Source organism: Oculina patagonica, unplaced genomic scaffold, assembly GCF_052425735.1.
Source record: "Oculina patagonica isolate OP01 unplaced genomic scaffold, crgOcupat unplaced6, whole genome shotgun sequence".
Taxonomy (NCBI): domain Eukaryota; kingdom Metazoa; phylum Cnidaria; class Anthozoa; order Scleractinia; family Oculinidae; genus Oculina; species Oculina patagonica.
The window spans coordinates 1-144,179 of record NW_027558470.1 but is presented as its reverse complement, the minus strand read 5'-3'; the positions used below and the strand labels follow the sequence as shown (position 1 = coordinate 144,179).

General features: G+C 38.8%; 6 protein-coding genes, 2 long non-coding RNA genes and 2 pseudogenes across 26 annotated transcripts in view; 6 read left to right on the top strand and 4 right to left on the bottom strand.

Annotated features, from left to right (window-relative positions):
• Positions 1-19,253, bottom strand: part of LOC144640980 (uncharacterized) — a 21,777-nt gene extending 2,524 nt beyond the window's left edge. The window contains exons 1-6 of one of the 2 annotated variants that reach the window (XM_078500052.1): positions 19,114-19,253; positions 18,391-18,447; positions 9,067-9,102; positions 2,902-2,931; positions 1,566-1,601; positions 1-722 (exon numbers count right to left, since the gene is read on the bottom strand). The exon at positions 1-722 is cut by the window's left edge and continues 2,524 nt beyond it. In XM_078500052.1, the coding sequence (XP_078356178.1) occupies positions 241-722; positions 1,566-1,601; positions 2,902-2,931; positions 9,067-9,102; positions 18,391-18,447; positions 19,114-19,243 (771 nt within the window). In that variant the 5' untranslated portion in view covers positions 19,244-19,253 and the 3' untranslated portion in view covers positions 1-240. The remainder of the gene's footprint in view (positions 723-1,565; positions 1,602-2,901; positions 2,932-9,066; positions 9,103-18,390; positions 18,448-19,113) is intronic. The other variant, XM_078500053.1, reaches the window with a different exon arrangement.
• Positions 19,254-22,400: 3,147 nt separating this feature from the next.
• On the top strand, positions 22,401-25,531 carry LOC144640988 (uncharacterized; annotated as a pseudogene). The gene is made up of 3 exons (XR_013568475.1): positions 22,401-22,454; positions 24,669-25,009; positions 25,364-25,531. The product of XR_013568475.1 is annotated as an uncharacterized LOC144640988 (transcript).
• A 5,175-nt stretch (positions 25,532-30,706) lies between these two features.
• LOC144640983 (uncharacterized) lies at positions 30,707-33,096 on the top strand. The gene is made up of 3 exons (XR_013568474.1): positions 30,707-31,426; positions 32,164-32,203; positions 32,521-33,096. It is a non-coding gene; the product is annotated as an uncharacterized LOC144640983 (long non-coding RNA).
• A 1,619-nt stretch (positions 33,097-34,715) lies between these two features.
• LOC144640987 (uncharacterized) lies at positions 34,716-36,418 on the bottom strand (annotated as a pseudogene).
• Positions 36,419-40,580: 4,162 nt separating this feature from the next.
• LOC144640982 (contactin-associated protein-like 2) lies at positions 40,581-47,631 on the bottom strand. Its single transcript, XM_078500055.1, has 3 exons — positions 46,657-47,631; positions 43,477-44,999; positions 40,581-41,886 (listed from the first exon to the last, which is right to left on the bottom strand). Exons 1-3 carry the CDS (start codon positions 46,989-46,991, stop codon positions 41,393-41,395), a joined length of 2,352 nt encoding a protein of 783 aa, XP_078356181.1. The 5' UTR covers positions 46,992-47,631; the 3' UTR covers positions 40,581-41,392.
• Positions 47,632-52,101: 4,470 nt separating this feature from the next.
• On the top strand, positions 52,102-128,317 carry LOC144640976 (uncharacterized). 16 transcript variants are annotated; one of them, XM_078500032.1, is made up of 32 exons: positions 52,102-52,372; positions 60,766-61,076; positions 92,732-92,796; positions 98,043-98,121; positions 101,164-101,326; positions 104,089-104,285; positions 104,599-104,661; positions 104,766-104,828; positions 104,933-104,995; positions 105,100-105,162; positions 105,273-105,335; positions 105,873-105,935; positions 106,417-106,479; positions 107,127-107,327; positions 107,959-108,018; positions 112,136-112,177; positions 112,962-113,101; positions 113,495-113,693; positions 115,131-116,394; positions 118,230-118,702; positions 119,113-119,154; positions 119,770-119,820; positions 120,277-120,339; positions 120,572-120,613; positions 121,221-121,271; positions 121,713-121,775; positions 122,203-122,265; positions 124,308-124,352; positions 124,507-124,644; positions 124,732-124,794; positions 126,124-126,180; positions 126,809-128,317. In XM_078500032.1, the coding sequence occupies exons 3-32, from the start codon at positions 92,767-92,769 to the stop codon at positions 127,033-127,035; spliced, it is 4,194 nt and encodes a 1,397-aa protein (XP_078356158.1). In that variant the 5' UTR covers positions 52,102-52,372; positions 60,766-61,076; positions 92,732-92,766; the 3' UTR covers positions 127,036-128,317. The 16 variants fall into 16 exon arrangements, with proteins under 16 accessions (XP_078356158.1, XP_078356173.1, XP_078356165.1 ...); XM_078500033.1 differs by lacking the exons at positions 52,102-52,372; positions 60,766-61,076 and adding an exon at positions 91,840-92,645; XM_078500035.1 differs by lacking the exons at positions 52,102-52,372; positions 60,766-61,076 and having other exon boundaries at positions 91,840-92,796; positions 105,873-105,911.
• LOC144640986 (uncharacterized) lies at positions 76,533-80,576 on the top strand. Its single transcript, XM_078500058.1, has one exon. The coding sequence runs from the start codon at positions 76,533-76,535 to the stop codon at positions 80,574-80,576; it is 4,044 nt and encodes a 1,347-aa protein (XP_078356184.1).
• On the top strand, positions 81,327-82,445 carry LOC144640985 (uncharacterized). Its single transcript, XM_078500057.1, has one exon. The coding sequence runs from the start codon at positions 81,327-81,329 to the stop codon at positions 82,443-82,445; it is 1,119 nt and encodes a 372-aa protein (XP_078356183.1).
• Positions 85,563-86,933, top strand: LOC144640984 (uncharacterized protein F54H12.2-like). Its single transcript, XM_078500056.1, has one exon. It carries the CDS (start codon positions 85,563-85,565, stop codon positions 86,931-86,933), a length of 1,371 nt encoding a protein of 456 aa, XP_078356182.1.
• A 10,787-nt stretch (positions 128,318-139,104) lies between the features above and the next one.
• Positions 139,105-143,968, bottom strand: LOC144640975 (uncharacterized). 2 transcript variants are annotated; one of them, XR_013568471.1, is made up of 3 exons: positions 143,545-143,968; positions 143,085-143,210; positions 139,105-140,744 (listed from the first exon to the last, which is right to left on the bottom strand). It is a non-coding gene; the product is annotated as an uncharacterized LOC144640975 (long non-coding RNA). The 2 variants fall into 2 exon arrangements; XR_013568472.1 differs by lacking the exons at positions 143,085-143,210; positions 143,545-143,968 and adding an exon at positions 141,665-142,606.
• Positions 143,969-144,179: the final 211 nt, after the last annotated feature.

Genomic DNA, 144,179 nt, shown 5'->3' with positions numbered 1-144,179 from the left:
TGCGCGGCCTGATCCCTGTGGTCTGGTGCTGCAGACATTTTAAGCATTCAGTTAACTTATGTTAGACCACAGTTTTGCATTTCCTTGTACTGCTCATTTACAAAAAATTAAAACAAATGGGCAAATAAATACGTTCTCCGACTCTCAGCCTGGGGTATGTTCTGAGCAAGTTCTTTTAATTTGGGTAACTCTCAGCCTCAACGTTCTTATAAAAGAGGTTCTTATCTAAAAAAGAGTGTATTATATCATTCTGCCTTCCTCTGGCTCAGGCCTCCTAAAATGTGACGATCTTAAGCTCAAACCAAACAAGAGCTCAGAGCGGTTTGCATTAAAGCCAGAAGATTTGTCATAACCAAATTTATTCACAGAATTTAAAATAGTTGGATCCAAATTAGTTGGAAAAAACAAATAGTGATGAAAAAACGCCCAAAGATATATCAAAGACTCTCGAGACCAAAAAAAATTGTTTGCGATCATCACATCCTGCAAGCAATCATAAAGGTAAATTTGATATCCTCTGGGTGATATCTGCACGGTAGGTACCATTGACAGGCGTGCAGATTTGGTTTCCATTGCCAATGCGTAATGGTGTACATAAGAAAACGCTACAGCTGTAGCAAACCCTTGCGAAAAGTGGCTTCCAAAGAGGGACCAGCTTTTTGCAACATTCGGCTTTCCCTCAACAGCAATGGATGCAGGAGGAACAACTGGCCTAGAAAATCCTGCCACAAGAATAGGATTGCACTATGATACTATACAAGTTCAAAACTATCAACAGTAATTTAACAGAAACAGAACAATGCATCTTAACCAGATCTCTCAAAATTGGATTACATTAAACCTATCAACTCCTAGACAGATGACAGAAATTATAAGAATAACAGTCAGTAAAACTGCTCAAGACACTTATGCATTTGTAATTTCAAACAATGTGATTATGTAACTCATGCAAATTGTATTAACCAGTTTATCGCGATGAACAAAGATTCAAACACACAGGCAGGTATGTAAATTTACCAGTCACAAATTGTTATCACAAATTCGGTTTGACATTAATTTTAAAGAATAAAACTTATAGTTTTCTCTTAATTAAAACTGAGCCTCTTCTTATTCTGAGAGTTGAGCAACAGCTTAAATCCATTGTAAATTGCCTTCTTAAATGTTTCTGTGAGACTTGGAAAACCACTGAACACATGAAATAATTCTGGAGTGTTTTTGCATTGCAAGGAAAAAGGAACTCAGGCATACAGTAAAACCCCGGTAACTCGAACTCGGGTTTCTCGAGCAACCCACTAACTTGAACTAACTTCCATTTCCCTTGGACCCACTTTACAGTCATTTTAACACGGTAACTCAAAATGTTTTCCATTTCCCTTCAGAGTTCCGAGTTACCAGGGTTCAACTGAAATTAGTTTATGGTGTTTTGGTCTTGCTTGATCATGAGTTTCCTGATCTTTGCCATGATCGGTCACAACAAACATTCCTGAAGTACATGTATTTCAGATGCTCACCTAGTCTGACAGTAATAATTAAATGTGATTTTATCAAATAAATTCCTCACATACCTCCTTCAACAAGCTCCTCCTCCTCCTCCTCACCATCTAACAAAAACAGAAAAAAAGTTTAATGCTGTGTTCACAGAGAATGTGCACTTAGATGCAAAGATAGTGCTTGAAGTGAAACTTTTAATTAAAGGAGACTTACAGCAAAACTTGTGAGTTAAGTAATCTAGAGATGAAACGTGTTGATGAACTTGCAATTACTGGTCTATTTTATGTAAGGCTGTTAAAACAAGCCAGGATCACAACACACAAGGCGTACGTTGTATGTGCGCCCATATCCATAAGGTCGGTGGTTTCGTCCGGTGTAAGGTTACCAAAATGCTTCCTAGTACTTGTGCTTTATGTAGCATACACAAAAAGCCATTCAAGATTGAAATAAATGCAAATAAGGTGAAAATACCGTAACAATTCGATTTAGCGCCCGGGGCGCTTATTTACTTTTGGCACCTCGAGGGAGGGCGCTTATTCGAGACAGGGCGCTTATTTAATTTTTCGAAAAACAACCAAATGTTCAAAACAAAACTTAAATAAATATTAGCAGTTCAGCTACTTTTGAAAGAATTGATCATTTAAGCAGTAAATATATACATGTACGGTACGGTAAATGTTCATGCGTTTATCTATGCGAGGTCGATGACTTTAGTAGGGGCATTTATCCGAAATAGGGGCGCTTATTAGAATAGGGGCACCTATAAGAATGGGGGCACTTATAAGAATGGGGGCGCTTATTGGAATAGGGGCGCTTATTTACAAAAACACATTCAAAGGGGGGCGCTTATTCGGAAGGGGGCGCTTATTGGAAGGAGGGCGCTAAATCGAATCATTACGGTAATCCTTTCTAGAGGATCTAGTAAGATAGCATAGTAAAAATGTTTTATTTATTTATTTATTTATTTATTTATTTATTCATTTATTTATTCATTTATTTATTTTATTTATTTATTTATTTATTTATGTTTTTGCTGACCAAATTTTTGGATTTGGCTACCACTCTAAAATATTTAGGAGCCAAGTGACTGGGGAAAAAAAGTTAACTTTGTGCCCTGTATGGCATCGGGCTCAGACTTACCATTACTATTCCAACATTCGGTCGTGCTCATGCACCCTCTATAGGGCCGACTAATTATGAACAGATTCAACACCTGAGTGAGTGAGTGACACATTTTCATATCGAACTCCCCTAAAGAAACCCATTTCTTCACTTTGAATATCCATGAGTTTAAAATAGGGACAAAATTTCACGCAGGTTAGGTACATGAAGACTAGTTCACACTGTGGACAAAGACCTGGACAAAAACTTGAAAAAGTTAGTGCATCTTTATTCATGTTCATAACTTACTTGCAAGATCCAAATAGTCCCTATCAGACTCTGCACAAATTTGAGAAAAAAAAAAGATAAGTTAATTATAATGACTCTTGAAAAATCAGTTCCACACTGTTCAATTAATTGCTGTTCAATTAATATGCTGATGAATGCTGTTCTTAACATGACTACATGCCTTCATTCAGAAGAGAAACGCCTGACAATGCCACTGTCACCATTGTATGCGTTCCTGGCATTTTATAGTTCTGGTACACCTTTCACCACAAACGGGGATTTACAATGTGATGTAAATTTCTGGAGACACTTGTGTGGGGACTCCAAAATCACATCATACATTTAGTATGCCAAGTCCCCACTGCTGCAGTTGACACTGAAACTGGCAAATAAAATCTTGTTCAACAAAGGCTCTGATCCCATAAATGTCTACTGTACTGTCATTTTTTAAATTCATTGCAAAAATGCAACCTCCTTCACTACCCTTTTATGCAAATATATAAAATCTCTCACTACCAAATGCCATTCCCAACAAAAAACAAAAAGCATTCCACACAACCCCGCAAACCACACTCCCCTTTTATGCAAACGCCAATCACCTATACAGTGGAACCCGTTCGGAGCAATTTACACGTCTTGAATTAAAAGTTGATGGTAGAAATAAACTTAACTTATGTCCTTTGTGTGGTTCCTTGGTATATTGGCTCCATTTAATGGTAAAATCATGTTTTTTTCGTTTCTGGGACTCGTGACATAACATTTACATAACACCGCAAGAATTTTACCGCCCAGCATGAAATTCTTCACAGGATACTTGCGCAGTAACTCGGTACGCCTATTATCTGCTGTGCCCTTTAGCCGAGGTCTCAAGTTCACATCGTTGCTATGAATTACGTAATTGTTTACGCCGCCATCTTGAACTTCGTCAATGGACGGATAAGATCGTAGATTTTCGCCATTCTTCGAGTTATAATCGGTCATGTGTTGCCACAAACACTTCGAACAGCAGTTTTCTAAGAAGATTTCAAAATGGAGCCCGATAAACACGATCTTGTGATGAGATATCAGCGAGACACTACCACAATTTAAGGACCTACACAGACCGCACTAAAAGGTACTTTAAGAATAAAGTTGCAGATTTATCGTATCTGGATGAAATTCGTGTGGTTTGTTATTATGGTGTAAAAGAAACTTTTCACGGGAGCCCAGAGCGAAAGAAGTTTACGTCAAGATGTGAGTGCCGCGTAAATAATCAGCACATGTTTTTGACTTTAAAACTTGATATCTGAGGAAAAAAGCGGTTTTCCACTCCGGGCTCCCGGAGGATTTTTCCTTTCCTATATGGGAATAGAATCCTACATTTCATTTTGACCAGCTTTTAAAAATAAAGCCGCAAAACGAAAATTTCTTAATTTTGAGCCCGTAATTCACATGGGGTTTGTCACCTAAGGTGTGAAAATTGTCACCTCAAACATCAATTTTCTGAAGCTTAACTTAAGTTGTCTTGGCCTGTTATGTTTTTACTTTAGCCACCACCAAATTTCCATCCAAAATGGACCTGTTAAACTCCAGTCTACCACCTTCATACGGACACCCCTTATTACGGACAACGGATACTTTTCCATATCCTGAGTGAAAAACTGTCATAGATTGTCAACCCCACATTACGGACAGTGTTTATCTGTGGACTGTTAATTTTCATTGTCGCGATAATTGGCTAAAAAAACGTTCTGTTGCTGTTGAAACTCGTTTTATATCTTGTATATAGTAAAGTTGCGACATTATCGAATAATTCCACTGTTGTGTTCATTAAAGTTTAGTTTGCGTGTATGACTAGATCGAAAGGTTTTCGTAAAAACTATTAATTTTAGTCAGAGAGTTCATAGTTCACAGCAGTTGTTACAGTAACAGTAGCAGTACAATTGAACAACGCTTTGTTGTCGTAAAAACATTTCCTTTCAACTTCTTTGTGTCAATAAAACGTGTATCCGTACCTTTTTTCCAAGACCCCACTTAATACGGACACCCCCCTAATACGGACAATTTGGCCTGTCCCATTTGTGTCCATATTAACAGGGTTCCACTGTATTTAAATCACCCCTATACCACTTAAATAGCACATCCACTCACCCCCACGTTATTCCACACATGCTGCAGAAAAAATATTATGCAGACATTTTCGGGGGAATGATACCAAAAAAATTTGCCGATTATGAGGAAATGCAGCAATTTCAACAATTAGGGACTGGTCAATAAAATTGATAAATTTTTCCATGTAAGCAGTTTTTAATGAATTTCTAGCGATTTCAAAAGGCCCAAAAATAAAATTTCCCGGGGGAGCATGCCCCCTGACCCCCCTAGATGGCTTGTAATCATATCATCAGTTTTACCTGACTCTCTTCAACCTGCATAAATTCATGCTGGGCTTTATGCCTTTTAATACCAGTAAACTCTTTTCTCAAACAATTTGCAAATATGAATGATGGACAGTGGTTGTATTTTATGTTATTAATTTTTGTATAAAAATAGGAACTCTTCAATAATTGATTATGAATTAATATCATATACTGATTCAGTTTTTTGCATATGTTTGTGTCTAAATTTCCCCATGGACTTACAAAAGGCTAGTATGGGAAGTGATAAATTCATCCTTCTTTGGTGTGTCAAGAAATGGAAAAAGACGTACATGGAACAGCAGTGTACATCAGGGAAAATGTCTATGTAGGGAATTTCACTTTAAAAGCTGAAGTCAAATAAAAAATCTCCAACCCCTAACAGATGATAAAGAAATGATAGGTCCTTGATTTTTTTTTTTAGCAAAGGGGGTGGGTCATGTAATTTTCAACCCCCTGTCAGGGGTGGGTTAGTCAGTTTTGAGCCAGACGGAAGGGGTGGGTCACAAATTTTCAAGCCACTACTTTTCCAATTGCTCTGGCCCACCCCCTCTGATACTTATTGACCAGTCCCTTAATTAATGCCTTTCAAATTGAAGTTTTACACACAGTCTAAGCTCTTTAATGGAATGCACATCATTTTCGCCAACTTTGACATATGCACAATCTTTTAATAGTTCATGAGCAGAATTCTTTGTTGCATTTCAGGAACATTAAACTCGCTAAAAGCCATTTCCAATAATTTTTCCCTGGTCTGTTGGTTTCATGCTCATGCTCATTCTTTGCTCAAAGATTGGCCTCTCACTTTGCTCAAAGGAGATAAAGGCAACGGTCGAGTTGTGGCAAGTCTAGTGGAATGTCTGTAGCTCTGTACCCAGGCAGTTTTGACAGAACTAGATCCCAGGCCCTTCTGTCAAGTACATGTACAGTACCGCTCAAATGTAAGTTGAGTCTCGACTCAATCCTCTAGACTCGATCCTCGAGACTCGAGACTGGAAATGTTCAAGTTTCGAGTCTCGAGGATCGAGTCTCGAGGATCGAGTCTCCAGAATGGAGTCTCAAGGATCTAGAAACAAGGCGGTCTCGAATATTCATAACTTGAAAGGCTTTCCAGGAAACGATTTATTTCTCGAGGAAAGAATAAAAGCCGCTCGCACCTCATGTACAAGTGTTTCGAGTCCACCTTCACCGCATGAAATATAAACCTTCCCCAACATGTAACATTCGACAGTAAGATATATTCGCGCCGATCGTTATTCCGTTTACTTACCTAAAAGTACTGACACAAACTCGTCCTTGAAAGCCGTGATCGGCGACTTAAACTTAGAAAAGGACGTGAAAAGAATCTGTAGTTCAAACTTGTGCTCTCCCTTGTCAAGTTTCAACCCGCCGTAAGTGCATGTTTTCAACCACAAAGATATTTCAGTTATTGGTTTAGAGGTTCATCCTGAGTTTTCGCAAATAAAACTACAGATTTAATTTCTTTCACAAAAAGTTCTGTAATTCAGCATCTGAAGCATTCGATTTTAAACGATGTAAATGCCACGAATCTTGTAAGCTGAGCCGTAGAATAGCACCGACAAAATCACGCAAACAAGTTTCAGAAACCTGAATTTCAGACGTCTCTTTCTGGTCGTTACTGAAATTCAGACAAGAGTTTACGTAAATAAAACCGGTTCTTAAATTTGAGTCGTAAAAATTCTGTAGACGGCAAACGAAACATTCCACGTGAAAGACATCGAAGTCGTGAAGCCTTCCGTAAATAAATGGCAAGACAGACTTATGTCGCACCATCGCGTCTAGCTTGAAATGAGCGTGTTTTATTTTTTGTGAATTTGGCATAAAATTCTTAAAACCTAAATTCTTCTTGAACGAAACTTGTCTTCATTTATAACACAGATAACGGCGTTAATTATTATTACAGCTTTAGAGAAGTTATACAAATTTTGCTTTTTTAAAGCGGCGCAGTTATAGAAGTTGGCAAAATTTGCATATGTCAAAAGTAATTTGAAACCTTTCGAATAAACTCCAGCGTAAATAAATGTAACACAACGCTGCACGCAAGTATCCGATTTAGATTCTTTCATACACACGTAACTGCGTTTTTCAAAAGAAAACTAAATGACAGAGTGAACTTTAAGGTTTAATATTTGTATCCTGGCTAAATCATAACACAAACAATCGTATGCGTGGCATTGCACACGTGCTTCATGTTTCTCCTAAGATCGCCTATCAATGGTTTCGAGCTCCTATTTCGAACTTTTTGGGACGGTTCGAAATATTAAACGACCAAGCGCGCGTTGTTACAGCAGAGATGAGTAGCCGGCATGCTGGCTATAGTGTTGACTATAGTGTTGACTATAGTACAACACTTGAGAGTGCGGCCCGCTTGAGCAATTTTATTCTCGAGGAATCATTCAAGCGACAAGCTCATTATTTTTCTCGACTCGAGGCTCGATCCTCGAGACTCGAAATTCTCAAGTTTCGAGGATCGAGTCTCAAGGCTCGAGGATCGAGAGGGACTGTCAACTTACATTTGAGAGGTACTGTAGGTTGGAAAACATTGAGGTAAAAATTTCCTCACGAATGAACCAGCATGTTTTGTCGCCGTTTTAGGAAACAAGAAGCTACTGAGTAGCTTTAAACCGGGTGGTTAATGCTGCTGCACAGATCAAACAAAAGATGTATCATATTTTCCGAATTGGAATGACGTTTATACTTAATGTATTTCAGATTGGAAATTTAAGGTAAGACTTTGGAGTTACCTGCGGTTTTAACGTAGAGGTTGCTCTAATACTGCGTATTAAATCGCTCCACGAGTAAAGGTTAAAAAAAGTAAAAAAAAGGTTAAATAAGTTGTTAGAATTAAATTTTGCATTTAAACTTAAACTCAACCGTTATTTTTATTTTATGTATTTGATAATGAACTCAAGATGAGTTCAAAACGTTGTGGCTTATTTTCGCTAATTTTTATGCTTAATTGTAAAATGCATATAACACACGTAACTTTAATCGCTCAAGTGGCATGTAATTTAAAACATTTCCTATTCCATTCCCCTTCTCTCATGGAGGCAGTTTCGAGTGAGTGATGAAAGATGACCAGTTTTAAGCCAATCAACATACATGCATGACCTTCAATGCCCTTGGTTTCTCAAGTCAGCATTTTTACAAGTTTCTTTGTTCCATTTAAACATGCAGACTGGAAAAACCTAGCTTTCTGCATATGTGATTTCTCTAAAACGGTGCAAAAGCCGGCAAAAAGAAATTCATTACAATGTTCCACTTATGTAAACAAACCTGCACATGAATTTTGGAGTTGTTTTGGCAATGTTCATTTTTAGCCAAAATCACTTCCGCCCTTTTTGCACCGAGCCCTTCAATTATTTAGCAATTATCCTGCGAAATTGTGTGGAATATCGCCTGATACTTAGCCGACGAGGCCGTAGGCCGAGTCGGCTAAAATCAGACAATATTCCGCAAGATTGAGCAGGATAATTGATTTATTATTCAACAAATTGTCAACGAAACACATTTTGCAGAAAGAAAAACTGTAATTATGCAGCACTTTGAAAGATTTCGGACGAATCTTCGCAACCTACGTATATCGCAGGATATCTGTTATGTACGGATGACAGATATCGTTAGCATTTTGACCATATATGGGCAGCGTGCGCATGTGTTGAATAATAAAAGTTAATAAATCACACAGCTGAGAACCAATCAGATTTTTATGATCACCAATGATTTTAAAATGAATGTAATAAGGAATTATGGAAGAGCAAAGTCTACTTACTTTCCCACAACAAACCAACTTTGGGTTGGGGTACCCCTGCAATAAAACAATAACCACATAAATTCTGTAATGTTCTAAATGTGCAATTAGTATAGCTAGCATAAGAACAAAGACAAGTTTTAACATTGCAATTTGATAACTGCAAGATGGTCCAATAGTTTTTTCCCAAAAATGTGCTGAAACTTTAGGGCAACAAATGCAGCTCAGTGGTTTAAACATATCTAAACACAACCTACCCCCCTAATTCTACTTCTGCTACTGCGACTATGAATAATTATATATAATAATAACATTTTTAATAATTAATAACAACTAATAATACATGTAATCATCAAAAATAATAATGCCAAAAATATTATCATTAATAATGATGATGGTGATTTCAGAAATAAAACAAAATCAAATCAGCAAAATAACAAAAAGTGAAGTCCACTTAAGTGTAATACTCCATAATTTTCGAGCTTTTTTAAAAGTTCGCGGACACCGTACCTCACCGATTTCGCTGAAATTTGGCATGCAGTCTTGTTTTAGGGCCCTAACTACCAAATGGATATTAAAAAGTTTCAATTCTTTTTATTTTGGAAAATATCGAGAAGGCCGATTTGAAGCGTCCGTGACGGCCCGCCAACATGGCGGATCAAAGGTGTTCTTGTTACTTCGACACTGAACCTGCCGTCACAGTTTCTCGATCATACTTGGTATAGTTATAAAGAACTATCTTTCTTCTTTCTATATATCAAAATAGATTCGGCAAATGTTGAGTTTGGATGATCAACGGCCAAGAAGTTCGAAGGTATGTTAACGATGTTTTGAACAGTCTCAAATTTACTACAAAATGAAAGGCTTATAACTCCACTGTTATCTCGATTTAGAACAAGCCATTTACCATGAACAAAGCTTGTTCATTGGTGAATTGATTCCATTAATAAAAAAATTGGGGAAATGTAACCGTTAAGAATAAAAAATTATGGAACCTCTAGTAAATTGGCCATTTCAGCGCCATTTCAGCGGTTTAGCTCATTTAACAGCAAATAATCGGGAGAAACATGAAAGGGTTACAGTCGTTTATAATAAGCAGTTTTCAGGTATTCTTTGCTTATCTTAATTAAACAAATACATAATCTTTGCCAAAGATATGGCGATTTTTGAGCGTACGATCGTTTCTCCAAATTTTTATGTCGGCAACTTTATTTTATTTGTTGTCGAGATTATACGCTGTTGTTATTCAATATTCGTTTCACAAGAACTTCTGTTGCTCGCATTTCCCAAATCACTGTTTAAGAAATTGCCCATTCCGTAACAGGGTCATTCTTACTTTTTCTTTAAAAATTACTAGGAAAGCAAGAATGTCATAGAACGGTTTTATACTAGTGAAAATACCTGTCAGACATAACTTAAACTGTTTGTGTTATCTGGCTGTTTTCACAAATATGCAAATTAAGGAATTCTTAAAGTGCCTATCTTTAACTATTTCACGCTTAAAGATTCCTCTAAATCTTTTCGCCTACCTTTTGGCCAAACGAAGTTTTGTGTCTCCAGGCAGAATGCTCGTTATCAGCAATGAAAGTCGAAGAGATACAGAAGCTCGAGTAAAATTCTAACTGCTGTGAAATGAACATTGTTTGAGCTTGACGTGTATTTATAGATTGCTCATTTAACAGCAAATAATCGGGAGAAACATGAAAGGGTTACAGTCGTTTATAATAAGCAGTTTTCAGGTATTCTTTGCTTATCTTAAACAAATACATGATCTTTGCCAAAGATATGGCGATTTTTGAGCGTACGATCGTTTCTCCAAATTTTTAGGTCGGCAACTTTATTTTATTTGTTGTCGAGATTATACGTTGTTGTTATTCAAGTATTCGTTTCACAAGAACTTCTGTTGCTCGCATTTCCCAAATCATTGTTTAAGAAATTGCCCATTCCGTAACAGGGTCATTCTTACTTTTTCTTTAAAAATTACTAGGAAAGCAAGAATGTCATAGAACGGTTTTATACTAGTGAAAATACCTGTCAGACATAACTTAAACTGTTTGTGTTATCTGGCTGTTTTCACAAATATGCAAATTAAGGAATTCTTAAAGTGCCTATCTTTAACTATTTCACGCTTAAAGATTCCTCTAAATCTTTTCGCCTACCTTTTGGCCAAACGAAGTTTTGTGTCTCCAGGCAGAATGCTCGTTATCAGCAATGAAAGTCGAAGAGATACAGAAGCTCGAGTAAAATTCTAACTGCTGTGAAATGAACATCGTTTGAGCTTGACGTGTATTTATAGATTGCGCTCGAGCTCCGTTAATTAAGTTTATTCATTTGGCGATCAGATAAAAATCAATGAATGATCAGAGTTATTTCTAAGTCCATTTCTAAGCACGGGAGACACGGAAGTTTGCTTCAGAAGCATTTATGCATAGAAATACCGGTTTATTTTTGAGCGGTAAATCTGCATTTATAATAGCTGGGAGTTTGGGGTGTTTTTTGGTGTTGTTTTTTTTTTGAGGGGGCTCGGTGGGGGGGGGGGGGGCTCGGGGGGTGTGGAAGTGGTGCCTTCGTATCCTCTTTTGTTCTTTTACACAGTGGCCTGAATTTGGAACAGTTCGGGGAATGGATTATCAATTACTCTTCGTTATGCCATGTCACCCCTTAATGTGGGAGCGCCGCGCCTCAATTCACGATAAAAAAATTTATGGCCGCCCGGTCCATTTATGTAGTTCTCCGCCAGGTCTCTCAATAGGCAGGTTACGAGCCTAGTGGCCCATCAGGCCGGAGCTCATACCGGTTTCCGCAACGTGAAGCGACAACGAGTATTTTTTACTCCACCCGGATGGGATGCTATTCCATCGCAGGGTTACCTCCCTTCCCGAAAAGCTAAAGATTGACTGGTAATCATTTTTACACCTGGGTAAGGAAAGGGACTCTGGGAGTTGAGAGGCTTTCCAAAGAACTTTTAAACGCATTGTCCCCCAAAAGCTCTATCCAGGACTGTTTGGTCCAGAGTCCAGCGCAGTGACCATTATTAGGCCATCACGCTCCCCAACCGTGTAAGAAAGTGCAAAAATCTGCTTGGGGTAAGCCCTGGGGTTGTACAGTTTGGTACGAAATGTGGGCTTTTAAATGTGTTAATTAAGTTTATTCATTTGGCGATCAGATAAAAATCAATGAATGATCAGAGTTATTAAAGTCCATTTCTAAGCACGAGGGACACGGAAGTTTGTTTCAGAAGCATTTATGCATAGAAATACCGGTTTATTATTGACTGACGCGGTTAAAAAATACTCGGCTTCTAGCGGTAAATCTGCATTTATAATAGCTGGGAGTTTGGGTTTTTTTTTGGTGTTGTTGTAGGAAGGCGGGGGGAGGGGGGCGGAAGTGGTGCCTCCGAATCCTCTTTAGATCTCTGACACAGTGGTCTGAATGTTGAACAAAAGAGCTCATCTGTTAATAAGCATAATGCGAGCTGATTTTGAAATGAACATGACTTTACGTTTGTGTCATCAGTAATTATCGTGTTCGAAGAAGGCGTGGCTTACTCGCGGCAAGAACAACATAATAACAGTGAAGCTAACACATTTTCCTCATTGATTTGAAATGAATTTCGAATCAATTATTTTTAGGGCAAGTTAAAAGATACAAATGTTTTTCGTCCAGATTTTTACAAAAAAAAAAAGCAGGTGAGAACTTAGCTGTTTTTGTTATCTCGGACTTTTTTTTTTATTAAAGTCGAACCTCTCCATAAGGACATCTCTCGTGATGCGTCATGACTTACATCACGTATGTCCTTATCGCCGACCTAGGTGTAGAAAGGGACTACCGTAATTACTCGAATAAGCGCCGCGGCGCTTATTAAATTTTTTACGCCTCCAGTGCGGCGCTTATTCGAGGGCGGCGCTTATTTGAGGGCGGCGCTTATTAAAAAGTTTGACGCCACAAAGAATCTAATCCTTTACATTTATTAAAATAGGGTCCCCTGATTGCCAAAAGTCGTCTCTTGCTGAAGATTGTACTGAAGAATGTTCAATAGAAAAACTGAGCGGTAAAACAAGCACTTTGAACTGCAGAACGTCGCTTTTGATGGAAAGAAATATCCAAGTTTGTTTAAGAGTTGCTTTGTAGTTCTGTTTCTAGTTCAACTGATTTCCTTGAATAAGCGCCGCATCGGGACTGCGGCGCCGGGGGCGGCGCTTATTAACTTTTTTGTCCGAAATGCGGCGCTTATTCGAGGGCGGCGCATATTCGGGGGCGGCGCTTATTCGAGTAAATACGGTATGATATTACAGAGGCTTTCCGAAGAACTCAACGCAATATCCCCACAATTCAAAGCCCGAACCGGGATTTAAAAATCTCAAAAAAGTGTTAATATGAATTGTAAATCCACTCATAGCGGTCTGGCCTTACCAAAACCTGGAGAGAGAAAAAGACAGTGGGCAGATAAATTCGAGAGTACGCTGTTGAGCAGATTCTGTGAAATTCCCCTTTTTATCCTTTTCTCTCATAAGCCCTCCCAATTCAAGGCCCATATATTTCTTCCAAGTCAACTGTCAAAGTTTAAGGCCACTTTTTTCCTACCAGGTTACCGTCTTGAGAGTTTTAAATTTTATTAAATCTTGGTGACACTGTCCCTTTAATTCATTAATGTAATTCAAATCAGTTTATGAAAACGTTTTTCAGAAAACAAGAAGTTTTTTAATGTCGCTTTAAGCCACCGCACCCCAACCACGGATATAAGACCTACCACATTTAAAAGCCCACATTTCGTACCAAACTGTACAACCCCAGGGCTTACCCCAAGCAGATTTTTGCACTTTCTTACACGGTTGGGGAGCGTGATGGCCTAATAATGGTCACTGCGCTGGACTCTGGACCAAACAGTCCTGGATAGAGCTTTTGGGGGGCAATGCGTTAAGTTCTTTGGAAAGCCTCTCAACTCCCAGAGTCCCTTTCCTTACCCAGGTGTAAAAATGATTACCAGTCAATCTTTAGCTTTTCGGGAAGGGAGGTAACCCTGCGATGGAATAGCATCCCATCCGGGTGGAGTAAAAAATACTCGTTGTCGCTTCACGTTGCGGAAACCGGTATGAGCTCCGGCCTGATGGGCCACTAGGCTCGTAACCTGCCTATTGAGAGACCTGGCGGAGAACTACATAAATGGACCGGGCGGCCATAAATTTTTTATCGTGAATTGAGGCGCGGTGCTCCCACATTAAGGGGTGACATGGCATAACGAAGAGTAATTGATAATCCATTTCCCGAACTGTTCCAAATTCAGGCCACTGTGTAAAAGAACAAAAGAGGATACGAAGGCACCACTTCCACACCCCCCCGAGCCCCCCCCCCCCAAGCCCCCTCAAAAAAAAAAAAACAACACCAAAAAACACCCCAAACTCCCAGCTATTATAAATGCAGATTTACCGCTCAAAAATAAACCGGTATTTCTATGCATAAATGCTTCTGAAACAAACTTCCCTGTTTCTCGTGCTTAGAAATGGACTTAGAAATAACTCTGATCATTCATTGATTTTTATCTGATCGCCAAATGAATAAACTTAATTAACGGAGCTCGAGCGCAATCTATAAATACACGTCAAGCTCAAACGATGTTCATTTCACAGCAGTTAGAATTTTACTCGAGCTTCTGTATCTCTTCGACTTTCATTGCTGATAACGAGCATTCTGCCTGGAGACACAAAACTTCGTTTGGCAAAAAGGTAAGCGAAAAGATTTAGAGGAATCTTTAAGCGTGAAATAGTTAAAGATAGGCACTTTAAGAATTCCTTAATTTGCATATTTGTGAAAACAGCCAGATAACACAAACAGTTTAAGTTATGTCTGACAGGTATTTTCACTAGTATAAAACCGTTCTATGACATTCTTGCTTTCCTAGTAATTTTTAAAGAAAAAGTAAGAATGACCCTGTTACGGAATGGGCAATTTCTTAAACAGTGATTTGGGAAATGCGAGCAACAGAAGTTCTTGTGAAACGAATATTGAATAACAACAGCGTATAATCTCGACAACAAATAAAATAAAGTTGCCGACATAAAAATTTGGAGAAACGATCGTACGCTCAAAAATCGCCATATCTTTGGCAAAGATCATGTATTTGTTTAAGATAAGCAAAGAATATATGGAAACTGCTTATTATAAACGACTGTAACCCTTTCATGTTTCTCCCGATTATTTGCTGTTAAATGAGCTAAACCGCTGAAATGGCGCTGAAATGGCCAATTTACTAGAGGTTCCATAATTTTTTATTCTTAACGGTTACATTTCCCCAATTTTTTTATTAATGGAATCAATTCACCAATGAACAAGCTTTGTTCATGGTAAATGGCTAGTTCTAAATCGAGATAACAGTGGAGTTATTAGCCTTTCATTTTGTAGTAAATTTGAGACTGTTCAAAACATCGTTAACATACCTTCGAACTTCTTGGCCGTTGATCATCCAAACTCAACATTTGCCGAATCTATTTTGATATATAGAAAGAAGAAAGATAGTTCTTTATAACTATGCCAAGTATGATCGAGAAACTGTGACGGCAGGTTCAGTGTCGAAGTAACAAGAACACCTTCGATCCGCCATGTTGGCGAGCCGTCACGGACGCTTCAAATCGGCCTTCTCGATATTTCCCAAAATAAAAAGAATTGAAACTTTTTAATATACATTTGGTAGTTAGGACCCTAAAACAAGACTGCATGCCAAATTTCAGCGAAATCGGTGAGGTACGGTGTCCGACCAAAGTTCGAATCTTATAGACTATGACAATTAAGCACTTAACCCTCGGGCGCACAAGCAAACTCATACCCCCACCATCGTACAGGGGAGGGGCGGTGGATGGAACACCTTCCTTGGAGTTTTCTTAACATTTATTTTGCACTCAAAAAAAAAGCCCGTTGCTTACTCTACAAGATGGCATAATTTTAATTGGCTGTGATGTCATTAGAGCTGCCATCTTGGATCTGTTCAAATTCTGTTACATATTGCAGTGGTGTTTACACGGATCCGTGCAAATTTTAGACTAGTTGCAGCATCTGAATGGCTTTTTTACGTCTCTGTTGTGATAAAAAAAAAACTTTGGCTTTAGCTTCCTGGCCTGTGACTTTTTCCTCGGTTGGTTGTTTCGTAACCTGTACATGCTCACCAAGAAATTCAAACGTGTAAGTTGCCTTGATCGATGAAGAAGATCGGAAACAATAGCCATTTGCAGCAACGTGTACTGCAAAAGCCCAGCATCCTGCTGCCGCGTGTCTCCTCATATCTGCAATCTGCGTTTTTGTTACTTTTTGTCTTAAATTTAAAAAAATGGAACAATGTTTCATTTTTACGACTGAATTAAGTCAGGAGTTTAGTAGCTAGCCCAATGGCACTCGCATGGTTGGTCGTTCGTTCCATCATCTGTAAACTTCTCATTGCAACTTCGCTGACCAGCAGATATACTAGAAGAAAGAGTGTAGCAAGGCGGCCTTTTAAATTTAACCCTTTCACCACCCGTGGCCCCTTTAGTGGCCAAAAATTAAAAGTGCGTGTAACACCCGTGGCCCCTTTAGCGGCCAAAAAAAACAGCTGGAAACGACCTCTTCTGTTTTGGGAAAAACTGGGCACTACTTTCCATATTTGGAAAACTAATTTATGCAAGTGAAAGCACATGCTTTGAAAACAAAATGGCCGTCTGTTTCCACAAACTGAAGGATGAAGAAGGCATTGTAAAACGAAGAAGAAAACTTACCGAGCGTTTTTTTTTTCGCCATTTTCAGCAACAACCGAAAGTGAAGACAATATTCAAGAGCAAATTTAACCGTGAATTTCAAGAGTTAAAGCCAAATATCTTCAAAATTGTTCGATCGATAACTAGTGAAGATGTGTAAGACATTTCGAGCGAACTGTAGACCGTAAACAACAAGAAATTCACCTGAATGTGACAGGGATGCTCTCAAACGATCTTTACATAATGCGGTAAGAGTTGTGCAGCATTTTCACTGTTTTTTGTAAATGTTTTGAATGAAATAAATATAACTGTTTTAATCTATTTGTTGGCTGTGAAATTATCTTTGCAGTGATGTATTTTTTAGTTAGATACGATGTTTGTAGTACGCGCTAGCTTCGTTTGAAAAATTTGTGCGCCATTCCTTCCTGAGAAATCGCCATTTTCTAAATGGCCGGTGTTAGGGGCACTTTTCTGTCGAAAACATGCGGTGGTGAAAGGGTTAAAGGGGTTTACAAGAAAAAACAAGAAGCAAAGAAACAAAATATGGCTGACAATTATGTGTGGAAAGTATTCGACCGAAATTGAGAGCCGCAAAAGCGATGTAACGATCAATCTCTTTCGTAAATATCTGTCGAGATAGCGTCGTACATGTAGGAGCATTCAAAAACTAAATCAAGTTTCACATAAGCTCATTAACGATGGATCTATCTAGAAACCAGAGCGCTGGATAAAATCGAGTGCGTGGCTGCTTGTTCGCAAGAAAAGGAAAAGCTTTTGAATTGAAACAGCACAATTACATTTCTACCTGAATCAGTCTATATGTTCTGATATATTTATTTCCAGCGTTATTACTTAACGGGTTACATGTAAATTATTCTGCAATGCATACCTACGGAGCGATATAACAAACAAACCATTTTAGTGCTACGGGTTAAAAAAAGAAAAAAAAAGAAAAAGTACTGTCTCCTCTGGGATTTGAACTCGCAACCTTTCGTTCCCTAGTCAGATGCCTACACGACTGTGCTAATCAGACATATTAAGTAACGTAAAACGAAAATATCTTATATTAATGTAATTAACATTCCGCCGTTTATATGTTATCATGTGCATCAAAGAAATGTTTGAATCACCTGCTGCTCATATATTTTCAAGGAATGAAAACTAAACTTTTAAACTTGGGAAAAAAATTCAGTCGTGGCTCGAAGAGCTCTTTGATTTCTATAAGCAACCAGGCGAAACATAACTGATTCCAGGGCTTACAGCGCTACCTGATCAAAAAGTGGCATGTTTTTGGTGTTTACCGTACGTACGTAATATGGAACTGTGCCAGTCAAAAAGTTGACCTGCTTTTTTCAGGTCCCAAACTGGCACACTTAGCCGTTCAAAACTTCGTCCAGTTCTGCCGGCCCGTGTAAATGCAGGGTGGAACTGTGCAAGTTTTTATTTGTGCAAAAATTTGCCCGTACCCATGTAAATGGGGCCTGAAGCTGCAAAAACTGAGCCAAAGTTTAGATGGGTGTGCCCAAAGCTATAATGAAACCTCCTTAAATAACATGTTAAAACTTTGTGGGGGAGATTAATTTTCTTGAACTACAAACTGCATGAAATATGTAAATGAAATTACCTCTAATCCAAGGACAAATCAACATGTCGAGCTCCCCATACCATGCATTTCTGTGGCCTGTGAAGGGTTCAATAAAAAATATGAATATTTCTACAAATAAGTAAACAACTGTAACAAGCAAGTAGCTCATACCTGGGCTAGAACTACATGTGGGAAAAAAAGCTTCTTCAGTTATGTACGGTGTCACTTTGAAACAGGTGCCTTCCTTCTTCCTTTCCCTCTCCTATTGCCACGGTTGTAACAAAACAAAGCCCCCCCCCCCCCCCCCCCCAAAGACCCTAGACATGAAAAAGAAGACCCAAAAACTAAGATCCCCTATAGAAAGAAACAAAAGTACTCCATCATAAGCACACATGGTTCAGATCAAACTCTCTTAACTTCCACAATGTTGGGATGTTTAAGTTCGTTCATAATTGAAACTTCAATGATGAATCTCTTGGTGTTTTCCTCATCCTGCATTTCCAGCATATGCTTAACTACAACCAAGCCCTTTTACCTTAGTTGTCGCTTCCCGCAGAAAAATTTAACGCTGAGCGGCAATTGCCGCACTCATTTCCCATATAAGGTCAAACATAGGTATATGAGCTGATAACCGGGATTCAGTAAACCAATCAGAAAGCTAGAAATGCAATATCAGAGGTTGAGAATTTAATAATAAGTAATAATGATCATTTGCACCACTTGTTATAAAGAAACAAAAGCAATATAAGAAGATTCACTTACCCAAGGCAAGGCCATCCCATCTGAAAGTTTCAGGCAAATAAGTTTGTTTGGGAAACTTGCTAACTTTTGAATGACCTTTATTCATTACAAAACAGCCCCTCGTTAAATGCCTTAGGATGTGATTAACCATTGCCACATTAATTGCTTCTTCAGCAATGCGTTTTCTTTCCTTTGTAGAAGCTCATCTAAGACTCCCAAAACTTCCCAACGCAATCCAAATTTGCTCTCAGGGTCTGTAAGGAGTTGCAAAGCATTTTCCAATACTACTAAAGCTTCATATTTGGGTCCAGCATCTTGGCTACTGATGTCATTGGTCTCCAAAAACTGAACAAGAGAAGGTGCCAACCGCAGAAAGTCCACTGATGGACCATGTTGAAGGCACAAGTGTAATAACTGGTCACAAATGTAATAAAGTCACAAGTGTAATAACATTCGGTCACAAATGTAATAAAGTCACAAGTGTAATAAGGTTTGCATGGTGACAAATGTAATAAATATTTCACACTTAGGCACAAATGTGAACGGCACCTGTCGCTGAAATTATGTTGTCAGTAACTATCACTTTGCATGTACACAACATTTATATTGGAGAGCTTGTCTAAATGGACATATTAATCATTGGTTCGGTTGGACCACGTCAGATAAAGCACTGCTCTCAAACAGTAACATATTCAAATGGAATTGCATTCAACCATAAAGTAATTAGGCAATAAAATCCCCTAGATGGCACCAAGCATAGATATATTGGAGTATGGTCGATTTGCCATAGCTGGGATTTATTCAAGAAATGGCCAGACAGCGTATACTGGCTTTCATTAAACCATGGCTAGAGTTTAGTTCGAGTATATCATAAATACATCAACTGACGAAATGAATAACACTATACTGGCCAAGATTTGCTATCACGATATTAAAGTTAGTATAGTAGCATTGTAACTTCTGCGGTTGAAGTTGGGTTTCATACTAAAATGACTGTCACTAGGTGAATCGACTTCTTAAAATTCCTCGAGATCGTTAAATGCTGATAAAGTATTTTTATTGACAACTGTTCCTCTTATGAAACCACAGGCAAACCACCCTAAGTGTTCGAAGGTTATAACAATTGTTGACATAAGACGAACACAAGAAATATATCAAAATATATGAGGCTTATGAATAAAGCACTAAAAATTACATATAGTAAAATAAAATGTTAATTGATTGATTCATATGTGGTGTTTTGTGGCCTTCCTGGAACATTTGAAACATCTTATTGTAAAAACGACCTTATAAATGACTAATTTGTCCATTTAGACAAGCTCTCCAATATAAGTGTTGTATAGATGTAAAGCGACGGTGACTGACAACATAAGTTTTAATGATATTTGCTGTTCACATTTGTGCCTGTGTGTAAAATATTTATTACATTTGTGACCAAACCTTATTACACTTGTGACTTTATTACATTTGTGACCAGTTATGTACCAGTCAAATCGAAGGTTCAACATCCCCCCCCCCCGGGCAACACCCCGGGCATTTGAATTTTTGAAAAATTTGTGTTCCAATTCCCCCCTCCCAGGGCCAAAAAGCCGTTCAAATGCCCCACCATAGATCCATTCCAGGTCATTAAAAATGCCTTTTTTCGAGAATTAATTCACGCGCCAAGTCTGCAGACAAGTCTAAAATACAGAAAAAAGCCTTTGTAACCCTTCGCTTTTTATCCAAATTGTCACAAAGTGGCAATCTTTTCTTTATGAATCCTAAACTCGTCATTTTGGACCTTATTTCGGCCTTCGCCATGATTTATCAACCCACGTTCCCTCACTGGGACACGTAGTTCGAAATCGAGGTTAGAGTTCAAATTCCCTACCCCATATGTGTAGTGATCAAATTCCCCACCCCCAGGGACGACAAAGGCGTCAAATGCCCGAGGTATGCCCGGGGGGGGGGGATGTTGAACCTTCGATTTGACTGATACATTATTACACTTGTGCCTTCAACAACCCTAAACACCAAAATATAAGCTTAAATTATTATGGCTTTCCATACTTTTACGAGAATTGCGCTAGATAGGAAAACAACAGTCTAAATGCACGCGCAAAAGGCGCAATTAATTAACAGCGATGTACGCAATGACACACGCAACACGTTTGTTCTTCAGTTTGCTTGCGGTTAAGTTCCACTCCGATTTGCTTGCGGTTTTCTTGCTTTATGCCATAAAGCCACTATTATGTATAATTTTTGTGCCTCGTGTAAAACTGTTCAATCAAATGGTCTGGTCTGACCGGTATTCTGTTTGACACATCTAAAAGTCCACGTTTAAACCTTTTGTGGCCTTATCAAGCTTACCTTGCTAACGTCCATACGGATTGCAGATAAAGAAATACCAGGTTGCGGACACCAGTAGGTTAAAGAGACCGAGTGAAGAGTTAACTTTTTAAGTTTTTCTAGGTCAGCCTCGCAGAAACCTCTGTAACTTTTTGTTTGGTACTGGCGGATTAAACCAGCCAGATGAAATATTCGCCTCTTTTCAAAAAACGGAAAACGTGCGCCAAGAAAACTCATTTCCCACTTCGCTGAGAGAGACAATCCAATGGCCGAAACAGACCAGCACTGAGACATCCGATTCCTCTTAGAGGGGGGACCTATTTGCAATATCGTTTTCCTATGACGTAATGTGATATCATGAGCCAATCATATGATGCGTTCTGGCGCGTTTTATCTCGCAGTATAAGACTGGTAACTAGTGCAGAGAACCCAGTTAAATAAAGAGGGTGCTAAACTGTATCATATAGACTCTTGGTTTTAGGCCATCGTAACTTGATTAAAAATATAACACAAACAGCGGTGATAAACATTATGAAAAATCGCATTTTTATAAACTTGACGTTTCGTATGCTTTTAGCTTCATTGAGCCCACTGAGCCATCGAATTCCATACACCTCAAGGCTGCCCCTCCATTCAATGCAGAGGCCACAAAATCCGCAGGGCCAAGAGTTTCCATTTTTTCCCATTACATATCCAAGGATCCAAGGAGATGTGAAGGCGACCAGGCCTGTCGCCCGACCGAGAGGAACTGCGAATGAGCTAACAATTTTTCGCGACCGATATCGCGAGTCGCGACCAGCTTTCGCGACCAGCTTTCGCGACCAAATTAATACGAATTGAAGGGAAAACCCGGCGGGGGCGGGTGGGGGGGGGGGGGGGTAACTCAACCCAAGTTTGAGTAGGGGTGTGCCGTCCAGGCAGTCAAACCCTGACCCTGTTTATGACAAGAAAATTCTCACTTGCCCTACCCTGTTTATGAGATGAATTTATGGGGTACTGGTATTGCGTATTTGATTCCTGAAAATGAAAAAGAGGTAAAAAATGAAGCAAATTAACGCAATTAACACAGTGAAAACACAGTTTTTGGTGACAATGAGCGAACTTTATCCCAACACCCCGAACAGAACAGAACTAGAGCCCCCGGGTGGAAAACAACCTAAATTGTTACCATCTCAAAACCACTTACAAATGTTAATAGTATTATTTATAATATATATATTTATTATATGGCAAGGTAGTCTTGAGGCAAATCCGAGCATTGTGTTGGTCGGGATTTTGCCATATGGACCGTTTCCGTGGAAACGGGCATAAGCCGCATATTTTTTGTTTTCGAAAGCAGGCAAATTCAAAATTTACAGCGAAAACGAGTGCCATGTAATAAACTACTACTTACTAACCTAGCTTGCTCGAGCCGTACTGGGGAATATTGGCCCTCGGTCCGTACTGCCACGACCTCGGGACAATATTTCCCAGTACGGCCCTCGCGCTCGGTTAGTAAGAGGTTAATATATATATATATATCTACCTTGATTTGATAAAAGGTGGCTATCGGGCTGTTAAGGAATGTATGGGGTTTCATATTTTTTTTTTTTTTTGAGGATACGGAGAATTGTTCGGCTTTCTTCCAATGAAGTGTCGCCCTGTCTAATGTAGTGACTTCAATCTTACTTTTTTTTCTCCCTCCCTGTCTCCCCCCCCCCCCCCCGTCTCCCTACCCCTAGATTTACCTGTGGTTAGTCTAGCCCAGTCTCTAACTCCAACCCCTCTCTTTCATTTGAATTCTAGTTGCGCGCGCTAACTAGTAGAACAGTTGTGATCTATAGCTTTCCATTCTGCTGTCTAAAGGAAGTTTGCCGGAGGACATCATTAAGTCCCGTGAAGGTGAAAGTCTTACGATTTGCAAGTTGTGCGTCGGCTGTTATCGTACCTCAAACCGAGCTTTAGGCGGTTAAACACAGATAACCGGTCGGCTCGTTTTGCCAGGTACAGATAATGTTGAGCTTGCTTTAGACAGCAAAGGTCTTTAGCCACATCAATTAGGACTCGGAACTAGACTATACGGGCTGATTTGAAGGCGGTCATAACGATATTTGGCTTGAACTTTACCGTGGCTAAAGACTTAGTTTTTTACTGTTGAAGTTTGTGGAGCGGGCGTTACGCGCTCGACGACATTCAAATACATCCGGGACATTGTCGGTTATTTCTAAAAGAAACATGTCGGATTGGATAGCCAAGGAATCGCTTCAAGCGCTGATGTGAGTACATAGTTTTCTTTTTCCCTCAATTTTAGGCGTTCTCCGCCTAGCTAACACTCATAGTTCATAGTTCTCTGTGATTCGCTAGTGGGAGGCGATGCGATCGTGTGCATTTCCGGCCGCGACAATGGAGTTGACAATTGAGATAACACATGCCCGCTTCCTCAGATATTTCGCCTGATTTTCTTAAAGTTGAATCGAATGTCGATGTAGAATGCTTTAGTTCAGTTTATTTGAGACGTGCATGCTGTAAGAAAGCTACAGTTCAGCTCTCCGCCGAGTGTTTTCTTATGTCTATCTTGGTATTAATTTTGACTCACATTTCAAGTTGTAAACACTCTTAATTAAATTGATAGAATTCTTGATTTAAACAAAATGCCGTATATGCAGTCTTTTTGGTTAAAAAGCACATAAACTAGAGTGCCTTACGTTAAACTTGAGCTAAAATTAGCCCTCATTCAGCGTTCGTTACAGAAATAGGGCTTCAGATCTACGGTGTCATGTCAAATTTCGGGAGACACCTTTTATCAAATCAAGTTATATATATATATATATATATATATATATATATATATATATATATATATATATATATATATATATATATATATATATATATATATATATTGTATTTAACCGCCAGCACTCAAATTAACGGTCATTCGAAAAAATTTGCCTGAAGAGTGTGGTCATCTTTTGACCATACGAAACAGAGCTGTAGCAATAAATCGATGAAATACTACTGATGAGATACTATTGAAGCCTGGAACCTTTTTGAATATTTTATATATATATATATATATTTCAATATATAAAAATTCCCTGTGCCACTTTTTCGAGTGGTGATGATAATAAGCTTAATTTTAGCTGTACTGAAATGACTAGTTATTCTGAATATACAGTGCAAATCAAATCATTTTTGTTTCCTTCTATTCAGGGCAGCAACATACCTCAAATGGCACGGAGCACCAGAGCGTGATACCAGGCAAGTAGTGCTTGGTTATTGGGGACAGCCTCCAGGAATGCAGGATAATCAACACCCTTTCTTATGTGTGCCAGGATATCTCAAATCTGACACGGGAGAAAGTATCCTTTGCATACAAGCTTGGACAGGGTAGTTTTAGACAAAGTAATAATTTATCTGTGAACTTAATTCATTCGGAATTACCTCTAAATATACAGTGCAAATCAAATCATTTTTGTTTCCTTCCATTCACGGCAGCAACATACCTCAAATGGCACGGAGCTCCAGAGCCTGATACTAGGCAAGTAGTGCCTGGTTATTGGGGACAGCCTCCAGGAATGCAGGATAATCAACACCCAATAATATTAAGGTAAGAACTTTATTTTATGCCAATTTTTTTTCTCTAGACACTCTCAGTTCCACACATACATCAAGATGCAATTCTGGAGTGGAACGCAATGTGCTCCCTGTTCGACTTGCCCTAGAGGTTTCGGTGTGAAGACAACATGTTCTTCAAAAGAGGACACAGAATGTGAACCATGTAGGCCCGGTTACGATTATTCGAATACAACGGGCTATGAAAGATGCATCAAGTAAGTCTATAGTTAAACCACTATGCAATGAAGCTGTGATTCTACTTGTGGGATCAACTGCCATGCAGTAACAGTTGTAAATGAATAACCGTTTAAGTTTCCTGTTTAAAAAAATTATTGTTTCTTTTCAGATGTGACCAGTATTCCAACTGTATCACTGGTAATCCCAACTATTGCACAATTTTGTTCTCGACCTGTTTGCAGTGGCTGTGAAGAAGGCTATAAGAAACAAGACCTTGCAGCACTTAGCATGACCGCAAGTATATAGCAAAAGCACGACAGAACCTACAAACCCGATCTCAAGTAAGTTAATCTATATCAAGGGGGGGAGGGGGTGAGGAGGGAGGAGGGTGGCTGGACATTATTATTTTCACGCAACCGACACTTTTTTAAAATGCGATAAAGTTAGTAAGCATACCAACTTTATTTAATTGCTTTTGATACCGTCGTAAAATACATAACTATTTTTATTTGTTGGATTAGAACAATTTATTAAAATATAAAAGGTTACTTTACAAATATTGGTTTTTCGGTTTTTCGACAGGTCCGTGAAATATCCAAGAAATGTAAGACGAGGGAATTCTTAATCAGCTGGTGATTGTGTGCACCATGTGCTAAATCCATCAGATCTATGACACTGGTAAATCCTCCGTTATTCCAGCGAGGTGACAATAAGCTTGCCCGAAAGAAATACTTTTAGTGACGATGCTACGATGCTAGAAAAGGAGGAAAGAGGGAGGAGGAGAAAGGCAAGGATAAAGAGGAAAAAGACGATGAGCAGACCGGAACAAAGCTGCCGGTTTCTCCACAGTCAAGGATTTGTCCACCGCGACATTAAACCCGACAATGTACTGATTGACAAAGACAGTGTTATTAATCTATAACGAATGGTTTTTCGACGGGTCAGCTTTCACCTTTAGCATAAGCTATTTCCGTCAGATCGAAGGAAGGATCAGGAAGAAGATAATAGAGGAGAGAGTCTCTTGAAGAGGAACTTCAGATGATAAGGAAAGTCCAACAATGTAAACCCATTCCATTTCTGAAGTAGCTTTAATGACGACATCCCATTTGACCAGCTCCGATCATAGACTTTCATGAAAAAAAAAACGTTTTGAGTGAAATTTTGATTTCCTTTTGTTTGTCTTGACAAATTACGCCATTTTGTGTAGATAGATCGGTGTTAAATGAACATTTAAGAAATTTTGTACTCTTTGATGTTCAAAAGCAAAATAAAACACTAGAATCCACGATGGTAACAAAAACACATGACCTTCCTCACGCCGGTCCCGGAGATTCTCCCCTTTCCCATGAAATTAAGGAAGACTCATGAGAGCTGAGTCATAGGTTCAGAACTGTGGATAAACGATCTTAAATATTGGTTAAGGCGTTTCTTTATAAATATTATTTGGTTAGGAAACGGTTTTAAAGATATTTTAATTATTTAGTGTCATAGCTTTAGTTGCCTAGGGATGTCAATGTAAATTTGGTAAGCTTCCACCAAGAAGAAACGGTCCTCGTGTTGTGCCCGATTCATTCATGAAAAGGTACCCGGTCTTTTCCACGTTTCCTCTTTTCCTTTCCCCGGCGTTTCCATTGATGCAATTTTGTCGATGCGCTTTCCACACTGGTACATGTGGGCCCGAATTCAACTTCTCAATGTTTTGTTAATAGCCAACTGATCATTCTTCTGCCTTTTGTAAACAGAAGTCTATTGAGAGGCATTTTTTTGTGATGCCATAAAGCATAACACTCCATCTGGGGAAAACATTATATTGACACGCTGCTTAGGGATGACTCTTCTAGCAGCTCCTCATCATATCATAAATCAGGGAGATGTTATGGCTGCGGGGAACATGTACGTACCTACCTTCTGACCACCCGATACTAAACCCACATCACCACTTAACCTGGACGTATGGACAACTGAACTAGCAAACGATTTTGATAAAGACTTTCTTTTAGACGGAATTGCACATGGTTTGCACAATTTAAAGCAAGCGTAAATGCACAATTACAAGCCTGCGACGGACAATCCGTACGGTCAGAAAATATATGTCTTGTATAGTAAGATGGGACCAGTAGCAATGTCGCAATTCCAAGAGTTCCTTGCTTTATACGTAGATTGAAAGGATAAGGCACCTTTCAACAGCTGTCATTTTTTGGAGAATTTTCTGAGCACGTAGAATATGCGCGGCTTGAGCCAATCTCCTCCCCTCGCGTAAATAGCTCACGCTTCTCTCACTTAAGAAACGACAAAAAATCGCCTCCTCTGCAGCCTAACGAAAATAGACTTGATATAAACACCTTGACTCATTTCACGCATCAACGGCGTAAAAACGAGTGATGAGCTATTAATTGAGTCCAAGAGTGCAATCGACGGTTGAATAGCCTACAAATGGCAAACGCCTCCGCAACCACACCCATTCGATTGAATTTCGTACAACTTCAAATGCAAAATATTTAGCTAAATTCCAATACAGTGTAGCAAGCAGGGACAGCGAAGTGGTGAGAGCAATTCGATTCCCGAACCCGGCGTCATATGTGGGTTAAGTTTGTTGTTATTTCTAATTCCTAATGGGTTTTTCTCCGGGTTCTCCGGTTTCCCTTTCAGCTTAAAAACAACACTACTAAATAGTGTTTCACAGTTAAACAACACTAGATGTTTTAGTCTAAACAAAGCACTCAATATTCCCAAAGGAATCGGGCAAAAATATCTGGCAAATTGAGCCAAAATAACCCCGAAAGTGTACTAAAAGCACTCTTGGATCTATTATACAAAGAGCCCTTAAAGGACTGTTTTTCCCTTCTCTTAGGGACACATCACCCTTGTTCCTTGGGCCAGACAAGCCAAAGGTAAAAATTATCAACATCAGCGCAAGATCATAGCTTTACATCCACCCCATTCATCAACTGTTCTCAGTGCAATTTAAAGATGCATTTTTAGGCCAATGACAACATTCACGTGTAACTCCATTTTACAGAGAAGATGGTAGATTTTGGGGAAGGGGTAGCAGAGGCTAAAAAACTTTTAAGAGATTTAAAATGCCATTAGCTTTCTAAAGAAAGACTTTTTGCTCAAGAAATTTGAGTTTCATTGCAGTAAACTTTTATTGAGGAATGCGTTGCCAATAGGCTGGAGTTAAAAAGGTTTATTACCTTTCCTTCAGAGACAAATACTGAAAGTCAGAGAACACATTTAAAGCAGCCGCAGTGGAATTTCAAGTATAATTCATTCAAAATGATTGATAGAAGAGAAGAAGGAGGGAGAAGAAGGAAGACAAGGAAAGGAGAAAGACGATGAGCTGATGAGTTTCCACACAGCCACTTTGAACTATTTTGTAAAATGCAATTCAGATAGCGGTAAAAGCAGCGAATAAGCAGAAACAACAGAGCACGACAGACTATAGAAAACAAGAAACAAATGAAAAGCTGGAGGCGGATCAATTGCATATTTATCCAGACAATTTTTAGGCCACCAATCAATCCAGTAACGCAAATCATTGCTACGCAAAAGTTTTGAGAGAAACAATATTCTAGTTTACTCTCCAAGTAGAAAAACCACCAATGGACACATTATCAAATGCTATGATGACCGGTATATCATAAAACAAGCCACGAACAATGATGATGTTATCACTTCCAGTGATAACTGTCAAGACTTAATGGAAAAGAGCCGTCAGTAGAACAAAGTCACTTAACAAAGAGGGGCACCATTAGCTTTAAGCTTAGTTCCATTTATAAAGAGGTCTATTGAGAGGCATTTATTGTGATGCCAAAAAGCATGACAGTCCATTTGGGAAAAGATTATCAACCTCAACAACGCATTGCCGATGTAATGGTCTGTTTCCGTTATCAAGTTTAAAGTCTCCTTTTATGCTCCCATACATAAAACGTAAACATCATAGTCATAAGAATGGTTTTATCTCTCTTTCTTTTCCTTCCTCTTACAGCAGTATGGACGACCACACGAAATTCCGTTATAGACCAGCTGTGCTGAGAACAGCTCAAGTCAAATATGATGCAGTTGTCCATAAAATATCTCATGAAAAAACTGTGTTGATGTGTCAGCCGCCTTTGAGTGTATGTTTCCAGCAGGTTTTCAGCAGCTGAACTAGCCAGCATTACCCTTATAATGTAATTGATTTATTTTTTTGTTAAGCTAGTTATTGATCTATTGATATACTTTTATTGATTGCGTAATCTTTTGATTTTTCACTAGTAAATAAATTTATCCGATAATCTGTATTTTTATTTACTTATTTATTACTACTTCTTTTCATGATATAAGTCGCATATAACACTCGACCTGTATCCTGCTTAAATCATCAAAGTTACCCTGAAGACCAAAAAGACAGAAAAAATGAATAAAAGAACAGAGCACAACAGACTATAGAAAACAAGAAACAAATGAAAAGCTGGAGGCGGATCAATTGCATATTTATCCAGACAATTTTTAGGCCACCAATCAATCCAGTAACGCAAATCATTGCTACGTAATTGTAGACCAATAATTACTCAAAAGTTTTGAGAGAAACAAAATTATAGTTTACTCTCCAAGAAGAAAAACCACCAATGGACGCATTATCAAATGCTATGATGCCCGTCATACCTGGGTTAAGTTTGTTGTTAGTTCTAATCGCTAATGGGTTTTTCTCCGGTTTCCCTCCCAGCACAAAAACAACACTACTAAATAGTGTTTCACAGTTAAACAACACTAGATGTTTTAGTCCAAACAAAGCACTCAATATTCCCAAAGGAATCGGGCAAAAATATCTGGCAAATTGAGCCAAAATAACCCCGAAAGTGTACTAAAAGCACTCTTGGATCTATTATACAAAGCGCCCTTAAAGGACTGTTTTTCCCTTCTCTTAGGGACACATCACCCTTGTTCCTTGGGCCAGACAAGCCAAAGGTAAAAATTATCAACATCAGCGCAAGATCATAGCTTTACATCCACCCCATTCATCAACTGTTCTCAGTGCAATTTAAAGATGCATTTTTAGGCCAATGACAACATTCACGTGTAACTCCATTTTACAGAGAAGATGGTAGATTTTGGGGAAGGGGTAGCAGAGGCTAAAAAACTTTTAAGAGATTTAAAATGCCATTAGCTTTCTAAAGAAAGACTTTTTGCTCAAGAAATTTGAGTTTCATTGCAGTAAACTTTTATCGAGGAATGCGTTGCCAATAGGCTGGAGTTAAAAAGGTTTATTACCTTTCCTTCAGAGACAAATACTGAAAGTCAGAGAACACATTTAAAGCAGCCGCAGTGGAATTTCAAGTATAATTCATTCAAAATGATTGATAGAAGAGAAGAAGGAGGGAGAAGGAGGAAGACAAGGAAAGGAGAAAGACGATGAGCTGATGAGTTTCCACACAACCACTTTGTACTATTTTGTAAAATGCAATTCAGATAGCGGTAAAATGAGGCGAATAAGCAGAAACAACAGAGCACGACAGACTATAGAAAACAAGAAACAAATGAAAAGCTGGAGGCGGATCAATTGCATATTTATCCAGACAATTTTTAGGCCACCAATCAATCCAGTAACGCAAATCATTGCTACGCAAAAGTTTTGAGAGAAACAATATTCTAGTTTACTCTCCAAGTAGAAAAACCACCAATGGACACATTATCAAATGCTATGATGACCGATACATCATAAAACAAGCCACGAACAATGATGATGTTATCACTTCCAGTGATAACTGTCAAGACTTAATGGAAAAGAGCCGTCAGTAGAACAAAGTCACTTAACAAAGAGGGGCACCATTAGCTTTAAGCTTAGTTCCATTTATAAAGAGGTCTATTGAGAGGCATTTATTGTGATGCCAAAAAGCATGACAGTCCATTTGGGAAAAGATTATCAACCTCAACAACGCATTGCCGATGTAATGGTCTGTTTCCGTTATCAAGTTTAAAGTCTCCTTTTATGCTCCCATACATAAAACGTAAACATCATAGTCATAAGAATGGTTTTATCTCTCTTTCTTTTCCTTCCTCTTACAGCAGTATGGACGACCACACGAAATTCCGTTATAGACCAGCTGTGCTGAGAACAGCTCAAGTCAAATATGATGCAGTTGTCCATAAAATATCTCATGAAAAAACTGTGTTGATGTGTCAGCCGCCTTTGAGTGTATGTTTCCAGCAGGTTTTCAGCAGCTGAACTAGCCAGCATTACCCTTATAATGTAATTGATTTATTTTTTTGTTAAGCTAGTTATTGATCTATTGATATACTTTTATTGATTGCGTAATCTTTTGATTTTTCACTAGTAAATAAATTTATCCGATAATCTGTATTTTTATTTACTTATTTATTACTACTTCTTTTCATGATATAAGTCGCATATAACACTCGACCTGTATCCTGCTTAAATCATCAAAGTTACCCTGAAGACCAAAAAGACAAAAAAATGAATAAAAGAACAGAGCACAACAGACTATAGAAAACAAGAAACAAATGAAAAGCTGGAGGCGGATCAATTGCATATTTATCCAGACAATTTTTAGGCCACCAATCAATCCAGTAACGCAAATCATTGCTACGCAATTGTAGACCAATAATTACTCAAAAGTTTTGAGAGAAACAAAATTATAGTTTACTCTCCAAGAAGAAAAACCACCAATGGACGCATTATCAAATGCTATGATGCCCGTCATACCTGGGTTACGTTTGTTGTTAGCTCTAATCGCTAATGGGTTTTTCTCCGGTTTCCCTCCCAGCACAAAAACAACACTACTAAATAGTGTTTCACAGTTAAACAACACTAGATGTTTTAGTCCAAACAAAGCACTCAATATTCCCAAAGGAATCGGGCAAAAATATCTGGCAAATTGAGCCAAAATAACCCCGAAAGTGTACTAAAAGAACTCTTGGATCTATTATACAAAGCGCCCTTAAAGGACTGTTTTTCCTTTTTCTTAGGGACACATCACCCTTGTTCCTTGGGCCAGACAAGCCAAAGGTAAAAATTATCAACATCAGCGCAAGATCATAGCTTTACATCCACCCCATTCATCAACTGTTCTCAGTGCAATTTAAAGATGCATTTTTAGGCCAATGACAACATTCACGTGTAACTCCATTTTACAGAGAAGATGGTAGATTTTGGGGAAGGGGTAGCAGAGGCTAAAAATGCCATTAGCTTTCTAAAAAAAGACGTTTTGCTCAAGAAATTTGAGTTTCATTGCAGTAAACGTTTATTGAGGAATACGTTGCCTATGGCTCCTATATTATCTCACAATAGGCTGGAGTTAAAAAGGTTTATTACCTTTCCTTCAGAGACTAATACCGAAAGTCAGAGAACACATTTAAAGCAGCCGCAGTGGAATTTCAAGTATAATTCATTCAAAATGATTGATAGAAGAGGAGAAGGAGGGAGAAGGAGGACGACAATTAGGATAAAAAGGAGAAAGACGATGAGCTGATGAGTTTCCACACAGCCACTTTGAACTATTTTGTAAAATGCAATTCAGATAGCGGTAAATGCAGTGAATAAGCAGAAACAATGGAGCACGACAGACGGTAGAAAACAAGAAACATATGAAAAGCTGGAGGGGGATCAATTGCATATTTATCCAGACAATTTTTAGGCCACCAATCAATCCAGTAACGCAAATCATTGCTACGCAATTGTGGACCAAGAATTGCTCAAAAGTTTGGAGAGAGACAGTATTCTAACGGTTTACACTTCAAGCAGAAAAATTACCAATGGACGATCATCAAAGTGTTACGATGATCGGTTTAAAGGCTGGGTAGAATCGTTAGCAAACGATTCTAACCAATTAGTCAAAGTTTACATTGATAGCACAAGTACATTTCTTTAACTACATGTGGTTGTTTTTCACATATTTGTCTTCGCCACATATTGATTTGTAATTTGTAAATTTAAGTGCAATATAAGTAATAAATATTATTATTATTATTTTTTTATTATTATAATTATTATCATCATCGTCATGTTTATAAACTGTGTTGACGTGTCAGCCGCCACTTTTGTGTCTTTTTGAAGGTAGTTTTTAGCAGTTGTACTTACCGGTATACACTCTTATAATCCTATTGATTAACTTTTTATTTATTTAGTTGTTGATTTATTGTTATATTTTACTCCTCAGCCTTTTAATGATGAGCTGTTCAACCCAATCATTCCAAAAGAAAACTTCTGGAAGAAATTCACAATACCAACTCCACCGTATTCTCCAGAGAACTGTCTACCTAGACTTGCTGATTGGGTGTAATCGGAGCTTTTTCATTTCATCCAAGAAGGAACGGACCTACGGGTTTTTTGCCCGATTCGTTCATGAAAAGGCGCTCAGCCTTTCCTTCTTCAAGCTTGCTTGAGAATTACTACCATATCCGTAATACATAACAGTCCATTTGGGGAAAAAATATCAACCCCCCAATAACGCATGGTCGATGTTACGGTCTGGTTTATGGTACCTTATATGAAAATTAATGATAGTCCTTGACTTTTTCTTACAACAAAAGGGACGAAAATTGGAAATTTCGTTATAGATCAGCTGAACTGAGCTCTTCGTGGAAGGCGCGGTGACCTAATGGTTAGCGTGCTGACTCTGGATTGCGTGATTCCGGTTAGAGCCCTGGCCAGGGTCACTGCGTCGAGCTTTGTGACAAAACGCTTTATACTAATAGGACCTCTTTCCACCGAGGTGCAGCTTCCAAATGGTTTGTATGGGGTTGGGGTTTAAAGCAATCTTTCGGTTCGCCTCTTTAGTGAAGGGTGCGTGTACAGGACTTTGGAGTCTTTCTCGCAGCCGACATCTATGTCATGCTGATGAGTCCTAACAAGGCCGAAACAGCTGCCCCTAGTTGCCACTCCACGAGTAATAGGCTGTGTGCATGCGTACAGGTCCTGGTCAGGTCATGGAGATGTGTTGTTCCATCCATTGCATTTAACTATGCTGTTCCATTGCATTTGCTGGTAAAAAAATTTAATTTTTCATCAGCACGTTCAGTTGTTTTAACAAGCTTTAAAAAGCTGTAATTTCGTCGCCTATATTTTTAATGGTCATCATTATCCTTTTTTAGTAATACTTCACATTATTGTATTGGAGGGGAGCGGGGAACACAGCAGAAAGAAATTGTTCATCCTATTTAATTCTAATTTCTTGTTCTTGTAGGTGAAACAAACTCTTCATAATCTAAGAAAGACAAAGCAAGTGCTTTGGAAATGAGAAGGATTGACATGGAAACCTTTGGAGATAATAATAATAATAATAATAATAATAATAATAATAATAATAATAATAATAATACTTTTATTTATATAGCGCTATTTCTATTGCTAACCAATAGCGCTTTACAAGTTATTTACAATTAAAAATTACAAATCTATATTAAAAAAATTACAATTTGTATAAATAAAAAATAAAAGATCAATTAAAAAAATTGATTCAAAAGACTAACTAATTCACCTAAATAATTGTAAAAATAAATAATTGTAAAAATACACTAAATTATAAACTGAAAGCAGGAAGTAGAAAAGCAGAGATATGAAAGTATGATGCATTTGATTCAGCAACAACAGCAACAACAACATCAAATACAGCAGCGGCAGCAACAACAACAACAGTTTCAAGCTGTTATGCAACAACAGATTCAACTTATGCTGGCCTTGATTCAACAACTTAACAAAGGAAAAAATTAATTCCTGAAATGTATTGCATGCAATCGTTTATTACAGCCATTAAAATAACATTTGCACTTTCTTCTTCTTTTAGATAAAACACTGGCAAATAGCCAAGAAGGCTGTTTTGTTGCAACATTGTCACATACAAGATTATGAGTACTGTGTGACACATGTCAACTGACATGTGAGACAACAGTTTTTACTTTTAATTTTTGTACTGACTGATTTTATAGACTACTTCTGTAAGTGCTGAAATAATAACCTTATTTTTTATTATAGGTTTTTCTTATTTTCTTATGTACAGTTGTACATGTGATAAACCAACTTTACATCTTATGTGTTATTTGTTGTTTTTTTCCTTATCTAAAGAAATCATGCAGAGCTGGTGGCTCAAGCTAAAAAAAATTGTGATCTTTGGTTTCCATATAAACATGTAATTGCATTTTGGATCAGTGCACAAACTAAGTACATTTTGCCTACAGAACTTAAACCAATTTTAAGATTGCTTTTGAAATCCAAGGCTTTAAATGACTTAACAACATCTCCAAATGTGCACTGATTCCCTTGCAAAGCTCATTGACAAATTGTAAGCTTTCATTGGCGGTGTTAGGCCATTTTGTCTAAATGGTACTTGAAGATGTACTCTAATAGGGTATGCTGGGTCACCATACAAACATACTGGATTGCCCCTTGTGTTGTATGCATACTACTGTTCCAAGCTGTGGAGCAGGTTAGAGTCCGCAAGAATTCCAGCATCGTGTCTTCTTCCTTCTGAAAAGAAACCAAGAAAGACACAATGTTTTAAACCTAGCTATTACATGACAAAGGTATGTTAATGGTAACTTAAATTTAAAGGTGGCAAAGAAAAATGTAAATGTAAATAATCTGAAAATTACTAACCGACTGGGCCATACAAATTGGCTATTAGACCATTTGGCAGTGTAACTGACAGGAACTTTAACGAGTGTACTCTCTTGTGACCATTAAAGACTATTCTTTGGTTCTGAGAGGGTCTGCATATTGGACGAACTGTCCCATCGCATCCAGGGCAGCCCCTTTATTTGATATTGCATCTGTGTAGGTGTCTAGACAATGTGGGCTCAATAAATCATGATTCCACTGTGACAGTTTGTGGATGTAGTCCATCACTGTGTTTGCAATCATGCTTAATTCTGGTACAGGTCGATCGAATCTCGGTACTTTCATATCGCTATACCGGCAAGGGAACGACATTCGTCTCAACAAAACACAAAGCCCTTCCAACTTGTCTGCTGTGGTCCTCTGATGACAGCGGAAAGTTTCTGGAAGTTGAAGGGCATCAGCAAGCCGTGGCAGGGTGAGGTCCTTTTTTTCAATGCGAAACTCGGTCTTGCACTCAGGTTCCTCAATACGATCGATGCTAAACCTTGGGTATTTTTCGTAAGAAAACAGAGGGTTTTTAGAAGAATACTCCTCCAGTAGAAGCAACAATTCTGCATCAGTCAACACGCCTTGGCTGTGAGCAATAAAAAGCGCGTTTCTCACGCACATCTTTTAAATGCGGCATGTTGCTAATTGCCGTTTTATTGCTACATCGGCCCATTTTTTAACTAATTAAGCATTTGGTCTCATACAGTGTTCTCATAGGAGACCCAATTTTGGAGCTTTGGGCACTCGCCTCCTCTCCGCATGTCAGCCATGTTTTTCAATTTTCATCTTATCATGATTGAAACTACCTCGTGAGGTTGCTCAGAATAAACATGTTTCGATCATGATTCGCGCAACGGCCGTCTGATGTGAACAGTTATCGAAACATGTTCCATTTGTGATCAGACTAATCGTGTTTCGGCCTAGTGAGAATACAGCTAAACATCCTTTTGAAATTTCCAGCAGAAACAACACAGATATTGACAGTGACATTTTATCTCATTAAATTGAAAAACAATTTAGAAGGACTATGGATGCACGCAAAATAACTTGTGTTTATCGAGGGGCCGCTACACCGGAAAGAAACAAATATGAAGCATGTTGATTAAACTGCGATCCCATCATCATCGTGAATTTCATAGAAACTTGAATGCATATGTTTTGATTCAAAATGCGAATGTCCACTCCAATGTCGACGAAAGTCAATGTTTCATTCATAAATTTTACATTAAGAATGAACATGTGCTCAAACTATACATAAATAGTATTTTCCTACTCGCCCGAGTTTTGAACGCGCGTTTTGCATGTGAGCGCTAGCACAATCTTGTTTATAATAATACTTCGGAGATGTTCGCTTTCAAACCTTTCAAACAGTTTCTGGTAGCCGAACATCTCCTAAATAACAATTAACAGACTGCAAGCATATTCTTTCAGCAATTCACTCCTGAAAGTAATCTTCATTAACTCAGCTGCTTAGCTATCTAGAGGGTTTTGATGGACTGCTGGACAGTCTATTTTCAGTTAAAATTTGGGTTATTTCTCAGTTTTACCTTGTTTTAACCAATATTAACATTTAACAGATCTCATTCTCAGCTAGACAGTTAAAAATCGTCATTTCTCAGCTAGTTACAATTTTGGCCAATTCTCAGCTATAAGTTTATAATATCACATTCAACACTCCGAGAGCCTTTGATGAATAATCTTAGCACTGAATTAACACTCTTTAACGCCAGGAGTTTGATTGTATTCGCTGCACAGGGAAAATTTTTTTATTTCTGTAGCTTTGAACTAATCTGCAAATTCTGCAAACTTGTTCAAGGTAATTTTAGCACAGAGTCGATACTCTTTCAATGCTAGGGTATGATCATTTCGCTGGGTTAAATTGAATGACTGACTGAAGTAACATTGTTTACTTACGCAAACTTTTTTGTTGAACCTGCCATCCGTGTGCTATGTTTTTAACCTCGATTTTCATCGTAACACGTGTCGCCTCCTGCATGTAAAAAGAAGAAAAAAAGATTTCGGTGCAAGCTCCTTTGAAGCGACCTGGCAGTTTAATTCGCAAAAGCGAAAGCATTTATCTAGCGTAGACCAAGTTGACAGCCCTTTCTCAGCACTATGTGTTTAAAAGTTCACCAGTTTCTTAATTTGGCTTTTGAATTGAGGGGTGGTTGCATATCGGAAAAGTATAAGCAGTATATAGCTCCTACGAACACCAGCAGCATTTTCGTCGGTGGTCCATTGTTTTCAGTTGTTATTTTTAGAAGCTGTTAAGTTGGATTTGGATGGAACAGCCGATTTGTAGCTAGCTGTTGCAACTGTTTATCCTTTTTCTACCGTCTCTCTCCAAGTGAGTTGTCATATACACAATTCTCACTGAAACTCGGTCCGGAATTGACGGTAACTTGGAGGTTTTGTCCAAAAAAAGCAAAATGACTGTAAGCTAACTACATAAGATAGTATTCATACCTTAGTTTTCCATAGGCTAAACCAACCAGAAATCATCCACTTTCTTTGTAAACCAGTAAATCATTTTGTTCAATCCTTTCAAAACCATTCGTGAATGTGTGCTCCGGCAACAAGCCGAACTTCTACGCCAAGAATTAAATCAGTGCAGCGTTCAAGCGCTATAACAGCGTCTCCCGAAAACACTCCATCTTTGCGTTAAAAGTCTTTTGTTTTCAGAGAACTCCCAAGTTTCATGTTACATATGTAGATTATATTCTTTTGATAGCTTTGGGAGGGTCCACAATTTATAAAGAGGGGGGCTATGATGTTTTTGGAGGGGGGAGGGGAGTTGTTCTGTTGTAGTTCATTGCAATTAATTACAAAACATAAAATATATAATGAGGACCAAAATTCACGTAAAACGTCTTTAAACGAAAGTCTTAATACGTCAAGTAAGAGGGAAAAGGAATCCTTTTGAAAAACCGGGCAAAGATAGTTTCTTGCCACAAATTAAAGGGAGGCAAAATTCGGCCATTTATTTTTTATACACATTCTCATACCTAAATCATATTGATTGGAAGCGTTGTGGTGTTACATGTAAAATGATTGACAAACGAAAGATAAGCTTAATCAGCATGTTTAATTTCTGGTCAAAAGAATGGCAGCCACCTTTACTGTTCGGCGTTCTAGATGTTCACTCCAAGTGAGTTGTCAGTTATTTTTATCGTATTTCCTGCGTCTTTGTTTTCTGATAAGCAGACAAAGCCCCTGTCATTACAAACACATTTTTTTCCTAGTCATCCAGATGTAATGTAAAGATTTACTTATTTACAATGCTCGTAGCTGAGCGGAGTTGAGTGGAGTTCTCTGCTCATTGTTAAATTGAATGACTGACTGAAGTAACATTGTTTACTTACGCAAACCCTTTTGTTGAACCTGCCATCTGTGCTATGTTTTTAGCCTCGATTTTCTTCGTAACACGTGTCTTGCGCACGCCTCCTGGTAAAAAGAAGAAAAAAAGATTTGGGTGCAAGCTCCTTTGAAGCGACCTGGCAGTTTAATTTTATTCGGCAAATCGAAAGCGTTTATGTAGCGTAGACCAAGTTGACAGCCCTTTCCGGCAACAAGCCGACTTGTACGCCACGAATCAAATCAGTGCAGCGTTCAAGCGCTATAACAGCGCCCCTCCGAAACACTCCATCTTTGCGTTAAAAGTCTTTGTTTTCAGAAAACTCCCAAGTTTCATGTTACTTATGTAGATTATATTCTTTTGATAGCTTTGGAAGGGTCCACAATTTATAAAGAGGGGGCTATGATGTTTTTTGGAGGGAAAGGGGGGGGGGGGGGGGGGGGTGGGACATGATTTTTTCCAGTTAGGTTTTAGGGGGAGGGGCTATTGAAAATTTCTCCCGATGTGAAAGATGGTAAGCGGGGCATAAAAAATTGGGCGATGTAGCAGCCCACGCAAGGTCCCACATGAATTGCTTACGACCTTTCGAGAGAACATTAGAACAAACAACAGGAACAATGCTCCTAGCCCCAAAACTGTAGAATTACAAGCTTGCGAGAACTGCTACACAACTGAAAAGATTCTGTAAACAGCACAACCATCAGTTTACTCATTGCTGACGAGCGCTAGGGAGGGAGCAGCCTGTTCTCTACCATAGCGGGAAAGAAAGGTAGAATTTGTCGGATGTAAGATCACAAGAAAACGAAGTCAATTGTAGGATATTTACGCCATCTGGGGTATCCACGAAGGCCGATTTTTAAGATCTTAACATGATCTTTCAGACATCTTATCTCCGGAACGAATTCAGTGACCCCCCAATTTTTTACATTTCTGACATGAGAAACCCATAAACTAACAGTGGTGACAGTTTTATAAGAAAGTCAATGTTAGAATATTTTAGCACGAACGTCCATTAGGATAAAATTAAGGGTTAGTTGAAGAGGGGCTTATTGCTCGTTACCATAAACACCTGTTAAGGCACCTGCATAGAAAGATGAACAGCTTAAGCGATGGGCGCAGCCTTTCCAACGAACTCCTGAATCGACCTCTACCTCGGCAAAATATTCCATCAATCCTAGAGGCTTTAACAGAGCAGATTGTGAGCTGTGAAGGGTCATCCAATTTGGGGATCGTTTGCTCAATCAAGATGCTAAAGGCAGGGAAATCAGTCTTTAGAGGCACTCTCTGTAACACCCTGAAGAAAGAAGGCCGTGGGAAGAAAGAAGGCCGAAATATTGGAAAATATATATTCCCATACTGTTTAATCAGCCTTGCTTATCTTCGTTTACTTATACGTTGTCTTGTCATGTTTGCTAAAATGGCTAAAAAATAAATAAGAGTGTCGACCATATAAGCACGTAGGCACGTGCGTACCTACAGAAAAAAAAAATCAAGTATAACATTTTTGGCGAAAAGCGTCTTTAATTATTAAATCGGCCGGTTCGAAGAGTATTTCTCATTACGTTGCCGCAATTTTATGATATTATTTATGATTAATAACGCTTAATTCGAGACTTCAAAGCCGAGTCATCACTACGCAAATAACTAAATATATTAAACAAAAACAAAACTGATCGAAGTCCACCAATCGCAACAAACAGACTTGATCGTTTTAACACCTTGGACTGAGGCGTCCGCAGCGTAAAACGCAATATAATCTTACTTTGGACTTTAGAGTTCATGGAGACGTCTTGCCCTTTGCTTGTAAACACTGAAAACATTGTTAATTAGTCTCTCCTATTCAACCTACTAGTAAGGTTGACACTGACATATGAAAGTGTTTTACAGGAAAATAGAATATCGCCTACAGGATATCAAAAAATTACCTCCTACAGCTACAGTCCTACAGAAGCCGGCAAAGAATTAATGAATTCTGCAATTTATTTTGTTAATGTACAATTGACAAAGTTTATTTTAACTTGCTTAGATTTACGTAATACTCTTTTATCAAATCAAACTGATGTAAGGTAAGTCCTTAATTGCTTTTTTATTGTTAAGTCTCGTTTATGTATATGTAGTTACGTGTTTCTTTTTATGCTTTAATTTGCAATACCAAATGTATTCACGGTCATGCAAATAAAAGTTTCTTTCTTCCCCGTTTTTTACTGTACAAGCGCCGATCCCGATACATACTCATGACGTTAGATGGAATACATAACTTTCAAGATATATCCAACAACCATAACAGAGAAGAGAAACAAAGCAGTCACTATAATATATGCAATAACTAGTCCAACCCCGTTGTACGCATCGTGATCAGAAGACTCTTCTGAATTGTTCGATGGAAAACTCGAGCTAATTACAGTTGATTTATGGGTTGGCACCTCGTTGGTTTGTTGTCCCGTTGTGGACAATGAAGAGACCTCAGTACTTCTTCGAGTTGTCGGCCCAGCTCTCATCTGGGTGTAATTTAAAGTGGCGACACTGGAATGAGGTTCAGGTGTTGCCAGATTCACAATGTGACATAAGGAGTGGATGAACCGCGATGCTTCACGTTGTCTCTCGCGTGTGACTTTACTTTTATTTCTTGGTGCTCCAAAACATTCTAGTGGTCCAACGTTAAAATATGACTGAGAAGCTGACCTATGAAACTGCAGGAGGGTTACTGGTAGGTAAAACTTCTTTGTAACGTAACCTTAGAGAAAAAAATCAAATAATTAAAATGTCAACATCAAATTTCTTCAATAACATGGAAAGCCCAACCGAGCATCGCACCGGTATCGCGAAGGTCATGGGGTTTCCTGTTTTAGCCGCGGTGGCCTAATGGTTAGTGTGCTGAATTCCGGATCGGGCGGTCCGGGTTTAAGCCCTGGCCGGGGCACTGCATTGTGTTCTTGGGCAAGACACTTTTCTCTCATAGTGCCTCTCTCCACCCAGGTGTATAAAGGGTACCGGCGAATTTACTGCCGGGAGTAACCCTGCGATGGATTAACATCCCGTCCAGGGGGAAGTAGAAATACTCCCTTTACCTTTAATTACTTACACACTGCTATGATTACTTCATTTATTTTACTAGCCGTATTGTTACTGAAAAATTATTTTTTTCGTTTGCGCGTGCGTTCCTCTTTATATTGGCTTCTACAGATTGTGGTACTAAAACTATGAAATTTTGCTCCAAAAAGTCAAAAACTGCTCGAAAATGGAAAATGTTGCCCCTAAAAATAAATGTGAACACTTCTCATTTGATATTTGTTTTCTATCAACTGCATTGCATGCAGGCTCACTAAGGCTTTTAAGTATTATTGGTTTTGGGTTGAAAGAAAAACAGAAAATTATAGGTTTTCAAATGCAATCCCTTCTAAACGATATTTAGTAAAACAACATTCAACTTTCTATGAGACGGAATTCAGCTCGGCTGCGGTTCCCTTGCTGGTTTTATTCACTCAGAGAAAACTGGGGCTCATAGCTTCGTTATACAACTATTGCAATTAACATTGCCGGATTAATACGAGGCAAGACCGAATGGTGCCATGGATATTTACTGGAATTTGTATATCGGCGTTAAGGAAATCTACAAGTCTGTGTTTTAGCACGTGAAGTATTTGTTTTTCTTTCCGTGTCCAGGCCATTCCCTTTTTTTCTCTGTTTAGCGTCGTCCGACCGACCCAGATTTTCGCTTTTTTAAAAAAAAAGTTATGCAGAAGGCAATGACACATTATTTCAAACAAATTTTTTGCCATCAGTTTTGGTGGTTCATCCTTTTTTCGCTGTGACTCGCTTGAGTTTAACCACGACGTCGATTTTTCCTTCCTCCACGTCTTGTTGTTTCCAGGCTCCACGGATATTACGCTGAGATAGTTCCAGGCCACCTAGTTCCAGATTCTTTTTCCAATTTTTTTTGGTTTCTTTTTTTTATTTTCCGACCGACCGACCCAAAATCAGAAAACGCATTCGACAATAAACGAAAAAAAGGGGGATGGCCTGAGACCTTTCTTGTTTCTTTCCTTTCGCTGTTTTGTGGTTCAGATTATTCTTTTTAAATGTAAATGCGAAGGATCTTTTCTTCACATGTCTGAAGAGCAAGGAAACGCAAAACGTCTCGTTTGCTATATCGCTTTATGTAATTAGTATTCAGCACGCGTGGAACACTCTACCTTCGCTCATACTACCTTTCGGTCTTGTCTTTAAGCTTTAAGCTTCAATCCGACAACGTTAATTGAAATAACTGTATGGAAAATCATATTATGTTATCGTTTTACAGACGTTCTCTTTTATTAGGCTTTACCTTTATCTTCTCTCCATGTCTTGTCTCCAATATCACAGTTGCAGGATACTTTGGAATCTGCACATGTCCTGTTCATTCCGCATGCGCATTTTCCGCTGCCGGAAGACGCGCCTGGCCAGTGATCAGTAACTAGTTCAGAACGACCTCCCCCTAGCCAACCCACCTGCGCTGGGCCCACGGGTGATTGCATAAGTTTTGCCTCAAAACATCTGAAACTCACAAATTGACGGCATTGCTCGCTCTGTGCTATCAGGGCCTTAATCCTCTCAAGATTATCGTGGTATTTAATACGGTGGATGTAAACTTCGGAGTTACTAAAACCAGGGTTGGATGATATTAACTGGGGTCCAATTCGGTTGTGATTTATTATTGTTGTCGCTTGGTTGTGGTTAGTCATGTTGCAAAGAACCTTCAAAGGTCCAATGGGCCCTTCAGAGTCCGGGTCTACTTTACAGTAGGCGTCCTCGGCCAGACCTAGATTTCTGTACTCCAGACAGGTCCTTAAGTAAATTGGCAGTTCGCAGAGAGGCCCGAGGTGAAACGTCCTTCGGCAATTACACGAGAAACTACCAGATCGTACTTCGTTGCACTTGCCGCCATGTAGACACGGATTTGGAAAACAGTGACTCACGATCTCGCAACGGTCACTCAAATTGCCAAACATAAAGTTTGGTATCTTGTTTAGCTTAACAACTTTGCCATCAACACGCAAGTCATTCAAACAGCCAATGAAGCTAGACGAATGTGACGAATATGGATTGTGGCCTATGTAGAGATTCTCACTGAAGCGTTCAATAATTTTTAGCAATGGATTTTCGTGTTTTAACTCTGGCAGCTGATCTACTCGAAGTTTCATCTCCGTCTTGCTGACAACAACGGACAAAACATGCCACTCCCCATCATTCAAACTCTTTCCCTGGATGAACTGTATCACTTGACTGACAGGTGAGACCTGAACTTTGATAACCACTTTGCCTTCTATCAGTGAAAGGCTAACATACTGAGCGTTTAAAATTCCTTTGTACGCTAACATTGCGTTTGCAAAGTAAGTACGAAACCTCATATGGATATCGAATAAATCCTTACCTGTCGAATTCATGTGAAGGTAAGCTTCTGGGCTATGAAAGCTAAGCGCCTCAAATCTAATGTGTCTACAATTGTTTTCTGGTGATCCAAACACTCTGTAATTTATATTTCCTTTTGTGGGGTCCATCAAAACCTGAATTTTATCAAAAAAAACATCTCGGAGACAACCTTTAAAGTTCGAGGATGGTTTATATCCCTTAAGAATATTCCGTGTGTGTTGAGGTACACCTCCGGCGTAAACAAAACCATTAGCATCTAGTCTGGTAAATTTGCTTTGCAATACAGCGTTTACTGTCTGGCCGTGCAGACTAACAGTCAAGATTCTGCCCATCAAACGCAACCTCACAGTGTGCCATCTATTATCCACCAAGTAGTGATCGTCTAGTACAAGGTGGCCCGTGGTAGTGACGACGTTGTCACCTAGGTCTACAGTAATTCTACAATGAAAGAAAAAAATTTCAACAGTTCAGCTTTAATTAACTGCTAACGTATGCGGCGGATTTTTTTTGACGATACGCAAAAAGGTTCAGGACTGCAGATAACGTATTGAGGTAAATGGAAAAATTTAATCAGCTACAGAATCGCAAACTTTATGTCAGTCAGTCAGTCAGTAAGTGAGTAGGTAGGTAGGTAGGTAGGTAGGTAGGTAGGTAGGTAGGTAGGTAGGTAGGTAGGTAGGTAGGTAGGTAAGTTTTATTTAATTATTTTAATTTATTTTCGTAGGGGCCCTGCATCTAAAACAAATTACATAAAAAAAAATACAAGTTAATTATAATCATACTTTGTCGGTTTAAATTACACTGTTATTCCATAATATAAATGAGTATAGCTGTCCGATAACTTGCAATGGGGCCCGCTTATTATTAAGGATGACAGTTCAATGGATCAGGCAATTAAGTTATCTTTTAATTCTTGTATTACAGCCTGAAAAACAATTAATAATTTCGACGCCCACAGCTGCTCACTATGTCCTGTGTTTAAAAAGCTATGTAAAAGTCTGCATTGTTCAAAAGCTTCTGTTACATTAAGACTGCGAATCTTAATAATAACCTTTATTTAATCACGATCTGTTTTAAAGCAAATACATGCTTGAGGGGTCGTGTGTAACTATCTACCTACCTAAGAAAATTATTATTACATTGTAATAAACTAAAATAAACGATATAACATTTTAAAAAGATTAAGATTTAAAATTGAAAATCACACATATGTTTCGGAGTTGTCTGGATCGACAACCTGCTAAAATTAAGTTTTTTTAAATATGGGGTCCATTCTCGCTTGAGTTACGATGCACGCGGGAAGTTTGGATAGCACGAGAGAAGCGTAGTAGGCTTTTGAATGCTCTTCAAACTTTCCAGATGCATCCAATACACGCAAAGCTAAAAGCATGAACAAATTGTTTCATAACACATTGCGAGTAAAAACAATTCTCTGGCAAACCAGGCGACAGGTCGCCATTACCGCGCTCAAAGAGATTATGATGCACGCTCGCGTTATAGTGTGCTTTGCCGTTTTGTTGCCTTTTTCTGTTATTGTTAAACCATGATTGAAAATCGTCCTTTTGAAAACAACAGATTTTTTTTTAAAAAAATGGTCAGAATTTCGTGGGGCAGATCATAGCGTGCTTAAAATTAGCATTAATACTTAGAAACGAGCACGCAATTTGTAGCGACAACAAGAACAAAGTTATTTTAATAACAGAACAAACGATCAAAACAGTACTGTTAGCCAATTTTTAGAAGAAGTAGGTGTTCACCGACTACCAATTGCTTAGCAGACAATACTGAATGAATGTGACCATGAAGCAGAAATATTGTCACTGAACCATTCACGTTTGTGAAGATTAAAATAAACTGCGAGGAAAAAAAGAAAGCTATTGTTTTCAAGGTAAGAAAGTTTGGAATGGATCGAATTTGGGCTAAACACTTGAGACAATGAAAAATTAACTCGCGGAGTGCAAGTTTTACTTCATCTTATTAATAAGGCCAAAATTAACTATCACAAAAATTAAACGACCTAAGTGAACGAGGAATGTATTAAAATTATAATCAACCTCATGGAGTGTAGTATAGTATGGTAAGGTAAACGTCATACCTCAGTTTTCCGCGGACCAAATCGACCATCACAAAATCTTTATGTTCCACTTCACTTCCAATGTAAACCAGCAAACCATTAGGTTTGACTGTCTTGAAATCGAACCACAGACTGTGTTTTGTGGATGGCCAAGAAATCTCGCCACTTATATTGTAGGCGACGAAATCGTCACCTTTGAGGTTGATTTCCACACACGCGAGTCCGTTTAAATTTGCGCAGAGCGCAAGGTAGGCCAAGGCCAGAAAAGCGTAACTCATTTTTCCAGTGCTCCTAATCTGAGCTTCGCATATGAAGACTAGGCTGAGAAAGCTTAGAACTTTATTCACCGGAAACATTAATATCACGAGAAAGTGCAAGCTGATATCAAAGCATTCCCATGTGGCTTGCCCAACAACAGTTAGTTTTATAGAATAATTAGGGCCTGTTTATATGGAGGAGAGTTGTCCCTGGTAGGAGGGTTACCCTCTCCTCCGAGCCATCTTTTGCCGTGCGTTTAGATGAGAAAGTTGTCCCTGTTGACCGAGCCAAAACTTGGCCCTCTCGGTTCAAAAGACTGGCGAGAGTTGTTTTGAAACATCTATTATGGCTGCTTTTTCTAAAATCAGGAACGCTGAATCGTCGACAAAGACCATTTTTGGACTAATTTACCGCCGACTTCGATTTCAATTTATCTGCAGTTTTGTTTTTGCTGATTTAAGCTTTTGCGCATGCTCCGTATGTGTCAACTTGTCCCTGGTAGCGAGGCAAAAATAACCAAACTGTTTATATGGAAAAAAGTTGGCTCGCTCCCCAGGGTCACCCTACCTTCAAAGCGAGTGACCCTCCACCCAGGGTCACCCTGCCCCCCGAGCCAACTTTACAATTTCTCATGTAAACGGTTCGCAGCTATTTATAAAGAAACATATGAAAAGCTCTTTCGCCTGGGCTGGCTCGGTATGGAGGGTAACCCTCCTTCCAGGGACAACTCTCCTCCATATAAACAGGCCCTAAAAATCATGAATAGAGTGATTTCATTTAATCTGTGAAACAATATCTACCAGTTTGTGCGTGATAGTCAAAAGGATACAAAAGAAAACAATGGAATTAGTGTCTAATAGTAACTGAAAGCGTAATAACTATTCCACGGGTTTACTGAAATCACTCTAATAGTAATAGTTATCACTATTATTATTATTATTATTATTATTATTATTATTATTATTATTATTATTATTATTATTGTTGTCATTATTATTATAATTATTATTATTATTATTATTATTATTATTATTAAATTTGAACATTTAGAAGGGTTAATTTTTTCGTTGTTTCCTTTTTTCTTTAAACCAAGGATCGACCATAGGCGGAAAGGCCGTAATAGAAGAGCTCAGCTCGACTCAAGAAGAATATTACCCAGTTATCCATAAATACCTTATTATAGGAAATTAACGATACATGTTATTAACGCGAATTTCAAAAATTCGCGTTAATTTTATTGATGTTAACTTTTTTACTATAAGGATTTAACCAAAACTTTTCTTAAATTCGCGTTAATTTCAGTAACGTGTAAATTTTGTTCGCGTTGTTAAAATGCTTCGTTATATTCCTATAATAAGGTAGTATGCAAAAACTATGTTAACGTGTCAGCCGCCTTTTGTACCTTTTTCCAGCAGGTTTTTAGTAAACTTAATTGCCGGCATTTACCCTCATAATGTTATTGATTTATTTTTTGTTTAGTTAATTACATTTCATATTTCATACAACAAAAGAACAAGAAAAAGGGAGGAAGGAGGCACAGAAACTGAGAAAGATCACACAAGTAAGCTTTCAGTATTGCTTTATTTTTAATTGAAATTTTTAACCAAGACAATAACATAAATAAGCAGTATGTGCATAGGTAACTTGCCTTTAGCAGTGATGGAATGCTCATCAGAGTTGTTTGTGACAGTGTCTTGTAAAGGCGCAGGAACTGAGAGCAATCACAAAAGTTAGTTTTCAGTATTGCTTTATTTTCTCTCCTTATTCAAAATGTTGAATTTAGGTTAAAACAAAAGTACGCAAAAACATAAGCTTAATACATGCACCCAATTCCACATGCATAAAAATTTCAGACAGGGCTCATCCAGCTTGCAGGTGTGAGCCTGTTTTAAGCGTTACGCGGTAAAATGGAGAGACCGTATCAGGGACGTGTAGCAGGGACAAGTAACAGCAACAAAATCAAAATGTGTACATACACAAGTAACTGTAGCGGGGACATGACCCAGGGACACATCCCCTTGTGTGTGCTGATAATTTTTGGCATGTTCAACATGAATTCCTGCAACATTTTGTCCCTGCGACATGTGGCACGAAGTTCAATGAGTTGAATTCCGTGCCATGTCAACAGGGACAAAACAGCTTCAGAGTTCATGTTGCACATGCCAATAATCAGCACACAATAATTATTGAGAAGACGTGTCGCTGCAACATGTCCCTACTACAATTTCTTGCGTGTACACATTGTGATTTTGTTACTGCTAAATGCCCCTGCTCCCTCAGTGTGAACAACACATGACTTTGTCGCTGCTACATGTCGCTGCCTGCGACATGTCCCCACATGTTCAGAGACCTTAAAGGCTCAAAGGTTTATGAGTATGTTATTCAGTTTTACAATTTTGACAAGCAATTATATGCTCATTTACGTGCAAACCTCTTTCAGAAGGTATGTAAAAACATGGATATGACTTGTAGGCTTTTAAAAAATATATATAATTAGAAAATGGGAAATGTTTTGATAGCTTAATACAACCATGAGAGAACTAACTGAACATAAACTATGAAATTCTCCCAAACCCTCCTAGTGACTCCATCAGGCTGTGTAAGCACAAATGCCATTTGCTGTTTCATAGCTATAATAAAACTGTTTAATTGCTTTTATAAGAATCATACCAAAAAACTAGCAATGACAAACAAACATACGGTAAAATGCATTTTTTCTTTTATTCTTTTATTCGCCTGTTCCAAGTATTACTGAAGAGTTCTAGTTTAAAGGGAACAAGCCCATGGGAAATGGTGCTCACTATTGGTGTCCGGTCGTTTCGAGACAAGTTGAGGTCGATTCGAGACACGTGTACAGTCGATTCGAGACAAGCTCACGTTACTTAAAGTCCTTTCGATACAAAATACTATACTATATTTAAATGGCAAAACAAACAGATCAGATCAGGCTTGCTTCCCGGGGGGGGGAGGGGGTACTCAAAAAAGTTTTATACGGGGAGGCTCTGCCCCAAGTTCAAACCCCTTACCCTTTCATATACCATTTTTGACAGAAATTGTACCCCTTTCGTATACCTTTAACTGAAAAAGGTACCCCTTTCATACGCCTAAGAGACATGGCGTGGACTTAAAATAGGACGTTTTCTTGTCATTTTTATGTAACGCTTAACTTTTTAAAAATAATACGGCCTTAAATTGCGTATGTTTGAAATATTTTAATTAAAGGCCCTTTAAATAGCCAAATGACATATTTCCATACCCTTTTATATACTTAAACTCGTGGAATCCCAACCCTTTTATATGCCTGAAGCCTGAAAAAGGTACCCCTTTCGGGCGGAGCCTCCCCGTATACCGTAAAATTCCGGCTATAAGCCCTCCCACTCATAAGCCCCCCCCCGGTTATAGGCCCATCTATCTGGCAACAAAAAAAAATACATCCGAGTATATGCCCTCCCGGATATAAGCCCCCCTCTGCCGGATGACAGTACTGAACAGGCCTAAATTTTGCTTTATTATGCGTTTTTAACCTAAAAACGTATTTCGATCAATACTCGCGTGGCTCGTTTGGAAACGTTTTTTTATTCCGCTTATAGGCCCTCTTACAAAACGAAGCTGTTCCACGACTTCCACAGAAAAGCTGTTCTTCATGCACTTTCCAGCTGGCTGAGAAAAAAAAAAATTCAACCCATCCGGCTGGCCGTGTTTTTTGTAATAAGCGGTTTTCTTGCTTTCTAAAGTATAACCATGTAAAATTTCATAAAAAATCTAATGACTGGTTCGTTAGAAATCGTGCGTTTTCTCGGCCAGCTGGGAAGTGCATGAAGACAGCTTTTCTGTGTACAGCTCCGTTTTGTCCTCCTGGGTATAAGCCCCTCCGTTTATAAGCCCACGAAGTTGTATAAGCCCAGGGCTTATAACCGGAATTTTACGGTAGGCCATTATAGGCAGTACCCCCGGGGGCTTGCTTCCGAGAAGAAGTTACGGCGCATCCAAAGAAAAAAGTTCAGAGACCTCCAGACCAAGATCTTCAAGTTGTGGAATGAGAACACTCTGGTACCCTACCTCAACGGCCCACAAGCACTAGGGACCCAAACGCTGTGTTAGTTATACATAATCTTAAAAAAAAAAAACGTTCGTATTTACCTGCGTTCCGGTGTCTTTTTTTTTTGGCCAGTTTCGGGGCGATTTGAATAAGAGCGAAAGCGGTTTACGTAGCGAGTTTCAAACGTTAATATTTCGCAATGTCAATACGACGCGAGGAGAGTTAGTAACTTGAGTTAATAATAACTGAAACTTGAGGCGCGTCGTGTTGACATTGCAACAGACCGATAAACGTTTGAAACTAGCAACGTAAACCGCCTTCACTCTGATTCAAATCGCCTCCAAACTGGCCAAAAAAAAGACACCGGAACGCAGGTAAATAAGAACATTTTTATTTAAAGACTATGTATAACTAATACAGCGTTTGGGTGCCCTGTGAAAACAATAAAAAATTTCAACGGGAAAATGCGACGGCTTCACGTGTTAGTTCATGCAAGTACGGTATTAAAATACGGCCTGAGAAATAAGCAAGATCCTTGGCAAGATCGATCGATATTGTGTCACTGGGAAACTGGTTATTATTTACGTCGATCGATCGAGTCGCTACCGGGGGGTTTAAGCTTATTTTTTACAGAGCTAACAAAAATTACCGAGCTAAAATGGATTTTTTTTCTCGAGTTTACTTCTTAAAGTGGTGGTGAATGGTCCTTCAAAAAATTTGTGTCTCGCAAAATTTTAGCCAAATTTCAGGGGTCTCGTCGTCTCGAATTTTTCTTTGACCCCTTCTCGGAGTCTCGATTTCTTTTGCAAGGCTAAAATGGTCTCGGGCTCGCAGAAAAGATATCAGTCTCGCCGTCTCGCAAAGTCTCGCATTTACCATTCGACACCCCTTCTTAAGAAATCATTGAAATGACATGTATAGCATACCGTATGCACATAGAAGTCAAACCCCAACCGTAAATATAACAATAAGAAGAACTGCAAGAATTCCAGCAGGAAGCCTGGAAAAGCTTAAGTGTTTTTATAGTTGTAGTATCCGTCTTGGTAGTTTTATAGACGTCGCACAACAGACGTACGCATCGAATTTTAAATGCATACATTATCATAATGTAACCCCATTGAGCCCGTGGTAGATTCGTTCATGTCGCATGCGCACAGGCGTCCGGCGTCTTCCGTTTCGCACGTTTCCCGTCCGCTTGTCGTCCGCTTGCATAAATTGCATAAGGACCACAAAAGCTTGTGGGAGAAGTGTATGTGTTCAGTTGGAATGTTCGATTGCTGAAGAAAACGAAGAAACGGTGGGATGGGAGGCAAACGAAAGTGTTGGTTACTGTTTGGAGTCTTCTCGGGACGAATCATAGAAAGATGACCGCTGAAACACCCCTAGTCGCTTCATGCTACGGAAACCGGGATAAGCTCCGGCCTGCTGATGGGCCACTAGGTTTGTATGCAGACTTTTTTTATGTATATTTGATTGCACAGCAGTGCTCATGTTTTACTTCCTGCGGTGTCCAGATCATGTAATCATCATGTTTTGGACCACATTTTCGACCATGGGTTAGTTTGTACATGTAGTCTTGAAACTTCTGTTTGCTGCTCGAAAATGAGCAACAATCACGAAAGCCACAACTTTACTGACCTTTATTTCTAACTTGTTACATAATTTTCCACAAGTTTGATTTGTTGGCGAGCCTACGCGAGTGAGTATTGACAGATAAACTTATGTTATATTTGATTAAATGTGATATCATCAATATTCTACATTCAATACCATTGAACCCACAAAGCTGTTCTTTTAGTGTATTCTAGACATCAGTGCCACACCTTTTAAATGCTTTTCAGATATGCTAAGGTAAAAATGATAACTAAAGTATTCTTTCATTTCATGGACAGTTTTGGCCGCCATATTGGCATCCCAAAGTGGAACACCAAATATGGCGGACCCATACAAAGCTTAGCCTGAATTTCAGACATCCCTCTAAGCTCGCCTGCTTGCCAGAAGGGACGTCTGAACACATTTGAGCCTAATGCTGTCCGGTGACGTCACTACCCGAAAACCGGGTAGTGATTTAAAAATTATTTGCATAATTATGTGAAATTATGACTGAATTTTACCGCGCGAGGATTGTAATTTGAAAACGTTCGGAAAGAGTTCGAAGGAGTTCACCTTCCCAGAAATGAATTTATTAGTCATTTACCTTGAGTTTATTACTTTATTAGTTTACCTACGGATGAAGAATAGTAATGGAAATCGGTAGGTTTTAAAATGGCGGCATTCGTCGCTTCGACATGCAGTGTTTTGCCAAATTTATATATGTATTCTTGTTTTGTCAACAAAGCCGCTCGACGCTTATGTCCTGCAGGAGCGTGTTTAAAACACGAAATGGCGAAACGGCGAAATGGCGAAATGGCGAAATGGCGAAACGGCAAAATGGCGAAATGATACTGAAGATAAAAGCCAAAGTTATACGATATAACCGTTGTACTGGAATTTTCATATGTTGCCGAATTCATCCTTGTAGTTAAGTCCCGAAAAATAAAAGAAACTGCAATCACAAATTCTCCGTCACGTAGACCCGTCAGGGCGTGTTTAAAACACGAAATGGCGAAATGGCGAAACGGCGAAATGGCGAAATGGCAAAATGTTAAGATAAATACACGTAAATAATATAGTTTGGTTTCCTTTTGAACTTCAAGGTAGTTCTGTTTACATGTCTAGACTGAATTATTTCAAGGGAACATTTCAATGTTCTGGCCCAGGGCAATAATGAATATACTTGTCACTTATCACAACGCCAAATTGAACGTATTGCTGAAAGGTCGCAGCACACCAGGATATTTTTTTCATTTAGTACTTGCCAAGTTGCCTATCAGTATCTGCACTGCACTACAGAGCTTACATATTGTATCGAAGGACTGATATAGACATCGAACGTTACTCCGTTTCTGTGCAAAGAACGTTTGCCACTGATATCGTGTATGAACTTTATCGCAAAGTAGGTTTGGTTTTGTTAATCCATTTCTTTGGAATGTTGGAGCTCAAAGCATTACTTCATAGCCGAGACTCGGTGGCAAATACGAGAAAAACAAATCATTTTCTTCCGATGTCTAAACGAAATGCCGACACTGATCTCGATCAAGAATGTCCTAGGAGTATCAAACAGCGCCCTGTTAACAGAGAGAGACTGGAATCCAAATTACCCATAGGTTCGTGACGGGTCTACGTGACGGAGAATTTGTGATTGCAGTTTCTTTTATTTTTCGGGACTTAACTACAAGGATGAATTCGGCAACATATGAAAATTCCAGTACAACGGTTATATCGTATAACTTTGGCTTTTATCTTCAGTATCATTTCGCCATTTCGCCGTTTCGCCATTTCGTGTTTTAAACACGCCCGTCCTGCAGCCTCGATGAGCCAGTGATTTCTGAACTCAGTGCCCACAGTCAAGTAGGATATTTTTGTATTGAATTCCGTTTCTTGATGCCTCAGTAACCGTCTAAATTGATTCATTTAAGTACTCACGAGTGTGTTGTATTTGTTCGCTGCGTAACATATTATATTTTGATCGCTAGATAAGCTTAAAGCAAATCAGTTCAGATTAAATCGGTTCCGTAAAAGAATATAGCCTGCAGTCGATTAAAATCTCATTCATTTGTCTCAAGTTTTCAATAGTTTACTATTAAAACAATTTTATACCCTGTAATCCTTTATTGAAGCGATTTTTCTTTCACAATTTCATGGCCTCGACAGAAACTTTTCCGCACGAATTAAAACCAAAGTGTAGTGACGTCACCGGACGGCATTAGGCTCAAATGTGTTCAGACGTCCCTTCTGGCAAGCAGGCGAGCACAGAGGGATGTCTGAAATTCAGGCCAGGGCTCAAAATAACGGCCGGTCAACGGACAATGTCCGGCCAAAATGACGATTTGTCCGGACAAAATTTTGGTTCGGCGGTCATTTTGACCGGTCACATACACGGCTTTCAGATAAATAACACACAAAAAAAAATTCATTCGCAGTATTCCTAGAAATTTTACAGTAAAATCATGAAATATCATAGCAGCTTGCAGTCACAAATTTTAAAAGAGGGCAGGGCTGGAAATAACGGCCGGTCAACGGACAATGTCCGGTCTGATTGGGGATTTGACCGGTCAAACTTTCCACTTGCCGGTCATGTTGACCGGTCACATTCAATTATATTGAAGTAAAGTAAAGTTTTCATGCTGTTCAGTTGTTTTCTATACGTAGGCACATCGCTTAATTGTGGAACTTTGACCTAAAATGATCTGTAACTGTTGCATTTGAAACAGACATCGGCGTTCTCACACATCCGGTCTAGACGGTCTTATACTCTTTATTCCGTAATTTTCAAGTTCTCCATTTCCTCCCGCATTTAAAAAAGCTCTAAATCCCAGAAATAAAAAAAATATAATTTAAAGAAGTTAAAATTAAAACAATATTTCACATCTTTGCACGTTTTGTAGTCTGTTACTTGCTGTGGCATTTTCGCAGTGTAAATACGTGCGGCGAACGTAGCAATACGAACCCAGTTGTTTACATTGAATAATTTCATGTCTATAAATACTACAAGCAGTTGAATGAAAAAATGAAAAAGCCTTTTATTGTCGTGAATGAGAACGGCTCTCAAATAGTTAATACACAGAAAATAACAATCAGATCAGAACACAAAAATTATTAGAGCGAGTTTTCATTCTTAATTAATGTCTCAACTACTTTTATTTGCAAGTTCAAATTTATGCAAATTTCGTGTGAAATGTAATTTGATTCTACAGTCTTGTTTTTCATGTTTATGAATGGTGAAAACAAAACTTTTATAAAGCAAGTTGTATTTTCATGAATGAAACACTGTTTCACTTGAATTTAAAAGTCAATTGCTGACTACAATGTAATTTAATTTCTATTTTTCGAAGTTTTTTTGTAACATGAAACGAATGATGTGATTTTGCAAGTGTCTCACGTCTGGCTCATAATTTGTATTTGTCTGAATCGCTAAACTTAACAAATGGGACATTACTTTTCAATGCTTGGGGCCATGGGTTATAAGCCCTTTTTAGATTATCAATGATTTGTACAGTAACAAAATCTGTGGTCTCCTTTTTGGAACTTTTGCAAAATCTAATTTTAGACACAAGTATCACCTCCGGAATTTTTTCATGAAAAATGTAGATTTCATGTTGCGTTTTGCATCTATTAAAATATAAAACAAGCAGTAAGAATAAGAACATTTCCAACAGCTTTAGAAAAAAGGTCGGCTAGTACTTTAGGGATGGGGGGTCAATTGTATTTGATTAGAAGAAAACGTCATGTTGTGTTTGACCGGCCAGAAATGAGGTATGACCGAGCTAAAATTTATTTGGCCGGACATCTTGACCGGCGATCATGCGGCCGTTATTTCCAGCCCTGGAGGGCATCTTATAGGAAGCTCGATGAACAACGAGTTTGCAAGCACCCAATTTTCAAAGTTTGAGTGAAGTCTGGAACGATTTCTTTCTTTTAAAATGACACTTTTAGCGATCAAAACATTTAAGCTTAAGCCTTGTACTCTTTAACAGCGAGTGTTTTACCTTATGAGGCGAAAAGCCAAAATTTTTGGCAGAATAGGCTATTGCTTCAAAGTCAATACTCAATATTTTGACCGGTCAAAAACGAGACATGACCGAGCAAAAATTGATTTGGCCGGTCAACATGACCGGTCAGTATCCAAAAATTATTTTGAGCCCTGCAGGCTATACAAAGCTTTGTAATTTTACGGATTTTGTTTTCTTAATATCTTGGCTGCAATGAACACTGCCTAGTGAAAATTTGTGGAATGTATGTGACCCTCCACGGGAATAAGGTGAACACACGTGCACGGCACAGAAGCCACATGTTTGCACGGTCCTTAACACGACACGCTTATCGTGTGATTATGCGAATTAAAACAATTGATTTCCAGAAACGTGCTTGTGGCCTTTGTTTGCAATTTGGCTAACACGGTGGAGCTTTGTTTTATAACACGGTAGTTTTCTTAACATGCTAGACTTCTAACACGGTAGATTTCTAACACGCTAGACTTCTGCACTATTGGGCGGAAATTAGATAGTGCGGTTGGAGTGCTGATAAGTTTTACTCAGACAAGCAAACACACATGTTAACAATGAGAAGTTTGATAAGTTTCATTCGTCAGCTGAAGTCACGATAAGTCCAAACAGGAAGAAAATGATGAAGGTTCCGAAAAGCAAATTTTCACGTTCAATGTTGTGTTTGCTTGAATGTCTGAATGAAATGTACCATAGTTTTCATTAAATTTCCGACATGTAAAGTCAAGCTATAAAGATGAAAATTTCGATTAAGTTTTCAGTGATCCATCTACCTGTGCGTCCTGCGTATACAACGCGTAAAATTTGCTAAAGATGCAAGGTTGATTTCCAGCTGCGTCCATCCGGACGCAAACACTGCCAGCACAGTGTTTTTGCTTTTTCCTTGGTGCAGAAAAGATATGATATTTGAGATGATAAAATTATCTTCAAATTTGCCTTAGGCCTTCTGATTTTACGCGATGGTGCGATTTCACACAATCAACCTCAAATCGCACATTTTCGCATAATTCATCAAAAATCCCATAATTCGTACAAAATCGCACAATTTGAGAAAAGGAAAGGAAATACTTGCTTTAAGGTTACTGTAGACCTTCAGGGGTGTCTTCCGGAAAATCGTTCGTACGCGCGTTTCTTTTTACAAAACCTTAGAAAAGTATATATCACTGTTAAGCTAATAGAATGTAGAATCTGAAAAAATAATTATTTTAAAGATTAAGTATAATGATAATCTCCTCTCAATCGCCTTAAACCGCAATACTGACGATGTTTGCTAAATCAAATTACCTGCTTTCATGTTCGCACGTACGACCAAACAAACTGGACAGTGTCAATCAGCAGGTAATGGACTACAAAAGTGTGTGAGGCTTTTTGGATATTCCTATTGGTTGCTGAGAAAATCTATTGTAAAGTCGGCGATTAGAATATTTGCTGATCTTCGTCACGTAAGAAGGCGTAAAACGCGAAATATTTGAAATATTAAAAAAGCCTCACACCCTTTGGCGCGTTAATAACCAAGGAACATTTTGGCCAAGTTTCGTTTAAATCCGTTAAATCTACAAACCCTATTAATTCGCTTGAAGTAGTGGAATCCTCGCAAAAATAAAGCCCGAGTTTTTTGCTCCTAAAGATTTGCAAGCTTATCACAACTCATCAAAGTGTTTGTCAACGCGGTCATGCCACCGACCGATGAAACACAAGCTTGCGTCCCCAGAGACTCCTCACCAAAATAGTAAACACTGAAAACATTATTTCGCAATCAAATCATGAACGTGGCTCAAGGGGACAAAAACTTCTCAGAACCGTAAATTTGGCCCGAATATTTGGAGTACTAGCAGCTAGTTATGTGGAAAGTAAGGACAACAAGAATGGATTCTAACACGGGAAACAAAAGGAAAATGAAGCGCTAGCAAACGGGAAAGGACGAGAAACCAGCGGTGAAAATAGCAGCCAAAATCGGCTGACCAGCGATCCCAAACAAAGTGCTGTAGCGGGGATGAATTCGTTCGGTAAATTTGCTTCTGGCTTTCTTCTAATTAATCTCCCTCTTTCATTTTCGTTTTCTTTAACACGGTTTTCTTAGGAAGTTTCGTCCAAGTTGTGTTCTCTCTTTTCGACGAACTCGTATCATTTTTTTTACCGACTTTTGCATGAAAATTCACTGATCCTTGTGGCTCAATCCATGCTAAACAGCACAGGTCTTTCAATGTAAATAAAACATTCAAATCTGCATAACTCGAGTCGCCGGATGAAGTTTGCTGCGAAAAATGTATGGAGCGCCACATGTGTAATTATAAGGATTATAACACCTTTTGCTATTTATTAACTTTTCTGAAAAGAAGTTTTTCCTTGTTATCTCGCGATCATTTAACAATTTTACATTACTTTTTTCACCAAACTATAAATCAGTGTTTTAGGTTTAGAATGAGCAAAGAAAATTTTTTTCGCAAAATTTGGCCTCTGAAGGTCTACAGTAACCATAAGTGCTAAGACAATTTCAGCATTGTTTCAAGGTGGTTTACCTGTCAAAAAACCTTGGAAAACCTCTGATGTGGTTTCCAATTGAACAAAATTACTTCGGCAGATTTGGCCAGGCAACTTCCTTTTTCAGTTTCAACTTAACCATAAAAATAATCACACAAATAAATTTGCCTTCTATCTTTGCTTTCTTGTATTGTGCTGAAGTTTACAAGGCAAAATCGCAGAATTCAGAATGTTTAAATCTTCCATGAAGTCAAAAACATCGTAGATTGTTCAATCGTGCGTCACCGACGGTGACCGACGGTACGTTAGAATGTGCGCCTTTATCATTTCAGTCAGCGGTATCTTGTACCTTCATATAAAATGTCACCAAAAGTCTTCAATGTTCTACTGCGTTCTCTCTCTAACTACGTTCTCTAAAAATGAGTGAAAATAATCTATTTCATTCTAATACAGATATTTATCATTCCTTTATGCTCTTATTCCCTTTTGAAACTTACAAAATGGATTTTCTTCCCCTGAATCCTTAAAAACAAGCTTAAAATTCCTCAAAAAAATGCATAATTTATCGCATAATTGGCCTTCTTAATCGCATTATCTGCGATAATGAAAATATTGCACAATTATCTATGGCGTGAAAAAGCATTACAAAAAAACGCTTTTAAAACTACAGAACTTCAATTTTACTACATAAACACTAGCACCAGGCATTTTAGTGGTGTCCTCGCACTGGGCGGTTACAATAGCTCTTGAGTCATTGTTCCAAATTCTTGATTCAATGATGAATGAATCAATACCAGCTGAAGACTCACTAGTATTGGTATTGGACTCATTGAAAGGGTTTGGGACTCACAGGTTAATGGCTTGATGAGTCCCAGGACTCATTGATCTAAATTTGTAGATGGATCACTGAGTTTTATGCAGACAAATGAACACACTCGTTAAACATGAAAACTATGATAAGTTGCATTCAGATAAGCAAACACACCTTTGAACATGAACACTTGAATTAAGTTTAATTCAGACAAGCCACGAACACACGCTTTGAAGATGAACACCTCGAGTTATAATAAGTTTACCGGTAAGCTTTATACATTTCCTTTAAGTTTTTGACCTTTGAGACCCCTCCCAAGTGCTGCCAGAAATTTCTAATTCCTTCTGTGGGGGGAGTATGGACATTTTCTGGAACCACACAATCCAAATATATAAAAATCTTGAAAATTTATAGCTTCGTTCCCTTCACGGAATTACCCGCAACCGTGTTTTTTCTTACATCAAAACAAACTGCAGTATATCATCAGCACCTGATAGGCCACAAAAGTGTGTCGGGCTTTAGGGATCTTTCAGCCAGTAGAGTAGGCTATCTTCTGGTACATGTAGCTTTTACAATATTTAACCTTAAGGGAAATATGCCAAGAACTCATTGCCTAGCACATGACCAAAACCTTCCTGAATTGAAATTTCACTTTCTTTCTTGAGAAACCTTTGCAATTATAAACTGATTCTAGAAAGGTTTCCCACATATTGCATGCTTGCTAAAATAATGTCAGCCTTAGAATCTTCAATTGATGTGTTTCATTGGGGCAATTCCCTTCCAAACAAAGCATCATGAACGGCTCTGTTTCTTAGGCATTAATTTTGTGCAAGCTATTTTGAACCCTGATACCTTTGACTTGAAATAATTTTTAACTTGGTGGAATCATAGTCACCATCTACATACATGTATGCAAATAATTATTTTTTGTTTTTCAGCAACATGGTATTGGGAAGGAAAGCACAAAATATATACATAATGTGCATACCCTGGGAGAGACAGAACGATTGAAGAAACCGCAGAAGCAAGGCAATGGGCAAATCAGCCAGCAGCCTTTTTTGTTGCTCCTCAACTCCAAATGTGACTCCACCCCCTTCCCCTCAGATATCACCAGCCCCTCACACTCTTCCTGGGGAGCCGTCAACATCTGGAATGCTACAGAAGAAACAAATCACATTCAAGTACATGTCCCCAAACTTACAAAAAAGTGATGCATGCAGTTGTGGAGTTCCATGTACATTTCCCTAAGGTAATATTAAAGTTAAAGCTTAAAGTAGCCTTTTTCTCTGGTTGAGATGCTACGCTTTTCGAGTTGGCTCAGTTGTTAGTGTTTGGGTGTGAAAATTACTTGTTTGGCAAGTGGAGGAATAAAACAATCTAAAGATACTTTCTTCTTTTAAATTGGGTGCAGGGTTTGGTTTTTAGCAACAAGGCATGGGTTTGTCACAAGCCATGTTAAGTTACATGTAAGCCACTTTTATTGAATGTCGTACATACATTTTACTTGGTAGATAGATTAGGAACCCATTAGTGTGTCATCCTGAACAAATTGTGGGGACAGAATAATTATTTAAGTGCACATGGCAGAGATCAAATTCCACTTCTTAAATCAAAGAATTCCACTTACTGTACCAAACAAGCAATTTTCACAAAGAAACACTGACATCTAAGTCTGAAAACTAAGCCAAATCATACCAAGGATAGCACGTGTGTACATTAGGAGCTGGCCCTTACTGTATTTTGCGATGAATGTATTTTGTGATGAATGAAAGGTCTGTAGAAATGAAAATATCGAGTATCACGACACAATGATTTAGTCTGGAAATAAAGACCAGCTACAGTATACTTTATTTTTAAGATGTAGCGGCTTTTATTGGCAAAAATGGAATTATAGCCTCAAGGCTGTTTGTAGGAATTGTTATAAATTAACCACTGACCTTTCAATTAGTGAGTCATTTGTGTGCATTTTATAGTGGAGACTCGAAAGCATTTGTGTAAAGCAATTATGAGGGATGTTTAATGGCATTTATTAAACCTTTACTAGAAGACATATTTAGTCTTGTATAGCTACTCTCAAATTTGAATTTGAGGGTAGCTTTACAAAGCTTGTCTTCTAGTAATAGTTTAATAAAATTTAAATAAAGTTTATGTAAGATGTATGTATGTGAACCAAAAAAAGAACCAAAAAGTATTTGGTGTTTCCATAGGTTTGTGAATAGTACAAGGGTTGAAACTTTCATAGAGAATGAAAAGTGTGATAGAAACACCTGAATGGAAGTTATACAATGATGTACCATACATTTCAACTTGAGGCATACATTAGCAACCCATAGTGTGTCAGATTCTGTTCAATGTTGTGGGGACTGACTAGTTTCTGTCAGCTGTTAACTTCATGTGTCAGATCAAATTCCACCTTCACCAGGGAAATTAAGAAGAAGTGTGAGAATGTCTTACCCTGCTGGGACTGTTTTTATATTAAGCAGATTTATGGAACGTTGTAGTTTCTGTGAGGTAATTAAACTAGACCAGCTACAGTATACTTTGTTTTTTACGATGCGCAAGCCTTTATTGGCAAAAGTAGAATTTTACCATCAAGAATGTTTACAGGATGTTATAAAACTCCTTACCTTTCAATTAGTGACTGAGTTATTTGTGTGCATTCTACAGTATGTGCAGATCGCTGTGGAAGCATTTCTCTAAATCATTCATTAAGGATTTGGCAAGAGGAATAAGACAATTTAAAGATGCTTAATTCATTTAAATTGGGGGGAAGGGGGTGCAGGGTTTGTTTTTTTACAACAAAGCATGGGTTTGTCCAAAGCCTTGTTAAGTTAAGCCACTTTTATTGAATGTCGTACATACATTTTACTTGCTAGATAGTTTAGGAACCCATTAGTGTGTCATCCTGAACAAATTGTGGGGACAGAATAATTATTTAAGTACACATGGCAGAGATCAAATTCCACCTTAACCAGGGAAATTTAAGAGGAAGAGTAAGAATGTCTTACACTTCTTAAATCAAAGAATTCCACTTACTGTACCAAACAAGCAATTTTCACAAAGAAACACTGACATCTAAGTCTGAAAACTAAGCCAAATCATACCAAGGATAGCACGTGTGTACATTAGGAGCTGGCCCTTACTGTATTTTGCGATGAATGTATTTTGTGATGAATGAAAGGTCTGTAGAAATGAAAATATCGAGTATCACGACACAATGATTTAGTCTGGAAATAAAGACCAGCTACAGTATACTTTATTTTTAAGATGTAGCGGCTTTTATTGGCAAAAATGGAATTATAGCCTCAAGGCTGTTTGTAGGAATTGTTATAAATTAACCACTGACCTTTCAATTAGTGAGTCATTTGTGTGCATTTTATAGTGGAGACTCGAAAGCATTTGTGTAAAGCAATTATGAGGGATGTTTAATGGCATTTATTAAACCTTTACTAGAAGACATATTTAGTCTTGTATAGCTACTCTCAAATTTGAATTTGAGGGTAGCTTTACAAAGCTTGTCTTCTAGTAATAGTTTAATAAAATTTAAATAAAGTTTATGTAAGATGTATGTATGTGAACCAAAAAAAGAACCAAAAAGTATTTGGTGTTTCCATAGGTTTGTGAATAGTACAAGGGTTGAAACTTTCATAGAGAATGAAAAGTGTGATAGAAACACCTGAATGGAAGTTATACAATGATGTACCATACATTTCAACTTGAGGCATACATTAGCAACCCATAGTGTGTCAGATTCTGTTCAATGTTGTGGGGACTGACTAGTTTCTGTCAGCTGTTAACTTCATGTGTCAGATCAAATTCCACCTTCACCAGGGAAATTAAGAAGAAGTGTGAGAATGTCTTACCCTGCTGGGACTGTTTTTATATTAAGCAGATTTATGGAACGTTGTAGTTTCTGTGAGGTAATTAAACTAGACCAGCTACAGTATACTTTGTTTTTTACGATGCGCAAGCCTTTATTGGCAAAAGTAGAATTTTACCATCAAGAATGTTTACAGGATGTTATAAAACTCCTTACCTTTCAATTAGTGACTGAGTTATTTGTGTGCATTCTACAGTATGTGCAGATCGCTGTGGAAGCATTTCTCTAAATCATTCATTAAGGATTTGGCAAGAGGAATAAGACAATTTAAAGATGCTTAATTCATTTAAATTGGGGGGAAGGGGGGTGCAGGGTTTGTTTTTTTACAACAAAGCATGGGTTTGTCCAAAGCCTTGTTAAGTTAAGCCACTTTTATTGAATGTCGTACATACATTTTACTTGCTAGATAGTTTAGGAACCCATTAGTGTGTCATCCTGAACAAATTGTGGGGACAGAATAATTATTTAAGTACACATGGCAGAGATCAAATTCCACCTTAACCAGGGAAATTTAAGAGGAAGAGTAAGAATGTCTTACACTTCTTAAATCAAAGAATTCCACTTACTGTACCAAACAAGCAATTTTCACAAAGAAACACTGACATCTAAGTCTGAAAACTAAGCCAAATCATACCAAGGATAGCACGTGTGTACATTAGGAGCTGGCCCTTACTGTATTTTGCGATGAATGTATTTTGTGATGAATGAAAGGTCTGTAGAAATGAAAATATCGAGTATCACGACACAATGATTTAGTCTGGAAATAAAGACCAGCTACAGTATACTTTATTTTTAAGATGTAGCGGCTTTTATTGGCAAAAATGGAATTATAGCCTCAAGGCTGTTTGTAGGAATTGTTATAAATTAACCACTGACCTTTCAATTAGTGAGTCATTTGTGTGCATTTTATAGTGGAGACTCGAAAGCATTTGTGTAAAGCAATTATGAGGGATGTTTAATGGCATTTATTAAACCTTTACTAGAAGACATATTTAGTCTTGTATAGCTACTCTCAAATTTGAATTTGAGGGTAGCTTTACAAAGCTTGTCTTCTAGTAATAGTTTAATAAAATTTAAATAAAGTTTATGTAAGATGTATGTATGTGAACCAAAAAAAGAACCAAAAAGTATTTGGTGTTTCCATAGGTTTGTGAATAGTACAAGGGTTGAAACTTTCATAGAGAATGAAAAGTGTGATAGAAACACCTGAATGGAAGTTATACAATGATGTACCATACATTTCAACTTGAGGCATACATTAGCAACCCATAGTGTGTCAGATTCTGTTCAATGTTGTGGGGACTGACTAGTTTCTGTCAGCTGTTAACTTCATGTGTCAGATCAAATTCCACCTTCACCAGGGAAATTAAGAAGAAGTGTGAGAATGTCTTACCCTGCTGGGACTGTTTTTATATTAAGCAGATTTATGGAACGTTGTAGTTTCTGTGAGGTAATTAAACTAGACCAGCTACAGTATACTTTGTTTTTTACGATGCGCAAGCCTTTATTGGCAAAAGTAGAATTTTACCATCAAGAATGTTTACAGGATGTTATAAAACTCCTTACCTTTCAATTAGTGACTGAGTTATTTGTGTGCATTCTACAGTATGTGCAGATCGCTGTGGAAGCATTTCTCTAAATCATTCATTAAGGATTTGGCAAGAGGAATAAGACAATTTAAAGATGCTTAATTCATTTAAATTGGGGGGAAGGGGGGTGCAGGGTTTGTTTTTTTACAACAAAGCATGGGTTTGTCCAAAGCCTTGTTAAGTTAAGCCACTTTTATTGAATGTCGTACATACATTTTACTTGCTAGATAGTTTAGGAACCCATTAGTGTGTCATCCTGAACAAATTGTGGGGACAGAATAATTATTTAAGTACACATGGCAGAGATCAAATTCCACCTTAACCAGGGAAATTTAAGAGGAAGAGTAAGAATGTCTTACACTTCTTAAATCAAAGAATTCCACTTACTGTACCAAACAAGCAATTTTCACAAAGAAACACTGACATCTAAGTCTGAAAACTAAGCCAAATCATACCAAGGATAGCACGTGTGTACATTAGGAGCTGGCCCTTACTGTATTTTGCGATGAATGTATTTTGTGATGAATGAAAGGTCTGTAGAAATGAAAATATCGAGTATCACGACACAATGATTTAGTCTGGAAATAAAGACCAGCTACAGTATACTTTATTTTTAAGATGTAGCGGCTTTTATTGGCAAAAATGGAATTATAGCCTCAAGGCTGTTTGTAGGAATTGTTATAAATTAACCACTGACCTTTCAATTAGTGAGTCATTTGTGTGCATTTTATAGTGGAGACTCGAAAGCATTTGTGTAAAGCAATTATGAGGGATGTTTAATGGCATTTATTAAACCTTTACTAGAAGACATATTTAGTCTTGTATAGCTACTCTCAAATTTGAATTTGAGGGTAGCTTTACAAAGCTTGTCTTCTAGTAATAGTTTAATAAAATTTAAATAAAGTTTATGTAAGATGTATGTATGTGAACCAAAAAAAGAACCAAAAAGTATTTGGTGTTTCCATAGGTTTGTGAATAGTACAAGGGTTGAAACTTTCATAGAGAATGAAAAGTGTGATAGAAACACCTGAATGGAAGTTATACAATGATGTACCATACATTTCAACTTGAGGCATACATTAGCAACCCATAGTGTGTCAGATTCTGTTCAATGTTGTGGGGACTGACTAGTTTCTGTCAGCTGTTAACTTCATGTGTCAGATCAAATTCCACCTTCACCAGGGAAATTAAGAAGAAGTGTGAGAATGTCTTACCCTGCTGGGACTGTTTTTATATTAAGCAGATTTATGGAACGTTGTAGTTTCTGTGAGGTAATTAAACTAGACCAGCTACAGTATACTTTGTTTTTTACGATGCGCAAGCCTTTATTGGCAAAAGTAGAATTTTACCATCAAGAATGTTTACAGGATGTTATAAAACTCCTTACCTTTCAATTAGTGACTGAGTTATTTGTGTGCATTCTACAGTATGTGCAGATCGCTGTGGAAGCATTTCTCTAAATCATTCATTAAGGATTTGGCAAGAGGAATAAGACAATTTAAAGATGCTTAATTCATTTAAATTGGGGGGAAGGGGGTGCAGGGTTTGTTTTTTTACAACAAAGCATGGGTTTGTCCAAAGCCTTGTTAAGTTAAGCCACTTTTATTGAATGTCGTACATACATTTTACTTGCTAGATAGTTTAGGAACCCATTAGTGTGTCATCCTGAACAAATTGTGGGGACAGAATAATTATTTAAGTACACATGGCAGAGATCAAATTCCACCTTAACCAGGGAAATTTAAGAGGAAGAGTAAGAATGTCTTACACTTCTTAAATCAAAGAATTCCACTTACTGTACCAAACAAGCAATTTTCACAAAGAAACACTGACATCTAAGTCTGAAAACTAAGCCAAATCATACCAAGGATAGCACGTGTGTACATTAGGAGCTGGCCCTTACTGTATTTTGCGATGAATGTATTTTGTGATGAATGAAAGGTCTGTAGAAATGAAAATATCGAGTATCACGACACAATGATTTAGTCTGGAAATAAAGACCAGCTACAGTATACTTTATTTTTAAGATGTAGCGGCTTTTATTGGCAAAAATGGAATTATAGCCTCAAGGCTGTTTGTAGGAATTGTTATAAATTAACCACTGACCTTTCAATTAGTGAGTCATTTGTGTGCATTTTATAGTGGAGACTCGAAAGCATTTGTGTAAAGCAATTATGAGGGATGTTTAATGGCATTTATTAAACCTTTACTAGAAGACATATTTAGTCTTGTATAGCTACTCTCAAATTTGAATTTGAGGGTAGCTTTACAAAGCTTGTCTTCTAGTAATAGTTTAATAAAATTTAAATAAAGTTTATGTAAGATGTATGTATGTGAACCAAAAAAAGAACCAAAAAGTATTTGGTGTTTCCATAGGTTTGTGAATAGTACAAGGGTTGAAACTTTCATAGAGAATGAAAAGTGTGATAGAAACACCTGAATGGAAGTTATACAATGATGTACCATACATTTCAACTTGAGGCATACATTAGCAACCCATAGTGTGTCAGATTCTGTTCAATGTTGTGGGGACTGACTAGTTTCTGTCAGCTGTTAACTTCATGTGTCAGATCAAATTCCACCTTCACCAGGGAAATTAAGAAGAAGTGTGAGAATGTCTTACCCTGCTGGGACTGTTTTTATATTAAGCAGATTTATGGAACGTTGTAGTTTCTGTGAGGTAATTAAACTAGACCAGCTACAGTATACTTTGTTTTTTACGATGCGCAAGCCTTTATTGGCAAAAGTAGAATTTTACCATCAAGAATGTTTACAGGATGTTATAAAACTCCTTACCTTTCAATTAGTGACTGAGTTATTTGTGTGCATTCTACAGTATGTGCAGATCGCTGTGGAAGCATTTCTCTAAATCATTCATTAAGGATTTGGCAAGAGGAATAAGACAATTTAAAGATGCTTAATTCATTTAAATTGGGGGGAAGGGGGGTGCAGGGTTTGTTTTTTTACAACAAAGCATGGGTTTGTCCAAAGCCTTGTTAAGTTAAGCCACTTTTATTGAATGTCGTACATACATTTTACTTGCTAGATAGTTTAGGAACCCATTAGTGTGTCATCCTGAACAAATTGTGGGGACAGAATAATTATTTAAGTACACATGGCAGAGATCAAATTCCACCTTAACCAGGGAAATTTAAGAGGAAGAGTAAGAATGTCTTACACTTCTTAAATCAAAGAATTCCACTTACTGTACCAAACAAGCAATTTTCACAAAGAAACACTGACATCTAAGTCTGAAAACTAAGCCAAATCATACCAAGGATAGCACGTGTGTACATTAGGAGCTGGCCCTTACTGTATTTTGCGATGAATGTATTTTGTGATGAATGAAAGGTCTGTAGAAATGAAAATATCGAGTATCACGACACAATGATTTAGTCTGGAAATAAAGACCAGAGTAGTAGTATAGGTTCCAAATTAGCCGGATTTTAATTTATTCAAAATGGCCGCCCATACAAACCCTTGTAAAATGTGAGAAGTGAACGTGAGGTGCTAAGGAGGAGTCCAAAAACGAAAATGAGGTGCACATACCCCGGTTTTAATTTATTCAAAATGTCCGCCCCATACAAACCCTTGTAAAATTTGAGAAGTGAGCGTGAGGTGCTAAAGAGGAGTCAATAAACGAAAATGAGGTGCACATACCCCGGTTTTAATTAATTCAAAATGGCCGCCCCATACAAACCCTTGGTAGGTTCCAAAGTGAACGTGAGGTGATAAGGAGGAGCCAAAAACGAAAATGAGATGCACAGTTCATGTCATGTGAATAGAGAAAAATGATAAGGCACTGCGTTCTTAACTTTCCTAGGAATTTTGGTTGGCGATTCTGAGAAAACGGTTGACTTGAAAATAGCTTTACACAGATGTGCTAGCAAGAGAAAAACACGATCCAGTGCATTTAAAGATTTTCTTTAATACGACTTTCAAGATGTGTGACATAACAAACTGCTCCATGGAAGAACTGATCGAGAGTGAAGGAAAAAAGCCAAATCGATTCAATCGAGACGAACCGCTCAACAAACGACAACAATTCTCTACATTCTAAAGTATATTTTCCGTCTCGGAACATTGTTAGCAGTCTTAAATGTGAAATCTTTAGTTCAAAGGCTAGCGTTAATTTTCACTGAACTGGTTTAATTCATAGTTGGATGTTCCCTTTGATTTTAGGGCCGCAAAAAATTTTTCGTTGAGAAACACGCCTTTGAACGACAAATGAACCGCACGCTAAATTCTATTTTTCGCAAACGATAAAAATCACAACGAAGTCGTTGACACCTTTGTTTTGTCTAAAACATGTGAAAAATTCGGCCCAATGACTTGCTTTGAGTTTCACTGGAATAATATCATTCATGGTTGGACGTCCCTTTTGATTTAAGGGCCGCAAAAAATTATTTTTCTTCGAGTAAAATGCATTTGAACAACGGCCAAATGTACCGCACGCTAAAATTATATTTAATTCTTTCCGAACGGTAGAATCACAACAGAGCCGTTGACACATTTGTTTAGGGTTTTAAAAAACGTTTAAGCTTCCACTTCTAGTGGCTAGGTTTTAACTTTTTACTGAATTATAGATGAACGTTCCTCCGATTTTGCGACCGCGAAAAGAAAAGATGAAAGGCGTTTGAAGCAGTTGTTTATGAAAAACAACGACAACTGCGCGAGTAATTTCGCAAAAAAAAAAAGAATAAATTAGCCGGATTTTAATTTATTCAAAATGGCCGCCCATACAAACCCTTGTAAAATGTGAGAAGTGAACGTGAGGTGCTAAGGAGGAGTCCAAAAACAAAAATGAGGTGCACATACCCCGGTTTTAATTTATTCAAAATGTCCGCCCCATACAAACCCTTGTAAAATTTGAGAAGTGAGCGTGAGGTGCTAAAGAGGAGTCAATAAACGAAAATGAGGTGCACATACCCCGGTTTTAATTAATTCAAAATGGCCGCCCCATACAAACCCTTGGTAGGTTCCAAAGTGAACGTGAGGTGATAAGGAGGAGCCAAAAACGAAAATGAGATGCACAGTTCATGTCATGTGAATAGAGAAAAATGATAAGGCACTGCGTTCTTAACTTTCCTAGGAATTTTGGTTGGCGATTCTGAGAAAACGGTTGACTTGAAAATAGCTTTACACAGATGTGCTAGCAAGAGAAAAACACGATCCAGTGCATTTAAAGATTTTCTTTAATACGACTTTCAAGATGTGTGACATAACAAACTGCTCCATGGAAGAACTGATCGAGAGTGAAGGAAAAAAGCCAAATCGATTCAATCGAGACGAACCGCTCAACAAACGACAACAATTCTCTACATTCTAAAGTATATTTTCCGTCTCGGAACATTGTTAGCAGTCTTAAATGTGAAATCTTTAGTTCAAAGGCTAGCGTTAATTTTCACTGAACTGGTTTAATTCATAGTTGGATGTTCCCTTTGATTTTAGGGCCGCAAAAAATTTTTCGTTGAGAAACACGCCTTTGAACGACAAATGAACCGCACGCTAAATTCTATTTTTCGCAAACGATAAAAATCACAACGAAGTCGTTGACACCTTTGTTTTGTCTAAAACATGTGAAAAATTCGGCCCAATGACTTGCTTTGAGTTTCACTGGAATAATATCATTCATGGTTGGACGTCCCTTTTGATTTAAGGGCCGCAAAAAATTATTTTTCTTCGAGTAAAATGCATTTGAACAACGGCCAAATGTACCGCACGCTAAAATTATATTTAATTCTTTCCGAACGGTAGAATCACAACAGAGCCGTTGACACATTTGTTTAGGGTTTTAAAAAACGTTTAAGCTTCCACTTCTAGTGGCTAGGTTTTAACTTTTTACTGAATTATAGATGAACGTTCCTCCGATTTTGCGACCGCGAAAAGAAAAGATGAAAGGCGTTTGAAGCAGTTGTTTATGAAAAACAACGACAACTGCGCGAGTAATTTCGCAAAAAAAAAAAGAATAATTCAGTCGATAAAGACGAGTTGTTCATTTGTTAAATTTGGTTTCATGTTTTCTTGACCCTAAAAATACTGAACTGAACGGAATTATCGGGTCTAAAACCTTCTTCTTTACTATCCTCGGTTAATGATGGCCGCACGAACAAACATAGAACACTAAACTTCTCCTCATCGCGTAATCAAATTTATTTATTTTTTCTTTTAAGCGGTAAATACAATTCATCAAACGCTCTCCGTTTTGTACAGTTAAGTCTGGAGACATTAGCTCACCTTAAAGCTTACATCCTTCTTGAAAAGAGCTGCAATTCGATAAGAAAAACTCCATCCGTTTCACTTTACTTTTCCGAGAATGGATTCCTAGAAAAACGCGCGAGGCCTAACGAGAATTCCGAGAAAAAAAACACGCGCGACCCTCCACGGGTTTAAACCGGTAAAATCCGGTCAGCCGTGCCGCAGACGGCATAGTTGTTGTCCATATTTGGCATCTTACACGTGTTATTTTGACGCAGTCGGCGGAGTGTTTGTCCTTATTTAGCGTCTTATTGACGTCATGCACACGCCAGCCATTGGGTATATAAAGCAGGGGAAACTGGAGTCGCCATCAATTCAGTGGCAGAAGGCAGAGTGAATTTCTCAGAAGAAGAAAAAAGACGGAGAATTCTGGACAAGGTAAATTGAATTGGATTTTTTTTTTTTTGTGGTTGATTTAAGGGTGAAGATCTTGTTTTCTTCTCGTTCGCCATCTTTGATTGAAGAACAAGAAGGGCAAAGACAAGAAAAAAACTACCATTGAATTAAGTCAATTTGATTTTCGTTCGCCATCTTTGATTTTAACATGTCATTGTGTGATTTTGTAGGCTACGTTGAACATAGAAGAAATGATCTGTATTTGAAAAGGATCAATTGAAGACAACAGGGTGAGTAAATTTGAAGTAATTGTCTGTGCAAGCAGTCGATTTCTGATCGACAAGGTCGTAGTCATTTCATGGTTTAGGGACCGACTACGTTCCTCCCTCCCTGCTTGCACATGAGTTAATGAAGTTGCTTGATTACAACAAACTCTGATCGGGAGTGTCTTTCAATCTAGTGCCAATCAGTCAAACAACCACCAGCCAATCAGAAAGCGAGCTGCCCACCTGTAGTAGTATAAGTAGTAGTATAGGTTCCAAATTAGCCGGATTTTAATTTATTCAAAATGGCCGCCCATACAAACCCTTGTAAAATGTGAGAAGTGAACGTGAGGTGCTAAGGAGGAGTCCAAAAACGAAAATGAGGTGCACATACCCCGGTTTTAATTTATTCAAAATGTCCGCCCCATACAAACCCTTGTAAAATTTGAGAAGTGAGCGTGAGGTGCTAAAGAGGAGTCAATAAACGAAAATGAGGTGCACATACCCCGGTTTTAATTAATTCAAAATGGCCGCCCCATACAAACCCTTGGTAGGTTCCAAAGTGAACGTGAGGTGATAAGGAGGAGCCAAAAACGAAAATGAGATGCACAGTTCATGTCATGTGAATAGAGAAAAATGATAAGGCACTGCGTTCTTAACTTTCCTAGGAATTTTGGTTGGCGATTCTGAGAAAACGGTTGACTTGAAAATAGCTTTACACAGATGTGCTAGCAAGAGAAAAACACGATCCAGTGCATTTAAAGATTTTCTTTAATACGACTTTCAAGATGTGTGACATAACAAACTGCTCCATGGAAGAACTGATCGAGAGTGAAGGAAAAAAGCCAAATCGATTCAATCGAGACGAACCGCTCAACAAACGACAACAATTCTCTACATTCTAAAGTATATTTTCCGTCTCGGAACATTGTTAGCAGTCTTAAATGTGAAATCTTTAGTTCAAAGGCTAGCGTTAATTTTCACTGAACTGGTTTAATTCATAGTTGGATGTTCCCTTTGATTTTAGGGCCGCAAAAAATTTTTCGTTGAGAAACACGCCTTTGAACGACAAATGAACCGCACGCTAAATTCTATTTTTCGCAAACGATAAAAATCACAACGAAGTCGTTGACACCTTTGTTTTGTCTAAAACATGTGAAAAATTCGGCCCAATGACTTGCTTTGAGTTTCACTGGAATAATATCATTCATGGTTGGACGTCCCTTTTGATTTAAGGGCCGCAAAAAATTATTTTTCTTCGAGTAAAATGCATTTGAACAACGGCCAAATGTACCGCACGCTAAAATTATATTTAATTCTTTCCGAACGGTAGAATCACAACAGAGCCGTTGACACATTTGTTTAGGGTTTTAAAAAACGTTTAAGCTTCCACTTCTAGTGGCTAGGTTTTAACTTTTTACTGAATTATAGATGAACGTTCCTCCGATTTTGCGACCGCGAAAAGAAAAGATGAAAGGCGTTTGAAGCAGTTGTTTATGAAAAACAACGACAACTGCGCGAGTAATTTCGCAAAAAAAAAAAAGAATAAATTAGCCGGATTTTAATTTATTCAAAATGGCCGCCCATACAAACCCTTGTAAAATGTGAGAAGTGAACGTGAGGTGCTAAGGAGGAGTCCAAAAACAAAAATGAGGTGCACATACCCCGGTTTTAATTTATTCAAAATGTCCGCCCCATACAAACCCTTGTAAAATTTGAGAAGTGAGCGTGAGGTGCTAAAGAGGAGTCAATAAACGAAAATGAGGTGCACATACCCCGGTTTTAATTAATTCAAAATGGCCGCCCCATACAAACCCTTGGTAGGTTCCAAAGTGAACGTGAGGTGATAAGGAGGAGCCAAAAACGAAAATGAGATGCACAGTTCATGTCATGTGAATAGAGAAAAATGATAAGGCACTGCGTTCTTAACTTTCCTAGGAATTTTGGTTGGCGATTCTGAGAAAACGGTTGACTTGAAAATAGCTTTACACAGATGTGCTAGCAAGAGAAAAACACGATCCAGTGCATTTAAAGATTTTCTTTAATACGACTTTCAAGATGTGTGACATAACAAACTGCTCCATGGAAGAACTGATCGAGAGTGAAGGAAAAAAGCCAAATCGATTCAATCGAGACGAACCGCTCAACAAACGACAACAATTCTCTACATTCTAAAGTATATTTTCCGTCTCGGAACATTGTTAGCAGTCTTAAATGTGAAATCTTTAGTTCAAAGGCTAGCGTTAATTTTCACTGAACTGGTTTAATTCATAGTTGGATGTTCCCTTTGATTTTAGGGCCGCAAAAAATTTTTCGTTGAGAAACACGCCTTTGAACGACAAATGAACCGCACGCTAAATTCTATTTTTCGCAAACGATAAAAATCACAACGAAGTCGTTGACACCTTTGTTTTGTCTAAAACATGTGAAAAATTCGGCCCAATGACTTGCTTTGAGTTTCACTGGAATAATATCATTCATGGTTGGACGTCCCTTTTGATTTAAGGGCCGCAAAAAATTATTTTTCTTCGAGTAAAATGCATTTGAACAACGGCCAAATGTACCGCACGCTAAAATTATATTTAATTCTTTCCGAACGGTAGAATCACAACAGAGCCGTTGACACATTTGTTTAGGGTTTTAAAAAACGTTTAAGCTTCCACTTCTAGTGGCTAGGTTTTAACTTTTTACTGAATTATAGATGAACGTTCCTCCGATTTTGCGACCGCGAAAAGAAAAGATGAAAGGCGTTTGAAGCAGTTGTTTATGAAAAACAACGACAACTGCGCGAGTAATTTCGCAAAAAAAAAAAGAATAATTCAGTCGATAAAGACGAGTTGTTCATTTGTTAAATTTGGTTTCATGTTTTCTTGACCCTAAAAATACTGAACTGAACGGAATTATCGGGTCTAAAACCTTCTTCTTTACTATCCTCGGTTAATGATGGCCGCACGAACAAACATAGAACACTAAACTTCTCCTCATCGCGTAATCAAATTTATTTATTTTTTCTTTTAAGCGGTAAATACAATTCATCAAACGCTCTCCGTTTTGTACAGTTAAGTCTGGAGACATTAGCTCACCTTAAAGCTTACATCCTTCTTGAAAAGAGCTGCAATTCGATAAGAAAAACTCCATCCGTTTCACTTTACTTTTCCGAGAATGGATTCCTAGAAAAACGCGCGAGGCCTAACGAGAATTCCGAGAAAAAAAACACGCGCGACCCTCCACGGGTTTAAACCGGTAAAATCCGGTCAGCCGTGCCGCAGACGGCATAGTTGTTGTCCATATTTGGCATCTTACACGTGTTATTTTGACGCAGTCGGCGGAGTGTTTGTCCTTATTTAGCGTCTTATTGACGTCATGCACACGCCAGCCATTGGGTATATAAAGCAGGGGAAACTGGAGTCGCCATCAATTCAGTGGCAGAAGGCAGAGTGAATTTCTCAGAAGAAGAAAAAAGACGGAGAATTCTGGACAAGGTAAATTGAATTGGATTTTTTTTTTTTGTGGTTGATTTAAGGGTGAAGATCTTGTTTTCTTCTCGTTCGCCATCTTTGATTGAAGAACAAGAAGGGCAAAGACAAGAAAAAAACTACCATTGAATTAAGTCAATTTGATTTTCGTTCGCCATCTTTGATTTTAACATGTCATTGTGTGATTTTGTAGGCTACGTTGAACATAGAAGAAATGATCTGTATTTGAAAAGGATCAATTGAAGACAACAGGGTGAGTAAATTTGAAGTAATTGTCTGTGCAAGCAGTCGATTTCTGATCGACAAGGTCGTAGTCATTTCATGGTTTAGGGACCGACTACGTTCCTCCCTCCCTGCTTGCACATGAGTTAATGAAGTTGCTTGATTACAACAAACTCTGATCGGGAGTGTCTTTCAATCTAGTGCCAATCAGTCAAACAACCACCAGCCAATCAGAAAGCGAGCTGCCCACCTGTCAAACCGTGAACCAATCAGAAAACGAATTGACCACCTGTCAATCATATTACGCTTCCCGCGAGTATAAAAGGAGGTGCACCTTCAACAGCACCTCATTTGGATCCAGACACCGATATGGAATCATGCAAAATATGTGATAAAACATTCACGACTCAACGAAGCCTTAAAAGACATTTAAAATCCGTTCATGGTGTAAAAAGTTTTCAGTGTCCCAAATGTAAAAGACAATATTCCAGAAGGGACAACCTCAATCGCCATGTATCAAAGGTACATGAAAAGAAAAGCCAAAAACCGCCGCCACCAGATCAGCTATCGTCGCTGGAGCCACCGCCTCCAATACCACCACCACCGCCAAGTCCACCACCACCACCAAGTCCACCACCACCACCAACAAACGCATTGGAAGAAGACCCAGTAGATTGTCCGATGCATTTGTTGAGCACAATCCCGGAACACTATCGCCAATGCTTTCTGCAGAACTGGCTCCAAATCCGCTCCCGCCAGCGAGGAGGGTTCGTAAAAGTATACACCCGTCGATTAGAGGAGCACAGCGATATGTCAGTATTATTGCGTACCATTTTTTATCAACAGACCACAGCCTTTAAAGTCAACATAGCCTTTGGCTTCATACTGCAAAATGTGGAGAATGGAGAAGTGCGGTATTATTACCCCTCTCAAAATGGATTCATATTTGACTCCCCAGTGCTTGTTGCTAACCATGAAGATCTGGATGGGGTTTTGGTGCAGATGGGTAACACAGACTGGCAGGAGTACGTGCGAAGACAAAAACCAAATTCGAAATGGTCTATTCTTCAATTGACCAATGTCGCCTTCCATGTATACCCTATTGTGAACAGACCCATAGGGCGTGGAGAGAGGGGGACATTTCCCAAATGGTTGGTGGAGAATAGAGGCCTTGATCCTCTTGAAAAAGACAAGAACACTGGAAAGTTGTACAATGATAATCTCTGCTTCTTCAGATGCCTAGCTCGTCATCAGGGATATGGCCTGAAGAATTTAGAAACCAAAACCAAGCAGCTCGCCAGCAAGTATGTGGCTACATTGGACAACCCATTAAAGTTTACCGGGGTCACTCTAACAGAGCTTCACAGACTGGACAAACTGTTTGGCATACAGACATTGGTCTATTCTTTGGAGGAAGACGGAAAAGTGGAGCTGGTGCACCGCCCTGCCACCAGGCTCAATCAAAAAGAGGTGCAAGATGCACTCAAACTTAATGTTTACAACTCTCACTTCAGTTACATCAAAGACATGAAAAGTTTTAGCCACTGTTACGTTTGCAGTCGGTGTGAGAATTCATTTCCGAAAGCCCATCGTCTCTATCGCCATGAGCAAAGTTGTCAGGCGAAAATTAGATTCAAGTATCCTGGTGGCGTTTACCATTCCTCCAAGACGATCTTCGAAAAGATCCAAGATGAGGGGATCACTGTAGATGAGGAGCTCAAATATTCGAGATACAGAGCAACGTTCGATATCGAGGTTTTTTATCCGCATGATAGTACTAACCTCCCCGAAAAGCGGCCAAAGCTCGAGTATACTGCAGAACACCATCTACTCTCCATTAGCGTGGCATCCAACGTTCCTGGCTATGAGTCGCCTCGATGTTTCATCGTGGAGGGAGAAGGTGAGGTCAAGGCTCGAAAAACGGTGGAACGATTTGTGACTTACCTGGAAGACATCGCACAAGAAGCTGCACGTTTGGAGTTGACTCGCTTTTCACCTCTCTTCTCTACCATTGAAGAAACGCTTTGCTTAGGGGGTATAGAATCCTCTCTCCATCTTTCGCAAGCAAAGTGGGAAAGCACTGGATACGATAATGATGATGATGACAGTGAGAGTGAGGGAGAACCCACAGACTTCGACTGGGAGTTTATTGATGATTCAGAGAACGTGGAGAGCGATCGCTCTTTTCACCGTCAAATCAATCAAGCATTCGAAGACCAGGGAGGAAGCGAAGAGTACTCGAGAACCACACCCAAAACCCATCTACCGACCCGCCAACAGAAAAAAGCCAACCAGATCATGTCTGACTTGCGTCACCACATCTCAGAACTACCCGTAGTGGGGTTTAATTCAGGGAAGTACGATTTGAACGTTCTAAAAAATGTCCTCATTCCACTCCTCGTCCAGACCCAAGGGGTAAAGTTTTGTGTAAAACGTCATCATGCCTACCTAGCCCTTAAGAGTGGCACCTTGAAATTCTTGGACATCTCAAACTTCCTAGCGGCTGGCACCAGCTACACGCAATTCCTGAAGGCCTACAACTGTGAGGTTGAGAAGGGTTTCTTCCCGTATGAGTACGTGGACTCGTTAAACAAGTTAGAAGAATCCCAACTCCCACCACATTCAGCATTTTACAGTTGGCTTCGCAATAGTAACATCAGCTCTGAGGAATACCAAACCTGTCAAGACGCTTGGATGCGGGAGGGAATGCAAACGATGCGTGACTTCCTTGTTTGGTATAACAACCTTGATGTCACTCCGTTTTTAGAAGCATTGGACAAAATGTGTGGTTTTTGGCAAGAGCATGGTATTGATATGCTCAAGGAGGCCATCAGCCTTCCAGGCCTCGCATTTAAATTTGAAATGGGTTTCCTCAAACAACAAGGCATTCACCTTAGCTCATTCCATGATGAGCAGACCTATCAGTTGTTCAAGAACAACATGGTGGGAGGGCCCGCTATCATCTTCAAACGGTATGCAGAAGTCAACAAGACCTTCATCAGAGGCAACCCTGCGAAACCTGTAAGCAAGATTGTCGGCTTCGATGCAAATGCCCTCTACTTGTGGGCATTGACCCAGCCCATGCCTGTTGGGCTCTACACCACCTGGACCCCTAGTCAGGATGGCCTGGTCCCTCACAAGACTTGGCGTGCGGCTGATGAGTGGTTGGCCTGGATTGGACACCAGTATGGGGTCACCTCCTTGAAGACTCGACTCGATGAAGGAGAGAAACGTTTGGGACCAAACCAGCTGCCTGTCGATGGCTACGATGAAAAGACCAAGACGGTCTTTGAATTTAATGGGTGCTATTGGCATGGGTGCCTGACCTGTTTTGACCCTGATGACATCAACGAGAGGTGCGGAAAGACCTACGGTGAGCTCCTGTCTGACACCCGCACTAAGATAGAGTACCTTGAAAGCCTGCCCAACGTTTCCCAAGTGGTACAGTGCTGGGAGTGTCGGTGGACAGCGGACAAGAGAGGCCCAGAAGCCGACGAAATTGAATCTTTCTTGAATCAACACTTTCCTGGGCGTGGTGAAAAACGTGAGACCCAATGCGAACTATTGGATCGCGTACGCAACGGTTCTTTCTTTGGATGCTTAGAAGTAGACATTGATGTACCTACAGAACTGAAAGCTAAGTTTGAGGAGATGACGCCCATCTTCAAGAACACAGAGATTAGAAGGGACGCCATCGGCCCTCACATGCAGAAATTTGCCGAGGACCATGAGATCATGACGACTCCTCGTCGAGCACTTATTGGGTCCTACAAGGGGGAAAAGATTCTACTCGGAAGCCCTCTTCTCAAATTTTACTTGGAAGAGGGCCTGGTAGTTAGCCGAGTCTACCAAGCCATACAGTGGCAACCCAAAAGATGCTTGAAGCCTTTTGGCGATTTTGTATCAAACTCACGGCGTGCTGCCGATGCAGACCCCCAGCAAAAGATCCTGGGAGAAACAGCCAAGCTGGTGGGAAATTCTGGCTTCGGACGCTTCCTGATGGACGTCAGTCGTCACCAGGATGTGTCTTACCATCAGGATGAAGCCAAAATCACTCGTGCCATTAACAGTTTCTTCTTTCGTGATCTCGAAGAATTGAGTGATCAGGTGATTGAGTTGAAGATGTCAAAGAAGAGATTAAAGATGGATCTGCCCATCCAGATCGGATTCTTTGTGTTCCAGTACGCCAAACTGAAAATGTTGGAATTTTACTATCAATTCATCGCCCACTTCCTGGATAGAGAGGACTTCGAGTACCTCGAGATGGATACGGACAGTGCCTACATGGCACTGTCCGGAGACAGCATTGATGCCCTCATCAAGCCTGAAAAGAAAGAAGAGTATGAAAGAGACAAGAGCAACTGGTTTCCTCGTACTGAAACAGAAGAGAACGCTGCCTATGACAAGAGGACGCCTGGCCTATTCAAGGTAGAATGGAGTGGAGATGGTTTCGTGGGGCTTAACTCGAAGACATACTCTTGTTGGAGTGAACAGGGCAACAAAGCTTCTTGCAAAGGTATTTCCAAACGACTGAACAACCCCACCAAGGATATCTATTTGAGGGTGTTGCAGACAGGAAACAGTCAGGATGGTGAAAACAGAGGCTTTCGTGTTGTCAACAACCGTGTGTTGACCTACAGCCAACATCGCACAGGCTTTTCTTATTTTTACCCCAAAAGGAAAGTTTTATCAGATGGCGTGTCGACAATCCCCCTGGACATTTAACTTTAAGAACAGAAACTGAACAGCGTCGTGACTTTTGCAAGATGTTTATAAGGTCGTGAGCGAGCTCTTAAGAGTAAGGAGGTCTAATTTTCTTTAAATTTTGTCACATATTATATTTCTGACTCATCAATAAAAGTACATGTTGTTTAAAAAAAGAGTGGTTTGAGCATGTGTGTGCATTCCAAAAATGTATAATAGCGCGTACACATCGAAACGTTTTTCATTTTACGGAAGTCATCGTCAAGTGCACATCATGAGTGTGGAAGAACAATTCCGAACCATCCGTCAGTTGCTGGAGCAGTTGGCTTACATCAGTACCCAACTGTCCAACACCCTAGTGTCCAGGGTGGTGGAAAGTTCACCCCAGTTATACATGAAAACCAAGCTTCGATTGTTGAGTGCCATTGGATCTTTGCCGCAAAAAGTCATAGAAATCCAACAAGCCTGGGAAGAGATGAACTATGAATGGAAACGAGCTGGATTGGGAAATTCTCTGGAGGAGAACGATAGCCAGACAAAGAACAAGGCCAGCAAGAGACCCGTCTCAGAGGCTGCAGATAATGAACCAACCAAACGTGGACGCAAGAAAAAAGACACCTCTGCTACTCTGGAAGAATCGATCCGCAACCTCGGACCCTTTGTGGCCTTCCCTGACTCTCCATAACAAAGGAAAACTGTAATGAAAACTTGAGAGAACAAAGTCAATAAATAGAATGAATGTTTGTAAGCAGTGTTTATCTGTGTGTTAGCATGGCGAAGAAACAGAGCACGCTAGATGCCTTGTATTTAGACGAAGACAGCCCTTACGCGCTGAGTGGGAATGCGCAGGAATTGATCAATGTCGCTAAATCCTTAGGCGTGTCTCGACAAGCTGCTCAAACGTATTTGCAAGGTGAACCCTCCTTTACCTTACACCGACCGCGACGCGAAGATTTTCCCCGCAGCAAGACCGTGGTGGGACCGTCCCTCGATCATACCTGGCAAGCCGATTTAGTCGAAATGCAGGATCGGAAATTGGTGGCAGCTAACAAGCGAACGCGTTACCTCCTTACCGTCATCGACGTCTTGAGCAAGTATGCCTGGGTGGTGGGTTTGAAAAGTAAACGCGGGACAGCCGTGCGAGATGCATTGCGGTACTTGCTGGAACACAACCAGGGACGGCGACCCGTAAATTTGCACACCGATCAAGGTAAAGAATTTTACAACAAACACGTAAAACGTTTGTTGGACGAGTACGACATCCACCACTATTCCACGCAGGGAGAACCCAAAGCTTCCGTGGTCGAGCGTTTTAACCGTTCCCTAAAAGAACTCACCTACAAGTACATGACTGCGCACAACACGCCCAAGTACTTAGACGCCTTACCCGAACTAGTGGACAGGTACAACCAACGCATTCATTCAAGCATTCGAATGGCACCTGCCGACGTGAACGACTACAATGCCGAAGTGGTGTGGCAACGGTTGTACAAACCTACAATCCCATTGAACCGTTACAAGTTTCGACCCGGGGATTTCGTCAGAACCTCCAAGTTGTTAGGGAAGGACAAGAGACGAGGTGCGTTCGGTTTTAAGAGTGCCAAAGGGGTGTGGTCACGAGCCGTGTACACCGTGGTGGATCGCAAGCGACAAGTGGCAGATGGCGTGAATTATTACACGTTGGAAGATTGGCAAGGGCGGAAGGTGAAAGGTCGTTTCTACGAACCTCAACTACAAAAGGTTCGAGGTTTACCCAATCGATGGCGCGTGACCAAAAAGCTTAAATACAAAGGACGTGGACCCACTCGACAAGTGTTAGTGAACTGGCAAGGAGTGGCACCTGATTATCAGACGTGGATTTCACGCAAAGACTTGAAACAGTATGAGTAAGCCATGGGAACGCGACAATGATTTCATCATGTATTTGAACAGTGGGGATCAAGGGACTCACCCTCTAGAACCTGACGTGACGACAGTACGCTCCGCCTTTCGACAGGGGTTGGAAATTCCCTTGACCTTGTCCCAAGACTGGCAAGTGGCTCTAGTCAGTATGTATTATACACACTCCTTTGGCAACGCGGTGCTGAAATTGCCTGCCGATTACCACTGCCAAGTGGGGCGTGTGGAGACAAGTCTTCCATCGCAATCCATTCAACTATCGCGTCACCAACAGTTTACACATGTCAAGCACGTGCTACAAGATTTAGTTCAACGACTGGGCTTGTACGTCTTCCCGACCTTATCTGGAGGCACGCATTATTACGGGCAATTGCACATGGATTCTCCCAAAACGTTCGACAGAAACTTTCCCACCAATCCCAAATTGGATTATTTTCGTCGTGATGTGGTGGATGCCTGGTTGGCAACCGACAAGATCTTACCCACCACCTTTTTGGACGTCAAACGTTATCTCAACCAAGCTACCAGGACGCTGATGGGGCCCCACCGTGTCAAGTATGTTTGGGCACTCAAGGACAGTCCTCATCGTCCCAGGACACATTATGCCATCGACCTATGGGCTGAAGGTCAGTATGATCTGGGTGAATCGTTGGCCCTGCTCATGGGATTCCTAGAAATGGATCCCGATCATCGTGGAGCGTTGCGAATTCCACCCCACAACACTGTTTACGCCAATACAGGCAACAACACTCGAGCCCGCTTTGAGGTGACTCGACTCCTCGACAAGGGAAAGGACCCATTGAGAGGTGTGAGGATTTCATTGGACATTCACCCCAAACGACGCCGCTACATGTTTGGCAAGAGAATCCTGTTTGACGTGGGGGCGTGGCAAAAAAGCAACAATGCAGTGACCCCCTATGCCATACAAGAATTTCCAGTGACCATATTCAACTTAGAACCTGGTCGATGGTTGCTGCAAGTACAACCCAAGGGCTACGTGCGTTTTGATCACGGTTTGGAGGAGCTGATGGGAACCCACGTTCTCAAGGACGGTGAAAGTCTGCTACTACCCGAACCCGAGTCACCTATCGGGGAGCTGGTCAGCTTGTCCAATACAGATTTGAGCAAGTGTTTTGTGGAAGTGGACATCGTGGGATTGAGCATGACAGGAGAGCACCAGCGACACACATTGGCCTTGGTCCCGTTTCAAAGTCAGATGTATGGCAAGACGTGTGAATATCACCCACAGCACGTGGATTTTCGACCGTTGGCTGCTCCGACTCGTCACCTGAACCAGCTCCGAGTCAATTTAAGAAACAGCGACAACCTAGGCATTCCATTTTACACGGGTCTCGTTGGACTCTTGTTGTACTTTCACAAAGGCCCTGCTTTATCACCCACCATGCGATTTCAAGGGGGACGACGGGTGACCTTAGAAAGCAATGCGCAACTGGACCTGTTTCCTGACAACTCACCATCCCACTTCCGAGTGCGTCTGCCAGAGAGGTGGTCCTTGGACGAAACGTGGGAAGTGGGGCTGTTTCAGCTGCTGTTACCCCACACGTGGCGCAACGTGTTGAATCGGCAAGTGGGTCTTCGCATCCACTACGACCAGGATCACCCGGATGTGAGGATGTTTATACGTGCCGGCACCTATGTCACCGTGCAAGATGTGGTGGAAGGTTGGATGCAAGCCATGGAAGCCAATGCGCCTCAGAAGCACGATTTGGGTGGGCTAAAAGTCACCTTGGACGAACGAGGATTTAACGTGTGGACCTTTCCCAGTGCCGACTTCTCCGTGTATCTGCCAGCCTGGCTGGCCCGCGTCTTGGGCTACTTGGATTTTGACTCCTGGACTGTACCCTTCTATTTTCATTCCGACACCCATCGTCCCATTGTGGAAATCACCAAGCACGATGTTGACGGGAAACCCACCGAAGTGGAGATCACTCGAAGTCACACCATGGCCAAACACAGCCAAGCGAGTGTGTGGAGCACCATCTCTAAGTACTCCTTCCAGAACATGTACGTGCACTGCAACATCAGCGAACCGGTCTACGTGGGCTCCCAAATGGCCAAAGTCCTCTTGACCCACGGTGTAAACACGGACAAACAGAGGGTGGAAGACGTGTTCATTCCACACTTGCTTTTTTACCGACTGAGTCAGTACCAGATTCGCGACATCGAAATCGATATAAGGGACAACCAAGGTCGCCCCATACCATTCCAAGGTGGTGTGGTGACAGCGACCTTGTATTTCCGCCAGAGAGAGATTCCATAATGCCCGTCAAGAAACGATTCGCCCAATCTCAGTGGGTGCAAGTGGGAGGAGGAGGTACTTTCTACGACCAAGGCACCCCTGCGTATCAAGAAGGGGGGTGGTCACCGCTGTGGGCCCTGGCAGGTCAAGAGGCCACCTCTTTGGGCAAAGGAGTGGCCTGTAAGGCTGCCAAGCGATTTCGTCAGTCCTACTGCCAAGACACCGAACAACCCGTCAAGAAAAAGAAGAAGAAGCGACAGCAAGAAGGAGGGTATGGCTTTGACGAAGTGGCCTGGCAAATGATCAAAGGTCTGGGTAAGGCAGGTGCCAAGGCGGCCAGGTTAGGAGCCGGCAAAGCCATCCAATCCGATCTGGCGCAAAAAAAGGCCATGGAACTCGTGTCTCCATTTGTAGGTCAAGCCCTGGACACATTGGGGGATAAAGTTGCAGGTCAACAAGGCGGTATTCTTCCTCTCTTGGGGTTGATTCCAAGTTTAGTCAAGCAACTGGGTGGAACTGGCAATGATACCTATCGATCCGGCACTGAACCCTATCAGGAAGGAGGGTTCCTCTCGCTGTTGAGACTGATGCCTAGCTTACTCAAGAATCAAAAAGGAAGTGGAAAGAGAAAGCGTCCCAAAGTCATCACGGGTGCCTCCACGACATTGAATCGACTGTTTCGCCGACAAGGTGGACGTAACGTTGGTGTGTTGCCAGAAATCATTCCTGGTCCACAAGTAGGCATGGGTCGACGTCGACGACCGGGACAGCACTGTTTTCAAGGCTTGCCTTAGGAAAAAAAGATATAAAGGCAACACACTTGTGCCATTTGAGTTCAGTTCCTCGCCATGGAGTCCTTGAGTTTACAGGCCGACAAAGGTCAGTACGACTACCGACCGCAACGGAAGATCGATGCCACCGAGTACAAGTGGCAGTTTGAGGACATCAAACCCTTGACGCATTCGTCCACCCCATTGCAGTTTCGCATCGACGATCGCCCCTATCCTTTTTGTCCTCGAGAAATGGAACTGCATCTGCGAGTGAAGTTTAAAGAGGGTAACACCAAAGCCCTAGCCTATCATAACAATACGTCCAACCTCATCGTGGGACCAGTGAATAACTTTGGCTACAGTTGCATTCGACAAGTGCGTTGCAAAGTCAATAATGCCGAAACGGAATCTGCCTCAGGGGTAAATTTAGCCTATCGAGAGTATTTTCGAACCCTGTTGGAGTCTGATCCCTGGGATGAAAAGAGCAAGCTGAAGCGTCAAGGGTGGTACCGGGATGTGGCTGGTCAAATGGACAAGTGGGGAGGAAAACTAGACGAAGCAGCCAAGATGAATGCCGGTGGTATCTCCCGTCAACGAGTCATGGTGAATACCACGGGTGAATATGAGTTCAACGTCTGTCCCATGCCCAGCAATTTCACTCAAGTCGACCAGAATGTACCTCCCAACACCAAAGTGGAGTTTGACATTGAATTCAACAACCCGGAGTTTACCCTGATGGCCAAGAAGTACAAAGACAATGGTGATGGAACTGCAGCCACCTCCTCTGACAAAGTGTCCTTTGAAGTGATGGTGAACAAATCCTTTGTACGCGTGTTCTATCGCGTACCTGTGAAAGACATCATGCAGTACATGGAAGAACAAGTGGAGAAGACCACTGTCGTCAACCCGATGACCTTCCCCTTCCGACGGATGCGTTGTGACAACTATCAGTTGACAGCCAATCAAACGCAAATAGACATCAACGACGTGTTCCGAGGACGATCGCCCCGGTTGTTTTGGTTGGTGTTGGTGGACGACGAACGTTATCAAGGACACTTTGGAAAGAATCCATTCGATTTCACTCCCCAGAATGGAATCCAAGTGGAATGCACTGCCAATGGCGTACCCGTTCCCAAAGCCAGCTTATCTCTGCAAGATAAGTACGAGATCTTCGATTTGCTGATGAATGCTTCGGGCAAACGCAAACGAGATGCTTACCTGCTGAATCCAGACACCTTTGACCAAGGTTACTTCATGGTCCCCTTTGATCTGACGGCAGTCCAAGATGGAGGAGAATCCAGCACCCCCTTGTTACGTATGCTGGTCAATGTCCGACTGACCTTCAGTAGTGGAAATCCTACCCTCCAAGCTCTGTTTTTCTATAATACAGATGAAAGTCTGCTGCAAGTCGACAATCGTGGTACAGTGCAAGGTCCAATTCCCTTGTGAGAATGCATGATACAGAGTCCTTAAGAAGAGCGTGCCAGTGCGATCCCGTCATTCGGGGGTTTTTCACAGACGTGTACGGTGCCGACGAAGTGCCTTGTCAAGCGCCCTATCCGCAATGTGCTATTGCCAATACAGATCCCATCGACTTGCCTGGACAGCATTGGGTCGGCCTCTTTTGGTGGGCACCTGGTCGCGGTGAATTCTTCGACAGTTATGCCATCACACCCAACACGTATGATGCTCGTTGGCGTTGCTTTGATGACTTTGAACAAACACCTCGCCCCATTCAGCAATGGACCACTGATGTGTGCGGAGATCACACCTTGTACTACCTTTACCATCGATGCCGCGGCACGCCTTTGAGAACGATTGTGCAGTATTTTTCACCCACCAACTTACTTTACAATGACACGGCCGTCGTGCAACGGATGCATGACCTATTTCCTTCGTTGTCATCTGAAAAGCATAGAGGTGGACACTTGTTTGATGCACATGGACATAGTCAGATTTGTATTGAACGCCAAAGGCATCGTTGTTATGACTGTTGTAAACCTGTTACAAAAGTTATAAATTAAACTGTTGAAAAAAAAAAAAAAGTGTGTGTGTGTTCATCATGTCGACGTACGATCCGCGATTTCGGGTTCCGGGCAACATGCAGATTGTGGGTCCCTCTTTGAGTGGGAAAACGACTTGGCTGTACCGCTTGGTACACAATGCCCCGGTCTATTTTCGACTCGCAGATGGTAGCCCGTGCTACTTCCAAAAAATCGTGTACTGCCATGGCTCGACCTGGCAACCCATTTTTGACCATTTCCAAGCCTTGGGAGTGGACTTTCACCAAGGTCTACCCGAGGATATCTCAGAACTCTTTCCTCCCACGCAGCGACCCGGCATGTTGATCCTGGATGATTTGATGCAAGAATCTGCCAAGTCCCCACAAGTCACCCAGTTGTTAACGCGGGGTACTCATCATCTAGACTTGTTTGCCATCACGCTGTCGCAAAATCTGTATCCAGGTGGACGGGAACAAGCCACTCAAAACCGCAACTACCATTACACGGTCCTTTTCAAGAACCCGGCCGATACCAGATACGTCAAAGCCTTGGGTGATCGCTGGTTGGGGGATAGCAAAGCCTTTTGGCAACTGTACCAAAAAGCTACCCAAAAACCGTTTGGGTATCTGGTGGTTGACCATCATCCCAGGACTGACGAAGCATTGAGGTTTCGCACCCACATTTTGCTAGATGAAGCTGACCCTATCACCGTGCTACAACCGCTAGAAAAAAAGATAAAAAGCCGAGTGTCATAGCCACACAGGACCAGAAAAGGAATGAATTCTCTTGTGTTACCCACCTTTCGACGTTCCGCATTTCCACGTCCTCCTCGCTCTTTACAAGCACCTTGGGGTGCGGGGATGCCAGGCACTCACTACGTGCTACGAGGCGACGAGTACGACGTTCGCATTCAAGATGCCAGCGAGGCGACAACTGGACGACGCAGCGTTTTGGCAACCAAAAGACAACGGAAGCGAGGACAGAAGGGAGGCATCTACCCCGGACCTCGACCATCACCGTCACGCATTGCTCAGATGCAGAGAGCCATCCGCGCTCGTCATCCTACCAATCCTCAAAGACGAAGAGCAGCTTCTAGAGCCTTGGCCAATATGAGATCGCAACAACTGGCTCGAGGTGTCAACAGAGCCATGTGGAATGTGCGTCGTACACTGACCCCCACCACCTTAACGGGCAAACTCGGGACAGCAGCAGCACTAGGAGGCGTGTTGGCAGCAGTACCGACAGCCTTGTTGGGAACGCTCTTGTCGCAAAAGGTATAAAAGTCCGAGTTGCGTGTCGAGTTTAGAACACAACGATGCCAGCTGTAAGACGAAAACGTCGACGTCAGGAAGGAGGGCTCGGCCCTTTTGCTCAGCAACTAGCCATGTTCTCGTTGGCTCCCATCGTGACCGACATGGCTAGCAATGTGTTGAACAGCATGGTACCAGGCTTGACGGGTCAAGGCGGTGGAAAGTTTAGTTTACCGGGCAACTCGCAGATGATTGGTTTGCCTAATCATTTACCACCGTCCACTTATCTTCGCATACCACGATCCAAACAGAAAGGTGGAGGAATCAGGAAGAAAATGAAACGCTGTAAACAAAAATCACAACAGGGAGGATTGGGACCTCTGGCTGCAATGGCAGGCATGGCCTTAGCTCCGCTGGTGCTCAAACCACTGCTTTCTGGTCTACAGCAGTGAGAAAAAAAGGATATAAAGAAGCTGCATCTGGAAGGTTTATTAATGAACCATGGCACCTCCGTTACAAGCCTTCCGACGTACTCCCACCAATCGTTACTTTTCCACTTCATCGGTAGCAGTCAAGCGAGCTAATCGAGGGTTTACACGTCCTGCTAAAGCCCGTTCCTCGGGCAACAAAGTAGGAAGTGCCTACGGAAAACTCAAACGTAAAATGGGTACCAAGGGATTGTTGGCTGCCGGCTTACTACCTTTGGCAGGTCTGGGTGCTCTGCTAGGCGGAGTGGTGACATCAAAAAAGAAGAAACAAACGGGCAGTGGTGCGTGGCGCGTGGCAGCTCACCAACCTTTTCTACTCAACTTGGTTAGTGGGGATGGTGCCACATGGCGACGAGAAATTCACGAAGCCAGCAATGACCAACTACGTGCCCTGACCGACGTGATACGCAACTTGTACGATGGTGTGATCCCGATACCGTCCCAGATAAAACTTCCCTTGAAAAAGCATATAAGAGAGATAAGACGTTTGAGTGGACTAACCACACCTTTGTACGAACGGCGAGCCCTCTTACTTGCCTTGGGAGCACGTCTTCTCCCGTTTCTGCGGGCTGGTTTGAAAGCTTTGGAAACATGAGCGAAAAATATGCCCAAGAGATGATCTTGATCCCTAAACCCTCAAGCGATCAAACAGGAGGTCAGGTCGCCCAAGACAACATGGATCAATTTTGGCAACGACGCTTGGTGGTGGATCGATTGGTCAATGCCCCTCACGTGGATCGCATGAGGAAACTCATGAACGACATGAAACAGGTCGAAGGACAAGGCGTGCCTGCATCCCTACCAGGGGATGGTGTCGACAGCAGCCATTACTTTCACCTACAACGTCAACTGCAACGACTTCAACCCAACAGCCTAAAACGGATTGCCCCAACGAAAAAAATAGCAGGTCCTCCTCTTCCTCCTCCAGAGAAAGAAGAAAAATCAAAAATCATCCCTGCGATGTGGTACGCCAACCTCCGGTCGCCTCAGGAAGTGCTTGACCACTACGACAAATTGGACAAGGATCTTGAATGGTATAGGCAACAGGCCAAGCAAGAGATGGAGCAAGCCCTCCGCACGGAGGACGAGGAAAAAATCAAGAAAGCCGACCGAAATTGGCAGATCGTGGAGGGCAACGTGCAAACCATCAAGGAGCAAGACGAGTTTTTGAACCATTCGGATCCACCCTTTTGGTTGAATCAACTCATCATGGGCAAGGAAGAGGAGCACAGGAAACGCGTCCAAGCTCGAGAAGATTCGCTACGTCGGCGCAACAAATTGTATCAACAACTCATAAACCTCTACCCTAGACAGCGAGGAAAAGGTTATTCTAAGCCCCGTGTTTGGCAGAAACCTCGCAATTGGATTCAAGAGTGAATTTTGTAAACGAGTCATTGTCAAAAAAGTATAAAAAAAAAGCAACACATTCGTCATCGACATTCATTCTACACATCACGATGCAGCGTAAAGGTGCTCTTCAAAACGTGTGCCTCATAATCGATTTAGAGGGCTATTTTATCGACAAAAAATTTTATCCACGTGAACTCGGTTGGACCACCTGGAGAGGTGATGTTGGAGTCAACCATTACCAACAACCCTTTCGCTGGAAAGCATTAACCCCACTTGACAGACAAACGGCCAAGTACGTTTACCATCGCATTCATGGGTTACCGTTTGAAGAAGATCCCCGGGAAAATGCTCGTTCTCTAGAGGACCTGAAAGGCAACGTATTAGAAGTGTACCAACAAAGCCGCACCCTAGAACGATTCCTAGTAGCATATAAAGGTGGCCACGTGGAAAAGAATTTATTACGAGAATTGGATCTACCTGCCATCAACTTGGAACATTTTGGATGCCCCAAATTTGAAAAATTAGACAATATCTCTATCATTCAAGACTGCGGACAGCACAAAGTACAAGCGTTGGGACACTGTGCCATGGTGGAATGTCAGGCGTTTTGGCAATGGACAGTCACACCGGACGAAGATTGGGAGACTGAACTTTGTTTGTAAAAAAAAAAACTTTGTTTGTTAATCAATAAAATGTATTTTTAACAACTGAAAATGGTCTTGTGGTGGTTTTTGCCAATGCGAACATAGCTAACCGCCGGGCGGCGGCGGCGGCGGCGGCGGCGGCGGCGGGAGGCAGCAGCAGTCGCGCTGCGCGCGGCTGCCATAAAAAATGCTTTTGTGGCAAGTTTCATTACACAGTTCAAAAAAAAATCATTTTACTCTATTCACATGACATGAACTGTGCACCTCAAAAAATGCTTGTGTGCCAAGTCATTACGAAAAATTAACAATGCAGTTCAAAAAAATCATTTTTCTCTATTCACATGACATGCACTGTGCACCTCATTTTCGTTTATTGACTCCTCTTTAGCACCTCACGCTCACTTCTCAAATTTTACAAGGGTTTGTATGGGGCGGACATTTTGAATAAATTAAAACCGGGGTATGTGCACCTCATTTTCGTTTTTGGACTCCTCCTTAGCACCTCACGTTCACTTCTCACATTTTACAAGGGTTTGTATGGGCGGCCATTTTGAATAAATTAAAATCCGGCTAATTTGGAACCTATACTACTACTGACCAGCTACAGTATACTTTATTTTTAAGATGTAGCGGCTTTTATTGGCAAAAATGGAATTATAGCCTCAAGGCTGTTTGTAGGAATTGTTATAAATTAACCACTGACCTTTCAATTAGTGAGTCATTTGTGTGCATTTTATAGTGGAGACTCGAAAGCATTTGTGTAAAGCAATTATGAGGAAGTTTAATGAAGTCATTAGCTTTGTATAGTTACTCTTAACTTGGAGTTTAAATAGTAAATAAACAGCAGTGGAAACACAAGCCATTACATGTTAAATTAAAGCCTTTTATGTTACTGAATGGAAGTTATACAATGTTGTACATATATTTAACTTGCGGCATATAATAGCAACCCATTAGTGTCTCTTCCTGTTTAATTGTGGGGACAGCATGTTTTTAAAATTCCACCTTCACCACGGAATTCAAGAAAAAGGATACAGCACTTTTGTATTCCATGAGTTAGTAGATTCATGGAACTATATATGTATTTTCTGAGAGTTGATAAGAAAAATGATTAGCTAAGAAATGGACATTAGCTATTATACATGTTTGCCAGTTTGTCAGTTTTTATGTCTTAAATTTTCTTTTTTGTTTCTAACATGAAGAATTTGAATATTTGGGACAGGACAGGTATTCAGGAATGGAAATAGAATATTACACAGCAAGCCCAAAAAAACTTTTCTCATCAACAACCAATGACTAATGAGAGTGTGGGTGTATTCCTCCCATATTTGGAAGGCTCTATTTGTTTTCCATATCACATATATCTTGGGGGAGTGTTTCAGATTGTACAGTGTGACAGTGCAAGTCGGTGCAGTACCTGCTGAAGGTATTGAACCCTTCTTTTGCTGCATGATGTGAATTCAACCTTAAATTTGGATGCTTGTATTAATTCTTGGTATTGTTTGTACCTAGCTTCAATCTTGTGAAACTTCAGTTTTGGCCAGGGAATGGCAGGGAGGAAAAGATGCTTGCAGTCTGTGAGTATACATTTTATAAAGGTTGCTTTTTGTAGTCCTTAGTTCTCTTATGGTATTCAGAAAGCATTATCTATTGCTCAAAAGAAAGTAATGAATATCTCTTGATTTTTCTTTGATTTGAGTTTTCCATGCGAAAAGTTAGTTTTGAAATTTGTTAGGGGTGTGTCAGGCCTACATGTGAATTGTCAACACACTTCAATACTGGTTTTGCTTGTTTTCATAAAAAAAATTCAATAGGCAACTCATTTGTACATGCTAGGAATGCATCAAATGATCAAAGGTACGCTTCATTCTGTCACGGAATGTCAAAGAGCTTTTAAGATGCCAGTCATGATTTGAATAGTTAGAATTGAACAATGTGGAGTAATATAAAGGGTGCACTGGGGTTGCACACAATTGACATTCATTCAACAGGTTATGAAAATTGCCACTCGCTTTTGGGCTCCTGATTCGATTGAGTACAAATAAAAAAAATCATGGAATTTCAATAATATATGCAATTTCCACATTTTTTAGAATTTATTCATTTCTTCAACATGTACCCAAAGAAACCAGAGCTCATGTATATTTGTTGATTTTATTTATGGTAAATTGATGGAATTTTCATGGTCTTCCTATGGCCTATGAATTCATGGCTCGTGAAAGTTAACCCTCAATATTCAATGGTTCTCCACCTTTTTTTATGGGGTAGGGGAAGGCACACAAGCAAAATGAATATCCTACTTTAAAACCCAATGATTTTATCATTGATTTTCATGGTCTTTCTATGGCATATTCATGGCCTGTTTCCATCGGAGCCATCGGCAGCCAAAGATGCTCGTTAACAGTTTAAGTGCTCTAATATACCAAGTTTTAATAAAAATGGACTATTATTTTTAGGTTTCCTGTGACACAAATATAAATTTGGGTGACATAGTCCCTTTAACCTCCACAAGGAAATAAACTGCAGGACTTGAAATGTGTGCAAGTGATTGTTACTAATAACTGTCAGTCTCTCTATATATTCTGACATGGCATGGCATATTCCCTCACATGATTTAATTCCAATTTGCAAAGCCAAGACTGTATTTAATCCTGCAGCATGAAATTTGCCAACAAATGACTAAAATTCGTATCAACCTAGTAAATGGCCTAGCTCACAGCGAGTCTCACGTAGCTCAGTTGGTTAGAGCGCCCAACCGGTATCTGGGAGGCCATGGGTTCGATTCCCGTCGGGGACTCAGATTTTTTTCTTTGTCCCACGCTCGTGTCATGTAGAATAATTTCTTCACTATTTATCACCGAGCTTAAAATCTACCGTCTTTATTATTTACTACAAATTTGATGATTTCGACATTGCTGATCCTAGCAGTATGCAGGACGCGTGTCACTTATCAACCTAGTAAATGGCCTAGCTCACAGCGAGTCTTACGTAGCTCAGTTGGTTAGAGCGCCCAACCAGTATCTGGGAGGCCATGGGTTCGATTCCCGTCGGGGACTCAGATTTTTTTCTTTGTCCCACGCTCGTGTCATGTAGAATAATTTCTTCACTGTTTATCACCGAGCTTAAAATCTACCATCTTTATTATTTACTACAAATTCTGGAAATACTTGACCTTTAAATTGTATTCCTTGACACTATGTATTCTCTTCAGGAAGTTAATTTCCAGGTTTCTGATAGGTATGAAAAATATGTGTAATTATATATAATGCATATGACAAATATAACGATTGTATTTTTAAAAAAAATAGGTTCAGTTCTTTTATCTGTAAATTTGAATGACACATAGACAACAAAGGTCCAAGTACATGAATAACTGAACACATGTAGCAAGAAAGACAACTTTATGGACCATGACTTTTAAGACTAAAATTTTATAGTCATAAGGAATACCTTCTCTAAATTTTGTGCACTTTTTGACGTCACAACTGGAACGTTTGAGCGACTTTTAATTGCAATTTCTAAAACTTTGTTATCAATAATCACTTAATCAAGTACATGTTGATCACTTGGCACATCCTTTGAAAATTGAAAAATTTACCTCTCACTAAGCTGATTTGAACCTACTGTAGTAGAAATTAAGTTTCTATTTAGTTTGTAAAGGATAATTTAAGTAACAACATGTAATCATGGTTTGCAAGCTTAAATTGGTAAATCTAGTAACAAGTGCATTTGGTGAACGATCGTTCAGTTTCCCCCGCATGAAGAATAAAAACATATTTTCACTCAACAGTGATGTTAGAGAGATTTAACAACCTGACAATAATGAACATTCATAAAGAAAGAACAGACTGAAAAACATTTTTTCCATAGAAAGAGAAGTTTTGGCACTAATTTACACTAGCATCTTTAAAAGAAGTCATGATTTTTTTCCATTCCGTTAAGTCAAAGTGTGTTTAGCAACAATAATGTTGAATTCAAAGTATCAAAGACTGCCCCTTGTAAATTATAATAATATATCTTACATAATTTGCTCAGTACAACTACAAAACGTACTACATTGTAGACAATTTATCACCAGCTTTTTATTTGGAAAGGTGTTCACAAATGAATATATTTTTTAGTAATTTTTTCGCTCAAACGTTCCAGTCGGTGGGTCGTAAACTTTTTTTGTAATTCTGCTGACCAATGCATAACTGATGAAAATTAATGTTGGCAAATGTAAAACTCAGTGAAATAGTGATGAGATAGTTATCAGCTATGTCAAGAGCATGCATCCTTATGACTATAAAATTTTAGTCTTAAAAGTCATGGTCCATAAAGTTGTCTTTCTTGCTACATGTGTTCAGTTATTCATGTACTTTGACCTTTGTTGTCTATGTGTCATTCAAATTTACAGATAAAAGAACTGAACCTATTTTTTAAAAAAAATACAATCATTATATTTGTCATATTCATTATATATAATTACACATATTTTTCATACCTATCAGAAACCTGGAAATTAACTTCCTGAAGAGAATACATAGTGTCAAGGAATACAATTTAAAGGTCAAGTATTTCCAGAATTTTAGTCATTTGTTGGCAAATTTCATGCTGCAGGATTAAATACAGTCTTGGCTTTGCAAATTGGAATTAAATCATGTGAGGGAATATGCCATGCCTTGGGAGGGGAGAAGGAAGGATGAAAAAACACATAAGAGGGGAAAAAAGATAATGTGCGTACCTGCCCGTTTGTTAAACCCTTGCCCTCCCTGCTTTCTAATACAGTATAACAATACATTGAGCTAACGTAACACATAGTTCCGCAATGTGTTCATGTGTCTAGAGCATTGGGTTATTCCAGAAAAAATACACCCCCCCCCCCCCCCCCGACGGATGGCAAAAAATTTTGATCCCCCCTTCTGCCCGGGGGATCAAAATCATTTTTTTTAAAGGCCCTAACTGGAAACAACAGACAATAGAAAAGACCCAACATTTCATTCAAAAGATCCTTGTTTATTATAATTCTCAAAACTGGGCTAATATCACAAATTTTGCGGGACAAATTTCAACATTTCAAATCAGATTATTTTGATGGCATGTGTTACATTTGAGTGATCTCCGGTACACTCTCCTCGAAAATGCCACTTGCTTTTTCCGTACCACAACAAAAGTACAAGATAAGAAATTTGTAAGTCTCTAAAATTATCTAAATGTAAGAAAAGGCCGTGTCAGTTCGGTAAACGAATTTATGTTGAGTCCGTTTTGTCTTCATTCCAGGCCATGATTCGGTAAGTTTTCGTTGAGTCCGTTCAGTCTTCAAAATTCCCGGCCGTCATTTGGTAAACTTATTTACGTTGATTCCATCCAATGTTCCAAATTACCGGCAGACTTTCATTCATTCCGTTAACGAACTGAACAAAATTATATTTTTTGTCGTAAAAACAACACTTTAGCATGCCTTCGCACCGAATCTAGTCAAGAGAAGAGTTAAAATTGCCCTTCCAATTCTTTTGTTTTGAACTTGTCTTGTGATTGGCTAAAAAACGTTGGGTGGCCCGGTTGAGTTCGTTTTACTATAAATACATTATTGTATTGCAGAATTGGGGCAGTGATTTGAGTGTAATTAGGTGGTGACGCCTATATGTTGTCGCCCGTGGACGGGCAATGTTACGATTACTCCAACCGGGTAGCACTGGGAACTATGCACTTTGATTGTTTACTCAGTTTCGGTATGCCATCTTTGATTGTCATGATTATGAATCAACATAGCGTACATCATGCAAAACGCGTTTGATTTCTACAGTGGAACGGAGGTATGGGGTCAGGAGAGAATGATGTACTGCTTACAGAACTTTTTAACCGTTGTACGTGTATTCATCAAAATCGGCATATGCGATAAGAATTTGACGAGTGAAAACCGTTTAGTGTCATAACTTTTGAGACCGTTCTAGTATAAAAAGGCCAACCGATGGCAGTATCTTGATTAGATTGCAAAGGTGAGCTATCTAATCTTTGTTTGTTTTGGCGTGCATTGTTATCGATAATAATGTAAGTTTAGGTTAATGTTATTTCCCCTTTCCTTCGCGACTCGCCATCGATATCTTCCTTTTTCTGTTTTAGATAATATTGATCTCAAGCCATTAAAAATAAAACAGTGACGGTATCCGTATTCCTATGTGTATGAGAAGCCAGAATTCTAAAAGAATTTCTACCCAATTGCTGATTTAGCTGATCTAAAATGTTTTGTTTGATAAGTTGCATGAATACATTTAAGTGATTCTTGTTAGCGGTGTTGACTTGATTACATTTCAATACGAAAAAATGTCACACAATCTTCAGTATCGACTTTGTGTGGAAATCAATCCTGGGCCTTTCTGTTGCCAAATAATGAAGTTCATAATAATTAAATGTGCTTATTTTATTATAATGTACGTATGTAATGTATTGCAAGTTCGTTTTGTAGTTAAAGCAAATCAAAAATTAAAATAAATAAAAAATGCAATTTCTGGGATCAACATTGTAAAGCGTCATCGCCTGTGCATGCATGTATGCGTGCCGGTTATTTTAAGAGGTTTAAAGAAGAGATAGATTTTATGGAACACCACCAGTGCTTTCATCTTTTCTGCACATAATGCTGCTCATACATGTACTTCATCATACAAAATAGTTTTAGACCCTTTGATTTGTTTGTTTGTTTTTTACTTATTAAGATTACGGTATATTTTTTTTTCTGTAAAAAAGTGTGTCTGTCTGTGTGTGTGGAGGGGGGCTAAAGCCCCCCTAGCCCCTCCCTCTGTGCAGCCCGTGTAATTATATATACCGGTAATCACTTGTATTTTAGAGGAAACTTCTACCAGAGCAGTTAACTACAGGTGAAGACCAAGAGGGCTTTGAGGAGAGGTTCATTGACAAGTACATAGGTATGTATTGTGATTTTGTAGAGTCAACCATAAAAACCTTGGTTCGTAGAATAATTGTAAAATACCTCATTCTTGAGCACTTAACGGGTGTCCTTATTAAGTACAGATCTAGAGCAGTTGCTAAAGGATCGCTGAAGATGATTTTCGGTGGAAAGCCATTTTGTAGTGTTTTGTATTGCTAAATGGTGAATCTTTTAGAGGGGAGCACCTGCTTTGAAAAAATGTTGTATTGCTACAGTATTGTGAAAAAGTAATGCAACCGAAAAGCACAAATTTCTTTCTTTGTTCTCGCGAAATTTCGCTCGAAAAGTCATGCAAAAAGTTCACATCATTTCAAGCTAAATTTCGCAAGAACAAAGGCCGATATTTCTTCGAATTTTCCTTACCTCAGTGATAATTCGTGATAATTCGCCCCTAACTAGAAGAAAATTCGCTTGCAGCTCAACAACGTTAACTTCGAGCAAAGTTCTCTGTGTGATTGATATGTTCATCGCTCGAAAGTTGATGCTGACCGGCAGAATAAATGGTGAATCTTTAAGAGGGGAACACAGGTCTGCTTTGAAAAAATTGACATTGCGCGCATAACAAGTGCCAGTCCCAAACCGCGTGTTCGAATTTAAACTCCCTAAAACTTGGAGAAAAGAAGCTAGAGGTCCAGTTTTGTTTAAGAATCAGAGAATCCTATATATGGAATTACCATTGCAAAAAAGGAACGCTACCGAAGGGATGCGCAATGCAATACTAGGGAATCACCTTAACAGGAATCCCGATTTCTCAAACCTCCTGATAACTCGAACCACAAGTGATTTAATTCCTTTTCACAGTCAAACACTGTTATACTGTTATGCATGCTAGCTAAGTATTCATGTAGTCTACATTCAATTTCATATTGGTAACTCTTGGCAAGTTAACAAATTTTTTACAACAGCATAACATTTCCTTTCTAGTTTCTCAAAGGATGATTGAACTGCAACACAGTTTATTGCCACTTTCAGACAACATTAGGAGAAATAAAATAATTTTCTACGTTTTGGGTTTTGTTGCTATGCAGCTCTGCTTAATATGGAATACAGTTTTATATTTTCTCCCAACTAGCCACCAAATGATATATTTCTGTGTTACCATCTCAAAATCACTTACAAATGTTAATAGTATTATTTATAAAAAATACAGTACTGTGCAAAAGTAGTGCAAACAAAATTCGTCGAAATTCGTTTTTTGTTCTCGCGAATTTTTGGAGAAATTTCTTCGAATTATCGAGACACATTTCGTTGTGGTCCACGCGAAAAAATCGCGAAGTTCGTCGAAAATTCGAGACAACGAAATTCGAAATAGCGAATTTTTGAGGTAGACAAACAATGACTTATCGAAATTTGAAGCAGCGAAATTCGCTGCATGTAACTTTCGTTCGACATTTTCATAAACTAACGTGAAGCGCGTTCCATCAAGTTCATAACAATAAAATAAATTATTTCAGCCTCAACAAAGTAAAATATAACTAAAACATTGCTAGGGGGACATAAAAGTTTCTAAAACTTCAAAGTATACGACTGAAAAGGCTATATTTGCAACATAAACAAGCACAATACCAATGTTTTTAGAAGCCTACTTCGAAAACAAGACAAGGGTTGAACAGATTAAGGTTGTACTACTGAAAACACCTCAGCCCCTTTTGGAAATGAGAAAACTTAATTTATACCTCTACATAATTCAAGCTAACGAATTGTCTAGAGTTAGATTCTTGTTTACAGCTGTACATGAAAGCACATGGCGGGCACAAAGTTTACATGTTGATCGTACAAGACACTCTTTGAACATCTTACCTTGTAAAGTACGGCCTACTTTGTACGCAAAAATATCGAGAAAGTAAAAATCTTTCACCACCTCGATATCTACTCTTTGCCTGGATCTAGTGGATCAAACAAATGGTGAAACATACACCAGCAACACGCTCCCCATGTGACTTGTTCGCCATGTTGATTGTTGACACACTTCGGGCACGTGGAAGTCTGGGTTCCAGTATCCCGGATTCACCGTAAAATTCTAGTTAAATTATAGGCCCATCTACCTGGAAACAAAAAAATACATCCGATTATAAGCCCCCGCCCCCTCCCCGGATATAAGACCCCTCTGCCAGATGAGAGTACTGAAAAGGGCTAAATGTTGCTTTATTATGCGTTTTTAACTTAAAAATGCATTTCGATCAACACTTCCGTGGCCCGTTACGGGACGTTTTTTTTTTATTCCGCTTATAAGCCCTCCAGGATATAAGCCCAAAAACCCTTATGACGTTGTATAAGCCCAGGGCTTATAACCGGAATTTTACTGTATATTTTTTTTGTGCGATCGAAAAGAAGAGTATAAACTTTGCCACTTAAACAGAGAAAAAGAGGAATCAAGTTTTGTCTTTGAATCACAGACTGGGGTAGGGGGCTAATTGCTTGGTCGAGTTTTAAAGGCTTTCTCCGGTAATGCTTAAAGTAAAATAAAACGATTTGTCATAAAACAATGGTCATCGTCTTTTCGTTTGAATAGCAGCACCTCAAAGAGTCATACTTTATAGTCATGAAGCAGGGCAAAGCTATAGCTTTAAGAAAGGCCAAAAGACATTTGAATGCAGAAAATTTTGTAGGGAGTATTTCGAACAGAGCAAATTTTCACACGAATTTTTCCAAGTCAATTTCGAAGCAAGCGAATTATTGCGCGAAATTTCACGACATTTTACACAATAGGCCAAGCGAAAAAGGCCACTTTTTCGCCGCAAATTCGCTTTGAGCGAAATATTGCAATTTTTTTGTCGAAAAGCCACGAAAAGTTATGAATGTCAACAAATTTTGTTTGCATTACTTTTGCACAGTACTGTATATATATCAAAAACGGGCTGTAACAGAGTTTATGAGCCCATGATATACAATGGTAACATACCCTTATAAAGAATATGTACCCTTGTACCTTTTCATCAAACAAAACTGGATTTAACACAAGGGGTATACATGTTGAAATAATTTTAAGGGAATGACCTTTACTGTGTGATCTTTACAGGGAGAGGTGTGTTTACAGCGAGGCCATTTTTGAAAAATGACTTTTTACTTGAATACAAAGGAGAGTTGATCTCATATGAGGAAGGATGCCAAAGAGAAGATAACTATTCACCAGATGTGGGAAACTTCCTCTTCTTCTTTCAGGATGGATGCAAGTCATTGTGGTATTCAAGTCATTCTTTTTAATTTTTTTTGTAATGGTAGTAATAGTACTTTCTACAAGCATCTTTGACTATGCTGTAAAGCATAAGCTTGGGAACACATACTTAAAATTCACTCAAACATCAGCATGGGGTAAAAAATAATTTTTATTCCAGGCATCTCTCTACTTTTTATTTCCGTGAAAAACCCGCAGATAAGCCGCACCTTTTTTTCCCAACATCTTCCCTCGAAATCGAGGGTGCAGCTTATCTGCGGGAACATTTGGAAATGGTGCCAAAAATTTTCGTGAATTGACACTTTTATGGAAAGGTATGCAAATTAATATTTAATTCAACTACAAGGGAGTATTGGTCATTGCTTTTGCAAGTTTGACAGCCCCAAAAAACTGTTTGCAGTGTCGACGATGGCCTATATTTTCAACAGAATAAATATTGATACACCACGAGTGAGAAAAAAAACACGAGTATTCGTATGGTAGATGCAAACTATTGCCTTCTGTTTCTTCCCCATTTAGCACTTTGATGGCAAATTAGCAGAACTACTTACGAAACTCTCTTAATGTAACAAGTTTATCTCCAACTGATGACTACCAAATCTCTTTTTATCGATAGGATAGCCACGAAACCCAAATGCCTCCATCTTGTTCATTCTCACCCGCATAGCCCTTTCGTTTCTCTTAGCCGGCTGAGCCTTGGCACGAGGAAACGAAGGGCTCTGGGGACACAGGATTTCCAGTCCTAGATTCTAGGACTTCCGGTCTTCATGTATGCAGTCATGACATTTCAAATGAATGTATGAGAGAGTTGTTACGTTTTCGACTTCCATTTAGGAATTCTTTGTTCCAAACAGCCAATCAAAAAAATTCAAATAAATTCAAAAATCCTATGTCCCCAGAGCCCTCCGTTTTCTCGTGCCAAGTCGGCTAAGAGAAACAAAAGGGCTAATTGGAGGTGAGAATGCATGTTGTTTTGTTTCAGTTCGTTCTCGCCCCAGTCCAATTTTTGCTTCCGATCGAATGCCTGGTTACTAAGCAACGCACATGTTCTTGTTTTCACACAAAAATCCATGGAAAAACTGTGTTAAATGAAGAAATACCTGTCAACAAATACCATAAAAATATTTACGTTTCAATGTTTAGTGAGTTTAAGGTGAGCGTGTAGGACCAGTCAAAATAACTTTGCTTACAGTGATCACACTGTAAGCATGTCCTGTGGAGAACAAAATAATTCATATAATCATGTGATATTAATTTTGTGCTCATTTCGCACATATTTTTTTGTACTCTGACCACATGAAAATGAGTCATAAAATGAGTTCATCTTATGGGCCTGCTTCATGCACCTGATAGTAACAGGCTTTATTTTAAGGAGGCTGATCGATGTAGTTTTTTTGGCCGAAGGGTGAATTGTTTTGAAAATTAAAATTATCTAGGAAGCCAATGTTCGATTTTTGCCAAAATACACCATAATGATGAAATATGATCAAATTTTAATTTTTTTACCCTTCACTAAGTCACAAACTCTAGGTTATCATAGCAACAATTGACGTTTTCTTTTGTTCTTAAACAAGCTTGATTTACTTGGAATCTAGATTGACCCTTGGTTTTTATTTTTGATATTTTAAAGTTTAGTAGATTGACTATATGTTGACGAAATTGTAGAAAAGTCTGTTAGAGCGCTTTCAAGTAAATCAAGAATGAAACTTTCAGAAAAACCCCAATTTACCGTAATGATTCGATTTAGCGCCGGGGCGCTTATTTACTTTTTGCACCTCAAGGGAGGGCGCTTAATCGAGATAGGGCGCTTATTCGCGACAGGGCGCTAATTAAATTTTTCGAGAAATAACCAAATGTTCAAAACAAAACTTTAATAAATATTAAGATAACTAACAATAACAGAAACTGTAACAGCAGTAAAGTGTTGCAAGTTCAGCTACTTTTAAAAGAATTGTTCAATTTAGCAGTAATTATATACATACATGTACGGTATGGTAAATGTTAATGCGTTTATCAACTTATAAAGTAGATGACTTCACTAGGGAGTTATCCACAATAGGGGGCGTTTATTAGAATAGGGGCACTTATAAGAATGAGGGCACTTGTTAGAATGGGGGCGCTTATTGGAATAGGGGCGCTTATTGACAAAAACATATTCGAAGGGGGGCGCTTATTCGGAAGGGGGCGCTTATTGAAAGGAGGGCGCTTAATCGAATCATCACGGTAATATAAAATGGGCGCTTTTAAATTGTTTTGTGTTATTTGAGAGCAGTTACTCTCACTGAGATACTTACACCATTAAAGACCATTAATTAAAAGCGAAAGACTTTTTGCTTTAATTTGTTTAAATATATCGACTACCGATTGTAGGAAATTATAAGAAAATACCAAAAACTTCATTCTTAATTTACTCTAAAACGCTCTTACAGATTTTCCTAAAATTTTGTGTACAGTTAGTCAATCTACTATACTTGAAGATATCAAAAAATGAATACCAAGAGTCAATGTAGATTTCGAGAAAATCAAGCTTGTTTGAGAACAAAAGAAAACGTCAATGGTTGCTATGGTAACCTTTGTGACTAAGTGACGGGTAAAAAGTTAAAATTTGGTCATATTAATTTTTATCATTATCAATGGTGTATTTTGGCAAAAATTGAACATTGGCTTCCTTAAGGACGTTTAAACACCATAATGTCATTTTTATGATAGCCATGTTTCTGGTATTATTGTGCTCTGACATGCTACATGTAAATTGCTGTGATTTTACAGTTTGGATGCTTCATTTTCGAGTGGACTGGGGAGACTGGTTAATGATACTCCATCAAGAAAGGCGAATTGTGCTATGAGAAAAATTAAAGAAGGTCCAAAGATTTACTTGGCCCTCTATGCACTTAAGGATATTGCAGTTGGTGAGGAGTTACGCTATGATTATGGTGTACAAGGACTTCCATGGCGTAACCAAAAAGGTATACGATTCTTGATCAAGACATATAGTTCATAGAGCTAATTGCCATAAATGCTTGAAATAGTGCCTGGGCACTTAATTTGCTAAGGTGAGAGGGGGGTGCTAATTTTAAGGGGGCGCTTATTTCGTTTTTGAAACGTCCTTGAGACATTCCTGATCCAAAAGGAACTGGCACTAGCCGCAAAAGGCCTTTACAAGACACTGCTAAAGGCAAGTTACATATGCACATACTGCTAGTTTATGTCATCTCAAGTTTAAAAACTTCAATTAAAAATAAAGCAATACTGAAAACTAACTTGTGTGATCTCTCTCAGTTCCTGCGCCTTTACAAGACACTGTCACAAACAACTCTGATGAGCATTCCATCACTGCTAAAGGCAAGTTACATATGCACATATACTGTTTATTTATGTTTTCTTGGTTAAACACTTGCATTAATAATAATGCAATACTGAAAACTTTCTTGTGCGATCTCTTTCAGCTGCTGCCCCTTTACAAGACACTGTCACAAACAACTCTGATGAGCATTCCATCACTGCTAAAGGCAAGTTACATATGCACATACTGCTAGTTTATGTCATCTCAAGTTTAAAAACTTCAATTAAAAATAAAGCAATACTGAAAACTAACTCGTGTGATCTCTCTCAGTTCCTGCGCCTTTACAAGACACTGTCACAAACAACTCTGATGAGCATTCCATCACTGCTAAAGGCAAGTTACATATGCACATATACTGTTTATTTATGTTTTCTTGGTTAAACACTTGCATTAATAATAATGCAATACTGAAAACTTTCTTGTGCGATCTCTTTCAGCTGCTGCCCCTTTACAAGACACTGTCACAAACAACTCTCATGAGCATTCCATCACTGCTAAAGGCAAGTTACATACTGTATGCACATACCGCTAATTTATGTCATCTCAAGTTTAAAAAACTTCAATTAAAAATAAAGCAATACTGAAAACTAACTTGTGTGATCTCTCTCAGTTCCTGCGCCTTTACAAGACACTGTCACAAACAACCCTGATGAGCATTCCATCACTGCTAAAGGCAAGTTATTGCCAATGAGGCAGCCGAGCCAAGAGGCGAGGCTGACTCAGCAGCGGAATCATAGAGCCGTGGGTGTATAACTGAAAAAAATCTCAAATTGTGCGTAAGGGACTATTTTTTAACCATATTTGGGTGTAAGTAAACCCCATATTTGGGTTGTATTGTTCTTCCCAACTGGCTCCCAGTCTCTCACTCCTTGCTAAAGAGCAAATTACCAAAATGGCGTCCACGCGGCTCACTGTTACAGTGAAACGAACTCAACTGGGGCCACCATTCGAAAACCAGAGAAAATAATAGCACTTTTTTCGCATGTTACCTAAAATACAATTTACCATAATTTGGTCATTTCAAACAAATATAGTTTATTGAAAACCATTCAGTATCTGTTCTTATGAACAAAGAGTATTTCGCTTGTTGGCACGTACTGATAGGTACAACTAGTATATGCACATACTGCTAATTTATGTTATATTCTTGGTTAAAAAACGAATTAAAAATAGTCCAATACTGAAAACTAACTTGTGTGATCTCTTTCAGTTCCTGTGCCTTTACAAGACACTGTCACAAACAACTCTGGTGAGAATTCCATCACTTCTAAAGGCAAGTGTTATATGCACGTACCCACTAATTTATGTTATCTTGGTTAAAAATTTTAATTAAAAATAAACCAATACTGAAAACTTACTTGTGTTATCTCTCCCAGCTCCTCTGCCTTTACAAGACACTGTTACAAACAACTCTATGCACATATCGCTATTTTTGTTATCTTGGTTGAAAACTTCAATTTAAAATAAACCAATACTGAACTAACTTGTGTGATCTCTCTCAGTTCCTGCGCCTTTACAAGACACTGTCACAAACAACTCTATGCACATATCGCTATTTTTGTTATCTTGGTTGAAAACTTCAATTTAAAATAAACCAATACTGAACTAACTTGTGTGATCTCTCTCAGTTCCTGCGCCTTTACAAGACACTGTCACAAACAACTCTATGCACATATCGCTATTTTTGTTATCTTGGTTGAAAACTTCAATTTAAAATAAACCAATACTGAACTAACTTGTGTGATTGCTCTCAGTTCCTGCGCCTTTACAAGACACTGTCACAAACAACTCTGGTGAGAATTCCATCACTGCTAAAGGCAAGTTATATATGCACATACCCACTAATTTATGTAATCTTGGTTAAAAATTTTAATTAAAAATAAACCAATACTGAAAACTTACCGTAAATACCCGTGGATAAGCCGCACCCACAGATAAGCCGCACCCCTGCTTTCGAGCGAAAATTTTTGGAAAAAAAGGTGCGGCTTATCTGCGGGTTTTTACGGTACTTATGTTACCTCTCTCAGCTCCTCTGCCTTTACAAGACACTGTTACAAACAACTCTATGCACATATCGCTAATTTTTGTTATCTTGGTTAAAATTATCTTTTTTAAAATTGAAGCCAACAATGAAAGTGCTTTAATTTATAGGCTCGCTCCGTGTTTAACAATTAAAGGAGTATCTGAATGTTCGCCACAAAGCAATGCTGTTCATGCAGTACTGTTCGTTATGCTACATGAAATACATATGTACCTAGTTTACATTTATGTATTTTTAAAGTTTGTATTATGCCAATAACGGAAGAGGTATCAATTGACTCACCTTTTCAACTTATCTTTTGCTATTGGGATAATTTTCTATATAGTTATGGTATATGTATTAAGATTATGTTTGTTTCCTTTCTAGAACAAAATCCTGTGTTCAGTAATGAATTAATTTGACTTAATTCTGGTATTATCATAGCTCATGATCAGACAGCAACTGCAGGCAACAGCTGCTACACGTGTTCCCGGGAAGTGGTATATAAACATTCCTGTATTAAGTGCAGAAAGGTTATCTGCACTTTTCCATCATGCTCAGCTGTACATGAGGAAGATGACTTTTCACCTCCTGTGTACTTTTGCAAGAATTGTTCACATTCAGTGTTGTCTTCATTGCCTTCAGGTACATGTACTAATGGAAGTGAAATTCTCTTTTCGAATTGGATTTTTACAGTAGAACCCCCATTAACTGGCCACCCTTGGGGAAATGAGAGTTTGGCCGCTTTATAGGGGTTAGTCAGAAATCACCATTAGGCTTTTTGGAAAGTCCACTTTATTTTAATACAAAATAGCATAAAAAGTAATCATGGAATCACATGAAGATGGTAGCAAACTTGTGTTTGAATAATTTTTTCGTAGTTACTTTCTATTCTAGACTCTTGTCTGTCAGACCTTGTTGAAGACAAGGTCTGACAGACCCTTCCTCTTATTTAGTGGCCAGTCTTGCTGGCCACTAAATAAGAGGAATAAACAATTGAATAAACAATAGAAGAACGCTCTTCTGGACAGCCAAAAGGTGACTGCGGCCACTTAATAGAGGTGGCCGCTAAATAAAGGATTTATCTACAGTATTATACTGACAATAGTTTCAGGACTTTGACAACTGGCTGTTTAATAGAGGGTGGCCACTTAATAGGGGTTCTACTGTATTAATTTACAGCTGCAGTCTTAATTTTTACTTGCATTATAATAAAAAATATGGTATGCAATCTTACTAATGTCTGATCAGGTAATATTATCTGTCTCTTCTTAAGTTTCCACGCCAAATGAAGACAGTGACACAAACAAGTCTGAATTTTCTGTTAATGGTGCAGGTAAGGCTAATTTAAAGATTTTATAGATTAGAAAGGCAGCATTTTCCATCACTCTCCTGGCCTGTGTCCAGTCATGGATGGCTGCATATATGTGAGCTGGCAACAGTGCTTGTAATGTATACATGCACAGGCCCAATATGATTGCAATACATCATTTCACATATTTTCAATACTATATATTAGATTTTTTATTTGGGGGGGGGGGGGGGGTCGGGGTGCAGAAATGTTTGCTGCTCTATTTTATGTTTACATTCTCCCAGCTGTGCAGGATATTTTTTTTTTTGTCTGTACATGCTTGCACAATATTTTTGGTTTGAAAATTTTTAAGGTATGTTTAATAAATGCAGCAGCATTTTATCAAGTTTAAAACACAAGGCGCCACTAAGTGTTTTACGCTTGATAAAACACAAACTGCAAATTTATTAAACGGCTTCAAAATCTTTAAATGTAGATCAACTCATTCTTGCACTAACATTTAGATTTGGTGTTATTTTGGCCTGGAAAAAATTGGATGTAGAGTTTAGCTGTGTCTTTATCAGATAATAAAGACTCATTAAACACTAATTAAACATGTGGCCGTGGGCCGAGCATGGTTCTTGCTCTGCACAGCATTTCTTCTTATTATTATGTTTTTTGTCGGTGCATGACCAGACCCAAACCTCCGCTCAGGCAAATTCTGATCAGGACTTTCAATCAGCGCAACCTGCCTGTGATGTTTATTCGCCAAAAGCTGTTAAAACATAAATGTACACAAAATGTTACGGATATTGTTTTTTTATTGTGTATAAAGTTTATTTTCTTTTGGTTTCATCGAAGTGTTGGATTCAAAGCAAATATTGAATACACTAAAAAAGGTATTAAGTCAGCCATGGAATTTGCTGATGTTCAGCTTTCACTTTCACTACGTATACATGAAAAATAAGATTGTGTTTACTTTGCAAGTTTAGTGCCAGAAGCGACGGTCAATGATTACTTTCTGCGAGTATTTCTTGTGGATCTAGGCAATTATAAAGTGAATTCTTTGGCTGTTTCATCAAAGTGAGTTCAGAGATTTGAAGTAATATATCAAACACGAGAGGCAGTGTTTCATCGGGATATCCAAACACCGAGAAGAGAGTTGAAAATACGACGCGCAGCGGAGTATTTTTGACGAAATTCGAGGTGTTTGGATAGCTGATGAAACACTGTCTCGAGTGTTTGATATATCTTCTCAATCGAAACAAAAACTACGGAGTAAACGGAGAAATAAAATCGTAAAAATCTATGCTAATGAAGATCGGGTTTCCAAACCACCGTCACGGTTATAATTTTCTTTGTTTTAACTTGATGAATTATTAATGAGTTTGAGAAGGAAAATTAAATATTTGCTGCGATAAACAATTGGGGTTGCGTCATTAGTAGGGAAAAAACACCAAGCTAAAAACAGCCGTAAATCTCGGAGTGTGACTCACGTGAACACTTGCCAGGGTTGTCAGCGGCTTTTTGAGAACTTGATAACGCACCCTCAAAACTGACCTACTGATATTCCAAGTGCCAGCCAGCACAGTATTCGGAATAGCCAGTGAAATGCGCCGGTTACCGTTAGTTTTCGATTTTTATACTAGGAACGTTTTTAATTGTATTCTTATATATCTTTATATGATATTTGTAAATTTGTTTGTTTTCTTCTTTTTAAGTTTTTAAATTAACTTGATGTAGGCGCATTTGATATGCTAATTTGCGCTGAATAAGTATTAAATTATTATTATTATTATTAGTAATAATCAGAGATTAGGGGAGTGCGTTCGACCCAAGATAGTTGCCCAAGATGAGGCTAGCAAACGTAATTCGAGTTACACGACTGTTTATATCGTTATACAAATTTAAAAACGACCGCGTGTGCAACATAAAGCGCGCATCCAATATCACTTGAAACTATCAGAGAAGCAATCTCAATCCAACAGTGCACGAGGAAGCACAGCAATTTTTTACTTCTGTTAAAAGGAGGACTGCCGAAACGTTTATTTTTCAGTACAACTTACAGGGCAAACTCCAAAACACAAACCAAAGAAGATCGTTAGAACGAATCAACCTCGTTCCCAGGGTCTCTCGCAAAGAACTTGATAACGAACTTGATAAACTGCGACGTCATTAATTAGCCAACCTGCCACATACCAAGATACATAGAACGACACAGTAAACGACTTTCACTGGACAGCCACTGGATCACATACCACCACAAGATTTGAATTTGTTCTCCTGTAGACCGTCGAACACAAAAATTGTCTACATCCTAGCGTTATCGGCTTCATGAATTGTTTTTGGGTGCGCTGTCTTTGTTGACGTTGTTGTGACGCAATTGATTGCTTTCCAATGTCTAATCACGTGAGATCGAGGCCAACTTGCCACATACCGACATACATACATAATACAACACATAGAACCACTTTCGCTTGCGCGTTCACAGGACAACCACAGGACCACAGACCACCGCAAGATTAGGATGCGTTCTCCTACCGTCGAACGCAATGACAACCCTGCTTTGCTAGTCTTTCACTCATAGTACAAACATATTTAATTTAACCATGACTTTTCAAGAAGAAAGCAAAAATGAAGTTAATTTCTAAAAGCGCGGTTATACCTTATTACATGAAATTCTCGCGACATACCACCACAAGATTTGAATTTGTTCTCCTGTAGACCGTCGAACACAAAAATTGTCTACATCCTAGCGTTATCGGCTTCATGAATTGTTTTTGCGTGCGCTGTCTTTGTTGACGTTGTTGTGACGCAATTGATTGCTTTCTAATGTCTAATCACGTGAGATCGAGGCCAACTTGCCACATACCGACATACATACATAATACAACACATAGAACCACTTTCGCTTGCGCGTTCACAGGACAACCACAGGACCACAGACCACCGCAAGATTAGGATGCGTTCTCCTACCGTCGAACGCAATGACAACCCTGCTTTGCTAGTCTTTCACTCATAGTACAAACATATTTAATTTAACCATGACTTTTCAAGAAGAAAGCAAAAATGAAGTTAATTTCTAAAAGCGCGGTTATACCTTATTACATGAAATTCTCGCGACATGTTAATTTCGCGATTTTGAGGTGGCATATTTTGCGACACTTAAATTTCGTGATATTGCGAAAATTTTGTATTTTGAATCACTTTAATTTCGCGTTTTTGAGTACGACACAATTTACATTTCCTTGGCAATACCATTAAACATACCCTTAAATTAAATAAAAAGACTTCATCAAAGGAACAATAAATGTCAAAATTAACAAAAACGCAAGGGTGGGACTAATTCTCTGCAATAGCAACAACAGAGCAGTTCCCACAATGTCTACAAGTAGGTCATGTTTGTACATGCATGAGTTATTGTTCTTGAGTCAATTGACCACAACATCCATTTACATTGAAAATTCCTTCTTCAGTGGTACTCAACTTATTTTTTCTTGATTGTTGGCATAATGTGAGTCACTTAATTTTCGCGTCATGTTATGTTTGCGACACTTATCGTTTGTGTCACTTTAATTTCGCGATTTTTTTGAGATCAGTCACAGAGTTGCTTATTATCCCAATGTGGCACAGCAGCAAAAATCGATGCAAAAAGATTGCATAACCTTGAAATTCACATGGAAGGAGATTCATACAAAACAGCTGTATAAAATTTGAAAAATTTCTGGGAAATGCAAGATTGGAGGTTTGAGAAGGTTTTCGAGTGAACTATATAGTGAGGCATTCTGATTCAGCAAGCATTGGAGATGCTTCTCACAGAAATTTGGTTTTGTGGCTTGTTCCAACTTCCAACTTTCAATAGATAAATATGTTAGGGGGTGAGCAAAGAAGAAAAATCCTATATATTCGCAATGGACTAGTACATTCTCCATGCTAGGCATGCTACACGAGTTCGGAAGTTTTTTATTTATTTTTTTAAAGGCGGAACTACATAAATAAAGGGATATTTCATGCAGCCATATTCTGAGAAATCCAGTCAGACATAAACAAGTTTGATTTGTTTAACCAATCCCTTGACGTTTTATTCTCATTTGGTAACAGCTGGCACACGCATAATAACTGTTGTTGACTACTAAGTAAACATTTCCTTGTTTTAATAAAACAGGGTTGTCATCAAGTTCAAGAAAAGCCATTGCCCAGAGAGGTATGTAGGAAACCATACTGCAAAAAGAAATCCATGCCGATGTGTTTGTGTGATTCTTGTCTAGATTAAGCACAGACAAAGATGTATGCTTGATCATTTGTTTATTGTTATTGTAAAATATACCACAACTAACAGGATTAATACATCGTTCTGACCAGTTATTCATTGTGATTTTGGTTGTACATATCATGGTCAAAGTAGTCTGTGGATCCATTCAGCCACACCTGGATGATCCACAGTGACCTTGATAATGTTATTACCAAATTCATAATCAATGACTGGACAGACACAAAATACTTTTTGCCAGTTGTTAATTTCAGGGTGTGTAAACAATGGCTTTATTTCAGTTTTCACTATCATACATGCACATTTTGTGACATCATTTTCGTTGTTTGGTCACTTGCATCTACATCTACTGTACATTTAATAAGGTCGGTAAAAACCTAGAGATATCACACCAACCGTTATAATGCATGTTTTTAACCAAACAAATGAATGTTGTTATTATTTCAACTAAACATATATTTACCGACTTATGTTGATTCACACAATATTCTTTAATAAAATATATGTATTAGTTGTGGCTAAATGTTTGATTGTTTTTGTCACAGCTTATTGATATAAGCAGCTGTTCTATATTGCGTTAACATAATTTTATAATGTTTCGCAAGGAATTTTGATTTTAATCTGTTAAGATCGATAAGCTTCAAAAAAAGGCTCAGCCATAATGTCTTGTTGCTTAAAATTCGTGTGCTCTAAACTGTGCTATCATCCTGTTCTTTAGTCTTCAAGAAATCTTCAGCAAAAAAGCTATTTGATGACGATGATGATGACGATGAAGGTTTTGGAGGTATATCAAAAATAGTTGAAAGGATTGTACAATCTGATGCAGAAGATTCAAACAAAGTCATACCAAATGCACTAGTAAGTATTAATACAGGACAGTATGCATGTCACAGAAATACATTTATTGATCGCTTTTTTCTGCATTGGATAAGGATTATTGAATAAGAATGAGCGCATGTTAATTGCCAAATATAACTCCAAAACAATGAGTTGTTCAAGAATTTTGGGGCTATAAAAGATAATTGTGAGTCAGCATCCTGGAATTTTTTTCTAGAGTTCTGCACAAAAACCTGTGCTGGTGCTTTTTTGCTGCAGGTCGCAGAAACAGGGCCAGGGCAATGGGTTCTTTCCCTCCCTCCTCTCTCTCTCTCCCTCTCTCTCTCTCTCCCTCTCCCTCTCTCTACAGATTTTTAAAACAACCACTAAGAGTTAAAGAAGTCCTTCCAAAAAGTTTATTCATTTTTCATGCAGCCAGGTTTGAGCAGGCAAAATAAGCATGGTGTTGGCTATGACGTCAACAATGATGTTGATGATGACGACAATGATGATGATGATGACGACGATTATGATGACGATGACAATGATGAAAACGATGACGATGATGATGATGATGATGATGATGATGATGGCAATTCCAGCACTGATAAGGATGATGATGAAGTAGATAGAGGTGAGATTCTGTTTGAGCTTGATCATTTATAATGTCAAAGGTTTTCTGCCAGATGGAACAAAGCTTTATGCTGTTTTGTCATTACATTGGCTCTTTTTTTATTTGCATAAAGATAAATCAGAGATTCTTATTTTTATGCCAAAAGCTGGCTCTCTGTGATTGCAAACATTTGCAGAATGGCAGAAATTATTACTGAATCACACAGATTGCAGAGGAATCTGTTTCCATATGATGGAAAACTCTCCATCTGTTGTTGCCAGTATGCTACTAGTACAAGAGTATAATAGATGTGGGATAAAAAACTACAGTAAAAAAAATTCACTGGCTTAAAAGAGTATGAGCTTTCGGCTGTTGCTCTACAGCCGTCGATGGATAAAATGGAATGAACATTCTAACAGTTACGCTGTCCTTCCTTTCAACATTGTGTCACGTAACCATCTAGAAAGAATTCTTCAAAGATTGGTAAACACGACCACATCAGCTATGCTGCAACACATTTATGGTGTATAAATAAAATCTATTATTATTATTATTATTATTATTATTATTATTATTGTTTTTGTTATTATTATTATTTAAGGCACGACATTCAAGTTATTAATAAGCCCTTCAAGACTTTACAACAGGAGTTTACATCTCCCAAATTCAGACCATCTATTGAACATCAACCAAAAGTGGTTAATAAAATACCTGTGCCGGTTGTGGTTGGTGCTATGTAGGTGAAACCAGCCAGTGCTTTGAAACTCGCAAGAAAGAACATATCAGGAATGTCAAAACCTGGGCTAATGGCCAAACATTGCGAAATGTGCATGGTCATCCGACCATCGCATAGACTTGGACATTTCTGGCGTCAGCTACAAAAGCTCTTTTCGCATTAGAAAAACTTTGGAGGCTTGGCACACCTCAGCTATTAAGCATGCTAACAATAATTCTAAGCCGATTCCAAACCAGTATTGTATTCTTTTTAAAACACAGTCACCTAATTTGCACATTCTTTCTTCGCTTTTGTTTTTTTCTTATTTTTTCATCTTGCCTTCCATTCTTATCTGTCGAAGCTCTTATTCTTTTTAATATTTTAAGCCAGTGAACATTTTTACTGTACTTTACATATATTGAAAAAAAACACATGTAATGGTTGATTGATTATAATTTGATACAGACCATAAACTAAAGTGAAGTGTGCAAACTAGGTCTTAATTCTTTAACGTTTTTTCCTTTTGTTCACCCCCCCCCCCCCCCTCACTAGTTTAGATAGGCATGATTTGGGGTGGACCATCATACCTTACTTCAAAAGCTTGCAGGACCTCTCATTTGTGAAGCCTTAGAAGGGGAAGCAACATGTCATTCACAATCTTATTGCCAGAAATTTGACATTTGGATATTTATTATTTAACTTTATTTGCGATAGCTCTACTAATTCTTTTCAATCCTGGTCAGTTTATGTTCAGGATGTGACACCCAAAAAGGACAAGAAGAACAGGCGGTACAACAAAAAGCAGTCTTGCTTTTATTGTCAACATGAAGTGTCAAAACTTGCCAGGCATTTGGAGAACTGCCATGATAAGCAGCCAGAGGTTGCAAAGGCTATGACTCTTCGACTAAATTCAAAGCAAAGGAGATTAGCTTTTGAAAAGCTCAGGCTACTTGGGAACTTCTATCATAATCGAAAAGTTCTCTGCTTAGGAAAAGGAGAACTTAAAGTTGTCCGTCGGCCATCTCGAGAGGAGTGTGAGCGAGATGCTTCAGAGTTTCTGCCCTGCCCCTATTGCCTTGGATTCATTAGGAAGAAAGATCTTACAAAGCATGCTAAAAAATGCCCTTTTAAGCAAAAGGACAAAGCGATCAACAGTAGGTACTTAAGGGGTGAGAGTGCAATGCTTCTGGCCAACCCAGTGACTCCGAGAAATGCAGGAAAAGAACTAATAGGTAGTGTCCTAAAAATAATGCAACAAGATAACATCACAGAAATTGTTAGGACTGATGAAGTTATTCTGACCTTTGGCGAATCTATTCTTGAGAGTGTGGGGTTGGATAAAACAACTTACGTTTCTCAGAGAATGCGAGAAGTTGCACGCTTGCTGAGTGAGCTGAGAAGACGTGAAAAATCAAAAGAGCCTTTGTCCAGTTTCATAAAACCTGGAAAATTCGATTTGATTATCGAGGCAGTAAGAAGTGTCTGCAGTTATCAGTTTCCAGAAAGTGGAAATCCTGCCACAATCGGCATTCCATCACTGGCCCTCAAACTTGGCAATAACTTGCGTAAATGTGCTGCCATCATCAGGGGATTTGCTCTTCGCAGAAAAGACGCACGGTTAAAAGAGGATGTAAACTCGTATCTTGAGCTCCATGATTCTGAATGGGCAAGAAAAGTCTCTTCAGCTGCTCTGCATACACTTGGCGAAAGGAAATTCAAAAAACCAGAGTTTCTCCCTCTGACATCAGACTTGGTGCAACTAAGAAAATTCCAAATAGAAGAGATAAAATCGCTAACGACAAAAGTCAATGGCGCAGAAGCAAGCACTACCTGGACAACACTGGCAGAGGTGACACTGACTCGACTCATCTTATTCAACAAACGTAGAGGAGGGGAAGCAGCCTATTTGCTGATAGAAAGCTACAGAAACCGCCCAAGTTGGAGTACTGTTGGCATTCAAGAAGTTCAGAAGTCCCTCAATCCATTTGAACAACAGCTTATCAAGCGGTATGTATAATAGTAAACCAGTGTCTGTACTCACTGTGCAATTGAAAGTCGGTGTTAGACTGTTTTGCATTTTTTGCACCAAGTTCAAGCAAAGAACAATTTTGTTAGAAGTGGGAAATTTCACTGCTTGATGGATCACTCAGTTGATTGCTGTAATTAAGCAAACATCCAACACGTCATTGCTCATACTCACATGGCTTGTTTTAACTTTTAAGGGACTATTTCGCCCCCTGAATTTAACAGGAAATATGTTAGTCTATACTTAACCAGCACAAAAGGGGATATTGAGTAAGTGATCTTTCACAGACACACTACAATAGTTAATAGGGCAAGGTGAAAATAATGTTGGCTTAAAGGGACTGTGTCACAGAGATTTCAGAGTTTTGGTCTAAACTGTTCTGAAATTAGTGGAAGGCAACTAAACCCATAAAAAAAACAAAACAATATCTTTGAACATCTAAAGGAAGATATAATCAAAATTTGCAGATAGAAGTCAAGCTTAGGCTACAAATATCGATTTTTTGAAGACGCACGGAAACAATTTGAAAACGTTTGCCTAACGTTTTCAAATTGCAATCCGTTTTCATCCGCAGCCAATAATGCTAGTTAACAGATTCAGTGCTCTAATATAGCAATTGTGACCTTTCATGCAAAAACTTACACTAACGACTTTCTGTTTCTAAACGGGATCCTGTTTACAACCTGTTTGTTAGCCGTTTGAAAAAATTTTCACTCGTTCAAACGACTTCGGTCAACCGTTTAGTAAACACATCCACTCGTTCGAACGACTTGGTCGCCCGTTCAGGAAAAATGTCCACTTGTTCGAACGACTTGGTCACCCGTTCGGTAAAAAAATAATTAATGTCCACTCGTTTGAACGACTTGGTCGCCCGTTTGGTAAAAAATAATTAATTTCCACTCGCTGGAAACATTCATCCATTCGAATGACTTGAATAATCTGTTTGTTCATCGGTTTAGGGACAAGTTATAATTGTGACCTCTCGCACGAAAACGTTCCTTACGGTATTTCTCATTAACTAGTACTTTAGCATTTTTTGTCATAGTGAACAAAGAAGCCGAGTGGCCACGAGTATCAAACTTCGCTTGTGTGCGTTTCATTTTCTTCAAGGGTTGTAGTGAAAATGCGAAAGTATGTATGAGTTGGATATAATGAAGCAAATACTAAATAATGAAAGGTGCCATCTTGAAGCTGGTGGTGCACAGTATTCAAAAGGTCAACAACGTCATTCGTTATGTAATTTGCATTATCCTTTATTAACATACCGTATTTACTCGAATAAACGCCGCCCCCGAATAACCGCCGCCCTCAAATAAGCACCGCATTTGGGACAAAAAAGTTAATAAGTGCCGCCCCCGAATAAGGGCCGCAGTCCCGATGCGGCGCTTATCTGGAGAATTTCGTTTAACTTAAAACGGCACTACAAAGCAACTCTTAAACAAGCTTGAACATTTCTTTGCATCAAAAGCGATGTTTTGCAGTTTCGAGTGATTGTTTTATTGCCCGCTGATTAGTTTTTCTATTCACCACTCTTACAATAAATAGTTGTGTAAATGTTGTGAAGGCCGCAAACTTTGCCAGGACAGCTAGCGCCACTTCTGTCTCAGCAAGAGACATACACTGACAATCAAAAGACGCTTTTTTCAATAACTGTAAAATATAAGATTCCTTGTGGCGTCCAAATTTTAAATAAGCGCCGCCCTCAAATAAGCGCGGCCCTTGAATAAGTGCCGCACTTGAGGTGCCAAAAATTTAATAAGCGCCGCGGCGCTTATTCAAGTAAATACAGTAACTGGACTTCATGTTTTATTTTTAGCTTGGACATGGTGGAAATTAAGGGGAAAAGAGGTAGGAAAGTGCCAATTCTCCTAACACTGGAAGTCAAGGAAGCAATCGATGCTCTCATTCATCACAGAAGTGAAGCTGGAGTTCATCCTGACAATCCTTATGTTTTTGCCAGAGCCAATCGAAATTCCCGCAAAAGTTTAAGGGGATGGGACTGTCTTAAAGCTGTTGCCATTCGTGCCAATGTAAAATCCCCACAGTTAATTACAAGTACAAAACTAAGGAAGTATGTGGCAACTGTGTGCCAGATTGTTGACATGACCAATTCAGAGCTGGACTGGCTGGCAAAACATCTGGGGCATGACATCAGTGTGCACAGGGACTTCTACCGCCTGCAAGAGAGTACCTTGGAACTTGCAAAAGTCAGCAAACTGCTCATAGCTGTTGATGAAGGAAAGGCATCAAAGTTGGCAGGAAAGAAGTTGGATGAGATAGAGCTAAATGGTAATAACCATCTTATAAGCAGATACAGCAAGATCCTTGCACATAAGTTTTCTAAATATAATACTACTAATTAAGCTTTAAATGCAAATGGTTAAAATTCATAATCAGTTGAGCATTTTTTAAATGTAATAGTTATTATTTCAATATTTAAAGATTACACCCTAGTTTCCAGAAACTTGAAGAAACACATTTTCTGTGCATGGTGTAAAATGAATTTTACTTAATAATTTATAAGTAAAGAAAATGACCCTTTAATCCAGTATCTTTTATACAAATTATTTTACATCCTGTGCTAGAATAAAGTTAAAGGAACATGATTATGGTTGTCTCTAAAACATTTCAAGGATTATATAGGTTTATATTAAGTGAATACTCCAATTGTAGATCATTTTTCTTTTTCTTTCTAACAGAAATTGACCTTGAAATAACACAAGAGAACCCCAGCAGCCCTGGTAAGTAAAGGGACTTTTAAGAATCACTAAATCTATATATGTATTACTAAACTATTATTTTGATATTGAGGTGTACATTATTTCTCTTATTTTACCTGTTTAAGATTATGAGCATGATATTTTTGTGGCATTGTGTAGTTCCATAAATTATCCGTACCTCCCCCATGGAAGGGATTTTTCCTAAGACCCCTCACCCCCTCTGGAAATTCCAATTAAGCTTCATACATTTCCTTAAAATGTTTGGCCTTTTGAGACCCCTCCCACGCCCAGGAATTTCCAATCCCTTATGTGGGTGGATTATGGACATTTTCTGGAACCACACATTTTAGATTTGGTATCTTAAGAATAAGCTAACTTTAATATGCCATTGCCTAATTGTTGGCCATGTAATTAAAAGAGTGCAAAGCGTTTCTTCAGTAGACAAATCAGCCACATTTCTCAGGCTGGGGTAGAAACTAAATATCTAAAAAATAAATAACATGCATATAAGGCATCACTTTCATGTTGAACAGCAACTGAATTATTGCATTTTCAGAGAGAATGGAATGACGATGATAAATGTTCACTGTATGCATTATGAGAGAGAGGCAAATTAAAATATTTATTTATGTTTAGAGTCTGTCAATGCCATTGACGATGGTGGAAGTGAGAGCAATGTAGATACTTGTAAGTATTAAATTCTTTGCTGGTTAATTCTCAGATCAATAACATTCACAAAAATTAAGAAACGTTTATGGCATAATGTGTTCTGCAGGAACATTGATGCACTACAGATAGTCTCTGATGCATGCTTTGATGCACTCTGATTGTGCTGAAAATGTCTATGTTAAGACCAATAATGCGAGTTTGAAATAATAAATCTTCCCACATGACACATATAAAAGAGCATACGCTCTGTGGGAGGCTGCGAAGTTTATTAAATAGCAAGTCCCCATTGCATTGAAATTCAAGCAATTACAAGAGCCAGACTCTTTGTTTCCATGGCAGAAATGCTATTGAAAGTTAGTGTTACTAACTAAAGCTGGCTGCTTATTACAATGGACTCAAAAAACAAAGATCAACACTAGAACTATGCAAGGCAAGAAAAATGGTGCAAAGTCAAAATTCTTCATTATTTTGCAGGCTCACTGAGCCAAAGAAAAGGAACAAAGAAAGGGAAAAGGACAGCAGGGACACCTCCTGATGGTATTTAGTGTATTCTTATTTGCATCACAATCTTCTTATAGTTTTGCTTATGCGTGAACTGTCAATATTTCATGTTATTATTCCACTATTGCGCCATTTTGCCTTATAAGAACGCGCAAAATATGCCACGTTATTACACAGTAAAACAGGGCAAAAAGACGGGCGAACAAACTTGCGGAATACTGGCCCGAATACTCCAATTGTAGATCATTTTTCTTTTTCTTTCTAACAGAAATTGACCTTGAAATGTCACAAGAGAACCCCAGCAGCCCTGGTAAGTAAAGGAACTTTTAAGAATCACTATATGTATTACTAAACTATTATTTTGATATTGAGGTGTACATTATTTCTCTTATTTTACCTGTTTAAGATTATGAGCATGATATTTTTGTGGCATTGTGTAGTTCCATAAATTATCCATACCTCCCGCACGGAAGGGATTTTTCCTAAGACCCCTCACCCCCTCTGGAAATTCCAATTAAGCTTCATACATTTCCTTAAAATGTTTGGCCTTTTGAGACCCCTCCCACGCCCAGGAATTTCCCATCCCTTATGTGGGTGGATTATGGACATTTTCTGGAACCACACATTTTAGATTTGGTATCTTAAGAATAAGCTAACTTTAATATGCCATTGCCTAATTGTTGGCCATGTAATTAAAAGAGTGCAAAGCGTTTCTTCAGTAGACAAATCAGCCACATTTCTCAGGCTGGGGTAGAAACTAAATATCTAAAAAATAAATAACATGCATATAAAGCATCACTTTCATGTTGAACAGCAACTGAATTATTGCACTTTCAGAGAGAATGGAATGACGATGATAAATGTTCACTGTATGCATTATGAGAGAGAGGCAAATTGAAATATTTATTTATGTTTAGAGTCTGTCAATGCCATTGACGATGGTGGAAGTGAGAGCAATGTAGATACTTGTAAGTATTAAATTCTTTGCTGGTTAATTCTCAGATCAATAACATTCACAAAAATTAAGAAACGTTTATGGCATAATGTATTCTGAAGGCAGATAGTCTCTGATGCATGCCTTGATGCACTCTGATTGTGCTGAAAATGTCTATGTTAAGACCAATAATGCGAGTTTGAAATAATAAATCTTCCCCCATGACACATATAAAAGAGCATACGCTCTGTGGGAGGCTGCGAAGTTTATTAAATAGCAAGTCCCCATTGCATTGAAATTCAAGCAATTACAAGAGCCAGACTCTTTGTTTCCATGGCAGAAATGCTATTGAAAGTTAGTGTTACTAACTAAAGCTGGCTGCTTATTACAATGGACTCAAAAAACAAAGATCAACACTAGAACTATGCAAGGCAAGAAAAATGGTGCAAAGTCAAAATTCTTCATTATTTTGCAGGCTCACTGAGCCAAAGAAAAGGAACAAAGAAAGGGAAAAGGACAGCAGGGACACCTCCTGATGGTATTTAGTGTATTCTTATTTGCATCACAATCTTCTTATAGTTTTGCTTATGCGTGAACTGTCAATATTTCATGTTATTATTCCACTATTGCGCCATTTTGCCTTATAAGAACGCGCAAAATATGCCACGTTATTACACAGTAAAACGGCAAAAATACGGGCGGACAAACTTGCGGAATACTGGCCCAAACAAAGTGGAAAAATTAGTGGAGTAATAAATCCCTTATTCGATGGTTTAACATATAATACGCGCGGATATTTTGCTCATTGCTCATATTATTTTCCATGGCAGAAATGCTATTGAAAGTTAGTGTTCCTAACTAAAGCTGGCTGCTTATTACAATGGACTCAAAAAACAAAGATCGACACTAGATCTATGCAAGGCAAGAAAAATGGTGCAAAGTCAAAATTCTTCATTATTTTGCAGGCTCACTGAGCCAAAGAAAAGGAACAAAGAAAGGGAAAAGGACAGCAGGGACACCTCCTGATGGTATTTAGTGTATTCTTATTTGCATCACAATCTTCTTATAGTTTTGCTTATGCGTGAACTGTCAATATTTCATGTTATTATTCCACTATTGTGCCATTTTACCATATAAGGGCAAAAGAACGCGCAAAATATGCCACGTTATTACACAGTAAAACAGGGCAAAAAGACGGGCGAACAAACTTGCGGAATACTGGCCCAAACAAAGTGGAAAAATTAGTGGAATAATAAATCCCTTATTCGATGGTTTAACATATAATACGCGCGGACATTTTGCTCATTGCTCATATTATTTTCCATGGCAGAGATGCTATTGAAAGTATTGAAATACTACGCAACTCGCAAAATATCCGCGCGTATTATATATTAAACCATCGAATAAGGTGTATGTATTTCTGTCTCACTTTTCAGGCTTGAGATTAGTTGTAAGATTGAAATTGACATCGTTGTACTGAATTGGTGTCCGCTCAAATACGCATCGAAAATAATAACGTTTCTGCAAAAAAAATGGCAGTAATCTTAATCTCTTGCCGTTTCCACAGTTCGAGCATCTTTTACTGTACAATGTAAAAGGGAGCTTAATAAAGATGAAGAAAAGCAGGTTACTGTTTGGAATTACTTCAAAACAGTCATTTAACAATTCACAGCACGTGCTTGGCATGTTTTCAGGACGATTTTAGTTTGAATAAAGCTCATTTTGGTTGAGCTTTTCTGTTTTGTCATTACTGAGGACTTTGGAAAACCTCGCTTAGATAAACTATATGAATTTTCTTTCAGTTTCTTTGAACAAATCTGCGGCTTAAAGTCAAAATTCATGTAACTAGCGACAAAGCTGAAAATGTTATTACGTGTTCGGTATTCCTGACTCCACCCAATACAGAATGTAATTATTTTCTCACCACTACCCTTCAATATAATATGGTATTGCCATCGAGGGTTGTGAGGCCTTATGCGTCCAATAGCAGGAAAAGGATCGATGATGATGATCGAGGGTTGTCCAATATTGTCAACTAGATTTCATTCGAAAAAGAGATAGTATGAATCGTTTGATTTGTCAAGTCGATAATTTTATTCATGATCCAACAAGTGGAGTTGTGTTAGCTACTTCGGTGTTTATAGAACTAGGGATACACTTCATGTCATCGTTTGCGTGCACATGGCATTCCTCGCCGTTTTGACGACGTTTTGTCAGTTGACGATCTTGAGTTTTTTTGTAATGATGTAATTGTACATATGGGAAATGGCCATGCTACGTTTGGCTTTATACTTCCTTTAATTTTAAATTGGTGTTTTTAGAACGAGGAATTGTGTGTATTGATATCCTCGTTCACAGTGCTTTTGTTACAACATCGTTTTGTTGATTGTCTGTAATTTAATAGAGTATTTTTGCAATTATGTCTTTGTATACTATTGATATGTCCATGCCATGTTTAGCTTCACCCAGGTGTATAAATGGGTACCGGTGTATTTACTGCTGGGGGTAACCCTGTAATAGACTAGCATCCCATCCAGGGGGGGGGGGGGGTGTAGAAATACTTCTAGTTTCTTCATGATACAGAAACTGGGATAAGCTCTGGCCTGAAGGGGCACGAAGCTCGTATGCAGACTTAACCTATGTTTGGCTTCATACCATCTTCATACCACCACCATAAGAAGTTACAGGAAGGGGGGTAATAATTATTTCTGCAGGAAATTTTTAAGTCCAACTTGTCTGCAGGAATTTTTTTCTCTGTTTTGGCTCCTCATTAAACTGCAACGTATTACACTGGTGCAGTTTGCTTTATTTAAAGTTGGGGGTATAACAAAAAACTTAATGATTGGCCCCTTGGGAAACAGTGAGTTTTGTTTCCCCTCGATCCTCGATGTTCCCCATTGAGAGGCTCGGGGAAATAAAACTCACTGTTCCCCTCGGGCCAGCCATTAAGTGCTTAATCTCTCTCGCTAGCTATGCAGCAAGGAAAAACCTGTCATTTAGTTTTTTTAGTAATAAAGCTGTCCATTTTCGGTATTTCATTGAACTAAGGCTTTATATATCATGTACACAGGCTTCCAAGTGAACAAAAAGAAACGAACAGCTCATATTCCTGCAGGTGAGCCTTCCACGTTTTGAACTGTAACACATTAATATCACAATCGCTTTCTTCAGACCAGTTTGAAACAGATGATTCTCTGGGATTGTACACTGTATTTTGACTGGGACAGGACATTTAAGAGAAGAAAATTTTATTATTTTTTGATTTTTAGAGTCAGGTATCAAACATGATGGTGGTGGTGGTGACGACAGCAGCGACAATGTTGATGATGAAGATTCAAGCGTGGATAAGGATGATGTTGTTGACATGGATGATAGAGAAGTGGATAGCAATAAAAAGAAAAGTCGAGGTGAGATCTCGTTGTAGCTTATAATATACATTTTCTACCCTGATTTTACTTGATCTTTTTATTTTGAATTTGTCATTGTTATTCCAGGCTCAGTAAGCCGAAAAAAAGGAACAACCAAAAGAAAAAGAATAGCGGGTACACTTTTGAAAGGTATGTACATGTATTCTCATTTCTAAAATGAAACACATATAACTACTGTATCTATTTGATTTATTGAAAAGGGAAAATGACTGTTTCCAAACAACAAATGTGTTTCACCAGACGGCCAAATAATGTCGCTGAATTCTCAAAAATCTCTTGACAGCTTCCATCGTTATTTTAAAATTGACATCCTTGATGATAAAGTATCCTACGGAAGAAGAATTGATTATTTCCACTCGTAGTTCTTGGTTCAATCTTGCATGCAAAATGAAATGGGTGTTCTGTTCAAAGTGAAAGTCTGTTTTCATCTATTAAGTGGATCAGAAAACACCAAAGAAACCCCACTCATGTCAAAAAAATAGGGAAGAGAAGCGTTCACATCAGACTTATGCAGATTTTGTGGCTGTTTTTTTACCACCAAAACCAGTATGGATGGCAAAGGAAAACATTGCAGCATTTACAGTACAGCTACAGCTTTAAACATTTGAGTAGTTTCACATTCTACAGAAATCACCTAAGAGTGCCATATGGCAGATAATGTCATTACTTGGTCAATATTGGACCAATTAATTTTAATTTTTGGCACACAACTTGTCTCCTAGAGGTGTGCATTTTGAACAAAAATAATTGTACCTCCCCCCTACTTGTGACATGTTTGACCACCCCTATAACTTTTCAATTTTTTTGGGCTGATGCATATGTGACATGCAATATAACTGAAATTAACTACTACACTGAGAGCTACACAATAAGATATAGTTTAGTGGTATACCTATACGGAGAAAAACAATTTTTAAAATCTTTTTCTTTTTAACCTTTTAACCCATTTCTTTCAAAAACATAGCTTCCGTTTTACATGTATTTGTTAAAGTGTTTTTTTTGAAATAAACTGATCAACACCTTTGAAATGGTGTATCTTATATGGATATCCAGTTTATATTTTGAAATTTACCAAAAAAGACCTTTCACCTTAGGGGGTAAAAGGGTTAAAGTTATAGTCGATAAATTTTATGAAAAGTAGGTCACGTGATGGCCTAGCTGCAAAGTGCCTATTGCTCGGCAGATTTGAATTCTCTGGGAAAAAACTTAACCCCTTCGAGCTGTTTACTGATTTCTTCACCTTCAAGACCAACAACTTGACAAGTGAAGGAATTTGTTTCAGGAAAAGTTTATATCAAAATTTCACTTTAGCCAGTCCTGTAAAAAATAACTGATATTGTTGTTCAGAATGTGTCCTGTGCCTTGTTCGATTTGCAAAACTTAACACTGAAACAGCCGGCAGTTGGATTTGTTATTCATATTTAGAATGAATATTTAATTCAGCTGTTCTTCTTACAGGGTCACCGGAATGTACGAAAATCAAGAAACAAAAAACATCGGGACGTAAAGCTTCAAGTAAGTGGATGGGTTCCATTTTTTTTTAAATTGTAGAGGCCTCAAGTGTAAAAACTGACCTTGGAGGAGGAGGAGGAGGAGGAGGAGGAGGAGGAGCAGTAGCCGCTATAAAAACAATTGGGGATACTGTTCTAAGTTAAAAGTTAGATAAAATTTCATCAATTTTTACATAACAGTAGTGCTCAAAATATAACAAAAAATGGGAAACTACGTAAGGTGGCCTGCAGCTATTTTTGGGAACGGAGGTGATCTTTTCTAAATCGAAACATAAACTGATTTTTCTGATTTTTGGTAATTGAAATAACAAATGTGCAAATTTTTTCAAGCTTTAAACTTTAGGGCGAACAAAATGAAAGATCACGAGATATTAGCGCTTTCCAAGAAAATTAGAAGAATTAATTTTTGAAAAAACAGGCGAATATTTTCCAAAAGCGACGATAGATTTTTTTCTAATTAATGTCAACAAGCCAAGGTGCATACGAGAGGTGGTCGCATAAAGATGTTTGAATTTATATTTTAGAAATCATTACTTTTTTACAAGTAAAGAAAAGTAAATGTTCCTTATCATTAAAATCTTTTTAGAGTTACAAGAGGCAATACTCAGAGTAGTTTGTAACTTGTTTCCTAGAACGAAGAAATTACACAAACCGCAGAACCTGGACAAAGGATGAAAGAGCAGCTGTTAATGATGTGCTTGGAAACTGTTTCAGAACAGGAAAAGTCCCTGGTAAAAAACAATGCGAGGAAGCGATCAAGAAATATCCAAAGGCTTTAAAGGACAGACATTGGAAAGCAGTGAAGTACTTTGTACATTTTAATATTCAGAAGTCTAGAAAACAAATGAATGTATCTTAACATGATACTACAGCAGCTTTTAAGATACAGACCTTTTTGCTAGGGAAAGCTTTGTAAAACTTTACCAAATTTACGAAAAGCCTTCGCATCTTGTATGATAGAGTAGCTGTCTGCAATTTGTATGGTGGTACAAACTTAATTTGATGAAGTTTTATTTCAATTGGCAAAAAAGTTGACAAATGTGCCTTGTTATTTGTTCCGTGGTTTACAGCGGATAATTGGAAGAAGTAAACTTTATTGAAAAGAAAACATTTACCAAATTAGAACTTGTCAACAAGCCTTGACATAATGTATGATGGAGTAGCTGTCTGCTGATTGTGGGGCTGTTACAACATTAGGAAGCTTAAGCAAACCACGATGGCGACGGTTACGAGTTCAATAGCTCTGCACATGCATAAAAAATCTTGGTAGTTTTCTTTGCCATACTCTGTTGAGACACCTTGAAGCGATAGATACACTTAATACAGCTTAACAATTGCCACATTCATTAGAACAGTACAAACTTGTTTTCAACCAGGCATTGTCCTCGCCGTCGCCGTCTGTATCGATTAAGCTCCCCAATAATTTAGGTAATTATCATCCACCTGTTTGTCATTATCAGGTAAAATTAGCTATTGACCCCTTAACTGCTTGTTAGGTGCATATAAGTTTTATTAAATGAGGCTCGTTTTTCCTTCCAAAGCAAACCAGTATATTTTATGACGAATTAGCTGTTTGCAGACCTTCGCTTGTTGTATGACGGAGTAGCCGTCTGCAGATTTTGTGTCTGTTAACTCCCCGTCGTCATCGCATAAGCACCCTACCTAACTGTTACCTATTTTCGCGGGACTAACCTTTTGCAATATTCACGATTTTTTTTTATAAAAAAGACCCTCGAAGAAAGTTGCCACGAAAATTAAGCACGCAAAGTTAAATACCGTGCTATATAATTCTTTAGTCAACGTTAACATCAATTTACCACATGATTAGTAATGGGTGAATTATCCATTTGAAGAAAGTAACGATTCCTATCAGCTGTAAGCACAAATAGACGGTGTCATTTACTCTTGCACAACTCTGCTTTGTTACCAAAGAGCATGTCATTTTTTTCTCATTTTCGGTTTGTTCTATGGTGTTCAGTGTCACTGGGAATATTGCACTGTATGGAAATTTTGTCAATTTTCCGTATTTTGACAATTTTCAGTTCCATTTAGCGTTTCTTTTGGCCAAACCACGAAACTTAAGTCCTACGAAATATGCCCGTTCCATTTTCGCGAAATTAAGTTTCTGCGAAAATAAGTAACAATAACACAGCATGAAAACAAGAATTTACGTATTTTTACCGCTTGCGTAAATATTCGTAAATATATGGCCTTTTCTTTACGGACAAGTTCGCGTTCCGTAAAGATGCGTAAACGGCAGAGAACGCGTAAAGACTGCGTAAAGGATATTACATGTTCGTAAAGGATGAAGATCTAGATGGTTATAATTCAAGCTAATTCACTACTTTCTATGAAAAGAAATACCGAAATAAGTGAAAAATCATCCGTTTTAAGTAGAATTACAGTTATTTTGATCAGCTTCACTGTTAAGACTTTACGCGTCTTTAACATTCTTTACGATTCTTTACGTACCGTTCTTTACGGACCTTTAACTTTCTTTACGCACTGAAAACAGTTCTTACGCGCCTTGGATATAATTCACCACTTTCTAATAAGAGAAATGCTAAAAGAAGTGATAAATCATCGATCAGAGTAGAATTAAAACTACTATGATCAGTTTCGTTGTTAAAACTGTTTACGCTTCTTTGCGCACCGTTCTTTACGGACCTTTAACTTTCTTTACGCAGAGTCAATCTTTACGCGCCTTTTTTTTTCTTTAAGAACCTTACTATTTCTTTAAGGCTATTCGATTTTCTGTACGCACAGTTAGCTTTTCCAACTTTAAGATTAGACTGTCAAGGTTTCTTCCACTGGCCTAGCCTCCGGCCGCGGTGTATCCTAAAAACCGATCCACCTCCCGGAATCTAAATTTTTTCGCTTGTTTGCAAGTGAAAACAAATCTTATCTTTTAAATAAAACAATGCTTTGTTCAATTTATAGACACTATTACAAAAATCGATCTAATTGTTAACGCGAAGCTCGAACACATTCTCGGTTTGCGAGCCGCCGCCCGCCGAGCGATTTTCAGTCTGTCCCTCAGAGGTGGACTGGGCTCTGTTATACGTCGCTATTAACGGTCAGCGGGTTTACGTGTGTGCTTGAAATTGGCGTCCATTTTGAAAGTGACAATTCAACCGTCCATTGCGAAGTCTTCTCTCCTGTCGTTGTTGAGCTTAGTTTATCGAAACCTTGTCCTAACATACAATACAAGCCTTCGGACAAGAAAAAGGTTGTGATGGAATGTGTGGTGGACGCGTAGATCGTTCTATTCCTCAGGTAATTCCATGACTTCGAGTCGACAAGAATTGCTCGCCTCAAAAACAGTGAGGAACAATTCAAAACAAAGTATGTTTAGGTGAGTAGGCATTCTCTTTTTATGTCTTCTCTTTTTATGTCTTCTTTCTATTTCTTTACACGTTAGAGCTGAACAATAATTTTTACTTATCATGTTCGAATCCCCAGAAGTTTACATGTATGACAAACAAATTATTGCAAACATTCACTCATACATGTAATTCACCCATTTACACATTAATCAAACTGAATTCTTTTGAAATCTTGCTTGATCATCAAACACCCGGCATAGTCAATTGATAAACAGATAGTTGACCACAATCAATGGAAATCAATGTTCAAAGAAACAAAATTATTGTGATTTCAATTGCTTTTGATTGCTAAAAGAAAATAATAAGGAAGGAATACAGATTAAAGCTGGGAGTTGGGTAGATAAGAATACATTGTTTGTAAGGTTTCCACACATGGGGACATGTCGCAGGGACACATCGCAGCAACATGTAGAAACGACAAAATCATGTGTTGTTTACACTGAGGGGAAGTGGAGTGGGACATGTAGCAACAACAAATATGTAATCGCTGATTACATATTTGGCTTGTGCAACACGATCTTTGAAGCTGTTTTGTCCCTGTGACATGTTGAACGGAATTCAACTCATTGAACTTCGTGCAACATGTCGCAGGGACAAACTGTTGCAGGAATTCCTGTTGCACATGCCAAAAATTATCAACACACACACAAAGGGATGTGTCACTACCACATGTCCCTGAGTATGTCCCCACTACAGTTATTTGTGTGTGTACACATTTTGATTTAATTTTTTCTGCTCCATGTCCTCACTACATGTCCCCTCAGTGTAAACAACACATGAATTTGTCACTGCTACATGTACATGTACTTGTAATTGCAACATGTCCCTGCATCTTGTCCTTGTGGAGACCTTTACCCTGAAAAGAATGAGTCAGTCAGAAAATTGTGTGTATAATTAATGTCTGGGGCTGTGCAGAAAACAAGCCATGACCTTTCCTTTGCTAATACCCACCAATAGTGAATCGAATCTTAGCTACAATTACTTTATATCCCTGTAAAGCCTGAGTCACTGATTGATTTCGGTTACTATTGATAATCATCAGAAACATTTTTGCCCTTTTTGAGGTTAGACAAATTTACATGTACCCACACAAAAAAGATTGATCTAAGTAATGAAACAAGAAAAGGTTAAGTAAAAAATCAAAAAGTTCAGTGAGATCGAGAGTGATAAATTGACTGATTTGTGAATAATAAAAAATTCACTTCAATTCTGACTCTTACTCTCCCAGAGTGCATTGTTTTTGCAATATGGAAATTGCCGTTTTCTTATTTCACACTTTACACATGTGTCATGCAAGTCCAGTTTCTGATTAAAACTTTTTGTTACACACTAAAATCTTAAAGGACCCCTGTCAGCCACCCTTACAAGAATTTCGGTGTTATATTTTATGTGGAGCGTGTCTAAACAAAACAGATAACGGTGAAACTGCTAAAGGTAATTAAGCAAACTTCTAGTAATACAACTTACAGTATACACTGTATGTACAGCAGTGCAATAAGATTTTGCTTCACAATACAGTTTTCATAATTTTGATGGCACTGCAAACGTTAGCCTTAAAAAAAAAATACTATTTATAGCCGAAGTTTGATTTCTATCCCCAAATTAAGGTTACATCTTTCGTTAAATGTTCAAAGACAATGTTTTCATGGGTAAAGTTGCCTACCACTAATTTCAGAACAGTTTAGACCAAAATTCTGCAAAACCCCCATGACATACCCTAGTCCCTTAAATGAATGGGGAAAGTTCTTATAATATAGCAATAGAGTTGATGTTAATAATTGTCTCACATACATCTAATCTGACACTGTGACTGAATTGTTATTTTTATTCCATTTTATTAATAGAAATTGGAAAGGCATCACTCTGCATACAATACAACATGTACATAATTGAAAGACATGATGACACCAAAAGAAAGACACTGCAGCTATAGTTGCTATTGTGAGACTACTGTATCTTCATGGACTACATGAGTGGGAGGTCTCACTATCACATCTCATGGTTTTGTCATTGCCCTTGCATGGCATTAGAATGTTTCCATGGGTGTGCTGAAGTTAAACTTTTGCTTTTTGTAAGACTGGCCCTCTCCCAATGGTAGGTGTCTCTCCCATAATGAAGACCACTCGTCATGGAGAGTAAAGTTTCTATGAGTCGTGAGTCAAGGTGAATTTTACACAAAGTGGGTAATTGTCTATTAAACCATAGTTTCCCTTTATACAAGTTAGCTTAGAAGCACTGTACGTGTACTTTGCTTATGGTTAGTTCTGCAACCCCGATTTGATTGCGGTTAGTTGCACTTAAGTTTGCTTGTACATGTAGATAGTTCCGCTCTGGTTTACTTGCCAATAGTTTTATTCAGGTCTGCTTGCAGCTAGTTCCACTCTAGTTTGCTTGCAGTTAGCTTTCATTTATTAGTAAGGGCAACACTATTTTCAAATTTAACATTCGACTCATAATCATTGACTCATTTGACTCACAGAATTTTTACTCTCCATGAGTGATCTTCATTATGGGTAAGACAGACTACAAAATTATGTGACATGTTACCATGCAGCTACCATGGGAGAGGGCCAGTCTTACAAAAGCAAACGCTTAACTTTAGCATCCCCATGGGAACACTCTTATGCCATATGCAAGGGCAATGACAAAACCATGAGATGTTGATGGTGAGTCAGAGGCCTGCAACTGCTGGCCCACTTTGGGCCTGTAAGGAACATCACAACAGAGTAGACACTACTGTGGACATGATTAGGAATTTCACCAAAAAAATATTGTTTGTGCTTTTAACTTAGTTTCTCTTAAGCATGCAATGCTGAAAATTCAGTGAAATGAATTACCTGTACAAAGCTTTAAATAAGTGGACACATCTCTAAGGAAATGTATTATTGCCAAAGGAAATGTACATTGTATAATTGCTAATAAGAAATATTTTACAGTACTGTAACAATAATTATTTTCTGTCACATACATGTAGGCACTAAAGCCAAACAACCTTGAACAGTGGAAACAAAGAATGCAAACTTTGCTGGACAGTCAAGTTTTAAAAAACCTGTTATTGTTTCCAAGTATTTTAGTATAAATTCACTGTTATTTATAATCAGTGATAAGTTAAAAAAATGAAACCACGTGCATTGCAAAGTAAAAAATCATTCCTACATGACCTGCTAAATGTTCATTCTTGAAATAACAGACATGTATGATTTGTTTGAGTTTTGACAATAAAATTAATTGCAAGGTATTAAACATGTATTCCTGTTCTTGTTGGGGCTGGGTCAGTACTTGGAAGTCATATATACATGTACGTAAATTATATCGCAGTTTACGGAAGCGTAAAATATCGTAAACGTCCTGAATAGGCTTTTTACGTTGCGCGCGTTGCGCGTTATGTAGATGTTGTCAGAAACCTACATTTATAAAAGTCGGGTTACCAAAAAGGAAATATTGCCGAAGAATACAGAAAGATTTTAAATACTGCTCATTTACGAAAGTTTAACAATGCGTAAAGATCGACTTTTGATCGCGTTACAGTAGCCGTAAAATTTCGTAAACAATCTCTTTACGATTTTTTACAACACGCGTAAAGATACGTTTCGAGTCTCACTACGCACTCTTTACGCACTATGGTTTTCAATGCGTATAGACGTTCTTTACGAAAGTGTAAAGAGGTTCGTATAGATTCGTAAAGAGGATCTTAACGCTTTCTAGACGGCATCTTTACGGGATCGTAAATTTAAGATTTCATGCTGTGTAAGGTGATAGTTAATACTCTTTATAAATTCTGACGCTGACTTATTTGAGCGTAAACAACGCTCATAATGTGCTCAAGACGTTTCGACCGAGAATCTTCGGTCTTCTTCGGTTGTTATCATGGCATAAAACGGCTTTTTAACGGTTTCACATTGTACGCGCGCGCGAGTGACTAATACAAATACACGCGAACGCTGCGCGAGACTATGAACATTATGTAAGTGACTTATATACATCAGGGATGTCTATGTGTTCATTTCCCGCATTCTGGTCCCTCTGCGAATGCCACGCTTCCAGGAAAAGCCTCTTGTGGTAATCGACTGACTTGTCCAACACCGCTGCATGATTGAAATCCATATCATGGCCAAACGTGTTCGCGTGTTGCGCGATCTTAGAGTTTTTGTCGCAAACACGGACTGCTCTTTGATGTTTGCGACAAAAACTCTAAGATCGCGCAACACGCGAACACGTTTGGCCATGATATGGATTTCAATCATGCAGCGGTGTTGGACAAGTCAGTCGATTACCACAAGAGGCTTTTCCTAGAAGCGTGACATTCGCGGAGGGACCAGAATGCGGGAAATGAACACATAGACATCCCTGATGTATATAAGTCACTTACATAATGTTCATAGTCTCGCGCAGCGTTCGCGTGTATTTGTATTAGTCACTCGCGCGCGTGTACAATGCGAAACCGTTAAAAAGCCGTTTTATGCCATGATAACAACCGAAGAAGACCGAAGATTCTCGGTCGAAACGTCTTGAGCACATTATGAGCGTTTTCTACGCTCAAATAAGTCAGCTTCAGAATTTATAAAGAGTATTAATGTCAACTCCTGACTGTAATTTTGGTATTTTTCGTTTAAGGTGATAGTTATTAGGTATCTTTTTCATCATGTTTGTTTGTCATTATCAGGTAACATTAGCTCTAACCCGTTGACTGTTTGTTAGGTACTTATAATTTTAAAGGAGGCTCAAAGGTACTTTCTTCTTTCTAAAACAAACCAGCATATTTTATGACAAAGTAGCTGTTTGCAGACCTTGTTGTATGACGGAGTAGCCATCTGCAGATTTTGTGTCTGTAAGCTCATTTCTTTGTTAAGTTTTTGTCCATACGGAAATTTCAGTCATTTCTAAAATTTTATAAAAAAGTAGCTCCAAACATTTCTTTGCCACAAATTGTGGACAAAGGTATTACTGCCAAATGTATTACCAACCATAAGTGTAAGAAAAATTAACGCTAAATCTACTACTAACAGCAAATGTAACAAACATCAAGGCTATACGTAATAACTTACCCCACCGTAAATTTAATTAAAATAAACGCTAAGTTTAATAACCTTATCAACCGTAAATAAAATACGTGTTGTGTTGTCACTCACCAAAGATTTACAAACATAATTTTTGAAACAGATTGCCCATAGGACATACTAGTTATGCAATGCTTTTCTACAGGCGAGTGTGAATATCAGGAAAAGACAAGTTACAAGTGGAATATCCCATGTTATCAATTAGACTACGAGCCCGAGTTTTCTATGAGCAAATATTCTGGCAACGAGTTGCAGCCGAGGAGGGCGAGTAGTCCAATTGTTTTAGTAGAAACTCTTAAGGGTACTGTTCAAAAACTCACAATTTTATGTACTTAAGCCAATAACCATGAACAAAATGCCCCTTCAAAGAGCAACACGCGTGTAATTGCGTTCTATCAGCGAAATAGAAAACAGTGGGAGAACCAATCAGATTTGCGCATTTCCAAAGCACACGACTGAGTTTCAATTCACATGCTAAATTTCATCGGAAATAAGATCGCAGCGCAGGATAGGACGGTTGGGTTAAATACCATCGAGTAATCAACGGTTTTCCTGTAATTTACTGCAAGCCATTGTTTTTACTAGCCGTATTTTCTCTGGTATTGCCATGCTACTCTCGCTCTTGGACGCATCCAGAAAGATTTTTAGGGTTGACTTTGTGCAATCCTTCGCAATCTATCTTGAAAATTATGTTTGTAAATCTTTGGACATACTCGATTTGCCTTCGATAATCTCGCAGTACATTGGCGATCTTCATTCATCAGAAACTCTCCGTTAGTCTTCGTTACTTTGCAGTACCTCAGTGAGCTTTTATAAGGCTCGCTGAGGCTCCGAGTGATTTTTGGTAGTCTCGAGGCAAGCTACAGTGATCTATGGGCGATCTTAGTAAAGTATTATTACCTTTAGGGTTAACGCAACACATATTTTATTTATGGTTGATATGATAATTACACATAGCGTTAAATTCAATTACATTTACGGTGAGTTAAGTAATTAAATTTAGCGTACATTTTGCGTTTATTTTTCTTGCAATTATGGTTGGTGTAAATTTAGTGTTATTATTACACTTAGAGGGGGTGTTTGATTACTGGCAATCAATTTACAGCACTGTGTGCTAGTGTAGTTGGTTTTAAAAAGATTATTATAATTAGACTTCAGCTGGTCGGTTCTCATATAAACGGTGTTCCATTCTACTTGATCTTTAAGCAAACCCTTCATTCTTGTAAGCGCGCCAAGTTGACAAATCTTGATGAATTCGGAATCTGTTTTTGCAAATTTTAACTCGGACCCGGAAATTAAAAAGCCTTTCTCAGGAACTTTTACCACGGCGTAGAGCAGAAGTAAGAACTTCTTCTGTTAAGGGAAACTTGGTCGCGACTTGAAGAGAGGTTTAAAATTTTTATTTTCTCCGTATATACATTAAGTTGCCACCGCATAATTTGGGAAATCGAGCTTGATAGCGCCCAGAGAAGAGGGTTTATCTTAGTTCTTTTAGTGGAACCATTAATGAAGAAAAAAGGAAAGCGACCGTTTTGGTCACAAATCAAGTAATATATTTACAGCTTAATTTGATACAAAGCAGTGGCAACCAATTCAAGGTGCCGTTTTACCGCAGTTTGTTATCAACTGACAACTCGATGCAGTCATTACCCTACCGATCCCATTCATGGCTGCAAGTGTTTATTTGAATATTACGAAAACTTCAACTTGAAAGCACGCTCTTTTGATGGCCACAACTCCGATTTTCTAAAGAATCACAACAATATTCAGGATCGAAAATATAAAATCCGAGTGTGGGACAATGTCCGCGTATTTTTGCTTTTATAATTGCTGTAAATATATTGCTTATTTGTATTTGACTGTATTTAGTTTGTTTATGGAGTTCGCCCTTCTTACTGCACTGAGCTGACTGAATTATCTATTTTAAAGTTTTCGCCATTCTCCCTCGTATTACAAGAAACAACTTTTTTTTTTTTTCCTGTGGGAGGGTTTGCGGGCAATATTTTTATTGGTTACAGGATTAAAATATTTTTCGCGTTGGGAACATGAATGGCGAAGTGATAATTCAGTTGGGTCAGTCTACTCGGGTCACACTTTCCTCCCACGAAGTGGCCCGGTTGACGAGTATATCCGAACTGATAAGATTCTTTTTGGATCCCGGTTTGAGGAGCATGTGGTCTGAACCTCTTAGTTTTCCAGAGGAGGTTCTCAGTAAAGATCACCTCCTTATTTTGGTAGGTAGAAAAAAAATATGTAAACCGGAATTAGATATTACACATTTCATTAAAACCTGTCACTATTTACTTATTGATGAAGAAGACGTACTTGATTTATTAGATTATCGCTGCCTTAAATGTATTAAAAGGTATAGTAGTAAGTGTCGTTATTATCATGGACAGGAGGATGGTTATTACGACATCCATAGTTTTATCGGAGTATTGTATTTTTCGCATTATTTAGCACAGTGGGAATGGGTTTATCGAGCATTTACAACTTTTTTAGATTTGAGAGTTTTTGTGATCGATGAATCGTGGCCTTACCATGTCTTTAGAAAGAAGTTAAAATCTCTGTTACGGAGTAGGGACAGGTGGTACGACAATGACCATTTCTTTTTAGGGGAATTTAGACGGCACGGTTGTCCTGCTCGAGGATGTAAGCTTTGCGAACCTGAGCCACCAGATAGTGATGGTGACGGCTGGACATGAACAATTGAACCTGTTTGTGTTATGATGAATGGAATTAAAGTTACCAATTGTATGCTAGATGTGTCTGTTTTTTTGTTTTTTTTTTTACAGCGCTACCCTTTGATGCCCACCCTTGATATTGTCCAAGTTACCCCTATGACATCTTCAAACAAGGATAATGGCAAAAGTTTACACTCCTTTTGTGGGGACTGCCAGAAATAATGAGAATTTCATTTCATTTCTCCCAAGTACTAAATACATGTACTTGCTATGAAAATGAGCTTATGTTCTTTATAGACTTTACGAGAGCCCTGAGCTGTTCCATGATACCATTGTGGGACCTGCTGATAAACTTCATACTAGTATTGTGGGGACTCTCACAAATAATGACGATTTCGTTCCCAAAGTACCAAATACTTGTTACTTCTAGCTGTCGAAATGCTTTTATGTTCCTGAGAAAAAAATTCGGTAAAATTTTAGTGATAATACATCTACGTCCCCATAAACCTACTTTGGCAAAGTCAACCTGTGTGAGAGTCCCCACAAATGTGCCTGACTGAAATCAACATCCAGTGACTTGTGGGGACCTTGGAAATATCGAAATAAAAGCCTAAAAGGGAGTTATGTCTACTTAGTCCACACACCTCTTGTATTCCCAAAGGTGTTACTTTAAATTGCGAATAACAGCTGGGAGAAATATTTATTTTTTTCGGGACAAAGACCAATTTTTTTTGTGGGGACCTCAAAATGTCCCCACAATTCTAACTGTCCCCACAAGTGAGGCCTGTGTGTAGACAGAAGTCCCCATAAATATAGGTTTGTCAACCCACACAAGTGAGTGAGTGAGTGAGTGAGTGAGTGAGTGAGTGAGTAAGTAAGTAAGTAAGTAAGTTAGTTAGTAAGTAGATAAATAAGTGTTCCTGAAAACAAACCCGCCTCGAATAAAATGGGTAGTGTAAACGATTAGCGGTGCTGGGCCAACTATTTCCAGATGACTCTTCATTCAGTTCATTAGCATAAATTCCACTCGATCAACATGGCGGTGTATAAAACGTGTATTTAAAAAAACATAAAGTTGCCAAGAAAATGTTATGAACATTCATGGAAGAAATAGCGTGACTATCAGCAGTCTTCTTTGGTCGCTTTCTCCTCAGTTCAAGTGAATAAGTGAAAATGGAGTTCTTTTTAATGGTATAATATATAGATTTAGGCAAGCCTAAAAGCGGAGCTCCCCAGTTAATTATTTTGCACTTTATTGAAACCTGAATTCAAGCCATTGTACAATTTTAAGGCTAAGAATATAATATTCGTTTTATTTTTTTTTTTATAAATTTTAATATTGTTACTTACTTTTTTTTACCGTGTCCCGGGGGGGGGGGGGGGGGAGAGGTACTCCCTAAAATTTACTCAAGGGGTGTGCCACTGAGTCGCTGAGACTCTGGACCTGTTCCAGAGAAAAACGGCTCAATTTGCGACCCTGTTCCAGACAAACAGTGCAAAATAGGTACCCTGTTCCAGACAATATCCACAATGAAAAATATATGAAGATAGATATAAAAACACTAGCGTACATCACAAAGCGCTCACTTGACTTTGTCTGTGGCTTGGAGAAAAACCAATGAGAGGAGCGGATTTTCATAGCTAAACTTGATAGTGTTCCACAGTCAAAAGAGTGATTTGTATACCCTGTTTCAGAGTCAGAGAGGCAAAAGGCACACCCTGTTGAGCAGCACATACCCGTATAGCCCTTATATGGGAGTACCGTATACAGCAACACCAAATAAGCCGAGAACAAACAAAATCAATCAAAACGTTTTAATTCCACCGACAGCATTATGATCCAGAAGTCTGGATGGGAAATTATGCTGCAAAACGGGTAATTATGTAACCTTCGAAGATAAGGAGGGGGTAGTAGGGCTGCATGTTGGGGTAGATAGGCATATCACGTGGTAAATTAGCAAAGCACTTAACATTTAGAGTATATAGGAAATAATATACATCTACATTAAGAATATGGTTAATTTTCTTTTTTTCATTCATTCATTTGTTTTTATTTTCACTATTTGCCTATATTTTAATTTTGAATGGAAATGGCAGAGGTCATACATGTAGCAAAGGGTTTACAGCATATTGCCATAAGCTAATGCCAAGCAAACCGGAGTGAAAGCTAACCACAAGCAAACTAGAGTGAAAGCTAATCCCAAGCACACCGGATGAATAAAGCTAACTGCGAGCAAACAGGGGTGAACCTAACTACAAGCAAACCGGAGTGAAACTAACTGGAAGCAAAGAAGGGACATTCTGTAACCCCATCCCACCCCCCTCGCCCCCCCCCCCCCCCAAAAAAAAAGGATGATAGCACCTTTTTTACTTTTACATGTCTTTTTGAGTCCCCTTCCTCTTAAGGGGTTTCACTTCACTTACAGAAATAAAAAAAAAAAAATTCTGGGAAGATAGAATATTGTTTGTGAGTCTCAAACTCAGTTTTGTTCTTTGATTACGCAGAAAAAATAGAATCATGTTTGCTTGTGTATAAAACTATGCAAGAAAAAAAGCATCAATACTTTGACTGCTCTTTTAAAAATTTGTATGCTTTATTGTACACATTTTTGTGGAGTCATGTTGCCCATTCGTCATGAAGTTCACAAAGTAAGCAAATGAGTCACAATTTGGTTGCTTCATGGTACCTAATGGATACTGCAAATTTAATCTGGCTTTAGAATATTTCACTAATTTTAACATTATAGCTGTTCTTATAAATTGTACGCAGCATACAACACATAAGAATGAAATTGGTATTGCATATTGCTTGCAATCACGATTTTAACCTCTATACTTAAGAATTACACCAGTTTCAGCATTACCAATCCAAATTCAAATTATTACATTGCTTTTTACCTCCACTACCTCCCCCAAGGTCAACCAAAGATCTTATGATATACAGTAATTAGACAACTACATGTAAGTCCTGTGTAGTCGAGGGCTCAAAATATTTGGACACTTACAGGTCATGTTAACCGGCCAAAGAGATTTTAGCTTGGTCACATGTGGTTTCTTACCAGCCAAAACATTGAAAATAGCAATTTTAAACTCCCATTCATTTCTGCTGTTACTGTTTTGGCTGCATAAATTATTCTTAAAAAGATCACTTCATAATGCCCTTGTTACATCTAAAAAGATGTGAAAGAGACAGGTCAATCAAGAAGTTGTTTTCTGAAGTACACTGTAAATACGTTAACATTTAAAATATAAACTTTGCTCATTTGCAGCTTTTCTTGATTTCAATTTACATGTAATTTACTAGTCTCTTGAAAATGGCATCATGAAGACACCCAAACATCAAGCTGGATAATCTTAATCCTTCCTGTTTTCTTTTGATGTCCTTGTCCACATTCTGTTTTTGTGTCTGTGGCTCTGCAAATTCTGAAATTCATGTTAACCCTGAAAAAAGTCAAATGCCACAGATTAAATTAAAATTGATTAATTGGTATGAAAATCAATAATTTATAAAACAAAACACTTAACGCAAGCTTGTATAAAGTGAAGCAAAACTACTGGATGCGAAAGGATACCTTATATATTTAACAGAGATGTATCAGCACAGACTATTTTTTTTACTGATAACTGCGAAGTCAACTACAGAAAAAAAAACCGGTAACTCGAACTCGGATAACTCGAACAACCTTGCTAACTCAAACTCACTTCCATTTCCCTTGGATTTGACCCCACTTTTCAGTCATTTTTACTCGGTTAAATTCGAACTCGGATAACTCGAAAACCCCGCTAACTCGAACTAAATTTTGTTTCCCTTGAACAAAATTTGGGTCAAACTTTTTACGCTGATAACTCGAATTCCAGAACTTGCAACTCGCAACGGTTGCCCATTGATTATAGCAATGAACAGATCATGTATTTGACAGTCATTTTCCACTCTTAACAAAAGAATGTGTGGTCGCTTTAGAGTTTCTGGCAAGATAAGTTCAATTTGCACAGTACTGTATACTGAAGTGCTTAAAAATCAGTAAACTATCAATTATTAACTTGGCAAATAAAATATTCAATCAACCCCGCTAACTCGAAAAACCCCGCTAACTCGAACTCATTTTCGTTTCCCTTCAGACTTCGAGTTAGCAGGGGTCTACTGTAAATATTTCAGGACCTGAACAATCGATGAAAATCGATGATCGGAAAATCAATCGATCAATCGATGACAATCGATTAATTACTGTTGATTGGCATCGATTGGCATCGGCCAATCGATGATCAATCGATAATCACACTTTGGTGGTCGCGAACTTCATCGATTGCCATCGATTGGCATTAAACACACAATCAATCCGAAGCATGAAGTAAATACTTACATATGTTGTTTTGTAAAAAAAAATAATAAAGCTCCTTTCCATTGAGATGAAGTTTACATCATAAGCTTTAATGTTTCTGTTTTTCATTCGAGTTTCCTACTGTTTGCTAGCGCTAGAATTCCAAAGACACTTCGTTATTCGTGACCGAGTCAAAAATGGCGGACGTGACAGGCGAAACTCATCACCAGACTCCCACTGTTGTCTCGTTTTCGTTCCGACGTACGGACGACGTATTTTTGAGTTCTCTCTGCTACTGTTTGATTTGAAATATTTCGGACGAGCGAGAAAATGTTTATGGACTACAAGACAGAGTTTTAGAAAAATTACATTGTACTTAGACAGCGAGGAATTCTGTAAGTTGCGATTTCTATTTACTTTGCCAGGAGTTGGTTCGAAAGCAAACCAGACCGAAAAGCGTACGCTTCGTTGATGGAGGCGAATAAGACTTAAGCTCAAAACGTTTGTTTTAAATAATTATTGCCTTATTACTGTTAAGTAAGTAAGTTTCTCGTTGTATTGACATTTTTTGGAAAGGTTATCATTGTTGTTGCTAATAAAATATAACATACAAGAGAGACCGTGTGTTTTAAAGTAAACATATTTATCAAATACTAGTCAAATAAAAAACGATGGCAGTTAAATGATCGATTGAATTGGTAATCGATGATATTGATAATCGATGAAAATCGATGTTAGTTAATTGATCGATTGTCATCGATTATCGATGAAATTGATAATCGATGACAATCGATAATCACAAAAACTTTAGCGATCGATTGTTCATCGATTATCAATATCAATCGATTAATTGATATCGATTGTCATCGATTGTTATCGATTGCCATCGATTATCGATTCCATCGATTGTTCAGGTCCTGATATTTTAATAAACTCAAAGCATCACTGCAAACCCTTACACTCCCTCTTTAAAAGGTTTGACCTTTAAATACTCCCTCTCCCCTCTACCCCTATATATACATGTACATGCATAGGAAAAACATTGCCACATCTTAAAAGCTTTTTTCTTAACAGTAATACTAAGATTTTTAAAGATACACATTTAATTAATAATAAGTTTGCATGCACAGCTGCATACAGTGTCTAAAATGGCATGAATTTACTCACAAAGATTCCAGTTTTCCAGTAGTCATTAACCTTTGTTGTGTGCATTTTCCAAATTCCACAACAAGATTGTGATTTTTTTATGACAAATATAACATTTACTGTTGACATTCTGAATGAAACCAGCAAAACAGACCTCAAAATCTCAAAATTGTTGACATTGTTATGTAATCCACATGAACGCTCAATAGTGAACAGAACTACATGACAAGTGGATTATTTAATATATTTGGGAACGAAAGAGCTAAGTAATGAAGCTGAAGTTTATTTACTCTGACTAAATGAACAGTAATTTTACCTCCATCATGAATATCAATAAACTGCATACACTGAATCGATCTATTTCACTCGGAGTTAACGAAATTCCAGGTGCTTCGTGCAAACTGACATCACTTTCATTCTCATCTCAGCTGCTCTTCCAGCACTGTAAAACAAAATAATCATATCACAAGCATTTAAAAATCGTAAGCTTAATTTTCTTCGAGATGTGTTGAAGTGATATTCTTTGTGAATTCGTTCCTCGAAGGCCCAACAATTATTTGTTTACATAATCAAATCCTCCTATTTGATCAGTAAAACCTGGTAAAACTGAATTTTAAGGAATAGTATTTTTCAACATTGTTCATGTCACAAGCAAATGCTTAGTGGCGAAAGCAAGTAAAATGTGCCGTCAATATAAGCTTACTTTGCGTATAAAGTAAGCTTAAGACAAAACGTAGAGATATTAAATGACGGAAACACTGCAGTTTTGTACTCACCAGTTGGCCGCAGTAGGTACACTCGTCTGCTCGTTTTATCTCCGTTCCCTTGTTCTCCGCTATTTCTTTGCCTGTTTCCTCGGCACCTCTCTTGCTATTTTAGTCGCTTTTCTTCGCTACTTTGCTACCAGGTTCGACAGGCGCTTTGCTATACTTTTTCGCCTGCTTTCTGTCCGGGTTTTCTGGATCTCTCGCGATCTCTTTCCCGTCGCAAATCGCTTAAACCCTGTTTCCTCGAAGTTAAGTTTACCCTGCTCTCGTTTGTAGTCATCGGCATAACAAGGAGCCAAAATAAATGTGTTTGTCTCAAGTTCTAACTTTCAGACTAGCTGTTTAGACCTCACACTTTTTTTTCCTCACACTGCAAAATTATTTCGCGCCAGTACTGCGCGAGTTGTCAAGACCTTTCAAGATCCCGGATGTGCGCAACACCGTAAGTACGTTTGTACGCCGCCGTACGCGCCCGCGAGGCATGCCGCTAGCCATGATGACCATGAAAACTCGGATGCAGAGGTTTCCTATTTTATTTCATGTGTTTTTTTTTTTTTTTTCATGTGTTTTTTTTATGGGTATGGTGCTCCGCTCTGCGGCCCTTACGGGCCGCTAAGGAGCTCCGCTAAAAATTAGTCTGGGGC

What these genes read in the sequence shown, in the direction of transcription:
- LOC144640982 (XM_078500055.1), bottom strand. Translation starts at nt 46,991, where the DNA reads ATGTTTCCGGTGAATAAAGTTCTAAGCTTTCTCAGCCTAGTCTTCATA. An exon ending in TTGGTCCGCGGAAAACTGAG is followed by an intron (nt 45,000 to 46,656) that starts GTATGACGTTTA and finishes CTTTCATTGTAG; the next exon opens with AATTACTGTAGACCTAGGTG. An exon ending in GACATGGAGAGAAGATAAAG is followed by an intron (nt 41,887 to 43,476) that starts GTAAAGCCTAAT and finishes TTTTTCTCTAAG; the next exon opens with GTTACGTTACAAAGAAGTTT.
- LOC144640986 (XM_078500058.1), top strand. Translation starts at nt 76,533, where the DNA reads ATGCATTTGTTGAGCACAATCCCGGAACACTATCGCCAATGCTTTCTG.
- LOC144640985 (XM_078500057.1), top strand. Translation starts at nt 81,327, where the DNA reads ATGGCGAAGAAACAGAGCACGCTAGATGCCTTGTATTTAGACGAAGAC.
- LOC144640984 (XM_078500056.1), top strand. Translation starts at nt 85,563, where the DNA reads ATGGAGTCCTTGAGTTTACAGGCCGACAAAGGTCAGTACGACTACCGA.
- LOC144640976 (XM_078500032.1), top strand. Translation starts at nt 92,767, where the DNA reads ATGGCAGGGAGGAAAAGATGCTTGCAGTCT. An exon ending in GAATTCCATCACTGCTAAAG is followed by an intron (nt 106,480 to 107,126) that starts GCAAGTTATATA and finishes GTATTATCATAG; the next exon opens with CTCATGATCAGACAGCAACT. An exon ending in GGATGAGATAGAGCTAAATG is followed by an intron (nt 118,703 to 119,112) that starts GTAATAACCATC and finishes TCTTTCTAACAG; the next exon opens with AAATTGACCTTGAAATAACA.